The sequence below is a fragment of the Muscardinus avellanarius genome (assembly GCF_963383645.1).
Source record: "Muscardinus avellanarius genome assembly, chromosome: Y".
Classification (NCBI taxonomy): Eukaryota; Metazoa; Chordata; class Mammalia; order Rodentia; family Gliridae; genus Muscardinus; species Muscardinus avellanarius.
In genome coordinates this window covers 4738538-4882716 of record NC_137809.1, presented here as the reverse complement: position 1 = coordinate 4882716, position 144179 = coordinate 4738538, and positions in this window count along the sequence as shown.

Below are 144179 nucleotides of genomic sequence, written 5' to 3'. Positions count from 1 at the left end.
AGGCCTCAGCAAATATGTCTGGCTTTCATTGGTAATGCAAATACATAATTTTATCTTCCAAACTTGGATAAAAGAGAATATTATAATTACTCTCAGATAAACAGTTCTAAACTGGGTAAGTAGAAGAACAGTTTTAATTTTATCATTAAACATTAAACACAGACTTCTCAAAGAAGAATAAAATGGGCTTGAGGAGGAAGCCCTGTGGAAGCTCACCAAGGGCTGTGTGCATGTGAAATTCTGATCTGAAATACTATCACTCTGAAATAGATTATAATGTGAGATGATAATGCACCAAGAAAATTATGTACCTAAAATAATGAATGCAGTATAGATAGTAGAGTTTTTTTTCTGATTTCCAGATTTGTCTTATGCATGAACCTTCAATGACAATCCCTCATATATCCAGGAAAACAACAGGGACTTTGTGTCTCAAGCAACTGTACACTTCTACATTGTGACAGTGGAAACATCAGATGTGGGCAATTACACCTGCTTAATAACAAACAAAGAGGCCCAAAGAAGTGTCCAAAGACCCCCCCCTTTCTTAGTGCATTGCACCAATTGTAAGATAATGAGTTCTCGGGGGATCTATTTTGTGCATCATACAGAGTGGGAAAATTTGCTGAGCTGGCTTCTCTTTCTCTTTTGGACATTACCAAAAACATCATAAATTTTGGAATCCATCGAAATGGTACACTACACATGGTTCTGGCTATACTGTACCATCTCCTATCCAGCATTGGGACAAGCTGTCTTTTATTTGTTTAAAGACTAGTTCGTTAAAAGAAGGATGCTCTTTTGGGGCAGCTGGTATGTGTATATGTGTGCGTTTATGGGTGTTGCCAAATTTCCATACTTGAGATGACAGATTTCTAATGAACGTGGGATGAAGCCCCTCTCTAATGCCTCCTTTCTTTTGCACCTTTGACTTTTTGCTCACATTTGGTTGACCTGGCTGGTTCCATGAGAGAGAGAAAAAAGTTACATTTAGAAAGCAAAGCAAACCAACACCAATCATGAGCATTCCAAAGAAGGATGAAATGCAAGATTTATACTCATTTTATTTCTCCAAGGCTCATGCCTCAGAGGAGTTTTGTAACTCAGTGAATTCATAGCTGGCAGAAGAGGCAGAGACCAGCAAGTCGCTGAAGTGGAAAAACTCTCTCATTGATTCTTTAATTAAGTGTTTGCATCAGGATATGCAGAGATAGAGAATCTGTTTGTGCATTTTATGATCAGATTTTGGACGTAAAATGCAGCATCTCAAAATACTTTACTCCCCCTGAAGAGTTTAACACAAGTGAGACTCTAATGCTAATAAAGGCTCACAGAATGTTGACACCAGCTTTATAAAGAAAACTCATAGGGAAGAACTTTCATAATGACTAACCACCCACATATATTTTCAACATCCTAATTCAGGTTTCAGGACCCATGAGATTTCTTTTCACAAATCTCTTTTCTCCCCTTAAATTAGTTTAAAGGAGAAGAGGAGTTCAGAAACCAAAAATGGGCAGAGAGAGTCTGCTATGTTTCTTTTTCTTTTCAGTTTTTTCTACTCTCAATTTCTACATATCCCCTTCATTTGTTCCTTCTTCTCTTCTCCTGTAATTTGTTCATTTACTTTTATTGTAAAAAATAAAGCAGTATTATTATGCAAAATACAAACTAATTTAACCTCTCGTACAAGTAGGCATGTAAAATATAATGGGATTCAAAAAGCAGAAAGAAACATGGAACATTCAGATTCATGTGGATGGAGTAGAACTTTACCTGCTCAACCATAACTGCTTGAGATCTTTGTTAAGGCCCAAGTGTAAAAGGTTAGTTTTTTTTTTTTTTAATATACTGTTATATTGTAATTTTTACATTTTTTGCAGTTCTGCTGACCCTTCCCCCATCTATTTATTTTAGAAATGGGTCATTCTGATGTTTAGTCTATATATTTAAAAAATGATACTTTAAAAAAAAGTCTTAAGGTATTACTGGTTAAATCAATGAAATTAATGAGGATAGCCTAGAGATGTATCTCTGTTTGTTACAGATACTCTGGTAAAGAATTTCTTTACCATGTATCAGACTACTTTCTTCTGCTAACCTCAGCCCTAGCCATGATTCCTTATTGAAAATTTAAAGCAGTGAAAACAATATTCATATGTGTCTCACAATAAAAGCAACAAAACCAAACTGTACTGACATTTAAATATTTATGTTTCTATCTCAATGTGGTTGCTTTGTATATTGTGCTACAGCAATTCTGATATTTTTATTATGGTCTTTCATCAGACTTCTTATAGTTTTAACTGAAAAGTTACTTATCCCCAAACAGACGTGGCCCCATGAGTTTCCTGTAGGAGTGATGGATGGTCTGGATATCACCAGAGAAGGATCTAAATGAACAACCCAAAAGTATATGCAGTTCCTAATTGGAATCTCTAGTTTTTATTAATTCCAAATAATGGAGTTTTGCCTAATGAAACATTTAGGAAACTTCATTTCTCCAGAAATGCTACTAGCTGTTTTTGATATGTAACCAGTGTAATGGGGGAATAGGAACCAAAATTTGAAGTGCTTTTTTCTGAAACTATACAAGCTGTGAAGAATTCACCTGTAAAACTGGAATGCTTTGCCCTTGTAAAGTAAGGCAGTTTTGTTTTGTTTTGTTTTGTTTTCTAGTTGTTTTATTTTTTTTCAAGCAGTTTTATTATTCAAACATTTCTCTAAGGTAAATTATCAAGTGGGCTTCAAATGCTGGGCAGAAGTGGGACTTCGTGGTGGGGATTGAAACACACATGTCTCTTTCTGAACATGGTTGGGAGCTGTGGTTCTCTCTAAACACATGGATATTTCCACTAGATTGAGTATAAGCAAGGCCCAGTAGATAGTGCATGTCAGGAGAAAATGTAACCTTTTATAACCCAATGGACAAATTGCAAAAGTGTCTGCATATCCTTCATTTTCTCTTGTCCTCCATCCAGAATGCATTGCATGGAGTGGTTCTTTGCTTAATTAATCAGCAATTCTTATAAATGGAAAGCCTGCACTGTTCATTTCCAAAATTATACAAAGTAAAGTTCATTATTTATAGGAGATAAGTATCATCCTGTCAAACCTGCCCTGAGGACTTTGTTTACTCTGATAAGTGTTTATCAGATACATGTTTGGAATTATTTTTAAACCAGGAAAATATTTGGAGTTTTTGCAATGAATTATCCAGAGCACCTGTCTGCCTTATCATGTTAATTCAAATTTGGTTGTTAATGCCTGTAATCACCACAAGGAAAAACAGACTAAAACTTGGGAAATTAGTATGCACTTGAATTACCTAGGAAAGGTAATTAAATTGGAATTATGAAAGGGGTTAAATTGGAATTCTTAATATGCAGGTCTGGAGCCATGTGTGGTGGTGCACGCTTGTAATCCCCATGCTTGGGAGGCAGAGACAGGAGGATCATGCAGGTTCGAAGCCAGCCATATGCACTGGATAAGGAGACCCTGTTTCCCAATAAAAATTTAAAAATAGGTCTGGGAGTGTAGCCCAGAGGTAGAAGGGCTTCGAGGAACCCCAGTACCACCAAAAATAAATGAATAAATAGATAGATAGATAAGTAAATAAACAAATAAATAAATATGCAGGTGTGGGATAAAATTTGATATCTCCACTCCTTACCAGCTCCCACATTATACTTGAAATTCTTGTCAGTAGAATATACTTTGAGTAGAAGGCCGGTAGATTCTCCCTCTGAGCTCTAGGGCTTCTATTTATTTATTTATTTATTTATTTATTTATTTATTTTTTTATTTTTTTTGTTTATTTATTTATTTATTTAATTTTTCTGTATGTGGTACTGGGATTGAAACCCAGAAGCTTTCTAACTATGACTATACTCCCAGTCCTATTTTTACATTTTATTTGAAAACAGGTTCTCACTAAGTTGTTGGGAACCTCACTAAGTAGCTAAGGCTGGCTTCAAACCTGCATAATCCTCCTGTCTCAGCCTCCCAAGTGCGGAAAGTACAAGCATGCACCACCATGCCTGGTTCTAGGGCTTCCTTTTAAATTCAGCATCTATTTGTAACATGAGAGTCAGATAGACAGAGATTTAATTTCCAAACTTTGGATACTAGCCTTAAAACTTTCAGTCTTTTTTTTTAACTAAATGTACTCAGTAATCCAACAGATCCTGGCCACTCTACTAAATCTTAGTTTCTCTTTTATAAATAAATTGTGTATATTTTAAATAAAGTTTATCATGTTTTTCATTTCTCATGGACTGAATAAATATTTCATTTTCATGCAGTACTGTTCTCTCAGCATTTATCCATTAATAATTACAGACTGATACAGCAACTCTTAAGGAACTTACAGAAAGTTATTTCAAAAAAGTATTTGTCTACCTTTTAAGACATAATAAACTTTCCCCATTTTTAAGCTTTCTCAAGAATTAAAGTTTACTAAAAGATATGAAACACTCATCATCAAAATGCTTTGAGTTGTAGATGATTTTTAAAGAAAAATCAATGATAGATAATGGCTAAAAAGAAGGGACTTCAGGAAGATGGCGACCGAGAAAAGCAGCATTTACAAGTCCTGCTAAAGCTCGATCTCTTTTGCCACAAAATCAGCACTTCTTACACCATCATCAGAGAAATAAAAAATGTAAACACAAGGGACAGAGAAGAAAAAGACTAGAAGAACAACCAGAGACCAGTAATTAAGCCTGCAATATGGCAGCGGAGGCAGGCTGGCTTCGAACCTGCATGATCTTCCTGTCTCAGCCTCCCAAGCAACATCTTCCCTCACAGCACCAGGCTCCAGAAAGGAAAGGTAAACAAGGAGCTGAAGTGAGCAGCTTCAGATCATTCAGGTGTAATTCAGCAGTCCTTTCAGTGCAATGAATGTCTAAAATTCCCAGTTGCCAAGTTTATCATGCCTTCCAGGGACTCAGAATGGAGCTTAAAATCAGAAAATAAATATGCTAGCCTCATGGCCAAGGGCATGGCAGCAGTGCCATATTGCCAGCAGCAACAGGGAGTTCACCATGCCCCTTCAACTGCTCCAGGTCTGCATGCACAATAACTGTGAGTGCAATTGTAGCACCTAAAGGAGAAATTCCTGTACTGCACTCCCAGGGACTTGAGTAGCTTTGATAATCTTGGGTCGGATATTTTGCAGTCTAACCCAGTGAAGGAGTAGCAGGGGCAGAGATACCACACGCTAGTTGAAGCTCCCCATGGGAAAGTGCCCAGCCAGGCAACCCAACAGTCTTATGCAGCCTCGATTAACTTCCTGGGTATGAGACTATGAGATACAACCCAGTAAAAGAGTACTGGTCGCTGAGATTACAACACACTCAAGATACAGAGCACCCTAAGTGAGATCGTAGTGACCCAGGGAAGGCACAAAATTCTGATATCATGGGAAAGAGGAACAACAATAGAGGAATGAATGCCCACAACTCCATATTATCAGAACCTGACAACAGAAATTCAGAGATCTCCAGATGATCAAATCAGAAATAAAACTAGAAATATACAGGACTTTTGAAAAGGATTTAGAGAGAGTCTAAAAGAAACAAAGGAAGCAATCATTGAAGTAAAGGCCTCAATAGAAAGTATAAAGAATCAATTAGACTTCGTGGAAAATAGAGTCTCACTCCTAGAAGATGATCACTCCAAAAACGAACACATAATTTATAACTTAGAAAAAAAATCAGAAAACAAGAATCTGACATTGAAAAAATATGGGCCCATTTTAAGAGAGCTAACCTAAGAATAATCAGAAGAGAGGAGGGAAAAGAAGGTGAAACCAATGGGATCAATAATCTTTTCAAAGAAATAATAGCAGAAATTTTTCCAAACATAGAGGAAGAGGTCGATACACAGGTCCAGGAAACTTATAGAACTCCCTTTAGACAGGATCAGATAAGAGGATCTCCATGCCACATAATTCTCAAAATGACCAATGTGGAAGCCAAGCAGAGAATATTAAAGGCAACAAAAACAAAAGGCCAAGTGACATTCAGAGGCAAACCAATTAGAATCACTCCAGACTTCCTAAACCAAGTCATGAGAGCCAGAAGGGCTTGGAGTAACATATTCCAAACTCTGAAAGAAAACAACTTCCAGCCAAAAATTTACTACCCAGCAAAACTTTCTATCGAGTTAGATGGGGAAATAAGAAGCTTCTGTGACAAACAGAAACTGAAGGAATTCATGTCTTCAAAACCAGCACTAGAGAAAATACTCAAAGAGATTAACTACAAAGAAGAAGTAGGTAATACACACTAGAACAAGAGAAACAAGATTTTCCATACAGCAGCCAACTGAGAAAAGGTTAAAACCTATGGAGATTTATTATTTATTTTAGTCTTTTACCTATTTCTAAATTGTACTCTTTGCTTTTATTGTTGCTAAATTTTAGTGTTTCTATTTGAAATATTAATATACCTTCAGATATAGCATTTGGAAATAGTTAATCCCATTCTATCAGTAACTTTTAACTCTGTTTACATTGTACAATATTTTTTTTTTATTTTTTACAAAGTTTGTTTATTATTTCATTGCCTGTGCCTTTGAAATCATATCCAAGAAATCACTGCCAATTTTAATGTTGTGAAGTGTTATGACCCAGGTTTTCTTTTAAAAGTTTATAATCTTAAGATTTACATTTAGATATTTTATATAGTTTGAGTTAATAGTTTATATAGTTTGAGTTAATATTTTATATAGTTTGAGTTAATATTTATATAGTTTGAGTTAATATTTGTTAGGTAAGGGTCCAATCTTACTATTTTTCATGTAATTATTATTTTTCAACAATATTTAGTGAAAAGATTATTATTTCTTTCACCAAATGTTCTTGGAAACTTTCTCAAAAATAACTTGACCATATATGAAAGAAATTTTTTCTAGACTTTTTATTTTACTCCACTGGTTTATATATCTGCCTTCATAGCAGCACTACACTGTTTCAATTATTGTAGCTCTATAAGGTTTGAAATCAGAAAATGTACATATTCTAGCTTTATTCTTTTTTGAGATTGTTTTGGGTATTTAGAGTTCATACGTCATGTTAGGATAGACTTTTTCTGAAAAAACATAAATGTGCAATAGTTTTACCTTAAAATTTTCCTTTTAAGAAAAAAGGAAAAAGAAATACTGAAATATTATCTCTAAGTGATGAAAAGTTTGATATCATACAGATGAATCTGTTATGTGAGATTATCATTGTTAATTTTGGATAAATTGCTATAATATTAGATGTCAACCACTAAGCCAAGCATGGGAAGGATGGATGGGGAGGGAATGGGGTGGGGATTGGTTAGGAGCTAACTGGGCTAACTGTCCATGATGTCTACACAAGTTCAAGTTTTTATTCCATTATAATGTATACATACAGTGTACCAATAAAAATTTAAAAATAACATTAATAACCTTTTTGTCACATCTGGCATCAGAATAGAAATACATTAAATTAGTAAGGTTTATGTAATAAAAAAGCATTGAGGCTAGTGCTCTAGAATGTAAAGAAAATATTTTCATTTTTAATCATATAGAACTAAGCATTTATATGAAGTCATATATGTTTGTTAAAATCCTACAGGGCAAATTTGTGTTTTCATTATATGTAGAAATTTAAGGCTTGGGTTGGATAAGTATACTTTTCAGTTTGTATATCTTTTCTGAATTTAAGTACTTTTGAGTAGATGGAGCAGAGACAAATACCAGTTTTCTCTAAAGTTATGTGGCCATTATCAAACATCTCTATAACTTCTATGTATATCCGTAATCTCTCCATACTTTCATCCCAAAGAAATCATGAGAATACATTTTTTTAAAGAATGAAAGATATGATACATGTCAAAACATTTAACACTTGGCTGGGAATTTATTTTTTAAATGTTTATTGAATTATTCTGCTTCAAGAAAACAAATATCATTCTAATTTATAGAGCTAAAATTTGAGACATAAGGATGTTAAAATTAGAATGTCTCAGTCTATGAATTTTTCTTCACCAGCATATTCACCTTTCTGCCTAAATATTGATGACAGTATGAAAGAGAAAGGGACAATTAGGGTCATTTCTGGAGTGAAAAAGGAGAGAAGAAGAGAAATTTTATTAGTAGTCTAAATTTCTTACCTATTAGGTGTCCTTATTTTATGTATGTTTAGAGCATTAAAACCTATAGAAAAGTTGTAAGATTGATTCATGAGAAATCACATAACTTTTACCCAAACTGTCAAAAATACATGTGTAAACTGTTAGGACACTTCATTTTTCTCTTCTCTTCTCCTTCTTCTTCTCCTTCTTCTCCTTCTTCTCCTTCTTCTTCTTCTTCTTCTTCTTCTTCTTCTTCTTCTTCTTCTTCTTCTTCTTCTTCTTCTTCTTCTCTCTCTCTCTCTCTCTCTCTCTCTCTCTCTCTCTCTCTCTAGCTTCTAAATTCAATTTTCTAATAAATTATGAAGATTTTTGCATTTATATCATCCTTATATATGGGAGACTAATCTTTTTTTCCTTAATATGTCTGTATTTTTATTTTGAATTTGTTACTTGGGATTGAACCCAGAAGCATTATACCTCCAAGTTATACCCCTGGGATGATGATGATGATGATGATGATGATGATGATGATGATGATGATGATGATGATGATGATGATTAATATTATATTTTATTATTATATTTTATTATTAATTTTATATTATTTTGTTTGAAACAGGGTTTCTGTAGTTCCTGAGAATCTTGGTAAATTGCCAAGGTTTGTCTTAAAGTTTTGTTCCTCCTATCTCAGCCTCCCAAGTACTGGAATTGCAGTTGTGAATCACCTTGACTGTCTTTGTTTTGTTGTTGTGATAATGCTGGTCTTATAGAAATAAATTGTTTTCTCTGTGTCCCTTCTATACAAGATAGTATATAGAATTGTTATCTCTTCTTACTTACATGCTTGGAGAATTCTTCAGTGAAACCACCCAGGTCTGATTCTTTCTGTTTTAGAAGATAATTGATCATTGATTTAATTTCTTTAACACGTGCTTGTCTATTTTGATATCCATTTCTCTTTGTGAGGACTTTGGTAATTTATAGCTTTCAAGAAATAGACAAGTTTATATTTCAGCTGGGCATGGTGGGGCCTGTATTCCAGTTTTTGGGACGCTGAGACAGGAGGATCTCATGTTTCAAGAGACCAACCTCAGGCACCTGAGATACACTCAGCAACCTAGTGAGACCCTATTTAAATGGTGGGGGGGGGGTTAGAATGCCCTGGTAACTAAGCCCCAATCCCACTAAAATGGTAAAATAAAGTAAGGTGAAACTGGTTTATGTATACATTTTAATGTTCATGAATCCGTAATGTAAACATATTTTTCACTGTATAGTTTTGTCTTGTCAGACAATGAATGCTGGAATGTTCTACCTCTGGACTGCTCTCCCAGCCTTTGTTATTTATTTTATTTATTTATTTTTGTGGTACTGGGGATAAAACCCTTCTAACTCCAGGATACACTCTAAGACCTATTGTGTATTTTTATTTGGAAAAAGTTTCTCTTAAGCCAGCAAGACCGGCTTCAAACATGTATGATCCTCCTGTCTCCACCTTCTAAGCATGGGGATGACATGCATGTGCCACCACGCCTGGCTTTTTTTTAATTTTGAAACAGCATATTGCTATATTGCTGAGGTCTGTCTTGTACTAGAACTGAAGACATGAATCATTGCACCTGGCTGGCATTTTGTTCATCATTTTTTATATTTATCATATTTGTCTCCTCTATTTCTTCCTTCATTGACCCAAATAGAGATTTATTTGTTTTACTTATGCTTTCAAACAACCAAGTGTTTGGTTCCATGAATTTGCTTTGTTGGTGTGTGTGTGTGTGTGTGTGTGTGTGTGTGTGTGTGTGTGTGTGTGTGTGTTGGTGTGTGTTGGTGTGTGTGTGTGTGTGTGTGTGTGTGTGTGTGTGTGTGTGTGTGTGTGTGTGTGTGTTGCTGGGGATTGAACCCTGGGGCTTTCTACCTGTGAGCTATACTCCCAGCATTTTTTTTTTTTGTTTTGTTTTGTTTCGAAAAGGGATCTTGCTTAGTGGCTGAAGCTGTAACCCTCTTTCTCAGCCTTCTAAGTTCTGGGATCAGAGTTGTGTGCCACACAGCTTGGCTAATGATGATTTTTGTTCTTATTTATTATTAAAAATATATCATTCCAGATATCTTGGCACTCACTTGAAATCCCAGTTTTTAGGCGGAGACAGGAAGATCAGATTGCAAGTTTGAGACCAGCTGGAGCAACCTAGCAAGATCCTGTTTCATAGAAGAAAAATAAAAGATGTTGAGGGTGTAGCTCAGAGGTAGTATGTCCCTTTGTTCAATACAAAGAAAGAAAGAATGAGATAGAAATAGAGAGGGCAGGCGATAGGAGAGGAAGCAACAGCAAGAGAGAAACAGACAGAAAGGAAGGAGGGGAGAGGTAAAAGAAGGATACTCTGGCAGGAAGGAAGGGAGATATGAAGAAGTGACTTTCAGAGAGACCCAGGACCTGTTCAACAAGTGGCTTCATTGTGATTTTATAAATACACACACATACATGCATATCAGTCACCCAGGAGACACAGAGTTCTTGCATGTCAGTAATTGGTACTTGTAGAAGAGCAAGATTTCTGATCTAAGTTGGAATTGAGCTGAAAGAAATGAATGAGTTATTTTCTTTTTCTTTCCTATTTTTCTGCTCACCTTGGAGTCAATCTTTAAGCCATCACTAAAACTTGGAGTCAATATGTTTAAAATAAAACAAATTGCTGGGCGTGGTGGTGCACACTTGTAATCCTAGTGCTTGGGAGGTGAAGACAGGCGGATCGTGCTGGTTTGGAGCCAGCCTTGCTGGGTTAAGAGACCCTGTTTCCAAATAAAAAAAAATATAAAATAGGTCTGGGAGGGTATCCCGGAGGTACAAGGGCTTCCCAGGAACCACAGTGCCACCAAAAAAATAAAATAAAATAAAATAAAATAAAATAAAATAAAATAAAATAAAAATAAAAATAAATAAATTAAATTAAACAAATAAAAAACGCACCTTGATTTAACCCTCTGGTCCTTTGTAAAACCTCTCTAGTGGTTGCAAGTTTATTTGGTAAAGAACATAGACCTCGGCATATAATACATATTCTAATAAAAGCAGACTCATTTTGTAGTTGGCTATTTTAAGCAGGAGCAAAGGGCCAGGTGTGGTGGCACCCATCTGTAATCCCAATACTTGATCCTCTGAGACAATTGGATCACAGGTTCAACATCAGCCTCAGCAGCTTATAAAATGCCCTGTTTTCAAATAAAAAAAAAAAAAGAGGAAAGGAAATCTCAGCAAAGATTGAATGGAAAGATAGGAGAGGAGGAAGGCTGAACTTGATTAAGGAGGGTCTACATCTGAATATGTGTAAAAGTATGAATATGGCATGGTTACCCTGGACAATCATTGGTGTGATAGGGGGAAGGGAAAAAGATGGTGTGGGGGAGAGGACCCCAAGTACTGTTTAAATGCATACCATTTATTTTGAATATATTTTTGAATAATACTTTGAATATTATTTTATATATTTAATATATTTTGAATAATATTTTATATAAAATAAATAATATATAATACACATTTATATAAAATTATATATAATAAAATAATTCAAAATTGGGAAAAATCTTATTTTCTCATCCAGAAAAATAATAAAAAGGACAACCATGACTAATCAGACTTATAATCTAACCTAGACTTATAATCATCCATGCTAGAGAGCCTTTATATATGAGGATCTTGGAAAAACAGAACATGAAGATGCCAGTTTCTATCTAAAGTTGCAATCAGGGCTTTTTTCTTCTTCTTATGGTACTTGGGATTGAACCCAGAGAAATATTACCTCTGAGAAGCTATATCCCCATGCCTTTCTTTCTCTCTGCCTTCTATTTCCTTCCTTCCTTCTTTCTTTCTTTCTTCCTTTCTTTTTTTCTTTCTTTCTTTTTTCTTCTAGGATATTTCTAGTTTGAAGAAAGTCTTACGACTGGCTGAACTGTCTTCAAATATGCAGTCATTCTGCTCAGTCTCCCCAAGTACTAGGATTACAAGCATGGACCACCGCACCCAGATAAGTGTTTTTATCAAAAAGGAAAATAACTCATATTGTTCTTGTGTAAGGATTAAGTGATATCATGAATATAAAACACTTAGAAAATGCCCTTCAGGTAATGAGTACTATGTAAATTCCCATACATTGTGTTTGGATATTTCTTTCTTAGTAAAGAGAAAATTGTATCATATATATATATATATATATATATATATATATATATATATATATATATATATATATATATATATATATATATATATATATTTGTATTACAGGGTCTGCCATTTTATACAAATGAAAGTTTTACTATTCCCAGAAAATTATTTGTTTGTCTCCTCAAATAAGCACATATACATGTGCACATCACTAAGACATTCAAAATGCAGCTGACAATGTAACTGCAGGACTGAGGGTTTCTAGGCTGAGCAAATTCTATCAGATAACATGGTACATCTAGCCTGCTTTATTATGACTTGCTTTAGGCACCTTCTTTTTTGATGAAAAAAGCTCAGGTTATGTTGTTCCTAAAATTTCAGGAAATCTATAGGAAGAGTTAGGGGCTTCTGTGATCAATCACCGTAATTACAGAAATAAAAGTAAAATTTGCCATCTCATATAAAAAGAAAAACAACTTTATGGAGGTACAGGAATTCAAAAGTAAATATAGTTATTGAAAACCATATTTGTAATATTATTTATTGAGAGCCATATTTGTAATAAGCACTGTATTGGACTACTTACCCATCTTAAGTCGTTTACCCTAGTATTTCATCATCTTAATTGTAGCCCACATATAAAAACACTGGAGTTTAAAAGAGGAGAGATACTGATTTAACTTCAATAGCAAGTGATGACAATGTGATTGAAATCCTTGTCTAGAACTTTCTAGATTTTTCATATCCATAAAACACAGCTCTTGGCTATTTGGCATCTCTGATTAAGTTTTAATTTAACATCCTCTGTTAAATGCTCACTCTGGAGCAGTGGTAAAGTAAAAGCAAAGGTCACCCAGCTACAGTCTAAAGGATTGGGGATTTTCTCTTGATGATGTCAGGCTGCAACTCATCTGAAAAAAATATAAATCTATAGGAGAGACTTGTGAAATCAACTGTCACCAAGTCTAAAGATAGCAACCCAGTGCAAAACTGAAAAGAAATTGCTGCTCTGTGTTTTCAGCCTCTCAGAATGCCCAAAGGACATAACTTACTCTCTTTATCCTCCTTCTGTATGTGTCTGTTATGGAAAGGAAGCAAGCAAATATAGACCAAAAGAAGAGGTCAGATGTTTTGTTTTTCTTATTTTATGTTCAGAAGTCACTCGGCAGGCTCTGATCCTGGCTTTGGAGGCCCCAGCACTGCCCTTGCCTCATGGCAGGCTCCAATGCCAGCTTCGCTGGCCCCAGTACTGGTCTAACCCCTTGGCAGGCTCCGATCCCAGCCTTGGAGGCCTCAGTAGTGGCCTTGCTGAACAGAAGGGTCCAATGCTGGCTGCTGGACCCAGCACCGGCCTAACCCCTCAGCAGGCTCCAATCCCGGCCTTGGAGGCCTCTGTAGCGCCCTTGACTCATGGAAGGCTCTGATGCTGGCCACTGGCCTGGCACCAGCCTAATACCTTGGCAGGCTTCAATCCCAGCTATGAGGCCCCAGCACCAGTCTTGCCTCACGGTGAGCTTCGTTCCTGGCCACTCTGGCCCTGACACCAGCCTACCTCTCAGCAGGCTCCAATGCTGGCCTCGGAGGCCCCAGCACCAGCCTTGCCTCACGGCAGGCTCCAATGCCAGCCTCACTTGCCCCAGTTCCAGTCTAACCACTCGGCAGGCTCCGATCCCAGCCTCAGAGGCATCAGTAGCATCCTTGCCTCATGGAAAGCTCCGATGCTGGCCTCACTGGCCCTGGCATTGGCCTAACCCCTCGGTAGGCTCTGATCCTGGCCTCGAAGGCCCCAGCACTGGCCTTTCCTCATGGCAGGCTCCAATCCCAGCCTCACTAGCAGCAGCACCCTCCTAAGCCCTCAGCACAGACAATTGTTTCTTGGACAACTGTAAACTTTATTCTCTAGAACTAAGTTTTTATACCTTTCTTCCCCTGCACCAAAACCACAACTTAAAAAAAAAAAAACATCAAAGTACAATCTCAAACACAATACAGAATGATTGATATAGAATATACATCATATGCTTGCAGAATACAATCATGGAGGGAAAATTAAAAAACAAGAAGACACAAAGAGGCCTGGTTAAAGATTATTGAGAGCATGATTACAGGCAGTTCCCGCTCTCAGTGGTGGGTTGGGGGTAAGAAATTCCGGAAAGACCAGAAGTCACCCAGAGTCTCAGAAAGATTGACCTTTTGCCAAACTGCCTTAACTCTTTCAGAACCTTTCATTCCTCAGGCTTCTTCGATGTCCTCCATCATTTCCCCTTTTTTTTTTTTTATTCAGTTGAATGGCAGCTGCGGTAAAAGCAAGGTTAGAGGCCTTTGATCTGGACAAGGCTTTCCGGACCCATCCAAATCCTAAAATTATAAGCATGAAATCCTATAAGCATAATCCTATAAGCAACAACTGCAATATTCCAGCTGGTGTTTTTATCAAGTATGACAAAGGATTATTATTTATAATATTGTCCAAAGCATTAAAAATTTATCATCTTATTCAGAGGAGAGTATATGAGAAAATGCCTCCTTACTTTCTCTTTTTAAGGCATCAATATCCAAAGAGATGTTACTAGAGATGCTGGCTAAATGCTGACAAATAGAGTCCCACTTATATTTTGTATGGTTGTATTTTAAATTAGTGAAAAAAAATTGACTAATGTTCCAATGACATCTCAAGGATAATCGATACTGTGTTTTTACTAATTGATTTTCTATCCATTGAAGAGCTTCTCTGAACTCATTCACCTTGTCTAACAATTGTTGATCTACTTTAGTTGTTGTTCCCATAAGGTATGGGATGATTATGTCAATTAGTTATAAATTCCTCATTTTGGATAGAGTTATGCAATGCCATACCCGCAACAGTGCCCACGGAGGCAACAGTTATAAGTCCTATTATCCCGATAATGATCCATTCTATAAAATGCTTTCCCTTTCTAAGGATATATTGATGAAAAGAATGAACAAAAGATGATTCCACCCAGGGATAGTTTAAAGTAAAAGATTATAAGGCTCTCCTTAGACCTATTGAAATTGACAGACATTTAAACACAAGTGAATAATCTAAATTATAACATGATACACTATTCTGTTGAGTTATTAATGTGTCTATGGCTAAAAAATAAGGGGGTCTTATGCATGCCTGTATCCAGAATTCTGTAGTATAATTTAAAAATATTTTGGGGAGTTATTACAGAGGCATAGGCTCCAGCCAATTTTAATGGAGGCAAAGTGGCTACAAGTTTCCATACATGCCACTGCTCCAGCCCTACAAGGCCAGAAGCCACAATGTGAGGGCTACCTAGGTGGAGCCAGCCCTCCATTGTGCCAGGAAATTATATCATTTGCTTGTTGTCAAAAAAAGGCATTCTCTCGATGTTTAGATTCAGTAACATTCCAGTGTATTGTATGATTATTACAATAAACATTGTCATTATGCTCTTCATCACAATCAGAAAAGTACCCATATGGCCCCCAATCTACAAAACTGAATTTTTTGTTAGTAGAAACCCTGGGCCAATTTTGCTCTACATGTGTTCCAATGTAGTGGAGCACAGTTTCTTTTTCTCCAAGAAACTACTTCACATGGTGAATCTGAGGGAGCCATAAAAGCAGTGGTATAGTTACTCATATGATGAGGAGCCACCAAATCGTTACCATTGAGCAGGAAAGAAAAAGCAGCAAAAAGTCCAAGATGAAATCAAGTCCCATTGTTAGCCCCAGCACTGGCCTAAACTCTCAGCAGGCTCCAATCCTGGCCTTGGCCCTGGCATTTGGCCTAACCCCTTGGCAGGCTCTGAATCCGGCCTCAGGGGCCTCAGTAGAGTGGCCTTGCTGCACAGAAGGCTCTGATGCCAGACGCTGGATTCAGCACCGGCCTGACCCCTTGGCAGGCTAGGATCCCGGCCTCGGAGGCCCCAGCACCAACCTTGCCTCATGGCAGGCTCCTATGCTGGCCACTGGACCTGACACTGGCCTAACCCCTCGGCAGGCTCTGATCCAGGCCTCAGAGGCCCCAATACTGGCCTTGGCTCACGGCAGGCTCCAATGCTTGTCACTGGCCCTGGCACTGGCCTAATCCCTCGGCAGGCTCTGATCCCAGCCTTGAAGGCCCCAGTAGCAGCCTTGCCTGACGGCATTATCCAATCTTGGCCGCTAGCCCCAGCATTGGCTTAACCCCTTGGCAGGCTCCAATCCTGGCCTCAGAACCCCCAGCACGGGCCTTGTCTCACAGGTGGCTCCGATCCCAGCTACACTGGCCGTGGCCCCGGCCTAAACTCTCAGCAGGCTCTGATCCAGGCCTTGGAGGCCCCAATATCGTACTTGTCTCACGGCAGGCTCCAATGCTGGCCCCTGGCCCTGGCATCAGCCTAACCCCTTGGCAGACTTCGATTCTGGCCTTGGAGGCCCCAGCACTGTCTTTGCCTCACAGCAGGCTTTGAGGCTAGCCACTGACCCCGGCATTGGCTTAACCCCTCAGCAGGCTCCGATCCTGGCCTCAGAGGCCCCAGCACTGGCCTGTCTCACCCTCCGGTGATCCGTGCTATGCTGGCCCTGTCTTCATCCTAACCCCTTGGCAGGCTACAATCCAGGCCTAGGAGGCCTCAATATTGGCCTTGCCTCATGGGAGGCTCCGATGCTGATCGCTGGCCCCATAATTTTTCTAAACCCTTGGCAGGATCTGATTCCGGCCTCAAAAGCCTCAGTAGCAGCCTTGCCTCACAGAAGGCTCCAATGCCGGCCACTCACCCTGGCACCGGCCTAACCCTCGGCAGGCTCCAAACCTGGCCTCAGAGGCCCCAGCACCAGACTTGCCTCACAGCAGGCTCTGATCCCAGCTATGCTCACCCTGGCCCCAGCTTAACCCCTCGGCAGTCTCCAATCCTGGCCTCGGATCCCCAGCACTGGCCTTGCCTCATGGAAGGGTCCAATGCCGGCCGCTGGCCCCTGCGATGGCCTAACCCCTTGGCAGGCTCTGATCCTGGCCTCAGAGGCCTCTGAACCATCCTTGCCTCATGTTGAGATTTGATCCCAGCTTTGATGGCCCTGGCACCGGCCTAAACCCTCGGCAGGCTGTAATCCAGGCCTTGAAGAACCCCAGCACTGGCCTTGCCCCATGGCAGGCTCCAATCCTCGCCTCACTTGCCCCAGCATCTGACTAACCTCTCAGCAGGCTGTGATCTCGGCCTCGGAGGCCCCAGTAGCGACCTTGCCTCACAGCAGGCTCTGATGTCATCCATTGGCCCCAGCACCGGCCTAACCCCTAGGCAGGCTCTGATCCTGGGCTCGGAAGCTCCAGCTCCAGCCTAGCCTCACGTTAGGCTCCAATCCCAGTACCAGCCTAATCCTCATCAGGCTCTGATCCTGGCCTTGGAAGCCCCAGTAGCAGCCTTGTCTCCTGTCAGGCTCCGATGACGGCCGTTGTCCACTGCATTAGCCTAACTCCTGGTCAGGCACCTATCCCGGCCTCAGAGGCCCCAGCACCAGACTTGCCTCACAGCAGGCTCCAATCCCAGCCACACTGGCCCTGGCACCAGCCTAACCCTTCAGCAGGCTCTGATCCCAGCCTCGGAGGCCCCAACACCGGCCTTGCCTCACAGCAGGCCCTGATCCCAGCCTCACTGGCCCCAGCACTGTCCTAACCCCTATGCAGGCTCCGAATCCAGCCACAGAGGCCTCAATAGTGGCCTTTCCTAATGGAAGGCACCAATCCTGGCTAAGCTGGCCCTGGCCCCAGCCTAACCCCTTGGCAGTCTCCGATCCTGGCCTTGAAGGCCCCAGTAGTGGCATTGCCTCACGGAAGGCTCCGATGCCAGCCATTAGCACCGGCACTGGCCTAACCCCTCAGCAGTCTCTTATCACAGCCCTAGAGGCCCTAGTACTGGCCTTGCCTCACATCAGGCTCTGATGATGGCTGCTGGTCCTGGCATCGGCTTAACCACTTTGCAGGCTCCGGTCCCTGCCTCGAAGGCACCAGCACTGGCATTGCCTCATGGCAGGCTCCAATCCCAGCCTCACTGGCCCCAGCATTGGCCTAACCCCTCGGTAGGCTCCAATCCTGGCCTCGAAGGCCCCAGAACCTCATGGCAGGCTCCAATCCCAGCCTCACTAGCACCAGCACCCTCCTAACCCCTCGGCAGGTTCTGATCCCAGCCTTGGAGGCTCCAGCACCAGCCTTGCTTCATGGCAGGCTCCAATCCCAGCTTTGCTGTCTCCATTGCCAGCCTCAACCCTCGGCAGGCTCCAATCTGAGCACCGTCTTCACCCAACCAATTGTCTTATGTTCTTGAGGGTGCATGGTGGTAGCATTCTGCCTCTGGGGTTATTATTTCAAAGGTTCCAGTTGTAATGCATCAGATCTCTGCCTCCCCTGAGTACAGGCAACTGCCATTGCTACTGCCTCCACCATTTCAAATCTGTCCTAAGCTTTTTTTTAACTCTGAATGTTGTACAGTGTTCCTAAGCATGTGTGACATTAGCATTTGACATTTGGTGTAATTTCTCCAGGAAAGTAAGGTTGGTAGGATCCGATTTCTGCTTCTAGTGAATACAAGTCTCCACCACCATGGTGGAGACCTCTTTCAACACTGCCATTCTGCTTGGTCTCTGCTAAACTCTCTACTTACAGGTGATGTCCAAGATTCTTAACAATATAGAGAAATAGCAGTCCTCCTTCACAGGGAATTTTTCCATTAGTTCCAGTGCATTTGAATAAGTTTTTTCTGCATCTCCATTATCCAGGCATCCGCCACGGCCTTCTTAACCCCTCCCTGATTTTTTTCTTTTTCTTTTCCTTTTTTTTAATAAGAGAAGACAGTATGTGTGGTTTGAGGAGTAGTGCAATCAGGCACTCAGTAGCACTGTGACCTGGCCCGGTTTCCCCATGGGTCCAGCGTGCTCTGCACTACTCCGCCTGGGGCTCAGAAATGTGGACCTGGGCCCTGGCTGTTCCGGAGTCCGGTGTGCCTCGCCTGAAACCTGGCCGGGACCCAGAGTCTTATTGGGCCTGGTCTCTCCAGGGGTCTGGCATGCTATGCGCGGTTTGGCCTGGGCCCAGAGTCCCGTGATCTGGGCCCCAGCTGTTCTGGGGTCCAGTGTGCCCCCACACGGCCCCTCCCTGGGAACCAGGGTCTTACTGGGCATGGTTTCTCCAGGGGTCTGGTGTGCTACGCATGGTCCTGCCCAGGACCCAGAGTCCCGCGACTCAGGCCCTGTCTTTTTAGGGTTCCAGAATCCCTCGCAGGACCCCTTCCTTGGGACCCAGGGTCTTACTTGGGGTCTGGAGTGCTATGCACGGTCCAGCCTGGGGCCCAGGGTCCCTTGACCTGGGCCCCGACTGTTCTGGGGTCTGGAATGCCCCACCCGATCCCTGCTTGGCACTCAGGGTCTTACTGGGCCCACTTTTTCCAGGGGTCTGGCATGCTACGCGCAGTCCAGCCCATGGCCCAGAGTCTTGCGACCCGGCCTCCGTCTGTTCCAGCGTGCCCTGTGCCCCATTCTCATATTTAGCAAATAAAAGATTATGAAAAATATTTTTTCAAAGCACTGTGTAAAAAAGATCATAGAGCTAAGCATATATCATATATTCTAATAAAAGCAAGCTCATTTTGCAATTGGCTATTTTAAGCAGGAGCAAAAGGCCAGGTGTGGTGGCATCTACCTGTAATCCCAATAGTTGATCCTTTGAGACAAGAGGATCAAAGGTTCAAGATCAGCCTCAGCAGCTTATAAAAGTCCTTGTTTCCAAATAAAAAAAAAGAGTTGGGGAGTTGGGTGTGTATATTACAAATAAAGTGACCCTGGTTTTAGTCCTCAGTAACCCCCCCCACACACACACACACACAAAGAAACAGAAGGAAGAAGGTGTGGTGATTTAGTTTATCTTGTTCCTAAATGGAATGGCAGGAACAGGCTTGAAAGTTTTATTTCTATTCATTTATTTCCTTGTCACATAATGCTGATCATGTTAGCAACTAGCCTCATCCTTGTCTTCTGGTGGACAGATGTGACCCATGGTCATCATGCGTGTCCTAATCTTTCTGTATAGTTTTAATAAATTATGTAACTCAATGCCTGTACATAATATGTGTTCAAGATAAGATTTATATAATAGTGATAGAATAATTTAATATTAGTGTAGTTTTCAATATCTTTATTATTGCATTTATTTTTTAAAATTTAATTTTGCATCTGTTACTTGAAATTGAACCCAGGGACATTCTATCTCTGAGTTATACTACCACCCAAATTTAATTTTAAATAGGGGCTTACTAAGTTGCTGAATTTTCCACTAAGTTCTTGAGGCTGTTCTCCAACCTGTGATCCTCCTGTCTTAGACACTCAAGTACTGGGATAATAGGCATGCACCACCATATCCAGCTTTCTTCACTACTTTATTTAAAAAATTTGCTGGTGAATTGAGAAATAGTCAAGCCAAGTAAATATCAGGTAAGCCAAACCTCTGGAATCTTACCTGCCTTGTCCATTCTGCATTTTCTTTTATGATATAAGTGCTATCAACCAGACATGGCATCACATGCCTCCATTCCCAGTACTTGAGAGGATGAGACAAGAGGATAGCAGGGTGGAGGCATACCTCAGTAACTTAATGAGGCCCTCCTCCACTTAGTGAGAGCCTGTTTAAAAATAAAAACTAAAAAGTCTGGGGGGGTGTAGCCCAAAGATAGAAAGCCCCTGAGTTCAATTCCTAATAAAAATAAATGAATAAGTAAATGAGTGAATGAATGAATGGATACTAAAGATCAGGTGTCTCATAAATAAAAGACATGTATTTCTCACAGATCTGCAGGCTGGGACATCCAGGACCACACACAGTCAGATTCAGTTTGGTGAGAGAGCATTCTTGATTTAATAGATAGTATACACTAGGATAGTAAAAGAAACGCACTGGCCTGTACCTTTTTTTTTTTTTTTTTTTTTTTTTTGGTGAATAGGGAATTGGACACAGTAGTATTCAATCTCTGAGATATACTCACAGCCCTATTTGTTTTATTTTTTGAAACAGAATTTCACTAAATTGCTGAGCCTTAAACCTGCAAGCTTGGACCCTCCTGTTTCAGCTTCTCAAGTACTGGGATTACAGCCAATCATGCACTACCCACCATGCCTGTCTCATACATCTTTAATAAAGGCGAGAGTCTCATCTTTAAAGGTTGCACTCCCATGGCCTACTTACTTCTCAGACATCCAAACTCCTTACAGTTATATCAGGTGTCAGGAATTCAACATGAATTTGGCGAGGACATAAATATTTAGGCCAAAGTAGCCGTTGATGTCTAGAGTATAATCAGGCCTGCATTTAGACCGTGCAAAGGAAGTGAGATTGCTTTTCAACAGAACTCACAAATTTATCCATATTATATCTCCAAAAGTCAATCTTATGACCCAGGATTTTTATATGACTATATCAAGTTGGAACAATTAAAATGGCTAGCAGAAAGTTCTAGGAATTTAACAAAGGCACTCTTTGCTGACTTTAGTATTCTGATTTACTCTTTTTTTGAAAGGGGCATGGCAGAATCTTTAGAGATGGGGTTGAAGTTAATAATCCCAAATCCCAAAGACAGACCTGGTATTAATCCTAGTACTTGGAAAATTAGTGTGACTTGGAAAATTAGTGGGCTTCTTCCTCACTAAGTTACAACTTAGTGAGGGAGAAGTCAGACCAAATAAAAAATAAAATGGGGTGGGGGTGTAGTTTAAAGGAAGAATGCCCCTGGGTTTAATCATCAATGTGCACATGCAAGCATGCACACACACACACACACACACAAACACACACACACACAAACACACACACACAAACACACACACACATATATATATATATATATATATATATATATATATATATATATATATATATATATATATTATGTATTCTGAAAAAACATGATAAACTAATTATCTGCCCTGGTTTCTAGTTCAAAACTAAGGCTAGACTGAACTGAAGCTAAACATAATAAAATTTAAGCAGTGCAGAGGAGAAATATAAGCTTTCTCAAATGACAATGTAATGAAAATTCTCTTTGTGGGCTAACAGTATAGCACAACAGCGTAGTTTCCACTAGTGTGTGGAGAGCTTTACTTAACTTTCAGTGCATGTTGAACTAGGCTACATGATTAGCAAATGTATCCTCTCTGTTGAGATAAAAGTAATAGAATGATCACTCTGTTAAAAAAAAAATACTACATAAGACATTGGAGTTAAAGCCCTTATTTTTTGCCATGGTTATTTAAGACTCCCAAAAACAGAGCAGAGGGAAATGGAGAAAGAAAAGAAAAAACTGCTTTTATCACCTACTCATATTTCACAACTGTAGAACTTAGGTTTCTGGCAAACAACTAAGAAATATTAAGAAAAAAGGCTTTTGAAATGTCAGTTTGAAATATAGTGTTCATGAATTACCCATCTAAGATCAGAGGAAACTGTGGAAGGCAGAATTGCCTGAGATGGGTGATATTCCTTAAGATTTACATCCAAGTTTGAATTCTTAAGAAAATGAGGACAGTAGATTTGCAGCTGAAAGGGAAATGTTACAGGAGATAGTTGACCCCTGTAGTTAGGAAAATGATGGCTCCAGTCCAACCTAAATATAATCATCTTTGTAAAAATTCTACCCTGCTCATAGATAATCTGTAATTTTTCCTATGGTTAGGAGAGACTGGGGATTGTTTCCAGGTACATTTCACCTCAAAGGTACAGCCCCAGTCCTTTTATATTCTTTGATATGAAACAAGGTCTCTCTAGTTTGCTGAGAGTCTAGTTGCTGAGGCTGGCCTCGAATCCTGTGGTCCTCCTGTCTCTACCTCCCAAGTACTGGGATCACATGTGTACACAAGCATGTCTGGATTTTGGCAGTCTTAATGTAATTATTTGCTAGCTTTGCATTTTACTAGTCATGTTTTGTTTAACTGAACTGAACCACATTAGAGTGTCATCAATGTAGAAAAGTGAGATAAACTCTAAAAAGATTGGCTGAAGGCAGAGAAGCAGGAAGATTTAGCTAGCACTTGTAATCAAAAGGGTGGATGTGAAATATAAAAGAATCAGAAGGTAGGTGACAGTAAATCAGACACTTCTGAAAATATAATTAGCATTGTTAGAAGTTGCCTGCTGAGTAAGTACCTCAGATGACACAGAGATGGGACCCCATCTGTCAGCATGCCTGTTACATAGTAAACACTCAGTTAACCATTATAAATATAATTTTAAAGGGCCCAGCTTTCTTTCCCCCCCCTGTGGGTGTGGGAATGGAACCCAAAGGCATTGTATCTGAGATACACCCCCTGCCCTATTTTTTATTCTTTATTTTGAAACAGGCTTTCACTGAGTTGCAAGGGCCTCACTCAGTAGCTGAGGCTGTCTGAAAACTGCAATCCTCCAGTCTCAGCCTCCCAAATGCTGGGATTATAAGTGAGCGCCACCACACCCAGCCTTGAGCCCAACTTTCTTTTATACAGTATTTTTGTTTCTTTGGAGAGTGGTGTTTCTAATTGCTTTTATTTCTACCAAAATGGTATCTTGATGTGAGCCATGTAGGGAGGGAAGTCATGCTTGATAGTATGTGAGATCATGTACTGGAGAGGTCTCTGCATTTGTCACAGGAGGTGAGCGCGGGCTCTGTGGTCAGGGATCATCACCTGTCATTAAACCATGGGAGAGGGCAGGGAAACTTACTTTGAGAAACCTATATGTAATGAAGTGTAGAATTTTATGCTCTGTGTGTGAGAGAGTGGGTGTGTACATGATACTGAGGAGTGAACCCAGGAGCATTCTACCTCTGAGTTACACCACAGCCCTATTTTTATTCTTTATTTTGGAACAGGGTCTCACTGAGTTGCAAAGGACCTCACTAAGTAAGCTGCATGTGAACTGAGATCCTCCTGTCTCAGCCTCCCAAATGCATAAATTACAAGATTACAAGTGTGTACAACCATGCCTGGCTGTATTTTTTTTTTTGAAGCAGGGTCTTACTATGCTGCAGAAAGTCTATGTGGCTGAGGCTGGCCTCAAACCTCCCCAGTCTCAGCCTCCCCAGTACTGGGAGAAAAGGCTTGCACCACCAAACCTGGCTGGTCATTTTATTTTTAATGTGAAGGTCTGGCTTCACAATTTGTATTGAATGCCTAATCACATAGAGCCATTAAGAGACAAGAAACAGATACACATACTCATATATATCTATATCTATTTATCTCTATATATGTGCATTTACTTTTGACATAATAAATTACATTATTAACAATATCATTTGTCATTAATGCTTAGATATACTCTTTATTTTTGTATACCACGTGTTAAACAACATGACATGGATATTGTAAAAATATCTCCTTAATGCTTAGATATACTCTTTATTTTTGGTATACCACGTGTTAAACAACATGACATGGATATTGTAAAAATATCTTGATACAGAAAAATGGAAAGAGTAGTGTTGTTTTCACATTTTGCAGATCTACTTAACAGTTGTGTTTTTATAAGGTATCTATGGTCTTTTGTTTTTGTTTCATGTTTGATTTATATTATGAAATGCCCAGAAACATTTCTGCACACTGGGTGCATGCATGTTCATGCATGTGTGTGTGTGTTGTCTGAGGGATGGAGGCAGGGCTATTTTTTTGGGTTTTTTTGTGGTTTTTTTTGTTTTTTTTTTTTTTTGTTTTTTTTTTTTTTTTTTTGGTGGTACTAGGGATGGAAACCAGAGACATTCTATCTCTGAGCTACACCCCAACCCCTATTTTTCATTCTTTATTTTGAAATAGGGTTTTATTGAATTGCACAGTGTAGGGGGGGGGAAGCCTCCACTGGGACAAACCTGCAGCCAAGAGATTTATTCAGCCAGGCAGTGGGGAATGAGAGCGAGACAGCGAGGCAGCGAGAGAGCGAGAGAGCGAGAGCGAGAGAGAGAAGAAGAAGAGAAGAGAGAGAGAGAGAGAGAGAGAGAGAGAGAGAGAGAGAGAGAGAGAGAGAGAGAGAGGAAGGAAGGAAGGAAGGAAGGAAGGAAGGAAGGAAGGAAGGAAGGAAGGAAGGAAGGAAGGAAGGAAGGAGACCTGGAGGAAGGGACAGAGAGACAATGACTTATATACAGTTCTGGGTTGAACCGGTGAGCTGTGATTGGTTGACTGGGCTAGAAGCTGTATATTACTGGTGGATAGGAGGATTTTGAATTTTGCTGGCTGAGGGGTTTGGCATGCATGGGAAGGAGGATGGTGTGTGTTTAGTTTAGACAGTTTCCAGGAAACTGAAACCAAATGTCTGTAAGGTGGGGCTGTAGCTATGGGCTGGGGCCTTTTCAGGGGAATAAACTGGGCCTGTACATCACACAGGGCCTCACTAAGTAGGAGATGAGGTTGTCCTGAAACCACAATCCTCAAGTCTCAGCCTGCCAAGCCTGGATCTCATGTTTTTTACTTTTTTTTTTTTTTTTGGTGGTACTGGGGTTCCTGGAAGCCTTCTTCCTCTGGGCTACACTCCCAGACCTATTTTTACATTTTTATTTGGTAACAGGGTCTCCTAAGCCACCGTGCATGGATGACTTCGAACCTGAGCAATCCTCCTGTTTCTGCCTCCCAAGCTCGGGGATTACAAGCATGTACCACCATGAATGGCTGTTTTTTACTTTTAAAACAGGGTCTAGATAGGTTCCTCAGGACTTAACTACATTGTGGAGGCTCTTACCTGAGATCCTCTTGTCTAGATCTTAGAATTACAGAGATTACAGGCATGCACCACCAGGCCTGACTAGTGTACAGTCTTGACATAGGTAGAACTAAAAAGGCAAATATCATCTTCCTGTGAAGCAAAACTTGTTTTGACACTGCAAATTATAGAAGCAGATGTGCTGACCTTGGATGTACTGAGTACTGCCATAATAACGTTGATTTTCTTTTTTTGGTGGTACTGGGGTTAGTGAAAGCCCTTCTCTCTGGGCTACACTCCCAGACCTATTTTTATACATTTCTATTTGGAAACAGGGTCTCTTAAGCCAGTGTGGCTGGCTTCAAATCTGCCCAATCCTCCTGTCTACACCTCCCAAGCGTGGGGATTACAAGCGTGCACCACCACGCCTGGCTATGTTGCTGATTTTCAAAGTTGCTTGGTTGTACTGCAGTATATTTTATTACTTACAGATGTTTGTTTCTGTTTTGTCTCTAGTAGTTATGTTGCTACATGGACTGATTTTTGCACCTTACTTTTTGTTTTGTTTTTAGCTTGTACTATAGGATTCATAAGATGTTTTCACCAAACTGTACTGATTTAGGATAAATTGTACACAAGTATGGTATAGTCCGTGTTTTGGTCTACTTTGCCAATACATACCTTTAATTATGTTTTTAAACAAATTGAAACTGATACTTTATGTGGTCATTAACATGGTTGGGTTGAATTCTAGCATTTCATGCTTTCATTGTTTGTAGCCTTTGGTGGTTTTCCTATCCTTCTCTTTTGTGCTTTCTTTTAAATTATTTCAACATCTTAGCATTCTTTTGGAGATGTGCCTACATATTTCATGGCAGCCATACAGATATGATATGCACAGCTAACCTTTCAAACATACTTATAGTAATGCAGTACTCTGATGCAAAGTGTCCACATCCTTAAAAAAATCTATAGGGTTATACTTATTTTTTTTTTACTTTAAAGATATATATATATATATATTTGTTTTTTATGTTTATTGTGTGTGTTTGCATGTGTTTGTGTGTATGTTGCTAGAGATTGAACCCAAGGATAAGGATGTGGTGAGGGATAATGGGATGAGGATGGATTAATTTCTTCATGTATATGAATAGAAATGGGGTAAGAGACACAGTATGAGTATGGAGAAGTTGTGAGGAAAATGGGGAAAGGTTGGGGATGGGATAATTCATGCAGAAATGGGTGTGGAGATGTGGTAAGGGACATTGGGATGGGGATTTGGTAAGGGACACTGGAGTTGGGATAGACTAGGTGACTGAGGGATGGAAATGGGGTAAGGGACAAAGGAATAGGTATGGACCAAGAGAAATGGTGATGGAGATGTGGATGGGATTAGGGACACTGAGATGGGAATGTGGTAAGGGACACAGTGATGGCAATGGGGTGAGTGATACTGGGATAAGGATGGGATTAGGAATGGGTTACAGGGATGGTGATGGCCTAAACAATGCAGGGATGGAGAAGGAGATGTAGTAAGTACACAGAGATGGAGATAGAGATGTAATCTACAGACTTGGGAATGAATACTGGAATGGGGGTGAAGAAGTGGTAAAGGACATTGGGATGGGGATGGTGTAAGGGACACTGGGATGGGGGTGGGGTAAAATGTGGTAAGCCATTAAGGTTTTCCCCTAAAAGAATATTTCTGACTCAGCTGATAGTCCTTCACCCAGGTCAACAAGGTATGGGGTTATGGAAAGTTCAAAGAAAAAGATTGTAGTGTAAGGTAAATCATAACTTGTTTTTGCCCACAGTTATTCCATGTTAAAAATAAAAGATCATAAGCCTGTGGAGCATTTTTTTCTTTTAAGAAATATGTTTATTAGAAGTTGACTCACAAGCCTGGTGTGGTGCATGCTTGTAATCTCCATGGTTGAGAGGCTGAGATAGGAGGATCACAGTTCCCAGACAGCCTCAGCTACTTAGTGAGGTCCTTTGCAACTCAGTGAGATCCTGTTTCAAAATAAAGAGTAAAACTGGGCATGGTGGTGCACACTTGATTTCTCTAGGCATGGGAGGCTGAAACAGGAGGATCACACATGTTCAAAGCCAGGCTCAGCTATTTAATGAGACCTTGTTTCCAAATAAAGCATAAAAAAATTGATCTGAGAGTATAGCCCGGAGGTAAAAATGACTTTGGGTTCCACCCCTGGTACCACAAAAATAAAAGAAAGAAAGAATTAAAAAAAAAAAAGGTTTGGGAGGATTTGAAGGTAGAATGCCCCTGTGTTCCATCGCCATTACCACAAAAATAGTTGACCTACAAAAATAACATAAAATATGTTTAAAATGACTGCTGAGTAAAAATGGTATGCTTATAGTATTATGTACATCAACTTTTTATCCTAGAATATGCAACATATAAAATGGAGAAATAATATATGGATTTTTAGAGATTTCTTAATAGGATGATTTACATCCTACATGATTGGCACTAGTGATCAAACCCAGGGCGTTGCTCTTGCAAAGTGAGTGCTTAGCCACTGAGCTACATCTCATCCCAGGAACACTGACTTTTGAACAAAGAAGTAAAAGTAATGATGATGTAAAAATAAAATAATGCAATCTTGTTTTGTTAGAATGTGAGAGTCGCCCTTTCCCCAAATAAAAGAGAACTCACCAAAGGATGCAAAGCACAGGCAGGGTTTCTTGCAGTTCCACAGAAACTTGCATGCCAGGGTCTAATCTCCTTAACCAGCACACAGGACAGTCCTCAGAGAAGAGACCCCCGACCACATTTCAAGGTCTACATTTATAGTTGCAGAAGGGGTATTCATGTGGGGTTCATATCTATTCAAGAAAGCTTGGGACAGGATGTAGCCTCAATTCAAGAAAGCTTGGGACAGGATGTTAGGATGTTACCTCCCTTGTACTGGGTGTGAGCCCCGATAAGGGAGCGGCACAGGCAACATTTTCTAATGACAAAGCATGTATGGAATAAGCAAACAGTTCTACAGAAGCAGTTTACCATGCCGATAAGTTTCCTGGGAGATGTATATGCTGGGGAAGGACCTTCAGCAAGAGGGCCAGGGCTGCTTCCCGACCTTGAAGGTCATTTGGCAAGACTCATAGCTCACTGATTAAAGTATGCTTGCCTCCCAGCTTGGAATTGCAAGCTGCTTCTCAGGATTCAGATTTGCTTCATTAACCCTTTAAGCAGAAGCCTGCATCTCAGTACTTTTACAATGTATGATTACAATTCACGAATTAAAAGGGGGGGGTGTTTCTCACAGACAGTACTCTTACATTCCCCCCATTTTCTTGTTTACACTGAGGAATCATCCTCAGGAAGCTGTCACCCCGCGGCCCCCGGAGATTTTATTAATCTAAGTTTTAAGGGTCCAGTTACAGTTCTATTTACAGTCCAAACGCCCTCATTGCCCGCTCCAGTTGTTGCCTTGACTTGAGAGCAGTGAATCCAGTGGTGTTTTTCTTTCACCTTTATTGCAGCTGGGGAGCTCAGGATGACAGTGTGTGGTCCTTTTCATCTACCATTTGGAGAGCCTGTACGGACCTGGGCACAATGCTGGCATCTCTCAGTCAGGGTCTTTATAGTCCTGGAATGTAGCATTCCTTTATTAATGGTTCAGCCAATTTAGTACCTCCCAGGTGGGTACTGCAATGGGTCAGCAATCAGTTTTCCTAGGGCTCTGGGGAGAAAAAGTCTAGAATTTGGTAAGCAACCCTATCTTTGTTTATTGTATTTTCCCTTAAGCTTACTCAGTTCTGTGTACACTGGCTGTGGAGGCAAGAAATTGTTATATATCATGAAGCTACTCTTCTTAGGGTTAGAGGCTGATCATCAGGATCAGGCCAGCTAGCATACAAGAGTAGACTAAATTGTCTTTTAGAAGCTTAAGACATTATAAATTTCTTTGGCCTTGGAGTGTTGTCAACCCCAGATTCAAAATAAGTCTCTACTGAAGAGAACTCTAGGAGAGACAGAGCAAGCAGGGAACTAAGCCCAGCATCTAAAAAAATTCAATATTTTTCCTGTCACCTCAAGAGCTTACCCAGACTTTCTCCAGCTGGTCAGAGGGCTGATGAGAGGGTCCTTGCCGAGCCTTGGACATCCTTAGTCCTCAGTCTTTGAGGGCAGCCATGAGGGAGCAGTGACCTCACTTCCCTTCAGAGGTGAGGGTAGCATGCTTTTTAGAGGTGGCAAAGCCCAGAAGCAGATGGGATTCCTCTCAGGGCATCTCTTGATGCAACATGCAGGGACCTTTGAAATACCAGTGGGTACAAGGCCTTCAGCTCCTTTCCCTCTCTCTTTAAGAAGCCTTTGGTATCTCTGAGGGGGCAAAGACTCATTACCCAATGCAGGGCTATTAAATGGGTTTGTCTCTGTGTCTGCATCTGTCTCCTCTGATGCTTAACTTTGTTTACCCTATTTCTGTTGTTGAGACACCCCAAAGGTCAAACTTAAAAGCTGATTAATGGGAGCCTTCATCCTAGAGACACAATAGGATATGCATCTTATTTTCATTCATATATCTATCAGGGTTTTCTGCATATTGACCCAGTTTTACACTGGCCTCACTCTGGTAGTCCATTTAGAGAACAATATCAACAATGAAAATAAATGTGTTGCCTGAGCATCGACTGCATTTTTATTATACAATAAGACATTTAGTCAGGACAAACAGATGTAAACCAGGTCTTAAGGCTGAATCTCTGAATCAAAAACACAAAAATCTTATTGGTCAGTTCACATACAAATATAAAACTTATACACTTTTAACCTTTAACTTTTGATTTCTGAACTCTTCTAGCTCATTAAGATGACTCTGTATACATAACATTTTTAGATTTCAGGTATAGATACATTTAGTCACAGGTATAGACACAATCTGTTTACTTATTTTTACCCCTAACTTATCCCTTTTAATAATCAGCCAGTGGATTAAATCACCATTTTAATCAAAACAAATCCTCAGAATGCCATTACAAATTAAACATCTATTACCAGGAAGACAATATGATGGTAATTGCCTTAGCCTGAAGAAACCAAAGTATGTTAAATTTTCAGTGAAAATTTTGAAATTTCCAATAAACTTAAACCTTTAACAATTTAAGCCACATGAACTAAGGTGTTTTCTTACTCATTTAACAAACATTTAGCAAACATAAAACAAGGTTTTATTTTAAGGACAAAAAGCTGCTGGGGATTGAGCCAACAGCAAGAATAAGCCTTTATATGTAGGCCAAACAATAAAATCATTTTCTTTGTATCTGAGCCATCAGGCTAGAGTTACAATATTACTTTAAACATTGACTTTGGTCAAAAAAGCTAACCCTTAGTTTAGTTAACACCACGTGTTAAAACACAAACACCTGTACTTAGAAAAACAATCAAGAGCCACAGAGGAGATACGCCAGCCTCACGGCCGAGGACGCATCAGCAGTGCCTTACTGCCGGTGGCAGCGGCGAGCTCACCAGATGGCTCCAGACCAATGTACTCAACAGCCCACCAGGCTCCAGAGAGGAGCGGCAGACAGCGAGCCGAGGTGAGCTGCTGTGGAAGAGCCCGGACAGTGAGCTGAGGTGAGCCACTGCAGATTCGGCAGATTTTTCAGTGCAGGGAGCATCTAAAGCTTCCAGTGGCTGGGCTCAGCACATGCTGCAGGGACTCAGAGCGGAGCTCAAAAACATAGTAGAAACACGCCAGCCTCATGGCCAAGGGTGTGGAAGCATTGCCATATTGCCACCAGCGGCAGTAGCAGTGAATTCACCGAGTCTACTACAGCTCCATCTGCTTATTCAACAACAGTGAGACAAATTGTGGTCCCCAGATGAGAAATCCCAGTACTGACTCCCAGGGACTTGACCCAGTGGGGGAGTGGTGGTGGCAGAGATATCACACCAGAGGAAAATACGCAACCTGGCACACCCCATAGTCTAAAGCAGCCTCTAATGACTCCCTGGGTCTGAGACTTTGTGATACAACCCAGTAAAGGAGTAGTGGTGACTGAGATACTACAGACTCAAGATCCAGAGCACCTTAAGTGAGGTCATAGTGACCCAAGGGAAGAACCCAGAGAAGGCACAAACTTCTGAAATCATGGGAAAGAGGAATAACAATGGAGCAATGAATGCCCACAACCCCACAACATCAAAACCTGATAAAACAGAAATTCAAAGATTTCTAGAAGATCAAATCAGGAAAATAACTTTAGAAATAATAGAGGTGTTTTGAAAAGAATTCAGAGAGAGCCAAAAAGGATGCAATTAATGAAGTAAAGTCCTCAATTCAAAGTACAAACAACCAATTAAACCACATGGAGAATAGAATCTCGCTCCTAGAAGATGAGCAATCCAAAAATGAACACATAGTTTCTAATATAGAAAAAAATATCCAACAGCAGGAATCTGACATTGAAGAAATATGGGCCCATTTTAAGAGAACTAACCTAAGAATAATTGGAATAGAGGAGGGAAAAGAAGGTGAAACCAAAAGGATCAACAATATCTTCAAGGAAGTAATAGCAGAAAATTTTCCAAACATAGAGCAAGAGGTTGATACACAGGTCCAGGAAATGTATAGAACTTCCTTTAGACAGAATCAGAGAAGAGGATCCCCACACCACATAATTGTCAAAATGACCAATCTGGAAGCCAAGCAGAGAATCTTAAAGGCAACAAAAACAAAGGGCCAAGTGACATTCAGAGGCAAACCAATTAGAATCACTCCAGACTTCCCAAACCAAGTCATGAGAGCCAGAAGGGCTTGGAGTAACATATTCCAAACTCTGAAAGAAAACAACTTCCAGCCAAAAATTTACTACCCAGCAAAACTTTCTATCGAGTTAGATGGGGAAATAAGAAGCTTCTGTGACAAACAGAAACTGAAGGAATTCATGTCTTCAAAACCTTACTAGAGAAAATACTCAAAGAGATTAACTACAAAGAAGAAATAGGTAACACACACCAGGACCAAAGAAACAAGATTTTCCATCCAACAGACAACTAAGATTAGTTATCTGTGGAGATTCATTATTTATGTTAGTCTTATACCTATCTCTAAATTGTATTGTTTGCTTTTATTGTTAATTTTTAGGATTTCTAGTTGGAATATTAATATACCTTCAGATATAGCATTTGGAAATATTTTATCCCGTTCTATCAGTAATTTTTAACTCTGTTTACATTGTCTTTGGATATACAATATTTTATTTTTTAGGGAGTTTGTATACCCTTTTGTTGCCTGTGCCATTGAAATCATATCCAAGAAATCACTTCCAATTTCAATGTTGTGAGGTCTTATGACCCAGATTTGCTTCTAAAAGTTTATAGTATTGAGATTTATAGTTAGGTCTTTTATCTATTTTGAGTTAATATTTGTATGGGATTAGGTAAGGGTCCAATTTTATTATTTTTCATGTAATTATTATTTTTCAACAATATTTAGTTAAGCGATTATTATTTCCTCCACCAAATGTTCGTGAAAACCTTGTCAAAAATAATTTGACAATATATGGAAGAATGTATCTCTAGGCTTGTATTTAACTCCAATATTTTATATATCTGCCTTTCGAACAGTACTACACTGTTTCAATTATTGTAGCTTTATATGGTTTGAAATTAGAAAAAAACATATATTCTAGCTTTGTTCTTTTTTGAGATCGTTTTGGGTATCTAGAGTCCATATTACATATTAGGATAGATTTTTTCTGAAAAATAAATATATAAATATATGATAGTTTCACCTAAAAAAATATTCTCTGGCAAGAAAGAAAGCAAAAAGAAATATCGAAAGGTTATCTTTAAGTTATCAAAAGCTTGGTATCAGACAAATGAAACTGTTATGTGAGATTATCACTTTTAATTTTGGATAAATTGCTATAATACTAGATGTCAACCACTAAGCCAAGCATGGAAAGGAGGGATGGGGAGGGAATGGGGTGGGGATCGGGTGGGGGCTGACTGGAAGATGTGTGCATGTATGTCTACAAAAGTTTTTTTGTATCCCACTATGATGTATGAATACAGTGCACCAATAAAAATTAAAAAAAAGAAAAACAATCATGTAAATTGTTCTAACAGTTTAGGCTAAAAACAAAAACAAGATGTATTAGTCCAATATTAATTACCAATTATATAAAGGAGTTTTAGCCCCAAACCTCTATACCTTGTAGGACTATATCTCTGTATTTGAAATTTTCATTTAAGTTAAACATAAACAATTTTTAGCCCAAACTTAATACTTTTATAACACTACAGAAATAGTAACCATCTACTTTCAGCAAAAGGGACTTCTTTAAACAAGGAAAAGGCTCACAATCATTAGCCTATGTTCCCACAGGATAAACCCACGTCGGCAATGAGCTATCCAACATGGGGCAGAAGGGCCAGCACTCTCGGCCCAGGGTGGGAGACCCAGATCTAAGGCCAGACCCTCTGAGAAGGCCTGTGTGTCCACAGAGAAGAGCTTGTCAAGAAGAGGAAACAGAAAATCTCGTCAAATAATCCTTGAAGGACAACCTAAAAAGGACTGAGGAAGGTTAAAATTATCTGTACTGAACATATGCAAAGAAGTCCTACCAAGCTCAGGCTAAGCACCTATGTGCCTCACTCTTCCTCATGGTGGTCAAAAGGACACACCGATGGCATCCAACACAGACGACCCTATGCGGCTGCTCTGCTGGACCCTCATTCACTGACTGAGCAGGACTTCACAGAGACATAACCCATTCCCTGCCCTGCAGAACATGAACACACACATCACAGTCAGTCCTCCAGTGCTACTGAAAGGGGAGGTGGCACTGAGAGAGCCTGTGCTGTGGCTTCTTTGGGCATGCATGCCCGTCATTCCTGGCCACCAAGAACTGTGTTCAAGGGTTACAGCATTGTACCCAACAGCACTAGAAGAAACGGCTAAAACCAGGGAAACTGGGCTCTCCATTTTGGAAAATTAACCACCCTGTTTCTCCAAATCTAGATCAGCATTATTTTGGGTGAAGCAAACTAAAACCAGAAAAGGTTCTCATGGGACCACAGGGGCACCTAAAAGTTGGAAATAAAACCATCACAAGAGATCAGGTCTTTACCTGTCACCCTGTCTGTGACCTGGGGCCATTTCAGGCCCCCTGAAAACCTCCTAACAGTGCTCTTGATGTCAATACTGCAGTGACCATCAACACCCAGCTGGGTGCACCCAGCACACAATCCTCCCAGAGCCACCTGCTCTCCTGACATGCACTCATCCATCAGGCCAGTAACCACACCCACCACGTGTGTTTGGTGAAAATTCATGAGTGCACCCGTGTCCCCGCGGGCTCAGAGGACAGCCTCCTTGCTGCCGGCCACATGGTGCCAGGTGCTGGGGGTGTTGGAAGGCAGGCAGAGTGCTGCCAAAGGGCTGGCTGCTCCATGGCAGATGGGAGCTGCAAGACTCCTCACATGGTTTCCACAGGCAGCGATCCCAAATACCCATGTTTCCTGACGAGTCCGGAGCATAGAATTTCAGACTGCCATCCCAAAGCAAGACACCTAAAGGCCTAAGCCAAGTGACAGAGAGCAGAGAAAGGGGCACTCCCAGGACCCACATACACCACCTGTGTTTCTGAGATGGACTTGGTGTTTTTCCTTTGTTTTAAACCCAACTTTCCACTATGGTCCCAGACATTCAATATAGATCTGCCTTCTGCCTTGGTAGGATAACTGAGTGAGCTCCTGGAGTAGTCATGGGTGAGCAGATGTGAGTCTTCTCCCCAGATGCTCCCCCTGCAGGGGCTGCACTCCCCGGCTCTGGGGCACAGGCCTGGGCCTGTCCAACGGTACAGGGTCAGCAGAGCCCTGGGGAACCGACTTTCTGCACCAGGCAGCCCTCTTTGCGTCCCCAGCCTGGGAAGTCCCACCTGCAGTTTCTGGGGGCATCCTCACATTGGCAGATATCCCTGCTGGTTTGTGCCCTGGGGTGTCTGTCCTTTCTAAAACACCAGAGAATTTGGGGGTCCCCAGCAGTGATCCCTCCCCTGAAAGATGCAACTTCGCCTAGGCGCACTTACCCAATTGGAGATAGATCATGCCCAGGCTGAGAAAGAGGTGACCAAGCACCACAGAGCTTTCAGGTTAATAGCCCCCGCTGGCCCCAGGCACAGGCAGGCAGTGCAGATTCCTGAACAGCCCTGCCAGGGCAATCCTCAAAGCCTGTCACTGAGGCCAGCAGCTGTAGCAGAGTCAGCAGGATGGGATTGGCTAGCAGATAGGAAAGAAATGGCAGAGTCAGCGAGGTGGGTGGGGTGAGTAAATAGGAGGAGCTGGGGGCGGAGTCAGCGGGCCAAGTCCAGGAAGCAGATAGGAGGAGCTGGGGCAGAATCAAGGCAGGTAGGGTGACAGAAAGGAGGAGTTGGAGGGTGAAGTCAGCGGGGGGTCAGGGGGGCTGGTGCATAAGAGAAGCTGGAGGGCCCAGTCAGCTGGGCAGTTGAGGGGAGCTGATAGGAGGAGCAGGAGGGCTGGTGGGGCAAGCAGATAGGAGCTAGAAGGCAGAGGCAGGAGCAACCACTGAGAATGGCAAAGCCAAGTGAGGGAGGGATACAATTGGCAAAGCCAGGTGAGGCAGAACTAGGGAACTGAGTTAGTGGGAGAATGCAGAGTGGGGGTGGGTGTCCCTGAGGGAATGGGGAGAGCTGGAAAGGCGAGCTGAACCTGCAAGTGGAACCAATCAGCTGAAAGCGGTTGTGGGCAGGGCCGAGTAGGCGGGGCTGAGCAGGCCAGTGGTTCCAGCAAGTATGCCAAGGGGCTGAGGTTGGGGCCTGATGGAGGCTGCCCAGGCGGAGAGGCCCTGGCAGCTGTGGCAGCTGAGGAGATCCTGTCAGACATCTTCATTGACCATGTCCTTTCACGTCCCAGGCCAGCAGGCCCCTGGGCCCCTCCTTCCTCCTCCTCAGGGATGGCACCAATGTCGCTCTTGGGTGGGGCAGGCGCTGGGCCCCTGTGGTCCCTGGTGTACACTTACCCAGGATGTGCAGGGAATGTCCCATTGGGGACTTGGCCTTTCAGGAGTGATAGTTTTCCATGGCGTGTTCCCCAGCCCTATGGAGCCTGTTTTGTAGACAGTGTCTACTCAGGGTACAGAAAGGTACAAGTGTGAGCAGCTGACTCTGCTAGACCCTGGTCAGTTCCCACTGTCCTTGTTTTGATGCCTGTTGGCAGCTGAAGAGGCAGGAGTAGGTAAAGGAACCTCGGGAGCCTCCTGCCTCTATAAAGGGGAAACTGAGGCCAGGAACTCTGGGCTCTCGGGCTATCTTGAAGCTAAGTCCAGCCTCCTAATTCTCCAAAAGACAAGTTCGGGGTTGGATGGACATCTGTGTTAAGGTAATATAACGTGTGTGTGTGTGTGTGTGTGTGTGTGTGTGTGTGTGTTTACTGGGGATAGAACCCAGGGTCAGTCCATCTCTGAGCTATACTCAGCACTTTTTATTTTGAATTTGAGCCAGAGCCTTATTATATTACTGAGGCTGGCCTCAAACCTGCAATCCCCCCATCTCTGCCTCCCAAGGACTGGGATTACAGGCATGCTCCACCATGTCCAATTCTACTTAGACTTTGTGTATGTGTTTACAGTACTGGGGATGGAACCCAGTGTTGTTCTACCTGCAGGCCATAACTTCAGACCTTTTATTATTATTTTAAAACACTGTCACTCTAAATTGCTAAGGCTGGCCTTGAACCTACAATTGTCTTTTCTCAGCTTCCCAAATACTGAGATTACAGGATTTGAACATTATGCCCCTCTTCCATTTTATATTTTGTATGGAAAAACATTTCCTTGTATCGTGTGTGTGTGTGTGTGTGTGTGTGTGTGTGTGTGTGTTTGTGTGTGTGTGTGTGTGTGTGTGTGTGTGTGTGTGTTACTGAAGATTGAACCAAGGGACATTCTGCATCTGTTATGCACACCTAGCCCCTTTCAGTTTTTTTTGTTTCTTTTTTTGTTTTTTTGCCATAGTGGAGAGAGAACCCAAGGGCATTCTACCTCAAAGTGACACTCCCAACCCTACTTAATTTTTTTGAAACAGGGTCTCACTGAGTTGCAAAGACCCTCACTAAATAGCTGAGGCTGTAATTGAACCATGATCGTCCTGTCTCAGCCTCCCAAATACTGGAATTACAAGCATATGCAACCATGCCTGGCTGCCCTTTCAGTTTTTTATTTTAAAACTGTCTTGCATCAGGGCATGGTGGTGCACCTTGTAATCCCAGCATTCAGGAGGCTGAGACTGGAGAATCACTATTCACAGACAATCTCAGCTACACAGTGAGGCCCTCCGCAACTTAGTAAGACCCTGTTTCAAATTAAGGAATAAAATATAGGGCAGGGGTATAGCTAGGATAACAAATGACCCTGGGTTCCATCCTCATAGCTAGAAAAAAATAAAAAAAAACTCTCTTGCTAGTGATAGGTTGCCCAGGCAGGTCGCAAACATTTACTCTTCCTGCCTCAGCCTCGCAAGCACTAGGATTACAGGCCAGTGCCACAGTGTTAGACTACTCCCTTATCAAATAAAAAATCAACCAGGAATGAGGCAAAGTTATGGTCCGTAGATATAAGAGAGGAAAACAAATCTGCCAGTTATCCAAGTATTCCTCTATCAGGAGGCTGCTCTTCTAGTCATCTGCATTATACATTCTGGCTGTAAGCATAGGCTTGCAGCATTGACTTCTGGGCATCTGATCCCATGGAACCATTCATGGCTTTTTGCACTGTTGAGTTCTTCTAACACACATGTCTGGTAGTGTGATCATGCCAGTTACCTGCCCAAATCCTTCAATGTCTTTGAGATAAAGGTTTGTTTCAGGAGTTGGCTCTGCCTGTGGCTTCAATTGAATATCCCCATCCATCCTTCAAATTTTCAACACACACACACACACACACACACACACACACACACACACACACACACATGACATGCTGCCCTTCCTTGTATTCTTCCACAGAGCTGAGTGGTGCCTCACCCAGAATGTGTCCCTGACAGCCCTGTGGAGCTCCCACATTCCCAGCTCAGTGCTGAAGCCATCCTAGCACCCAGGTAAATTGGTGAGTGTGAGTGGAGAGGGGTATCTAGCCAGGTAGCCTGGATACTCAGTGGTCCACCCACATTCTGCAAGGGGGACTGGAGCAGCAGAGGGGCCACAGCATGGGAGGAACAACTGTCCTCCATTTTCAGTCTGCTCTGGCCTGCTCTGTGACATTTTGAAGGTCACTTGTGTCTGAGGTTCCATATTTTTCAACTGAGTGTTGTCTAAGTAGAATCACATGTCAGGGTGTGAATTTCAATTTGTAAAGCACAGTGTATGCTCAGAAGTCATTTTGCTGCTATGTGTGTGTGTGTGTGTGTGTGTGTGTGTGTGTGTGTGTGTGTGTTTTGCTGGGTGTTGAACCCAAGTGTGTTCTTAGCCACTTTTATATATTTACTTAATTTTTGTGGTGCTGAGTGTTGGACCTAGGGCCTTTCTGCCTCTGAGCTACACCTCCAAGCCTATTTTGTTTTAAATTTTGAAACAGGGTTTCACAACATTTAAGAGAACCTCACTAAGTTCCTGAGGCTGGTCTCAAACCTGTGATCCTTCTTTCTCAGTGTTGTGAGAAACTGGAGTATCACAGTGTCACCAGAATTCCTCTCTTCTGGGGTGTTTGTTTGGGACTTGGGCTTCCATCTGAGATTTTTCAGTCCTGTAATTGTGCCCTCCCTCACCCTGTCACTGGGCCTTTGTCATCCCTGGGGTACAGGTGTCGACATTACATGCATCCTGCAGAAGAGATACCTGAGCCCTGGCTAGGAGAGAAGCATGGACTCATGTTAGCAGGTATCTGATGGCTCTTGTGCTCCCAGGTTATTGCCCTGTCTCTGGGGAACTGGCCTATCCCCACCAAACCCACCCCTACCAATGGAGCCTACCTTGGTGAAATTCATCTGTGCCCCTACTGAAACAGAACAAGCTAGTGGTGTGTATGGGCCACTCTTGGGGACAGAGGTATGTCATTCCCTTGACAGCCAGCCCTGAGAGGCACACCTTTCACTCTTGGCTTATCAGGCCTGGAGAGGTGGGGTGGCTAGCCAGAGTACAGCTAGTGTAGGTCCTCGATATAGGATGGTTCTACTTAACAGTCAACTTTCCAGTGGTGTAAACACACTGTGTATTTATGGAAAGCCACATGTGGAGTCTGGAATTTTGATCTTTGCCTGGCTAGTGATACATAGTAGGATTCCCCCAGATTCTGGACCCTGGTTGCACACCACAGCTCCACTCATCCCCATATCATGAGGGGGACAACTAATGGCTTACATGTATTCAACCTTTTAGTATCAAATGGGTGGATCAGGCAGTTTCTTAGCTATAGGCTGATCTCAGTATGTGAGCCCATTTAAGGCAAGTAAGGCTGAGCTGTAGTGTTGAGTTGCTTGAGTGTAAGGTATCAACTTTGACCCAGGCACAATGGAGTCCATCTTTATTCCCAGCCACTTGGGAGGCTGAGCCAGGAGTATTACAGCTATGGGCTAGCCTGGGTAACTTAGCAAGACATTGTCTCAAAGTAAAGATTAAAAGGGTTGGGGATATAGCTTAGTGGGAGAGTGCCACTTTGTTAGATCCCCAGTATCACACACACAAAACCCCACCACAAGATCCCACTGTTTCTGCACCATGGATACAGAGGCATTTACCCAGAAAAATGAGACTGGAGGACTTAGAGCACCTGAGATGAACCTGACGATTCATGGGAAGCATGAATCTTGAACTAATCTCTCAGCAGGCCTATGATTTTAGTGTCTGGGAAATGATAACAAGGCACCTGGGGAGCTCATATCCAGGGAGTCCTCATTGAACATGTTAACACCTTTTAATTTTACCTGATTCTCTCTGAAGATCACAGACAGTATTATCATTTAGGGGCATGCATGGTAAGTCATTAAATAAATAAAAGTAAGCTGAGCACAGTGGCACATGCTGGGACTTCTAGTACATGGGAGGCTGAGACAGGAGGATCTCAGGTTCAAGGCCAGCTTCAACAACTTAGTAAGATTTTGTTTCAAAATAAAAAATATAAAAAGGACTCTAAGTGTGGTTTGGAGGATGTAGTCCCTGGATTGAATCCTCAGTTCTACTGAGTAAACTTTAAAATTATATTTATTTAAAAGTGACCTACAGTGTGCTAGGCAGCAGGGATGAAGATGTGAACAAATTAACTAGGAATCCTGCTTCTCTTCCTGTACAAAGCTACTGTTCTAGTGGTCTGGCACACAAATTCAGGCAGTAAGTATAGTACATGGAACTATGTCCACTTTAGACAGTGACCTAATGTTGTTATCCATGGGTATGTTTTCACTGCTGAATTTCCTTTTTATTGTCATTGGTTCTGTCAATGGAAATGGTTAATCTACCTCTGAGCTATACCCCCAGTCATTTTATTTTATTTTTTTCTGAAATATGGTCTTGTTAGGTTGCTGAGAGTCTTGCTAAGTTGCTGTGATCTTCCTATCTAAACCTACCAAATAATGGGATTAGAGACTTGGGCCACCACACCAGGATCCTGTAGAATTATTTTAACACACACACAACTGTCAAAGAAGAGCTCCTTCAAGAGTCAGCCCTCACCTACTTAGTTCTCTAGTTATATCTCATCCTTCCCCCAGAATTTCTACAACAACTGACTGCTCCCTCTGCCCAGTGCACATCTCTGCTCCTTGTTTTCCTTATTTTATATTCTGAACTCCACACTTGGCACTATATGGCACCAGATTCATTACTAAGACTTCTCCAATGTTCCTCTGCCTCAGAGTTCAACCTACCTTATCACAATCTTGGTTTCTGCAACTTTTAAGAAGCCTCTTAACACTTGTTGTATATGAAGCTTATGTTTCAGTACATCTCTCAAGTGAATGTTGTTAAGTTTTCAGATATGTAAAGGAAGAGAAAGATTATGACCCTCCCTTCTTAGCTTGTGTTAGCAAGATCATATATTTGGAGAATAAACCACAGTTTTTCTCACAATCCAGATAAGGTCTGAAATCATTCATGACCCTTTCCTACTAATTTTTGTCCTAGGGATTAAATCCAGTGCACAATACCTATGAGCTACATCCCCAGCTCTATTTTATTTTTTTAGTTGAAAGCAGTATCTCCTTAAGTGTCTAAGCTGACTAAAACATGCAATACTCCTGTCTCAGCCTCCCAAGTACTGGGATTGCAGTTGTGCATCACTGCAGCTGGCTCCTACAAATGATTTTCTGCCTAGGCAGAAAGGAAATCCTCCTTTGGGGGAACTGAGCCAAAGTCTGAGGTATTTTCTTCTCTTAGCTAGAGAAGTCTAGTATCAAACGAAGTGGTTCCCTCCTCGCAATATCCCATATATCTTCTACCCAAGCAAGTATTAATCCAAAACTATATAGTGTACCCTGGATTATAGGTGAAGTTTGTTGTATGTCAAATGTATGAAATTTGAGGCCATTCTCTAACCGGATGGGATCACAATATGGAATTGCATTGAAAATTAAAATAGTAAAAACAAACAACAACAAAAAAAACCAATAGGAACAAAGATAAAAAAAATTAGCTATAACTATGTCCTTGTCTTTCTGGAATGGCATGAGGTGACATGCCATTCTATATTGTTGTTGTTGTTCTGGATTTGAATTCCAATCCCTAGTCATACACACACACACACACACACACACACACACACACACACAAACACACACACACACACAAACACACACATCACACAGAGTCACCTTTCCCTTTGTAGTGATGTGGGTATAAGTGTGGGCTCACCTGGGTTTTCCCTTCCACTTTGGTACTCTTGGTGAACTCCTACTCACCCATGAAACTTGCCTTGACCAAGTCTTCTTAACTTGAGTACTTTCCATGAATTAAAATGGAACCATTTTTGCTGAGCATGGTGATGCATGCCCTGTAATCCTAGTATTTAAGAGTGTTAGAAATAATTATTCATGATATCATAAGAAAATACATATATTTGAAGGTGGCTCAGCAAGGCTAATTTTACTTAAATACAAAAAAGGGATCCTGCCACCAGTAAAGGTAGGTGGGCAGAAATGTGGGGGGAAACTGCTGTGTGTTTTATTTTCAGTGAGGGGTTTCTGTACTATTCTATTATTGGTGGGAATGTAGCCTTTCAAACTTTATGACATTGTCTAAAGGGGATTCCATCAAAGGAGTTGGAACTTATAAGATCAGGAAATTTTATCTTTATAAAAAAAAAGCATATACAATGTTACATAATGGTGGTCCTGTTTCTTTGATAAAAAAATTAATTATATTCTTATCATTTGCCCCCATTTTGGATACAGTACTTTTTTCTTAAAATTTTGTTAACACCTTTGAGAGTCAAAGTTATCACATGCTATCAGTTTAGTATCCTCAGATAATTCATTTTAGAGTTAATGATATCCCCAGATCATCCTATTGGTGGTGTCTAGTTGTCTAGCCATTCTCATGATTGCATCTTCTGTATAGTTGACAGATCTCTGTTGCTTGTATTGTAATTTACTCTACAACAAAAAAAAAAAACAAAGACAAAAGCAAACACAACATAGAATTTAGCATGCTGACTACTATCACTCTGTCCATTTGTACTCATAATTTGCTTATTAAAAGGGTTCTTCACAATGATCTGCCTCATGTTATTACATACTTGGCACAGTCATTTGTAAGTGAAGCATCTTGGGTTTTTTTTTTTTTCCTTTAGTTTTCTTCTGGTCCAAGACTTGCAAAACCTGAAGTGGAATAGGTTTAGTTTCATAGCATCTTATAAGGACTCCAATGTATAGAGGATTTGGGCATCAATGGAATAGCTCTATTTGGGCCTAAAAGCACAAGTACTGTTATAAACTGTAAGTAATTTGGTGGCAGTCTTTTAAATAACTCCATGAATATGGATCACTGCTTATAACTCAGAAGAGCACACTGTTTTTGGTAATCCTTTACTGCTGAGTATTCAGGACTAAGTAGGTAGTCCTATGTTGGGTTTTTTAGAGTTATTTTGCTGTTAAGGGTAATTAAGAGCCCTAAGGCCCTAAAGTTCTCAGGGACTTTGTAAGGTTTTCCTCTACCAGTTGTATATGGCTTCCCTGGCAGCGTTGAGAATATTTTACTCTGTTTACTCATAGCTCTTAGTCTCTGGGGTATTTTCATCCCCCTAAGTGGGGGTGGGGTGAGGTGAATTCCAAAATTCTAGAGACCTTAGGACCCACTAATTGCCTGGGTCCTATTTGACCTTGGAGGGCAAGGGCCAAAATAGTGACTGTTCTGTCCTCAGCTTTATTACCTTCTGATTGTTCTCCAAGTTCCAGTTTTTGAACACCCAAAAGGTCAATGGCAGGAGACTGCTGGGTATTTTATTTTCAGTTTTGACCTCCTGTGCTGTCTTCTGTCATGGGTGGGTAGCCTCACAAGCTTCATGAGTTGACACTCACAGTTTCCAGGAAATTCTATCATCACAAAAATTACAAGTTCACTCAAGTTTCCACAATAGCAATTTTGTAAAATGAGCCCAAATCAAGCTATTTTATAAAAAAATAACAAATTATATTTTCATAGGAGTATGACATAGGAGGATTGCAGGTTCAAATTCAGCCTCATCAAGTTAGCATAATCCTCAGGAGCTTAGTGATACCAAGTTTCAAAATAAAATAGGACTGAGAGTATAGCTCAGGCATAGAATGGCCCTGAGTTTAATCCCTAGTACCAAAGAATGAAAAAACAATCAAACATTCTGACTTCAGATTCCATATTTATCTATAGTTTGTAATTTGGCAATATATAATCCAGAATAAAGAGGCCACTGAAAGTATACAATTGGTTTTTCTGTGGAAGGTCTGTTTGAGTCTCTTTTAGATTTATCTGCAATCTTTTGTACTTCAGTTCACTTAAAAACATGAATGAGCCCTTGCTTCATAGCCAGTGATATATCAGATTTCTGCAGATGCTAAAACAAGAAAATAATTTCCCCATCTATGAAAAACTAACATGTGAAATAAAGGGTGCAGGACTTAGCATCAAATGGGAAAAAATATGCATTAGGATGAATCCATAAATTTTAATAGTAGCAATAGTGTTGGTTGAAATTGATAAAGTTATTAATATCAGTAATGAATAGAATTTTTATTCATTTCCTCCTCAGAAATTTACTATACATTTTTATAGCAAATGAGTAAAAGTATAAATGTTTATACTTTTTTTGCCATTAGAAATATATTTTTCTCCAAAATTGGCATTGGGATATTAGCCAACACCATCTTGCTTCTTTTCCACATTCTCATTCCTCCAACACAGGCCCAAGCCCACTGATCTGATAGGCAGTTGCTTGACAGTAATTATTGTATGATGCTAATAACCAGGGTGTTTATGGACATAGACAAGTTTGGATCTCGGAACTTTTGGAATAACATCCCATGTAAACTAGTTATCTACTTGTACCGGTTAATGAAGGATCTCTCTCTTTGAATCACATGGCTGTTGAGTTTCCTGCAGGGCATCCATCCTCAGCTCCAGAAGCTCCTGCTTGGCAAATTTCAAACATAAATCTTCACATCACATCCTGTGTTGATCTCATTTTCTGGGTTATCAGTATATTCCTAAATGCTTGCTTTTTATTCTTCATTACTGGCCCCAACAATGACACATGATAATTTATATTTGTCTTAGAATCTGGATCCATTTCACCCATGGATCACTTCTTCAAACACTACTTTAAAGCAATGGGGATATTTCAAGGCATCATGGCTATCTTTTGTGGGTACATGTTGTTTCTCTTGTGCAGGCATACAAGGTAGCCCCAACATATCCAGCATCCTCAGAGCAAAGGACCACCTGGACCATTATGCTGTTTGTGAGTTTATTTGTGGTCATGTACTTTTTGGATTTCATTCTACCTCCACTGAAATTTTGGGGAAGGATGATACCGCATGCCTGTGGGTCTAGATGTTGGGAGGCAATGTCTGTGCCACCATTTGTCCTTTTACACTGATTAATACCAAAATAAGAATGATCAGAGTTACAAAATATGTGTTGAGGAAAAAGAGTAAATGTTAAATTCTGCAGTTATGGAGAACATCTGTAATTATTTGATCTTAATTTTTTTTTCTAAATTCTGAAAATGATTTTTGTGAGTAAAAACAAATTAGGATGAAGGGCCTGTGACTTAAATATTTTATTCTTTGTGTTGTGTTTCTTCAATCATTTTCTTTTATGTCAGTTTTGTAGTTATAGATTCTCTTAATTGTCTTCAATTGCTTTTCATTTCTTCATCAATTTTTATTGATACCTTTACTAGATATAGCAGTCTTGATTAGAAATTTTGTTGTTGTTGTTGTTGTTGTTGTTGTTGTTGTTGTTTGTTTTTTCCAGGCTTGGAGTACATTATACTAATTTCTTCTAGCTTTCATAACAGGTTGAGAATTCTGGAGCAATTCTTACTGTTTTGTCCCTGAATGTCAAAGGACATTTATTTGTTTGTTTGTTTGCTTGCGGTGGTACCAGGGATAGAACACAGATGCATTCTACCTCTGAGTTATAGCACAAGCCCCTTTTAGTGCTTTATTTTGAAATAGAGTCTTTCCCCCCCCCAAGGGTCTGGGAATGGAACCCAGGGGTATCTGACTTCCAAGCTACACCCTCTGCCCTACTTTTTAGTCTTTATTTTGAAACCGGATATCACTGAATTTCAGAGGGCCTCACTAAGTAGCTGAGACTGTCTGCAAACTGTGATATTTCGGTCTCAGCCTCCTGAATGCTGGGATTAAAAGTGTGAGCCCCCATACCTGGCTTGAAATAGAATCTTAATAATTTGCAGAGGACCTCATTAAGTAGATGAGGCTGGCCATAAACCTGCAATTCCCCTGTCTCAGCCTCCAAAATACTCAGATCACAAGCATGCATCAAGACAGCTGGCGCTTACTTTTTTTTTGTCTTGATTATTTGGAATTTTTTTGCCTCTACATTAGCCATTACAGGCACACACCACTAGCCCATTCTGTGTGTGCATGTTTGTGTGTGTGTGTGTGTGTGTGTGTGTGTGTGTGTGTGTGTGTGTGTGTGTGTGTGTGGTGTGCTTGGGGTGGATCCCAGCATCATTTCTACCTCCAGGGCCTACTCCTAGACCTTGTAATGTTTGTTATTTTGAAACAGAGTTTCTCTAAATTGCTGAGGCTGGCCTTGAAACTGCAATCCTCCTATCTCAGCCTACCAAGTACTGAGATTACAGGACTATGATGCCCCTGTTCCATTTAATCATTTATATGAAAAAATATTCCTTTGTGTTTTTTATGTGTGTGGTACTGAGGACTGAATCCAGGTACATTCTAATTCTGATCTGCACACCCAGTTCCATTCAGTTTTTATTTTGCAACTGTCTTGCTAGGTTTCCCAGGCTGTTCTCAAACATGCACTCTTCCTGCCTCAGCCTCCCAGGCACTGGGATTACAGGCCTGTGCCACAGTGTTAGAAGGCTCTTGTATTTAAAAAAAAAAATCCAGGAATGTGGCACAGTTGTAGTCAGTAGATATAACAGAATAGGACAAATCCTCCAGGAATTCCAGTTTCCCTCCATCAGGAGGCTGCTGTTCCATGGTCTGGCTCAGGAATTCAGTCTGTAATCATAGGCTTGGAGCACTGACCACTTGAGCATCTGGTCCTATGTGACCATTCTTGGCTTTTTGCAATTTTGAGTTATTCTAATATACTATTCTGACAGTCTAATCATGCCATTTACCTGCCTCAATCTTATCAATATCTTTGAGGTAAAGGGTGGTTTTAGAAGCTGGCTCTGCCTGTGGTTTCAGTTGAATTTTTCCATCTATTACTCCAATTATTTTCAACAACTGGCTCCAGGCCCTCCAAGTCTAAGTGGATTTTTAGATTTCTTTGAAGTGCTGAGCTCCACATTAGACACTAGATGAAGCCAGAACTCTATTTCAGAATTTTGCAAGGGGAGCATGGTGACTCAACCTTGTAATCACAGTAATTGGGAGGCTGAGACAGGAGAATCACAGCTTCCCACACAGCCTCAGCTACTTAGTGAGGTGCTCCAAAACTTAGTGAGACTCTATTTTACAATAAAAAATAAAATAGGACTGGAGATGTAACTCAGTTGTAGAATGTCCATGGATTCAACCCCTAGAACTTCAAAAAAATAACTTTTGATAGTTCCCCACAGAACCCAACACCACCACAGAGTTCTGGCCTCCTGTCCACTGGTTTTGTAATTGGAACTTTTGAAAGGTTTTTTATTTCGTGTTCTATAAGCAGCCTATATTTGCAGATATCTCCTATATATTAGAGGGGTAATATTTAGAATATAAAAAAAAACTTAAAAATATCCAGTGAGACAGGAATTTCACTGAATGCACACTGCCTGGAAGAACAAACACAAATGTTCAATAGGTATGAGTGAATGCTCAACATCATTAGCAATCGGGGAAACACAAATCCAATCCCTCCTGAGATTGATTCGTCTGACTCCAGGTAGAAAGCCAGTCCTAAAGATTATAGGTAATAATAAAGTTTCTCACTTCTCCCAGGCCCAAAGGGGCAGCAGGACCTTCAACTGGTCTTCATCCACCCATCAAGTTACTACAGTCACCATCAAAGGTGTGATAATCCCTGGCAGCAACACAGGGCTCAGTGTGATCCAGGCACAGGACATCCAGAACCAGCTACAATTTGGTGAGATAAAGGTGAGACCAGGGGTTTGTGGCCTTTTGGGGGAAGCTGAGATTGCAAAACAGACCTAATCAGAGTCACCTTTCTGTCTTCAGGCTTGTTCCCAGTGTTGGAGGCACATGAGAGGGGAGGATTCCAGCCCATGCTGGCCTTGAGGAGCCCAAGACCCCACTGGGGATGTGGACACAAGACAAGACAGGCAATGCCCACAGAGCAGGGGATTCAGAGGAGCCCAGAGCACAGAAAGAGGAGTCCAGAGCACAGAAAGGATGCAAGGGAATCCAAGAACCATTCAGAAATCTCAATCTCAGCCCCAGCAGTACAATCTTCAAGCTGCAGGATCTCTGAGTGTGGATTGTACATTTATAGTAAAAGGGGACCCAGGGCATCCAGAGGCCAGCTTGCCCTGTTCAGGCTTTCCCACACTGACCAACCCCTAGCTTTTGCCAACAAGTGATATGGGACTTTCTCTCTTAGCAATGACACAGCTGGGGTATCACCTGCAGCTGATCATCATCCCTGCCCACCTGAGGCCCCTCACCCCAAGCCAGGCCTGCCCACTTCTCAGTCCCCTCCTTATTACCTCATCTTGGGTAGAGAATGGAGTTGCATGTATCACCCATGCATAGCCTTCTTGTGTGTTGTTGGGACACTTGCCCACAGGATATTCTGGTCTTTTTTCCCCTTATGATACTGGGAGTTAAACTAGAGGGGCAGGTGAGTGAGCTGAGTTCTCAGAACACAGCCTGCTATGCAGTGTGGTTGGATTCATATAAGATTCACATAAGAATTAGGTGCTCTTGGCCAGGCACATACCTCTCATCCCAGTACTTAGTAGTCTGAGAAAGGAGGATGCTTTGAGGTCAGTCTCAGGAATGTAGTTAGAAGCTGTTTTAAACTTAAAGAAAAGCTGGACATGGTGACACATACCTCTCATCCCAGTACTTGTAAGGCTGAGGCAGAATGATCACAGATTTGTGGACAGCCACAGCCAATAGTGAGACTCTCATCAGTGTAGTGAAGACGCTGTTTCAAAATTTATAAAATAAAATAAAATAGGGCTGTGGTATATTTTAGTGGTACAGTGTCCCAGGTGTCTCAATCCTTGATTCGCCCACCCCCCACATAATTTTGTTTTTAAATTTTAGTTAAAAGGATTGGGACTATATCTGGAGGTTGAATGTGCCCAATTTCAATCCCCAGTACCAACCAATAAGCAATCAATAAAAAAGAATGAAATTCTCTTGCCTTTCCCCCTCCCTAGCCTCTATACCCATATACCTCCCTGTTGCACATTCAGAAACTATCTCAGCTCAGGTCTGAGCAACTTTCAGCCCTGGAGAAGCTGCTGCCTCCTCTCAAGAATATGATGCTCCCACCATCACCACTGGGCTCCTGGCTGCTGCTTTTTATAGGGTTCAAAATGATGAAACAATCTGAGTATCCCCAGGTCTCTCACTGTAAAGCCAATGCCCTTCCCTTGACACAAGCCCTGCAGCCCCAGACCACAACCTGTCACACACCACACACACACATGCCACTCTTTTGTTCCTTGGACTTTTCCACAGAGCTGAGTGGGCCCTCACCCAGAATGTGGTCCTGACAGTTCTGTGGAGCTCACCCATTCCCAGCTCAGTGTCATTGCCATCCTCAGGGTCCAGTCCATAGCAGCTCCAGCAGCAAGCCTGTCATCCATAGAGCTGAATGCCTGGGCCTTGACTACCTCCAGGTGTATGTGATCAAGCCCAGCAGCATGGAGTTCTTGTTGTGCTGGGTGAAGGCGTGAGTGGCCAGACCCTGGATATGCCCCTGTGGATCAACAGTGTCATGCCTGGTGGTGACAGTGAGGTGGTCACCCTCAGCAACTGCTCCCACTTGGCTGTGAAGGTGGAGAACCAGGGCATGTTTCAGCCACTCCCAAATAAACCAGCCCCTGAAAACACATGGAGAGTGGGATCTGGCCAGGTGGCCTGACTTCTCATGGGCCACCCACATTCCCCATAAGGACTTGGAGCAGCAGAGGGGCCAGAACATAAAAGGAACAGCTGTCCCCATTTCTGGTTTGCTCTGCCCTGACCTGCCCTGTGACCTTTGGCAGATCACCTGTGCCTAAGGTTCCATATTTTTCCAATGAGTGTTTTTTAAGTAGAATTGTGTGTCAGGGTGTGAATTTCAGTTTGTAGAGCAGTTTCATAGTGTGTGTGTGTGTGTGTGTGTGTGTGTGTGTGTGTGTGTGTGTGTGTGTGTTTTGCTGGATGTTAAACTCAAGGGCATTCTACCTCTAAGCTCTATCCTCAGCCCTTTTTATTTATTTACTTATTTTTTGTGGTTTTGGGAGTTGAACCTAGGGGCTTCTTTCCCAGCCCTATTTTATTTTTTATTTTTTTTGAAATAGGGTCTCACTAAGTTGCAGAGGACCTCACTAAGTTCCTGAGGCTGGTCTCAAACCTGTTATCCTCCTGTCTCAGGGTCATGTAAAACCAGAATTCCTCTCTCTTTGGGCATTAACATGGGACTTATGTTCCCATCTGAGGTTCTTTGGTGCTGAGAACATGCCCTCCCTCACTTTGTCCCTGGGCCTTTGTCATCCCTGGGGTGCAAGTGTCATCATCACATGCATCCTGCAGAAAAGAAATCTGAGTCTCAGCTAGGAGAGGACTCAAGACTCATTCTAGCAGGGGTCTGAAGGATCTAGTGTCCACAGGTCATCATGTTGTCTGTGGGGAATCAGCCAAGCCACACCAGTCCTCTCAATGGATCCCAACTTGGTGAAATTTATCTGTGCCCCAACCACAAGTGCATCCTTATGCCCATCTGTGACAGCCCCCTAATGCAGCAGAACAAGCCAGTGGTGAGTGTGGCCAACTCTCGAGGACAGAGTGGGCCCTTGACAGCCCACCAAGGGAGGTGCAGCTTTCACTATTTTCTTACCAGGCCTGGAGAGGTGGGTGGTTAGCCAGAGTACAGCTAGTGCAGAAGGTCCCTGACTTATGATGGTTCTACCTAACAGTTTACTTTCCTGTGGTGTAAAATCAGTGTGTACTTATGGGAAGCCACACTTGGAATTTGAAATTTTGATCTTTGCCTGGCTAGTGATACATAGTAGGATCCCCCTGTCCCGTCCCTAAGGCTCCGACCTGCAGAGCCCCAGGAAAGAAGACACAAACGCTGAGTCTGCTGATGATACTTCTTCTTCTTTAATGCGTACAGCAAGCAAATATATATCAGCATCATAACCCCTCCCTCTTTAGCCTACCAACCCCAAACTTCTCACAGCTAGGGCATGCACATTTCTAACGCTCTCATAGGCAGGCTGGTGGTAGCACAAGGCGCTGCATCACTGATCATCCTGCAGGCACGTAATATGACACACTGCACATGCTCAAGGAGACATCAATCTTGTGAGACTTATGACTTGGCAGCAAGCCTAGGCGCCATCTTGAGTCAATGCTGGCAACAAGCCTAGGCTGGTTGGATGCTCAGTTCAGCCAAGTGGGCCCCGACATCTCTCCCTTTTTGTTTTATTAAAAATAAGGCTAGGGATCATGCCTGTCTTAGGTTGTCGACCCTCAAGGATCATTCTTACCCATCTTTGGGAAAACAATAGTATGATTGTTTCCCTGTCTTAGGTTGATATGATCCCAGGGACGATCATACCCATCATTGACTACCGATCCAACATATTGAGCCAAACCTGAGGGGATGAGCCAACATCAAGGGCTGCCATAGCTTGCACCAATATGCACTGTTATTGCATTGTTTGTTGCCATATCCGCCTGATATATCCAACCAAGAAACAGCATGCTACTATCAGCAAGAATGCCCAGAATGCCATGCCACCCTAATCTTTTAAGAAACCAAATGTTCCACGTATTAAGTCCATCCATTGTTGTACTGTGGCGACTTCTATGCAGGTAGAATTAATTGTAACAATGGACGCTCGAAGCTCAAACATGGTGTGCTAAAATTCATGGCTCCAATTCCCTAGAAGCATCCTGCTTAATTGACAAGTCAAATTGCCTGCACGGGAGAAATTTTGATATTGCACATATGTTATACATAATCCAGATAATTTATGAATACATGGTACCATGGCCATCTGCCCCAGAATGTCAAACTGTTCTTGTAACAGGTCTACTCTTTGATTTACCATTAATATGCCAGCTTTAGTTGTCCATTTATTTGAGCTTGCTGAGCCATGGCAGTAGCCACATGTGAAGATAGGGCATTCATAGTGGCTGCGGTATTTATGGATGTTGCCAAAGCAGAAGCAGCCATAACTGCCGCAGCCACAGAGGCCACAATCACAGCAATAAGGGCAGGAATTCAAAAATCTCTCTTCTCTCATTTTAGCAAGACTGGAAGAGAATTCACATCCACTCTTACTGGCCAAGGAACTGCTATAGACAGTCACATCACCACTGCCCAAGGGTGCATAGAAGCATTCCAGCAGAAAGTTAGAAAACAGGTATCAATAAAACAACCTAGACTATCATTAACTAAGGAACTATTAGAAACAAGACAAAAAAATGGAACAGTCACACAAAGAGGGGTGGGCCCAAATGGGAATCGTGGTTCCATAGAACAGTTTACCTTGATGCTATCCTCAAAAGTATCAGAAAATTTTTTAGAATAGCTGCAATTTTTTACAGTTCCCCCTAATATCATAGACATAGCTGTTATATCAGTACAGCTTCCTGCTATCCCACAGAGAAGCCAAACATTAAAGGGGTTGGGCGGCTTATACTGTGTAGGATTTTGATATGCATAATTATATCCTGCCCAACTATGCGTATAGTAGATATGCCTGGAGAAAAACTTAAATCATAGCCCGAAGAGGCCCAGATTACCTTGGAGTCTTGACAATCAGTCCTTTCAAATGGCCAGCTACCTGGACTATAACATTTTGGGACCTACCGCGGCTGCGAAGGGGCTGTCTTATTTTTGGGATGTCCATATCTAGAAAATGCTAAAGGAGCATATCCTTCTAAAACAGTAAATTTCCTATAGGACTAGAATCATTAAATGGCTAAAATTTTCCCATAGTCTGATTATATAGCTGCACACATGGATTGGGACTATTATAGGTATCATTCAAAATTGTATTAGCATAAAATCATAAACTGCCATTTAAAATTATATTAAAAAATGCATAAGGACTAATTTCTTCATCAAAGGGGATCCAGGGCAAATGTAAGGAACTATTGGTTGTAAAGAACCGGGGGGAAATGGTGGCAGTGGTGGACACAGGTAAAGGGAGAGGGAAGGCAAAAATAATTCCCCAAAGATCCTTTTCACCCATTCCAATGTGAAACATTACCAACCGAGTTAGCAATATCCACTTGCCGCTTGGCATCTTCCCCTGGCTCCTGTACATGGTGCACCAATCTTTCAGGAACCCAAATTGGTGAGTCTTTGTCCTGTGGGAAAACACACACGGACCCTCGAGCCCACGTTAGCACTGGATCCGGACCATTCCATGCTCCTGTAAGGATATTTTCCACATTGTTTGCCCTGCATAGCGCTCATGAGGCCTGTAATTTCTTTCCGCTGCTGTTCGTCCATTGGCATCCAGCATGAAAAAATTTAGAATAAATAATATAAGATTTAGTTTATCTTTTGCTGTTCTTCATTGGGCCCCTATTCCCACTTTTTGTTTTATTGCAGACTTAATAGTGGCATGGGCTCGTTCTACTATGCCCTGGCCCTGTGGATTATATGGTAATCCATGATTAAATTGCACAGCCAGTTGGGTACAAAAATGAGAAAATTTTTGAGAAACATAAGCAGGCCCATTATCAGTTTTAATTTGGTGATGGATGCCACAGGCTGCAAAAGCCTGCAGACAATGTGAAATTACATGGTGGGCCTTTTCCCCAGCATGGGCAGAGGCAAAGATAACTCCGGAACATGTATCCACGGAAACACGTACATATTTTGGGGGGGGGGGTGGTACTGGGGTTTCTGGAAGCCCTTCTACCTCCGGGCTCCACTCCCAGGCCTATTTTATATTTTTGAAACAGGGTCTCTTAACACCAGCACAACTGGCTTCGAACCTGTGTGATCCTCCTGTCTCTGCCTCACAAGCATGGGGATTACAAGCGCGCACCACCACGCCTGGTATAAACATGAACATATTTAAGAGAGCCAAATTCAAGAACATGCGAGTCATCCATTTGCCATAGGTGAAGAGGTCGCAAACCTCAAGGATTTACCCCTTTAGTGGGCTGTGGCAACAATGTCAAACAATTTTTGTATTGTAATACAATGTGTCGAGCTTGTCCTTTAGTGATCTTAAATTTTAGTCTCAATGTTTGGGAATTTACATGAAATTTATTGTGAAATTCTTGAGCCTGTAACGCTTTGTCTTCATTTGAAAAAAACAAGCACAGTTTAGGTATGGAAATCTGCAATAGCATTGCCTGCAGCAAGCGGTCCGGGAAGTCCTGAATGAGCTCTTATGTGGGTTGCATAGAATGGACATTTTCGGTTCCAAATATATTGTTGCAACTTAGCCAATAATAGAAGAATAGTAGATTGTCCCTTAATATGTCCTACACATTCAAGGCTATTAAGTGCCTGTACAACATATAGGCTATCCAAAATTAAATTAAATGGAGTGGAATCATAGAGCATAAATACTTTAATCACTATTAAAATCTCTATTGTCTGTGCTGATGAATGGGGAAAAAGAAAATTTTGTGGATCCAAGCCTTCTTTTAATATCACCCCTATATCTCCTTTGGATCCATAATTTGTCCATACACTTGCTGTGGGTACCCATTTTGATTATTTGCAAATGGTCCCTGTCCCATTAGCATATCTAAATTCCAAGCTGATAACCCTGCTTGAGCATTAACACAGGCTTTATTAGAGCAATATTCTATATAGGCTGACTTCCAATTAAGATAGGCTCCACCAGACAGTACAACCCTGCAAAAACTCATCCAATCATTTGTGGTCATGGAGTATCTTTCAAAGGATTCTATCAGTGACAAGGTCAATGAGGACTGCACTCCATATGTGGACACAGCTTCTTTTAATCTTTGTACAGTCTTCCAATCTAATGGCTCATGATACCTTTGCTGATTCTGGTCAAGGAACACAGGAAATGCCCCTGGGGTGGGTAAAATTTCCACCCACGGGCTAACCTCGGGTTTCTTCCGCCTATCAGACTTTACCTTCTCAGTAAGATATGGCAGCAGACTAGGGGAGAGAGGGGGAGGAGTGGAAGGTCCAGGGGGTTCCTTTTTTTTTCTGTTATAAGACACTTGGAACCTGAAACATGATTCTATCAGGGCTTCCTCCTCCTTGTCTCTCTTTGGTGGTGTAAGGCTCCATTTTAAAAAAAGATTATAAGCCTCTAGCAGCCAGCTAATAGTTAAAAGAAAACTATTTTTTACTGCAGTTTAAGACATATAGGCTGAAGAATGAGTAATATGCAATAAGTACATCCCTGTTCCAGGAACCCATCTAGCATCTTATCTATACTGACCATGTTAGCGCGTCCTGTGCTGGGAGCTTGCTGACTACACCTAGTATCTTATCTAACATGTGACTACAGAATGTACTTTTTAAATGATTTGTAATATTTTGTAAACGTATGTAATCGGGCCCAAACCCCCCTTAACTAGTGGTCTTTTCCCTATAAATACCCTCAGTTTCAGTCATTTGGGGCTGAACTCCTATACGAGTCAGCCCCAGTGCACTGGCTCCTTAATAAATCTTTTGCTTTTGCATCAAGGACATAAGTTTCTGGTGTGTACTTGGACTCACGTATCCCAAGGCTTGATTGAGGGTCTGCCCTCTGCGGGGGTCTTTCATTTGGTGCATGGGCTGGGAATAAGCGACCACCCAAGTTCTGCGAGACACCCCTTGGAAGTAAGACTTTTACCTGTTAGTTTCTGTTTGTCTTGTTCATTGTTCATCTCTTGTTCATTGTTTGTCTCCTGTTGCCGGCTTTGGTTTTGGTTTCTGGTATTTGCAGTCATCTTCGCCTCCTTGTTCGATCGATTGTGGGCCGGAGCACCATATGCAAGGAGGGTTATGACAGATGTGTCCGTGATAACCGAATGCTACCCTGAGAGATGTTCTGGGAAGTCTGGGGGACCTCCAAGGATGCTCGGAAACATCCCATCTAAGTGCTGCACAATCGTGGGTTCGAGTCCCACATGGTAGGTTTTGGAAGAGCTGCTTGCCAGAGGTGGTCAATTGTGTCTGGTCTCAGGAGTCTCTCGGGGAGAGGAGGGGCTCCACTTTGTGTGCTAATTGCGTTTCTTTGACTGGTTTTTGAGAGTCTCTTGGTAAGAGATGAGGCTTCATTCAGAGTTTGTTTAAGGGCCAGTTGTGTCTCTTTGTCTAGTTTGTTAGAGTGTTGTTATTTGTGTTTCTTATTAAAATGCGTGTACCAGCTGGGTTGTAAATAATTATTTTCAGCCTAGTAATAGTATTATCAATAGGAGTGATTAATAATTTGTTAGATATTTGTTGTGTAAACAGCTTAAATTTAGTAGATTAGATTACAGTTTAAGAGAAGAGAGAAAGGGAAAGAAAGGAAATAGAACAAAGGGAAAATAAGCGAGATCAGAGACAGGAAAGAAACTTAACTAGAATTCTAGCCGCTGTAATAGGAGAAAATCAGAGAAGAGGTGAAGGACTTAGACAGAAAAGGAACCTGGGAAACAATGGGCCAGGAAGATCCAAAAAAGTTGGGGAAACTGGCCGTTCTCCCTTGGGAAAAGATCAATGTGCTTATTGTAAAAAAAAAAAAAAAAAAAGGCCACTGGGCCTGAGAGTGTCCACAAAGGAGAGCAAAGACTGGCCCAAAGGTTCTTGCTTTGAAAGAAGATGAATAGGGAGTATGGGGCTTGGATCCCCTCCCCGAGCCTAGGGTAACCCTAATGGTGGAGGGGACCCCTATGGACTTTCTTGTAGACACTGGAGCTGAATTCTCAGTATTCAAGCAACCTTTAGGTAGAAAATTAAAAAAAAATGTGATCGGTGCCACTGGACAAAATCTTCATTCATGGACTACCAACAGGAAAGTGGACTTAGGGTGGGGACAAGTCATTCATTCTTTTCTAGTACTTCCTGAATGTCCCATGCTCCTCCTGGGAAGGGATTGTTAACAAAACTTAAAGCTCAAATCAGTTTCACTCCAGAAGGGGCAACAGTTAATTGGCAACCTCCTACTTCCATGATCTTGGCTCTGAATTTAGAAGAATACAGACTTCATGAGGCCCCCTCTCAGGTTACTATTAGTTTAGAAAACAGATGGATAAAAAATTTTCCTGAAGCTTGGGCAGAAACTGGGGGTATGGGAAAAGCTTCACAGTGCCCCCTCTCATCATAGAACTAAAGGCAAACACTATGCCCATCAGGGTCAGGCAATACCCCATGAGCAAAGAGGCAAGGGAAGGCATCAGGCCCCATTTACAAAGACTACTCCAACTGGGCATCTTGGTACCCTGCCAGTCCCCATGGAATACTCCTTTGCTACCTGTTAGGAAGCCAGGAACCAATGACTATTGGCCAGTACAGGATCGTAGAGAAGTCAATAAGAGGGTGCAGGATATACACCCAACGGTTCCTAATCCTTATATCCTGCTTAGTTCACTACCTCCTGACAGAATTTGGATGACTGTCCTCAATCTCAAGGATGCATTTTTCTGTCTGGAACTCCACCCCTCCAGCCAGTCAATATTCACCTTTGAGTGGAGAGATCCTGATACTGGACAAACTGGACAATTAACTTGGACAAGGCTGCTTCAAGGATTCAAAAACTCACCGATGATATTTGATGAGGCCTTGCATTGAGACTTGGCACCTTTCAGGTCAGAAAACCCTCAACTTACTTTGCTTCAATATGTAGATGATTTACTTCTGGCTGCAGGAGATGAACACACTTGCCTGAAGGGAACAGAGGCCCTATTGACGAAATCGGGTAAGTTGGGGTACCGTGCATCAGCCAAAAAAGCCCAAATATTTAAGACTGAGGTCACCTATCTTGGCTACACTCTCAAGGCAGGAAAACGATGACTTACAGAAGCCAAAAAAAGAACTATGCTTCAGATTCCTACCCCAACTACTCCCAAGCAAGTTAGAGAGTTCCTGGGCACAGCAAAATTTTGCAGACTATGGATACCGGGCTTTGCAACACTAGCAGCTCCCTTATATCCACTCACTAAAGAGGGGGTACCATTCTTTTGGACCCCAGAACATCAACAGGCTTTTGACAAAATAAAAAAAAAAGCCTTGCTGATGTCACTGGCATTAGCCCTACCAGACTAAAATAAGCCTTTCACTCTCTATGTAGACAAAAAGAAAGGAATAGCAAGAGGGGTGTTAACCCAAGTCTTGGGTCCATGGAAAAGACCAGTTGCCTACCTGTCAAAACAACTAGACCCAGTAGCCAGAGGATGGCCTTCCTGCCTAAAAGCCATTGTGGCCATAGCACTCCTTGTTAAAGATGCAAACAAACCAACTCTGGGACAACATACTTTTGTAGTAGCCCCCCATGCACTAGAAAGCATTATAAGACAACCCCCCGACCGCTGGATGACAAATGCATGAATGACTCACTATCAGAGCTTGTTATTAACTGACTGAGTGACTTTTGCCCCACCCCCAGCTATTCTCAATCCTTCCACTTTGCTACCAGAGGCAGATGATTCCCTGCCAGTTCATAGCTATGTTGATATTCTGGCCGAAGAAATGGGGACCCACAAGGATCTAACTGATCAACCTTGGCCAGGATGTTCTAACTGGTACTCGGATGGTAGCAATTTTGTGGTAGAGGGAAAACAAAAGGCCAGGTCAGCAGTAGTGGATGGAAAACAAGTCATCTGGACTAGCAGCCTGCCAGAAGGAATGTCTGCCCAGAAGGCAGAATTAATTGCGTTGATCCAGGCCTTGCGACAAGCCAAAGAAAAATCTATCAACCTCTACACAGACAGCAGGTACGATTTTGCCACTGTACATATCCATGGGGCTATCTATAAACAAAGGGGCTACTCACTTCAGCAGGAAGGGACATTAAAAACAAAGAAGAAATCTTAAGCCTCCTTGAGGCCATACGTCTGCCAAAAAAACTGGCCATAATACACTGTCCAGTTTCCCAGAACATGTTATGAAGTATTGGTATTAGTTGTTCAATGAAGGTTTTGTAGAATTCAGCTGGGGACCCATCTGGGACTGGGGTTTTCTTTGGTGGAAGAATTTTTATTGTCGTTTCTATTCCTTTGGTTGTTATTGGTGGGTTTAGGCTTGCTATGTCCTCTTGGTTGAGTGTAGGAAGGTTAACTGTGCTTAGAAATCAGTCAATTTCATCCAGGTTTTCAAATCTATTGGAGTATAAATTTTTAAAGTCATTTCTGATAATATTTTGAATTTCTTTACTATCTGTGGTGATATCTCCTTTTTCATTTCTAATTTTGATAATTTGAGTTGATTCTCTTTTTCTTTTGGTTAGGTTGGCCAGCGGTTTATCAATTCTATTAATCTTTTCAAAGAACCAACTTTTTGTTTTATTGATTCTTTGAATTTTTTTTTTGTTGTTGTTCTCTATTTCATTTATTTCTGCTCTAATTTTGATGATTACTTGTCTTCTTCTGGCTTTGGGAATAGACTGTTGCAGAATTTCTAGATCCTTGCGTTGTGTCATTAGGTTCTTTACTTGGTGGTTCTCCATCCTTTTTTTGTGGGCACTCAATGCAATAAACTTTCCTCTTAGTACTGCCTTCATGGTGTCCCATATGTTTTGGTAGGTTGTGTCTCTGTTTTCGTTTGTTTCCATAAATTTCTTTATTTCTTCCCTAATTTCTGCTCTTACCCATTCGTCATTCAATATTGTATCATTCATTCTCCATGATTTTGAATACTTTCTTTTGAGTTTCCTGTTGTTGATTTCTACTTTTATTCCATTGTGGTCTGAAAAGATGCATGGGATTATATTACATTTTTTGAATTTACTGGTATTTTCTTTGTGTCCCAGGATGTGATCTATTTTGGAGAAGCTTCCATAGGCTGCTGAGAAGAAAGTGTATTCTGTAGTTCCTGGTTGAAATACTCTGAAAATGTCTATTAGGTCCATTTGGTTTATGGTTTCCTTTAGTTCTAAAGCGTCTTTACTCATCTTTTGCCTTGAAGATCAATCCAGTGGTGTGAGAGGCATATTAAAGTCTCCCAGAATTATTGTATTTGGGTCTACTTGGGATCTTGTGTCCAGAAGGGTTTGTTTTACAAATGTGGTTGCACCCATATTTGGGGCATAAATATTTATTATATTATATCTTCTTGGTGTATTGTTCCTTTTAATAAAAGGAAGTGCCCTGTTTTGTCTCTTTTGATGTGTTTTAGTTTAAAGTCTGTTTTGTTGGATATCAGGGTTGCTACCCCTGCTCTTTTTTGGTCACTGGTGGCATGGTATATATTTTCCATCCTTTCACATTCAGCCTGTGAATGTCTTTGGCTGTGAGGTGAGTTTCTTGCAGACAGCATATACTTGGATTATGTTTCCTAATCCACATTGCCAGTCTATGTCTTTTGATTGGTGAGTTAAGTCCTTTGACATTAAGAGATATTATTGAAATATGATTTTTGTTTTCTGCCATTTTGTGTTCTGTCTACTCTTGGGTGGTTTGGTCTTTCTTCTTTACTTAAATGGCCCACTTATTAACTTCCTCTCTTCTCTGATTCTGAAGTCTGCTTCTTTTTTCCTCCTTATGGTTTATTTCTTTAAGAATTTTCTCTAATGTTGGCTTTGAATTCATGAATTGTTTGAGATTCTGTTTATACTGAAAGACTTTGAATTCCCCATTGATCTTGAATAGTAGTTTTGCTGGATAGATGAGCCTTGGTTGGACGTTATTTTCTTCCAGGGTCTGAATCACATCGTACCAGTCTCTCCTAGCATTCATGACCTGGGTTGTCTAGTCTGGGGTGATTCTTATTGTTTTGCCTCTATATGTCACGTGTCCTTTTGTTCTCACTGCTTTTAAGATTCCTTCCTTAGCCTCTATCTTGGTCAATTTGGTTATTATGTGGCATGGAGTGGTTTTTCTTTGGTCCTGTCTCAGTGGAGTTCTGTATGCCTCCTGGACTTGAAGGCTCAAGTCTCTTTCCATATTTGGAAAATTCTCTGAGATTATTTCCTTGAAGATATTACAGATGCCCTTGGTCTGTACCTCTATCCCTTCCTCAATGCCTATTATTCGTAAATAGGGTGCTTCATATTATCCCGTAATTTCTGGATGTTTAGGTTTTGTTGCTGTAAAAATTTCTGTATATCGCTGACTGTGTTTTTGGTTTGGGATGTACTGTCTTCTAATATTGATATTCTGTTTTCCATTTCATCTAATCTTCCAGAATTTCTTTCTATTGCTGTCTTCATTTCACTTATTGCCTCTTTCATTTCATTCCAGACTTCTTTCTGATTCTTTTTTTTAGTGTTTCTAATTCACCTTTTACCTCCTCTATACTTGTTTTAAATCCTTTCATCATATTGAACATCAAGATTCTGAACTCCCCTTCTTGCATTTCTAGTAGGTCAGTATTCATGATTTCTGTTGCCTCTTCATAATTCCTGGTTCTCATATTTATAGCGTTCTCTGTCCTGTTTTTCTGATTTCTACCCATCGTTCGTGAGTAATGTGCTCAGTCAAATCTTAATGTTAGGAGTTTTGGGGTATTGGCAAGTCAGCAGAGCCTTTCCAGTGTTGAGGGTGAATGATGTGGGAGGAGTTGGGGTGATTGGTAAAGGAGTCGGATTAGGTAGAGGATATGTTTGGTTGTGAAAGGCTTTAAGTATGGTAAGGTAATAACTTGCTAGGAATGAGAGAGAGTTAACTACTAGGACTCTTGTTGTTAGTAGAGTAATTATGAATATAAGAAATATTTTGAGTATTAAACCAGGAGGTATATTATGGGGAAAAGTTTTGGGGGAGAAAAGTATGTAGGTTAGTGTGGGAAGGTTTATAAATAGGGATGATGGAAGGAGCAGACAGACATAAAAAAAAAGAATCCACACAAGATATCAAGACTATTATGTAATCTAAGAAAAAGGAAGGAAAACCAATCAAAAAAGGACAATGAAAAAAAAGGAAGGAAAGAGGAAGAAAGAGGAAAAAAGAACAAGAATAAAATAAAAGGAACTAGCAGCTGTGTGAAATAAAAAATTAAGGCAAACTATCCCATATACATACATATATATATATATATATATATATATATATATATATATATATATATATATATATATATCAACAAGTTAAAGTAAAAGAAGTGTGGGTTAAAAGAAAAAAAAATAAAAGAGCAATAACCATACCAAAACAAAAGCACTGTAAAAGCAAAATAAAACAAAACATCCACATTAAGAGTAAAACAAACAGTCCTACTTATTTACGCATATGGGGTCAGGTCCATATAATATGTGCGTATCTGATTGCTTTGGTAGCTTTCAGAATACCATCCAATGTCTCTTAGTCTTCTTTGTACTCTATTTTTATCTTCTAAGGTCACTCTGGGTGTTTGGACACCTTTCTCTCCTTTAGTTGCTTTAGGTTTATGTGTCTGGATGTCTGGTTTCACTGTTATTTGATTCTGTACAATTCACAGGTTCTGCAAAATTCTAACCTGTGGTCAGCACCACTGCACTCACCACCCTAGCCTCCAGCCTGTGCTTCCCTACAGCAGGGGTGGAGAATGACCAAAGTATAATTGAAACCTCCCCCTGAGGTCCTGTGCAGATATTGTGGCCCGATGGATTTTCTTGTGTCTCTGGAAATACCAGTTGGGCTAGCCGGTGTGGTCCCAAGATGTACCCTGGGCAAATGGATTCTGGTTCCTCGATGCCCACACTTACTGCCAGAGCTCTGCCTATTCCTAGAGTGCAGGTTGGATGCACTGCTAATACTGGACCCAAGTGAGAGTAGATGCAGCTGTCTATTGCTGCTGGTATGCTCTTCCAAGGTGTATTGAGCTGTTTTCTCACTGAGAGCTAAGCATTTGGCTACCAGGAGGGTGGGAACACCCAGCTCTGGGCCAGGGGTGCAGGGTAGGTGCTCAAGGGTCCAGTGAGCGGTGTACAGCAATGGTCTCTGCCTCCCACGGGACTTAGAAGCTGGGGGTGCCCCAAGGAGATTTCTGGGTCACACAGGGCTTTTGCAGCCTGGAAGGCAGGCTCTGGCAAGGTGGCAGGGGCTAGACACACAAGCAGGCTCCAATTTAGGGGTGGCAGTGGTACAGGCACTGACTACTAGCAGGGGACCATGGCGCAGGCAAGGTGCGCGAGGAGAGTGCTTGGTTCTGAGGCTTTGGCCCATGCTGGGAGGTTGAGGCTGTGCACATGCTAGGACCCCAACTTACCAGCATGCCCTCAGGTACCTGACTTGGTGCAGGAATTCGTGGGAGTCTCTATGCAGTTGTGATCCGGATGCTGGTGAGCACACAGAATTCTGATGTGGTGCTGCTCACTGCTTAAGGTGAGGCCCTAAGTCCGTTTTTAGTCCCCGATTATCTTGCCGTGGTAATATCTGGCAGGCAGTTCCTCGGGCAGCTGCAAAAGCCAAAATTATTTCAAAATGTAAATTCAAAAAGGTAATTATAACAGAAAGAAACCAGTTGTAGGGACATAAGAGAGATGTAAAGAAGATATATAGTTAAAAACATTTTGGTAAGAAAAAACAAAAAAAAGGAAAGAAAAAATGAATGTGTAGAATAAAGTTTATAAAAAATATTGCATGTGATGAAGTTGCCTTAAGACCAGTAGGACTGTGGGAAGTACTGGCTTTTACACCTAATAATTCCTTGCCTCCACAGCCATTGTACACTGGGGAAGAAAAAGCAGAACTGAATAAGCTTAAGGGATAAACGAGGATAGGGTTACTTAACAGATGCCAGGCTTTATCTCCTCACATCCCTAGGAAGACAGATTGCTGAACAAATCCATCACAGTACCCACCTGGGTGGCACTAAATTGACTGAACCATTAAGAAAGGAATACTACATTCCAGAGCCTGACTGAGAGATGACAGCCTTGTGCCCAGGTCCTTATAGGCTCTCCAAAATGTCTGAGAGCATACCCACCCCCTGGTGCAAGCCACACAACAGGAGGCAAATGCAGATCAACCCAGCACCCCAGATGCACAGCCAGGTGACCTGGTCTGGGTAAAAAGACATAACCCAGCCTCACTGGAATCAAGATGGGAAGGACTGCACACTGTCATCTTGATCACCCTGGCCTCAGTGAAGGAGGAAGGAAAATGCCACTGGATTCACCATGCTCAAGTCAAGCCAGTGACTGAAGCAGACAACGAGGGTGTTTGGACTATGGACATAACTATAATTGGACACTTAAAACTTAGATTAGTAAAATCTCTGAGGGTTGCGGGGTGATGTTTTTGCTTTGGAATATAATTTTGTCTGTTCATCCCAAATAATAGAAGCACAGTGAAAAGGAAAAAAAAAAACCATCAGTTAGTGACCTATAGATAGGAAGTTATGCACATCTTAGATGGTGTTATAGTTGCAGATGCTATAAAGGCAGAACTGCCCACTTTAGACATTGATTTCTGTCTCTTTCTGGGAAGTAATTGAAATAGCCCTGCCAGAAGAGCTGCTGTACTCCTCCGAATATCGCAGGTCAAAATTATGGATGTTGATTATTAGCATTAGAGAAAAATTACAACAGATTCAATTTTATATTTGCCCATGGGATTCTCCCTTGGAATGTGGTGGAAAACAGGAGTATTGTGCAAAATGGGGATGTAAAACTATCCTACTGGAAAGATAATGGTTAATTAATTGTTCCCCATGGTTAACAACATTGATCAGTGCCTTAGCAGGACCCATATTGTTACTCCTCCCAGCTTTAATCATAGAACCTTGTGTGCTTAATTGTGTATTACACTTTATGCAACAAAGATCACAGATAGTTAAATTATTCATGGTTCTGCACTCGTTATCAAAATTTTGATGTAGAAAAAGTTTTCAATTATTAATTAATGCTTTAATTATCCAATAAGAGCAGTAGGGAATGTTGTGTTTAAAATTTTAGGTTAAACCTTTATAAAAAAAAAGTGCTATGAGAGTGCCATGCAGTGTAGTTGCTAATAAATAAGTTTAAGTCTATTTATCAGCTAGGGCAGATGCCCAACCCAAGGTCACATACCTTAGATAAGAGATCCTCTCTCAAGTGACCTTCTCTCACTTGACCCTGTTCTTCTTCAGGAACATCTGTGTGCTTTGTGTAGCTGCTTTAATGTATAGAGTTGTAAATGCTAAAAGTCAAGGCTGATGTACAAGAATGACTTTGCACACAATAGTAGATAAGATACTTCTTACCCCTACCCTATTATCTTAAAAACCATCTGTACAAATTACCTTATTGGATGGAAGCTGTAAATTCAAAAAGCATCATCAATGATGAAACAGAATGACTTGAAAAATGTATAACTGTATAAAATTCTCCCCAAGATCCCCAAGGGTAATCTTGGCCCTTGCTGCCTATGTGGAGACACATGCATTTGGGTTCAGGTTTGAACCTGTAAAAAATTGTAGCTTGATCGACTTATAATTGGTTATGGACAGTTATTCTCACCTGAATATGCTATAACAGCTACCACCTTCCTTGCTGCTTTTGCCCTTTGTGAGCCCTTCCTGGAAGATCTCACCCTCCCAGTCCCCAACCAATACAGGGCTCGACACTCTGGGCCCCACCTAATAGGCCCCACCACAACCAGGTACCTGAAATCCCAGGCCCATCCTCCAGGGCCCCACCCTTCCCATGTGCCTGCCCGCCAAGGCCCCTCTCACCCTTCTAGGCCTTTGCCCAATACAGGCCATGCCTCTCAGAGCCTCACCCCTCAGGCCCACCCTCTCAGGAACCTACCCGGCCCAGAGCCCTGCCCTCCCAGGCCCCGCCCTCTCAGGGCCCCATGTCTCACAGGGCACTGCCCTCCCAGTCTCTGCCCTCTCAAGGCCCAACCCCGCCCAGGGCCCTGCCCTCCCAAGCCCCACACACCCTCTTAGGCCTTTGCCCAATACAGGCCCTGACTCTCCAAGTCCCACCTCCCAGGCCCTGCCCTCTCAGGGTCCCAACCCTCCCAAGGCCCTGGCCACTGAGGCCCTGCCCACACTCCTAGCCCTGCCCCTCCGGGCCCCACCTCCAAGGCTCTGCACTCTCAGAGCCCCACCCCACGCAGGGCCCTGCCTTCTCAGAGCCCTGCCCTCCTAGATCCTGCATACCCTCCTAGGCCTTTGTGGCCCTGCCCCTCTGAGCCCCACCTCTCAGACCACGCCCTCTCAGGGCCTCACCCTACTCAGGGCCCTGCCCTTTCAGGGCCCACCCTCTCAGTTCCCCATCCCTCCCAGAGACCTGCCCTCCCAGGCCCCATTCTCTCAGGGCCCCACCCTGCCAAGGTTTCTGCCCTCCAAGTCCCCTCCCACCCTCCTAGGACTTCACCCAATAAAGGCTCTGCCCCTCACGGGCACAACTCCCAGGCCCCACTCTCTCAGGCCCACCCTACCCAGAGCCCTGCCTTGCCAGGCACTGCCCATTATCCTAGGCCTTGCTCAATACAGGCCATGTCCTCCGACCTCGCCCCATGTCTCAGGCCCTGCCCTCTCAGGGACCCACCCTGCCCAGGGCCCTGACCTCCCAGGCCCCGCTCTCTCATGGCCCAAACCCATCCAGGACCCTGATCTCCCAGGCCCCATCCAACTTCCTAGGCCTTTGCCCAATACAGGCACTGACCCTGCAAATCCCACCTCTCAGGCCCAGCTCTCTCAGGGCCTCACCCTGCCCAAGTCGCTGCCTTCCCAGTTCACACCCATCCTCCTAGTCTTTTGCCAAATACAGGTCCTGCCCCTCCCAGGCCCTGCCTCCTGAGTTCCATTTACCCAGGTCCTGCCCCTCTGGGCCCCACCTCCCAGGCCCTAGCCCACCATCTCTGGCCCTACCAGGCTCTCTCAGGACCAGCAATTTTAGGCTCCGCCTCATCCCTCAGGGCCCCACCCCTCCCAGGCCTTGCCTGAAGTCCCTGCCCTAATTCCTGGGCCCTGTCTGTCCTCTGCACCTTTACCTACTTAATTTGTGGTATGGGGGTTAAACCCAGGATCATTTCCCTACTGTGCCCAGGGTTTTATACATGGAGTCAAGTGGTGATGAACAAGCTGCCCTGACCCTGTCCACAGGCTCGTTGGCCATGGCGCCTTCTTGGGGCTGCCAGCTCCCTGGGCCTGACTCTGTTCTCCACCTCTCTGCAGGATTGCTGATGGTCTGCATAGTGATTGGAGCTCAAAAGCTGGGGAGTCAATCCTGACAACATTGCCATGCCCATTGATGCCAGCCTGGGAGACCTCATCATCCTGACCATCCTGGCCATGGTTAGCAGCTTCTTCTATAGACATAGAGGAAGGAGGGAGCCAAGTGGGTTCCCTGAGGCTTATCAGGTGTATTAGAGGGGACAGGAGCAGCTCAAGTCTACAGGCTCTTGTGTTCTGAAGCTACTGTGTTCCCCAGAGGTGAAGCCAGGAGGCAGCTTGAGCATGCACAAGAGTGTTGGAATAGAGGCCCTGGACAAAGAAAACAGCCTCAGTAAAGCTCCTGTGACCAAGGGTCTGAGCCAATGGCATCTTTAAGATTGCATTACCAGGGATTGTACCCAGGGGTTGCTCTGGCATTGAGCTGCAACCCCAATCCTCTTTATTAGTTTACTATCTTTTTTTTTTTTTTTTTTTGGTACCAGGGGCTATTGTACCTCTGAGCTATAGCCTGGCCTTATTTTATTTTTATTAGACTTTTGTGGGTGAATTATAATCACACATCAAAATGAAGTTTATGGCGACAGGGAGATAGAGGCACACAGCACTTTGTGAGCATCACTGGATCCCTCCCAGCTCCCCCCCCTTCCTGGTACTTGATATGAGATTTGCATTGATAATCTTGTATATGGACAAAGTGTCTTTTGAAATGTTTCCTTCACCAAGTCCCCCCAGCCTCCTGTCTCACACTTCAATGGCATCATTGGGGTTTCTCCTCTTTTATTATAGGGGCTCCCTCTTTTTTCTTCATTTCACCCTAGCTTTCATATATGAGAGAAGAACATATGAGCTTTCTTATTCTATGACTGGATTACCTAACTTAGCATAATATTCTCTGGTACATAGTAGCCTATTTTATTTTATTTTATTTTATTTTATTTTATTTTATTTTATTTTATTTTATTTTATTTTATTTTTGGTGGTACAGGGGATGGATCCCAGGGACCTTCTACCTATGGGCTACACACCCAGACCTATTTTATATTTTTCATTTGGAAACAGGGTCTCTTAAGCCAGTGGAGGCTGGCTTCAAACCTCCAAAATCCTCCTGTCTCAGCCTCCCAGGCACAGGGATTACAGGAATGTGCCACCACACCTCGCTCCATTTTATTTTTTGTTGTTGTAGTTATGAAACACATTCTTACTAACTTGCTTAAGGTCTCATCAAGTTTCTGAGGCTGGCCCCAGATCTACAGTCCAGTTGACTCAGCCTTCCAAATACTGAGATGGCAGGCGTGAGCCACTTGGACTGGCCTAATATGGCAAATTTATTTTTTTTTTATTTAAACATTTTTTTTATTGAACGTAAATAGTATACATTTACACTATATTTGATGCCACCCCCCCCGCTCCCGTTTTCCTTTCCCCCCTCCCACCAATGGCTGTCCAGGTTAACCATGACTTATTCATAATTTTACACATGTTCAGGTGTAGACCTTCATTAATCAAGACCGACCTTCCTCCTCTCCTATCTTACCATCCAAACTTAGCTAGTATTTCCCCTTCAATAACTGGAGTCCCACTGGTATTCTTTGTGTTTCCTAGTTTGGGCATATTAGAGGAAACATATGTATCTTCTTCTTTTGTGCTTGGCTGATCTCACTTAACATAATGTTCTCCAGGGTTTTCCATCTCCTTGCAAATGACATAATTTTGTTCTTCTTTATGGCTGAATAGAATTCCATTGTGTGTATTTCCCACAGTTTTGCTATCCATTCATCTTTTGATGGTGATCTGGGTTGGTTTCATATTTTGGCTATTACATATTGTGCTGCTATGAATATAGGTATGCATATGTTGCTGTATTTCTCTGAAGTAAAGAACCTAATGACACAACTCAAGGATCTAGAAATTCTGCAACAGTCTATTCCCAAAGCCAGCAGAAGGCAAGAAATCATCAAAATTAGAGCAGAAATAAATGAAATAGAGAACAAATATGGCAAATTTAAAACATAAATATTGGGTCTGAATTTCTTGAAATTCTATAAGGGTTCTATTGCAAGGATAACATGTCTGTTTTCTTTGGACTGCTGCAACTTACTGATACTCTCATCAAGTACTTGAGACCCTTTTTCAAAGAAAAAATGAGAACTGGGGTGTAGCTCAGAGGTAGAATGCTCCTGAGTTCAATGCAAACACACACACACACACACACACACACACACACACACACACACACACACACGTGCTCACATGCATGTGCTTGGGTGAGAGGAGTCCAAAGAAGATATTTTCTATCTGGAAAATCATAAGCCCATTTGGAGCAGAGGAGGATGTAGTTGAAATGGGTTGGAGAGGTACGGCAGGTTGGCCTGACTAAGTGGAGAGGACAGAGGTGTCTCCTCAGACTCAGGGGCTCTCATCCTTACCCCCCTTATAGGCCATGATTCAAGACAGCCCCTGAGCTTGTCCCTGTTCTCCAGACATCTGGTATCTATGGCTGCTGGTGTGCATTGGCTTGCTGGCTCTTACTGTGGTGTAGGTCCTCATTGCCAAGCAGAGCCAGGCCATCCTGCAGGTACTCAAGTTTGGATGGTTCCTGATCATCCTGGCCATGATGGCCAACAGGTGCATGTCCCAGGGTCCCTGAGGCTGCATCAGCTCCTGCTACTGCATGGCCTCCCATGCCCACACTCTCCTCTCTTCATTTTTTATTATGCCCAGACTTGTTGACTGGTTTGACAGTTGTCTGACTCCAGGTAGAAGGAGGAGCCCAGGATTCCAGCCCTCCACCCCACTCCTGCTGGGAGACTTTGACAGGACCACCCCAGGCCTTGCTGGTGGGTTCTGAGCTTAGGATCAGAGAAATAGGTATAATAGCCTGGTGGGGCAGCACTATTCTAATATCAGTTCTTGGGAGCCTGAGACTGGAGTGTGAGAGTACTGAAATGCAGGCTCCTGCTTGAAGGGTTAATGAAGCAACTCTAGCTCCTGAGAAGCAGTTTGGAATGCCAGGCTGAGAGGCAAGCATACTTCCTCTAATCTGTGAGCTATGAGTCTTGCCAAGTTGCCTTCAAGGTTGGGAAGCAGCTTCAGCCCTCTCGCTGAAGGTACTTCCCAGCATAGACCTCTCTCAGAAAACTTATTGGTATGATATTGGTATGGTATGGCTTGAGATGTTCTGGGCAGTCACAGGTGTTCTTTGCTACTAATTGTAAAACAAAAGTTGCTTTGAGACTCATCTTTTGGCTTTACTCACACACATCCATTGTTGCTTTAAGATAACCTTGTAATGTCTAAAATAGTTACTTTGTCTATGGATTCCATGGAAGCTTTCTCTATAAAAGTCTAATTGTTCTTTCAATAAAACACACAGTGTACATGAAACCTGCATCCCCTGTGTCCCATGAATCAGCTTTACCCTTAGGTCTCCAGTGCACTAGACACTGACACTGGGGGATTTCAGGTTCACAGCCAACATCAGCTACTTAGTGAGGTCCTCAGTGACTTAGGGAGACTCTGTTTTTAAATAAAAAATGCAAGGGGCTGAGGGTGTAACTCAGAGGGAGAATGCTCCTTGGTTCAGTGCCTAGTACCAACAATAAGGGAAAAATCTTGGTCATTACATTTCAGCTCCCAGCCATCTGCCCCAGAATGGCACACATTTCTGTGTTTTTTGGTAATGTGTTTTAAACCCAGAGTAATTCTCCATCCACACTATACTCCCAATCCTTTTTAATTTATTTTCTCTATTTTTTCTTTATTAAGGATTGAACCCAGCAGCATTCTATCTCTGATCTACACCACCAGCCCTAATTTTAATACTTTATTGGGTCTCAATAAGTTATGCAGGGCCTCATTAAGTAGCTGAGGCTGGCCATAAACCCATGATCCTCCTGTCTCAGCCTCCCAAGTATTGGGATGACAAGTGTGTGCTATTACACATGGCTTCATTTTTTATCAGAAACAGAAGTAACTCAGTTGCCGAGGCTGGCCTTGATCCTATTATACTCCTGTGTCAGCCTCCTAAGTACTGTGATGACAGGCATATGCCAATGAACATCCAGCAGTGTTTCCTTATTTTGTAACAGGTTGTCAGGAACCAGTAAGCCTTCTGGAGTAGCTGAGACCCACTCCACACCACCCACTCTCTTCCCAGCTTTGGGGGCATTATTTGAGCAACACCATTTCACAGCAGCCCTACAAAGGCATGGCCATCCTCAGACCCATCATGTGTGGTAGGTGTTTGACATACTCCCCTGCGACCCTGGGCTGGGGTGTGCCTGAACAGCAGTTCTCAGAAGCCAGCCCCAAAAGCCTGCCATCCAGGTCTTGGTAGGCTGAGACTAGAGGATTGCAGGGCCAAGGGCAGCCTCAGCAACTTAGTCAGCCCTTGTTTCAAAATAAAAAATAAGGACTGGGAGTGTGGCTAAGAGCTAAAATGACCCTGGGTTTAAACCTCAGTTAAACAAACAAAAATATATAAAATAAAACAATAAAATAATACTCCAGAGTTTCATAGGCAGTAGGGCGGTGGATATGGAGATAGGCTGCTGTCCTGAAAGACAGGGTTTTCTCTGATCAAAGAAGCCCTGGGGTTGGAAGGTCCTTATAGCTACCACCAAGATATAAGCTTTCCAGAAAGGACTGAACTCCACACCTGGAAAGCACAGAGTTTAACCAGGATTTACTGGCACCCACAGACCAAATGTGGCCAGTGTGTTGGGCTCTTGTGTGCTTTTTATAAAAAAAAAAAAAAAAAAAGACTCACTAGTGATTTGTACATGGGGGTGCTCAACTCTAATTCTGGTATTTGGAAGGCTAAGCAGGAGAATTGTAGGTTTGAGATTAGTCTAGCAACCTTGTGAAGCTCTCAGAAACTTAGCAAGAACCAGTTTAAAAAAATAAGTCAGTCATGGTGGCACCCACTTATAATTCTAATACCTGGAAGACTGAGGCAGGAGTGTTGCAGTTTTGAAGACAGCATTAGCAAGTAGTGAGATGCTCAACAAACTAGCAAGACCCTGTTTCAAAATTTAAAAAAATCAAAAATAGTGTTAGGGATTTAGGTCAGAGGTATAATCCTCTGCGTTAAATCTCAGTACAAAAGAAGAGAAGGAGAGAAGAGGAGAAAGGGGGGAAAGATACCAGATTCTCTTCTCTCTCTCTCTCTCTCTCTCTCTCTCTCTCTCTCTCTCTCGTGTGTGTGTGTGTGTGTGTGTGTGTGTGTGTGTGTGTGTGTGTGTGTTGTGATGGCACCCGGGGACATTCTATCTCCAAGCTCCACCCCTCAGCGCTGTTGTATTTATTTTAATTTTAGCTTTAATTTCCTGGGACACTGGTGTCTTTGTCTTTGCAGGTGTTGGTGGCAACATGGTGGCTATTCAGACTATCTGCATCTCTATCTACCTGCAAATCTGGAGCACACCTGGGGTTCTGCCTCTTTGGAAGAAAAGATTCTGCCCAACCCATGTTCCACATTCCGCACATTTGGTGGGTCTGCTCTGTAGAAGCATGTCTTTACTCATTTTATTTTCAGTCCTGAGGATTGAACCCAGGGGCATTCTACTTCTGACCTACACCCCAGTTCCATTTTATTCTTAATTTTGAAACAAGGTCTAGGTAAGTTGCTGCCACTGCCCTTAAACCTGCAATCCACCTGCATCAACTTTCCAGGTACCAGGAATAGAGACTTGTGCCACTAGACCTGGTTTGAAGTGACCTTTCTTGTCAGTTTCTGTCTACTTGAGTCCTGTTTCCCTTACCAGGTATAGTGTCACACATTTGTCATCCCAGTATTTGGGAGGCTGAGACAGGAGAATCATGATTTGTGGCCAGCCTCAGCTACTTAGTGAGACCCTCCAAAACTTAGTGAGACCCTGTTTCAAAATAAAAAATGAAATAATAGTCTGGGTGTGTAGCTTGGAAGTAGAATGCTCCTGGGCTCCACCCCCAGTACCAGAAATAAAGAAAATTTATCTCCCTTTCCTGAACTGTGAGCCCCATGGGAAGAGCTGGGCCTGAGTGTCCAAATGCTAGGACAGGCCACATGGTAGGTGCCCAGTGAACACTTGTGGAGTGGATACAGAAAGGGATTGCAAAACTAGTCTCAGCAATTCAGCAAGACTATTGCAACCTAGCAAGACACTCTGTTTTAAAACATCATGAACAACAACAAGGACTGGGGGTGTAGATCAATCCTCAATCCTGTAAAGAAATTGAAATATCTACTACATCTTTTTGTTTGGTTGTTTGTTTCATAATGTTTTTTTTTTTTTTTTTCTTTTTTTTTTTTTTTACGGTACCAGGGATAATACCCAAGGGCATAGTACTTCCGAGCTACACCTCCAGCCCTATTTTTTTTAACAATTTTTTATTGAATATAAATAGTATACATTTAAACTATATTTGGTGCCTTCTCCCCCCCACCCCCATTTTCCCTTCCCTCCTCCCACCATGGAGGGGAAATACCAACAAAATTTGAATGGAAAGATAGGAGAGGAGAAAGGCTGATCTTGATTAATGAGGGTCTACTACATCTTTTGAGGCACAGAAAGTGGGACTGATACCTGGTCTAGGTGAATTTATGTTTAAGATTGCTGTTAAACTCAAGGTCCAGTTAGATTTCATGATTGATCAGGGCTTTGCTCACTCTGGATGAGAGTGTAAAGTGAAAGGTTGCATCGGGGTGAATGGTAAGGTTATCAAGGTCAAGTTCAGCTCATAGAGCAAGACCTGGTCTCTTCAAGAGGAGGAAAATAATGATCATTTGAATCAAAGTAAAAGGAAAAATCAATTCAACACCAGGGATCTAGGCATGTATTTAAGTTTACACTCACAGTTGGACTTGTCCTAGAAGGTAGAATTCAAAACATGAACCATGATGAAGTTTAAGATGTCAAGATCAAGTACAAAGTCCAAAGGTACAGATATTATTTGGGTAATAGGGGCTGGGGAAGGTCTAAATGCAGATTGAAGCTGGGCATGGTGGTGCAGCCTAGCCAGACTCTGCAGCTCAGTGATACCCTGTTTCTTTTCCTTTTTGCGGTACTGGAGATGGAATCCCTGGCATTCTACTTCTTAACTACACCCCCACTCCTCTTTTTTAATCTTTATTTGAAACAGGGTGTCACTAATTTTCAGATCACCTCACTAAGTATATTTCTCTATGTCATGAGGTCTCTTGAGATTTCTCTCTACAGGGTTTTTTTTTTAAGTTAAAATTTTTGTGTTTGCTTAAAAACTTTCCCCAAGTATGTCATGTTCTCTTAATGCCATTCTTACATCTGCATTGAGGTATATTGACAGTTAAAGTTATGTATATTTCAGCCCAATGTGGTGGCACAGGTTTAAAATATTAGTACCTAGGAGGCTGAGACATGAGGAGATTCACAGATTTGAGGCTAGACTCAGCAGCTTATGAGAACCTCTTTCAGTAAAAATGTAAAATAGGGCTAGGACTGTACCTCAGACCTACAAAACAACCATGTTTCAATTCTCAGTACCAAAAAATATTGTACGTATTTCAGGTGTTGAAGTGATTTTCTCTTTCTTTCTTTCTTTCTTTCTTTCTTTCTTTCTTTCTTTCTTTCTTTCTTTCTCTCTTTCCTTTTTGGTGGTACTAGGGATTGAACCAAGGGGCATTCTGCACTTGATATATACATCCAGATCAATTTTATTTCTTATTTTGAAACAGGATTTTGCTAGATTAATGAGTCTTACTACTTTCTGAGACTGTTTTTGAATCAGCAATCCTACTTTTTTGCCTCCCATGTATTGGGATTGCAGTCGTGTACCACCATGCCCAGCTTAAAATGATGTATTTACAATATATTGATATGAAATGATTTCCACAGCCAAGATAACACAGGAATCTTCTCTCATGGTTACTGTGAAAGTGATAAGAATATTTTCATCAGTTTTAAGCATATTTTAAATATGTAATGCAGAATTATTAGTTATCATCATTCCACACAGTTCTCCAGGACTTATTCATCTCACAGGACTTAAATTTGGTCTCCAATGGCCCATTTCTCCCCTGTGATTTCATTGAGAAACATTGTTTTTGGTCAGGGTGGTCAGTAGAGATCCAGGGACAGATGTCAATGCATCTGGTTGAAAAGTCCCCAGACATAATCCTGAGTTGATTTTTCTGTGTTTAATACAGCTTTTTTGTCCAGTTCCTCTGCCTTTGTTAGTGGAGGGTGATCAATGTTTTGGTGATCTGAGGATCTTACAGTGGTTGCATAACTGTGATTCTAATGAGTATTATGCTTAGTCTAATCTTAATATTAGGAGATTAGGGGTATTGGCAAGTCAGCCGAGCCTTTCCAGTGTTGAGGGTGAGTGATGTGGGAGGAGCTGGGGTGATTGGTAAAGGAGTCGGATTAGGTAGAGGATATGTTTAGGTTTAGAAAGACTTTCAGTATAAGGTAGTATCTTGCTAGGAATGAGAGAGAATTAACTAGTATGACTCTTGTCATTAGTAGAGTAATTATGGATATAAGAAATATTTTGAGTATTAAACCAGGAGGTATATTATGGGGAAAAGTTTTGGGGGAGAAAAGTATGTAGGTTAGTGTGGGAAGGTTTGTAAATAGGGGTGATGGAAGGAGCAGACAAACAAAAAAAATCCACACAAGAAACCAAGACTATTGTGTAATCCAAGAAAAAGAAAGGAAAAACCAATCAAAGGAGAACAAAAAAAGGAGGGAAAGTGGAAGAAAGAGGAAAAAAGAACAAGAATAAAATAAAAGGAACTAGCCTCTGTGTGAAATCAGAAAATAAGGTTAAGTATCCAATATATATATATATATATATATATATATATATATATATATATATATATATATATATATATATATATATATATATATATATATATATACAACAAGTTAAAGTAAAAGAAGTGTGGGTTAAGAAAAAATAAATAAAACAGCAATAACCATATCAAAACAAAAGCACTATAAAAGCAAAATAAAATAAAACATCCAAATTAAAAGTAAAACAAACTGTCCTACTTATTTACACATATGGGGTCAGGTCCATATAATATGTGCGTATCTGATTGCTTTGGTAGCTTTCAGAATATAATCCAATGTCTCTTAGTTTTCTTTGTACTATATTTTTATCTTCTTAGGTCACTCTGGGTGTTTGGACACCTTTCTCTCCTTTAACTGCTTTAGGTTTATGTTTCCAGATGTCTGGTTTCACTGTTATTTGATTCTGTACAATTCACAGGTTCTGCGAAATTCCAACCTGTAGTCAGCACCTCTGGTGATGGGAAGGGGCTGGAAGGAGTAGGGAAAGCAGCCCCCAAGTCCAGACATAAAAAGTAAATATCATCAGGGCAAAAGTTGATGAATGTTCCCTGAAGATGCAGATCCCACAAAGACATGAGGCAGGAGGGCTTCTTTCATAAGTCTCCATCGCGAAGGGATCTGTCTCTGTATTCTGTCATCCCTGGGAATCGGTGTCTTCTGAGTTTTGAAACTGGTAGTTTCTAAGGAGAACCTGGTTAAAAGTCTGATTGGATATTTATTTTATTTACCTGGTTTTGTATGAGCTTAGTTACACAGGGTAAGAACATGTAAGCAACAAATATAATAAAAAGTGGACCCAGAATGGGCCATATCTGTGTAAATATCGGGGACTGAAACCATGTGGAAAGGGATGTTTTTGAGATCCTATTTAAGCCTGAGTATTTTTTGTTCTACTATGCCTGATTCATTAACATAATAGCAATACTCTTCCTGTAAGAAAACACAGTTTCCACCCTTTTCAGCTGTCAAGAGATCAAGGGCCCTGTGGTTTTGACATGTTACTTGGGCCAGGAATGTAACCTGTCTCTGTAATGCTGAGAGTGATTTGGCAGTTGAAGTGAGGGTACTTTCAAGTTTTCTGCCTGAATCACCAGTGGCCCATAAGGCATAGCCTAGAGAACCTCCTGAAAGTTTGTTTCTGACGAGGGAGGAGATTAAGGATACCCCAACCAGAATATGGAGAAAAGCAGTCTCTTTTGTAAGCTTGGGTGGGGTAATCTAGTTGGGCATAGCTGTAGAGAGTCTGTTGTGGGACCATCGTGACAAAGAAATAGGGAGTGGTGGTGTTGGGATATATGACGTTGCTGAAAGTATCATTGCACCAGAAGAAATGTCCCCATTGGGTGTAACTGGGACTGGCAAGAATGATAGTGTTTGGACAAGTGGGATCTCAGGAGGAAAGTAATATCACAAAAATGTAAACTCTGTTTGGCTGGATGATATTGTTGTCATTGGGTTCCTATAAGGGAACATTTTTGAGAATATGAAATGAATGAGTTTGAGAGGCAATGGCACACTGAGAGGCATTTATAGGAACTACAGCTCACAAGGGCTGGGAAAGCGATGTGTAGAGGAAATAGTTTGAGGGGCTCAAGGTGGGAGAGATGAGAATTAGAACTGACAGAGTTTTGGCAATCAGTTGAAACCACATATATGCAGAAAAAGATGGAGCTGAGTTAGAAACTTTTCAGAGATAGTTAAGTACCACTTGAGCTGAGTGTTGGATATCTGTGGAAACTTGTGAGATTTGGGTGCCAGTGGATATATATTCACAGAAGAAATAAAGTGAACTGCAAATGGTAGAGGCATATACATTACAGTAAACCTTGGCTGTAACTCCAGGGCCCATCTTGGATCCCATGGGTCAGGAATAGTATAGAGGTAGGTTTTAGTTTTGGAATTGAATTTAAAATTTCCTGATCCTAGTTGTCTTAGATAGGCATCATGGATTTTGTATGACCAGTATGGGCATCTGCTATATACATTATCCCAATTTGGGTTGCAGCAAAAACTTTGTTTGATCAAAAAGAAAACAAAGGTAAGGGCAGATAGCTTGATGGAATAGCTTAATGGTAGGAGAGAAGGCTAATTGTAAACTATGAGAGCATCCCATCAGGGGGCAATCAGCCATTGCAGCTAGTTCGGTGACCATTGTGTTATCTTTGGTGTAGGTTTCCTGAATCTAGAATCTCCAGAAAAAAGGGGAGGAAAAGATTACAGGAAAGCATATGAAACTAGTATTTGGAGTTTTAGAAGATTATGGGGAGAGATAGTGGACATATAAGTTGGTCTATTATCTTAAGGCATCCGGTTTTTTTGTGAAGCTGCTGAAGCAGGTGGTTGGATATGTTTAGGAGCTGGTTTGAGCCTAGAAATATAAATCCAGGAAGTATATTGGTTATCATTCAAATTAATTTTTGCAGCAGTAGCAGTACATAGGAGGAGATGGTGGGTGACTGCTTGGGTCAGGGAGTAACCAGTCTTAATATTTCCAGAGTTCTGATCCGAGATAGGATAAGAGCAGAAAGGGTATTTGTGGATGAAAGGCATTGGAATGAGGAGAAATATCTGGGAGGAATAAGGGGTGGCTGAACATAATCTCAAAGGGAGATAAAAGGGAGGTGTTTTTGGTAAGGCTTGAACACATAAAAGAGCCAGGGGAAGTAGTTTTATCCAATCTAAATGTATTTCTAAAGACAGCTTTGTGAGAATATCTTTAAGAGTGCAATGAAAACATTCTACTTTTGCTGATGCTTGAGGACAGTATGGACAATGAAAATGTCAAGGGAGAGATAAAGCTCGGGCTACAGATTGAGTTATTTGGGAAGTAAACTCAGGGCCATTATCAAATTGTAAAGAGGAACCAGTCTCCATTACCACAAAACCAGCGCCTTTCATAGCCAGAAAACACCATCACCAGAAAAACAAAAAAACCACCAGGCTCCAGAGAGAAAGCGGACTGAGAACAGAGCTCAGGGCCACAGAGGAGACACACGTGCCCAAGGACACGGCAGCAGCGCCATACTGCCGGTGGCAGTGGCCAACTCAACGGACGGCTACAGCAAGCTGAGTTGAGCCGCTGCGGAACAGCCAGGTGGGATCTTTTGGCGCAAAGAGCATTTAAAGCTCCCAGTGACCGAGTTCAGCACATGCTGCAGGGATTCAGAGTGGAAATCAAAACCAGAGAAGAAAAAATATGCCAGCCTCACGGCCGAGGGCGTGGCAGCGGCGCCATATTGTTACCGGCGGCGGCAGCAGCAGTGAATTCAATGAGTCCAGTACAGCTACATCTGCGTATTCAAGAACAGTGAGTCAAATTGCGGGCCACAGAGGAGAAATCCCAGTACTGTACCTCCTGGGACTTGACCCAGTGAGGGAGTGATGGTGGCAGAGATATCACACCATAGGAGAACATGCAACCTGGCACCCCCCCCCCATAGTTTAAAGCAGCCTCTATTGACTCCCTGGGTCGGAGACTCTGTGATACAACCCAGTAAAGGAGTAGTGGGGTCTGAGATAATACAGACTCGAGATCCAGAGCACCTTAAGTGAAGCCATAGTGACCCAAGGGAAGAACCCAGAGAAGGCACAGACCTCCGAAATCATGGGAAAGAGGAATAACACTGGAGTAATGAATATGCACAACCCCACAACATCAGAACCTGATAAAACAGAAAATCAGAGATTTCTAGAAGATCAAATCAGGAAAATAACTGTAGAAATAATAGAGGTGCTTCAAAAAGAACTCAGAGAGAGCCAACAAGAGATAAAGGATGCAATTAATGAAGTAAAGGCCTCAATTCAAAGCACAAACAACCGATTAGACCACATGGAGAACAGAATCTCGCTCTTAGAAGATGAGCATTCCAAAAATGAATGCATAGTTTCTAATCTAGAAAAAAATATCTGACAGCAGGAATCTGACAATGAAGAAATATGGGCCCTTCTTAAGAGAGCTAACCTAAGAATAATTGGAATAGAGGAGGGAAAAGAAAGTGAAACCAAAGGGATCAACAATCTCTTCAAGGAAGTAATAGCAGAAATTTTTCCAAATATAGAGCAAGAGGTTGATACACAGACCCAGGAAATGTATAGAACTTCTTTAGACAGGATCAGAGAAGAGGATCCCCACGCCACATAATTGTCAAAATGACCAATGTGGAAGCCAAGCAGAGAATCTTAAAGGCAACAAAAACAAAGGGCCAAGTGACATTCAGAGGCAAACCAATTAGAATTACTCCAGACTTCCCAAACCAAGTCATGAGAGCCAGAAGGGCTTGGAGTAACATATTCCAAACTCTGAAAGAAAACAACTTCCAGCCAAAAATTTACTACCCAGCAAAACTTTCTATCAAATTAGATGGAGAAATAAGAAGCTTCCATGACAAACAGAAACTGAAGGAATTTATGTCTTCAAAACCAGCACTAGAGAAAATACTCAAAGAGATTAACTACAAAGAAGAAATAGGTAACACTCACCAGAACCAGAGAAACAAGATTTTCCATCCAACAGACAACTAAGATTGGTTATCTGTGGATATTCATTATTTATGTTAGTCTTTTACCTATCTCTAAATTGTATTGTTTGCCTTTATTGTCGTTAATTTTTAGGATTTCTAGTTGGAATATTAATATACCTTCAGATATAGCATTTGGAAATATTCTATCCAATTCTGTTAGTAACGTTTAACTCTGTTTACATTGTCTTTGGATATACATTTTTTTTTTTATTTTTTAGGGAGTTTGTATACTCTTCTGTTGCCTGTGCCATTGAAATCATATCCAAGAAATCACTGCCAATTTCAATGTTGTGAGGTTTTATGACCCAGATTTTCTCCTAAAAGTTTATAGTCTTAAGATTTATATTTAGGTCTTTTATCTATTTTGAGTTAATACTTGTATGTGGGATTAGGTAAGGGTCCAATTTTATTCTTTTCCATGTAATTATTATTTTTCAACAATATTTAGTTAAAAGATTATTATTTCCACCACCAAATGTTTGGGGAAACCTTGTCAAAAATAACTTGACAATATAGGGAATAATTTAGCTCTAGGCTTGTATTTAACTCCAATGGTTTATATATCTGCCTTTAGAACAGTACTACACTGTTTCAATTATTGTAGCTTTATATGGTTTGAAATCAGAAAATATATATCTTCTAGCTTTGTTCTTTTTCAAGATCGTTTTGGGTATCTAGAATCCATACTCCATATTAGGATAGATTTTTTTTCTGAAAAATAAATATATAAATATATGATAGTTTTACCTAAAAAAACAGAAAAAAAATATGCTCTGGTAAGAAAGAAAGCAAAAATAAATATTGAAATGTTATCTTTAAGTCATCAAAAGCTTGGTATCAGACAAATGAAACTGTTATGTGAGATTATCATTTTTAATTTTGGATAAATTGCTATAATACTAGATGTCAACCACTAAGCCAAGCATGGGAAGGAGGGATGGGGAGAAAATGGGGTGGGGATCGGGTGGGGGCTGACTGGGCGATGTGTGCATGTATGTCTACAAAAGTTTGTATCCCACTATGATGTATGAATACAGTGCACCAATAAAATAAAATTTAAAAAAAATTGTAAAGAGGAAGGCATGCCAAAGTGGGGGATAATTTGAGAAATTAGGAGATCAGAGACTGTAGAGGCCCTTTTATTGGAGGTTGGGAAGGCCTCAATCCATCTCAAGAAAGTGTTGATGAAGACAAAAAGGTATTTGAATCTCTTAACCCTGGGTATATTCATAAAATCTACTTGTCAATCAGCAGCTGGAGTACATCCCCTTTCCTGGTGGGCCAGAACAGCTTGAGATCTAAGGGGAGTGGTTGGGTTTGTTCTTTGGCAAATGATATAATTAGATGTAATCTGATGAAGAAATTTTTGTCTTTGGGTGTGAGAACAAAGAACGATTGTAGGAATAATTCAAGGCTTTGTGTGTTTGAATGAAATAAGGAATGTAGATATTGTAAAAGATCAGAATGGGAATGGTTGGAATCAGAGGGGGAATCCAAATTATTAGAGGCTGGCGAAGGAATGTCATCATTGTGTAATAACAGTATGAAGGTAAGGGGTTGATAAGTTTTTGGGGCCACCTCCCATGCTTCCTGGTCAGCCCTAGAATTTCCCTGGTTTTTCGGCGATGAATCAGTCTGATGAGACTTGCAGTGAACAATACCTAACTGCTGTGGGAGGATAGAAGCTTGGAGTTTAGCTATCAGTTTAGAATTTATAATGGCTGATCCCTTAGAATTGAGAAGACCACATTCCTTCCAAATTGCAGCATGTGAAACTAAGATATGGTAAGCATATTTGGAGTCTGTGTACAGGGTGAGAGTTTTCTGTGTCGCTAATGTACAGGCTCTGATAGCCGCCATTAGCTTGGCCTGTTGGTGGTATTAACAGGAAGAGGATGGACCTCAATTGTCTCAATGGATGGGACTATGGTGTAGCCCACCCACTGTATCCCATCCAAAAGGAATAAGCTCCCATCAATGAACCAAGTAAAATCAGGGTCTGTTAATGATGAGGTTGAGGAACAAGGGAGAAAGGCTTTCAGAATATCATAACAATTATGTATAGGAGAAGGATGGTTAGCTGTGGCTTCTGATAGTAAGGAGGCAGGATTTAGAGGTGTGCAGGCCTCAAAAGAAAGGGACAGATATTGGAGGAATGAGATTAAGAGAGATAAGATTCTGGAGGGAGGTAAAGTCTGTTGGCCTTTATAGGCAAGCAAGTCTCAAAGATGATGTGGAGATAAAATGGTTAAGGGTGCTCCTAAAGTCAGTTTGTGAGCTTTTTTTGTAGAAGGTGGCCTGCTGCCAGGGCATGAAGACAAGGTGCCCAACCCTGAACTGTGATATCTAGTTTTTTAGACAGGTATGCGACTGGGGTGAAAGGTTGGCCCAATACTGTTGACCAAGAACTCCAAGGCCCTGTCTTCCCCTTTAATGTATGTATAGAATAAATGGTTTCTTTAGGTCTGGCAGGTGTAAAGCTGGGGATAAGAGTAATGCCTTTTGTAGGAGACAAAATGCATGTGAAGGGGAGGAGGCCAAGGGCTCATGAAGGAGGCCCATGGTCAGTTCATATAATGGTTTGGCAAGAAGGGAGTAGGTGGGAATCTAGGGCCAAAGGTAACCAGTAAGACCCCGAAAGGAAAGAATTTTATTTTTGTGTTGGGGACCGGGAGAGTCTGGATAAGCTTCTTGTGGTCTTGTTTTAATACTGATTTAACCATAGAAAACAGAAACATAGAAAACTAACTTAATTTCGCTGTCCTTACATAAACTTAATTCTACACAATCATTTTTAACATGCTCAGACATTCTCTGACCTACTTTTTTGCCTTCTGATCCTGCCCTTTCCTTTCCCATGTGGGACAATCTTAAGATAAACCTTTCCTTTTGTCCTTCCTTACCAAAATTTTTCTTTTTTACATATTTCTCTCATCCCTACACACTGGTTCCTTCCTGCCATAATTCCCTTCTTGAATTTACATTTTGAAATGATTTTGCATAATTTAACAGAATAGGTCTCCATAGAAGAGACAAAGCAAGCAGAGAACTAAGCCCTGCATAAAAAAAAATCAATATTCTGCCTGACACCTCAAGAGCTACCCAGGCTTTCTCCTGCTGGTTAGAGGGCTGATTATAGCGACCTTGCCAAGCCTAGGACATCTTCAGTCTTCAGTCTTTGAGGGCAGCCACAATGGGAACAGATGACCTCACTTTCCTTCAGAGGTGAGGGCAACATGCTTTCCAGTCTTTTTCTCTTTACAGAGATGGCACAGCCCAGATGCAGATGGACTCCATTCAGGAGTGGAGGAAATCAGGCACCATTGTACTGGCAGGTACCAAGCCATTACCCCTTTCTCTTTCTGTATGAGAAGGCTTTGGTATCTCTGAGGGGCAAAGACTTATTACCCAGTGCAGGGCTATTAAATGGGCTTGTACCTGTGTTTGCGTTTGTCTCCTCTGATGCTTAATAATTAGCCAATAGATTAAACCATCATTTAAACAAAACAAATTTTCAGAATGATATTACAATCTGAATATCTATTACCAGGAAGCCAATGGTAGTTGTCTTATCCTGAAAAAATCAAAGTGTATTATTTTTAGTGGCAATTTTCAATGTTTTAAAAATAAACAAATCTTTAAAAATTTAAGCCACATGAACTAATATGTAATAAGACTAAACTTCTGATAGCCCAGAGCTTTTGCCAGTGTTGACCTTGGTCAGATAATAGTTGGCTGTTATCCCAGCTGAATTCTGACAAACAGTGACACTTTTAAAGTTTATGTCAAGTGAGTCTGTAGGCTTGAGTGATATAACAGAATGTTCTGATATAGATATCAGGGTTGGAGGTATAGGAGCCTAGCTTGGTGTTGGTCTGGGAAAAATCTGCCATGGAGAAGGGGATGTGAACTCTGATTATGCCCTTGGTCCCAGCCACCTCATGGAGAGGAGCCACGACCGAAGATACAGGGGTGGGCTGGGGGTTGAGAGTGAGATTGAGCATGAGATCTTGTTAAGAGAGGAATAAAGGCTGGTTGGGGAGAAATCTGAGAAATAGGTGGGTAGAGATGAGAAGATGAAGGTTTCCCAGGAGGGGTTGAGATTTGTAAAGGAGGGCGTAGAGTTTGTGGGAGGGCAGAACACGAAGAAAGAGATAAGTGCGCTGGAAGGATTTGTGGCGAGGGGAGTGGAAAGGCAGGCTGCTAAGAAAGTGATAAGCAACTGGGCGTGGTGGTGCACGCTTGTAATCCCAGCATTCGGGAGGCTGAGACCTGGAGGATCGCACTCCGCAGCCAGCCTCGGCTACATAGTGAGGCCCTCCGCAACTTAGTGAGACCCGGTTTCAAATAAAGAATAAAAAATAGGGCAGGGGGTGTAGCTCGGAGGTCAAATGCCCCTGGGTTTCATCCCCAGACCTGCAAAAAAAAAAAAAAAGAAAGTGATAAGCATGCTGGAGAAGACTTTGTGTTGAAGGCGCATGCCTATGAGTAGGGGTTCATTTGCTGGGTCAAAGACAGTAGTGTCTGACTCAGGGAGAGTTTCAGAGCAAGGTTTTTTTTTTTTTTTTTTTTTTTTTTTTTTTTTTTTTTTTTTTTTTTTTTAGAGGGAATTGCAGCAGGTTTGCAGGATAAAAGAACTTGCTGGGAGGTGCAGGAAAGAACACATATTGAAGGGGTAAGAGCGTAGATCTATTTCCACCCCTTTGCATGCTCACAGTAATGAAACAAATCATGGAGAAGTAGAAGGTCAAAGGATCCCTTGGGGTCAATGGTTGTTATTGTCCAGAGAGTAATGAGGCCAGTTTAGGTTTAATGTCTGGAATAAGGGAGAGATGGCTTAAATGATTAAGTAGATACCTTAAAGGGGCAGTATTTGGGGTGGAAGAGAAAGAACTGAGAGTTCCAGTGTTTGAGGAGGTACGAGTGAGAGAGAACAAAAAGTCCCAGACTGGTAAAGGAACAAAGGACCAAAATGGGTGTCCCCAGATGGCCGATTGCTCCTGGAACCCCCAGTGGGGTCAGATAGCCTGAAGAAGATGTTGTCAGGTCATCACCCAAGAACAGTCTACCTGGAGGTCATGGGACACCTAGCACTGGGGTTTTTGGATGGTCAGAAGTTGGACTTTATCAGTCGGATGGAGTCAGATGGACTTTTTCAGTCAGACAGACGGTATGGAACAGTAGTTGGATTTTATCAGTCTGGTAGTCAGTCGGACTTTATCAGTTGGACTGATGATATTATCAGAACATAGAGTGTTAGGAGGAGGAAGGAATGAGAGTGGAAAGAATAGCAGGACCTGTTCTTCCTTCCCGTTATCCCATCATTAAATGAAGCAGTAGACTATCATGAGAGTTCACCATAGCCTTGAAGGCCATGGTGGGGTGCAGTCTCCCACCAAGCCTGGCATCCGGGCAGAGCCAGACAATCACAGACAGATACCCTGCTATAGCCAGACTCAGGCAGATAGCCTAAGGGGGACTTACACAGCTGGCAGAGTGACAGAGATTGTCGCGATGGCCAGTGGTGGTAGGTGCAGAGAGCGAGTGCCCAAATAGAAGGATGAGTATGGCTGGCCAGGGGAGAGCCAGGAGGAGAAAGTCCTCTAGATAGAGGGGTCTCCCTCCTGGGTTTTGGCACCAATAAAGGGAGTCAGGAGTTTTCAGAACCAATGAAGGGGGGTTGACACAGAAAAGACCAAAGGCCAGCCATCAAAGGGAGATAAGCAAGTAAGCAAGCAAGCAAAAGCTTTATTAAGACAGCCCTGCTCCCTTTTATATCAGGCAGCTGGGAGGAGTGGGCTTCTGGTCACAGAGGAAGATCACACAAAATACGGGACGTTTACTGATTGGATGGTTCATACCCCAGTGGGTGTGTTATCAGGGGACTGATTGATGGGCATTCCATGGCCCCTTTGGCAAGCTATGAGGTAATCAGCACAATCAGGAAGAGAAGCCAGACAGGCGCCATCTTTGGCATGACTGGGCTGCTTATCCTAACAAGTACAATGCTGATTTTATTACAATGGCTTTGTAGTATAGTTTAAATCAGGTATTGTGATTTCTTCTGCATGATTTTTGTTGCTGAGAACTAATTTGGCTATTCTGGGATTTTTGTATTCCAAATAAATTTAAAAACTGATTATTCTATGTCAGTGAAGAATGATCTTGGTAGTTTAATGGGCTTTGCATTGAACCTGTAGATCACTTTTGGAAGGATGGCCATTTTAATATTTATTCTGCCAATCCATGTACATGGAAGATCCATTTTCTATGATCTTCCAGTTCTTTTTTTCAGTGTTTTATAATTTTCTTTTTAGAGATATTTTACCTCTATGATTAAGTTTATTCCTATGTATTTATTTTTTGTGGGAGATCCTGAGTGGAAGTGTTTTCTGAATTTCTTTTTCAGTGGATTTATGGTTGGTGTACAGAAAAGCTTCTGATTTTTTTAAGATTGACTTTGTATCCAGAAAATTTGCTCAGTGTTTTATATGGAATTATATGGATTGATTTTCATATTTTGAACCGGCCTTGCCTCCCTGGGATGAATCCTACTTTGCCATGGTGTATGATTTTCTTTATGTGGTTTTGAATGCATGTTGCTAGTATTTTGTTTAATAGTTTTACATCCAAGTGCATCAGAGACGTAGGCCAGTAGTTTTCCTTCCTTGAACTGTCTTTATTCAGTTTGGGTATTAGTGTGATGTTAGCTTCATAGAATATATTTGGGAGACTCCCACTTTATTCCATTTCCTTAAATAGTTTGAGGAGTATTTAGGTTAGCTCTGATATAAAGGTATTATAGGATTAAATTAAAAAATGATCTGGTACTGGACTTTTCTGTGATGTTAACCTTTTTTATTGTTATTGGATAATTTAATTGTTCTATGTCTTCTTGACTCAGTCTAGGAAGTTTGTACTTATTTAGAAATTTGTCAATTTCCTCCAGATTTTTCATTTTGTTGGAGTATAGTTTTTGAAAGTAGTTTCTGATAATCCTCTGGATTTCTTCATTGTCAGTAGTAATCTTTTTCATCTCTTATCTTCATAATTTGGGTTGATTCTATTTTTTTAGTTAGATTGGCTACTGGTTTCTATATCTTGATAATTTTTTAAAGAAACCAGCTTTTGGTTTTGTTGGTTTCCTGTATAGTTTTTTAATTCTCTTCTTCGTTAATTTCTGCTCTTATTTAAATAATTTCTTGTTCTCTACTGGCTTTGGGGTTTGATTGTTCCTGCTTTTCATGGGCTTTGAGGTGTGTCATTAACTTATTTATTTGAAGATTTTCTGTTTTTTTTTTTTTATGTGAGCACTCAGTGTTATACATCTTCCTCTTAATACTTGCCTTCAAAGTATCCCAGAGGTTTTGATATGTTGTATTTTTATTTTAATTTGTTTCTAGATATTTTTTTTATTTCACCTCTTACATCTATGACCCATTCCTCATTCAGACATGTGGTTTTCAGTCTTCACATGTTTATGTTGTTTCTCTGGGTCTTCTTAGAGTTGGTTTCCACATTTATTACAGTATGGTCTGAAATGACAGGGAAGTATGTAACATTTTTTGAATTTGCTAGTGCTTATTTTGTGTCCCCGGATGTGATCTGTTTTGGAGAATGTTTCATGAGCAGCTGAGAAAAATGTAAACTCTGCTGTAGTTGGGTAAATTATTCTATATGTGTCCAACAGGTCTATTTGATTAATGGTGTTTAGTTCTGAGTCATCTTAACTGACCTTTTGTCTGGAAGATTGGTCTAATGTTTTAAGAGGTGTGTTGAAGTCTCAGAATTATTGTATTGGGATTTATGTGTGACTTCATGTCACAAACAGTTTGATTTATGAAAGTAGCTGCACCTATGTTTGGGGCATAGATGTAGATTATTATTTTCACTTGCTAGATTATTCCTTTTACCAGTAAAATATGACATTCTTTGTCTCTTCCAATAAGTTTAGGATTGAAGTCTAACTTGTCTGATATCATAGTTGCTATTGCTGCTTGCCTTTGTCCCTGTCTTTATTTGTAAGGTTTGTTTCTTGTAAGCAGCAGATGGAAGGATTCTGGTTTTTAATCTATTTTGCACTTTGTGTATTTTTATTGGGTATTTGAGGCCATTTGCATTCAGTGTTATTATTCAGATATAATTTTTTAATTCTTTACATGTAAGAATTTATTTATATTTGAAATACTCATTTTTTTCTTTGTTAGTTGTCTGCTGAATAGAAAATCTTGTTTCTCTAGTTCTGGTGTATTACCTATTTCTTTTTTGTAGTTATTCTTCTTGAGTATTTTCTTTAGCAGTCATTTTGAAGACATAAATTATTTCCGTTTCTGTTTGCCATGGAAGCTTCTTATTTCCCCATCTAATTTGATAGATAGTTTTTGTTGGCTAGAAAATTTTTGGTTGGAAATTGTTTTCTTTCAGAGTTTGGAATATGTTACTCTAAGTCCTTCTGGCTTTCATGACTTGGTTTGGGAAGTCTGAAGTGATGCTAACCGGTTTGCCTCTCAATGCCACCATGTCTTTTGTTTTTGTTCCCTTTAAGATTCTCTCTTTGGTGTCCACATTGGCCATTTTGACAATTATGTGGCTTGGGGAACCTCTTCTCTAATACTGTCTAAAGGGAGTTCTATAAGTTTCCTGGACCTGTGTATCAACCTCTTGATATATGATCGATACATTTTTATTACGTCCTTGAAGAGATTATTGATATCTTTGGCTTCTTTTCCCTCTGTTATGCCAATTATTCTTAGGGTGGCTCTCTTAAAATGGGCCCATATTTCTTCAGTGTCAAATTACTGCTGTAAATTTTTTTTTTCTAAGTTATAAAATAAGCATTCATTTTTGGGGTGATCATCTTCTAGGAGCGAGATTCTTTTCTCCATGAGGTCTTGTCATTGTTTATAGTTTGAATTGATGCTTTTACTTCAATGATTGCATCCTGTATTTCTTTTAAAATCTCTCTAAATTATTTTTGAAGGTCCTGTAATATTTCTACAGTTATATTTTGGATTTGATATTCTGGAGATGTCTGAATTTCTGTCTTATGAGGTTCTGATGTTCTGGGATTGGCATTCATTGCTCCATTTTTATTCCTCTTTCCTATGATTTCCAAAGTCTGTGCCTTCTCTCGGTTCTTCCATGGGTCACGTCAACTTCACTTAGAGTGCTCTGCATCTCGAGTCTGTGGTAATTGCATTCACCACTACTCCTTTACTGGGCTGTATCTTAAAGTCTCAGACACAGGGATTTAACGTAGGCTGCATGAGACCATGGGGTTGTTAGGGTTGGACTTCAAAATCTCAGACCAAAGGGAGATTATCTAACCTGTGCAATTCCCTTTGGGTGCTTTGCTGGGGTTTCTTCTGTAGGGGGTGCAATTTCACTCACGGTTGTTGACTGAGCTGATTTGGAGCTGTCTCCGGTGTGGTGCCCTCCCCACTGCCTCTGGCAATATGGCACCACTGCCACACATTTGGCCGTGAGGCTGGCATATTTCTACTTTTGTTTTGAGCTTCATTCTGAGTCCCTGGAAGGCATGCCGAGCTTGCCCACTGGAAGTTTTAGACATTATTTGCACTGAAAAAAAGTGCTTAATAACACCTGAATGATCTGTAGCTCCTCACCTCAGCTCCTTGTTTACCTTTCTTCTCTGGAGCCTGGTGCTGTGAGGGAAGATGGTGCCAGTGTGACTCTGCCTCCACAATGCAGCTGGTTTCTTTTCTGATCTCGGGTTGTTCTTCTAGTCTTTTTCTCTGTCCATTGTATGTACAGTTTTTATTTCTCTGCTAATAGTGCTTTCTGGCTATGAAAAGCACTGATTTTGTCGCAATAGAAATTGAGTGTTAGCGGGATTCATATACACTGCTTTTCTCAGTCACCATCTTCCCAGAAGTCAGTTTTTATATTTTTGCTTGCTATATTGTTTGCTTATGCTTGCTTTGTCATTTTGGTTCAAATTAGGTAGGTTACATATGCTTAAAGATGTGTCAATATCTTCCATGTTTTCCAGTATAAAGGAGTATGTATATATTTTCCAAATGGTTTCTGATATTCCTTTGAATTTCCCCATTTTTATTGATGATGTCTCCTTTTCATTTCTGGTTTTTCAGGTTCTGATGTCCATCAGGATTTATTTTACAAATGTAGTTGACCCCTTATTTGTGGCATAAAAATACTATCATTATATCTTCTTCATGGATTGTTCTTTTTAATAAAAGGAATTGCTCTTCTTTGTCTCTTCTGATGTGTTTTAGCTTAAAGTCTATTTTGTTGAATATGAGTGTTGCTACCCTTCCCATTTTTGGTCTACCTTAGCATGATACATCTTTTTCCATCCTCTCACGTTCACCTATGTCTGTCTTTTTATGTAAGGCAAGTTTCTTGCAAGCAGCATCCATTTGGATTATGCTTTTTAATACACATTGCCAGTCTATGTTTTTAATTGGTGAGTTAAGTCCTTTTTAAGTTCAGGGTTATTACTAAAATACGATTTTTGTTTTCTGTCATTCTCAGTTCTATCTTCTGTTTAGTATTATGTTATTTCTTCTTTACTACACTGATCAACTTCATCTCTACTCTAGTTCTGAAATTTGCTTCCTTTTTCTTCTTTATGGTTTATTTATTTAAGCACTTTCTCTAGTGTTGGCTTTGTATTCATGATTTTTTTGAGATTCTGATTATTTTAAAACACTTTTGGTTCTCCAACAATTTTAAATAATAACCTTGCTGGATATAGCAGTTTGGACTGGAAGTTATTTTCTTTCAAGGTTTGGATTACATCCTACCAGTTTCTCCTGCCACTCATGACTTGGGTTGTAAAATCTGGAGTAATTTGTATTGTTTTTCCCCTAAATATCACCTGTTCTTTTGTTCTTACTGCTTTTAAGATTCTTTCTTTGGCCTCTGTTTTGGTTATTTTGATTAATACATGGTGTAGGAAGTTCATTCTTTGATCTTGTCTTAAAGGTGTTCAATATGTCTCCTGAATGTATATGTCAATATCTCTTTCCATGTTTGGAAAGTTCTCTAAAATAATTTCTCTGAAGATATTATGAATACCCTTGGTCTGTACCTCTATCCTTTCTTCAAAGGTTTTTATCCATAAGTTAGGATGTTTCATCTTGTCCCATATTTTTTGCAGGTTTCGATTTTGTTGTTGTAATGGCTTCTGTATACTGTTGACTGTGCTTTTGGTTTTGAATAAATTGTGATATTCTATTGTTCTAACAGTGATATTCTATTTTTCTTTTGATCTAATCTTCCAGAATTTCTTTCTATTGTAGTCTTCACTTTACTTATAGACTCTTTCATTTCATTCAAGATCTCTTTCTGATTCTTTCTTAATGTTTCCATTTTCTCTTTTATTTCCTGTATACTAGCTGTGAGTCCTTTAATCATATTGAATATCAGTGTTAGAAAATCTCCTTCTTGCATTTCTTGTAGGTCAGTATTTGTGATTTCCCTTATTTTCTCATTGTTCCTAATTCTAATATTTTGGGGTTCTCAGGCTTATTTTTCTGGGTAATGTGCTTGATCCAATTTTAATACTAGGAATTTAAATGTGTCAGCAAGTAAGCAGTGCTTTTCTCAATGGTATGGGTTGGGTGATGGGGGAGGAGCTAGGGTTATGGTTACAAGAGTCTGGTAAAGTAGAGGATATGATTAGGTTGAGTGAGAATTTAAGTATAATAAGGTAGTATCTGGTTGGGAAGGAGAGAAATTTAGATTAGTAGGTCTGTTTTAGTTAGTAGAGTATTTAAGTCTGGATATATAAAATAGCTTGAATATTAAACAAGGAGATACTGTAAGGGAAAAAGAAAAGGTTTGGGAAAAGAGAAGAGAAGAGAAAGGCTAGAGTAAGAAAATGTGTAAAAGGAATGGGGGAAGAAGCAAATAAACACGAAGTAAGAAAACAAGTTACAAAATCTAATAATTAAAAATTAAACAAAAACAAAAGAAAAAAAAGGAAATAAGAGAGAAAAAAACAGACTTCTGGGAAGATAGTGACCAAGAAAAGCAGCTATTATGAGTCCCGCTAACACTCGATCTCTATTGGCACAAAATCAGTGATTTTAATAACCAGAAAACACCATCAGTAGAGAATTAAAAATTATAAATACAAGCAACAGAGAAAAAGAGGGCTAGAAGAACAACTAGAGACCAGTAAAGAAACTAGCTCACGCTGAGGCAGCAGAGTAATTCCAGTGTCATCTTCCCTTGCAGCACCAGGCTCCAGAGAAGAAAGAACTCTGAATGGAGATCAAAACCAAAAAAGAAATATCCCAGCCAGACAGCTGTGGGCACTGCAGCAGCACCATATAGCCACCAGTGGTAGCAAGTTCACTGCACCCTCTACAGCTACAGATCAAGTCATGGAACAACCCACCAGGCTTCATAGAGGACAGGCAAACAAGGAGCTGACATGAGCAGCTGAGGATCATCCAGGGTGTAATTCAGCAGTTTTTTCAGCACAAGGAATGACTAAAACTGCCAGTGGCCAAGTTCAGCACACATTCCAGAGACTCAGAAGGGATCTCCAAACAAGAAAAGTATTATATCAGGCTCATGGCCAAGGGAAAGGCAGTGACAACATATTGCCAGCAGTAGCGATGAGTCTGCTGGTTGTGCAACAGTGGCACTCAACAACTGTGATTGAAATTGCAGCCCCTAAGGGATAAATCTAAGTACTGCATCCCCAGGGATTTGTGCAGCTTTGATAATCTCCCTGGGTCTGAGATTTTGCAGTCCAATCCAGTGAAGGAGTAGTGGTGGCAGAGATACCAAACCCTAGTTGCAGCTCCCTGTGGGAAAACACTCAGTCTTGCACCCCATGGTCTTGCGCAGCCTCAATTAAAACCCTGGGTCTGAGACTTTGCAATACAACCCAGTAAAGGAGTGGTTAAAGGACCACACAGGAATAAACGGGGGCAGAAACACATCCTGCCTGCCATTCCCCTGTGCAGTCTATAGGAGGGTAGAGAGAGCCCACCTGCCACCCCCAGCCCAGGCTGGAAAAGATTAGAGAGAACTTACCTGCTGTTCTCCAGAGGAAACTTTGGGAGCAATTGCCATCCAGTTCCTCTTCTTTCTCTAGTCCTACTCAGAGAATATTGGCCTGTCATTTCTCCGAGTAAACATAGCCTGGCTGCTGTTCCTCTAGGAGGCCCCAATGAGAACACTTCCACTCAGCATGGCCCACTAACATGACCTTGAGTCCCCCCCAGGCCAGCTTGTTCTGTGAGGAGAAATTGGCAGAAAAAGACTCAACCTCCAACAGGCAACTCTATTGGTCAACACCTGGAAGCAGGTAACCCAGAGATATGTGATATAGATCATAAAAACCTGTTGCTGATGCCTGCTGGCCCAAAATAGTTGACCTGGATATATGCAAGTAGATCCAGTAAAAAGAAACAGAAGTTCTTATTATATATACTTACCTAGTGACTTAAGCAAAAGTAGGCCACTGAAAGAGACAACAGGTAATGCACTCCAAAGTTTTCTTTCATGTATGAGTATATTTTGTTGCTTTCAATTGAAAAATCACAATTGGATGCATCTTTTGGTTGTAGTGTAATGGTTAAATAACTCTGTAAACTGTGGAATGACTAACTTCTCCCAATTATATCTCATGGCTCCCTGGTCCTGACTTTGGCCACAATGGATTCTGACAGACAGCAGCTAGAGTGAGATTCTCCAACTCATGACTTGGTTGAGCTGCAAGATCACCACTGGGCAGCAGCTGAAGGCCTCCTGTGGCAATCTTTACTCTTCTCCCACATTTCATCCAGAACCAACCATAATGCTCTGAGATCTACATCTGGGGCCTGGGAGCCTTCCCCTACTATTTTTTCAAAAACCCCCTCTCCTCAAGACAGCAACTTTGAGGAGCTGAGGAGCTGGTTTTCAGGTAGCTACAAGATGTTTACTCACGTTTCCACTAATGCACAAAGCTTTGATCCATTGTTCACTGTATACCAGACCCAGACATTGTCGGCCAAACCCGTCTGGGGCACCATAGGTGAGCCTAGGTGAGTATTCAGCAATTCTTCTTGAGCCACTCTCCAAACACCTGAACTTCAAGATGTTGATGGTTATGCATTTCCTTGGATGCAAACCATACCATACTGGCTACCTATGCCCAACACCATGTATACCTATAATAGGGGGGAAATGGTTGAGTTGGGCTGCACTCCAGTTTAGGCAGGAGCATAAGAACATTGGGGCCCCTCCAACTCCACAGATACTTCTGCCTTTACTCTCCCCTCAAAGTGGAGAGCCAGTGAGTATACCCTTTTTGACTCCCCCTTCTTATTCTCTGAGCACTTCCTGGCCAGGAGGACACAGAATCAGAGAAGAAGGGGGTAGGAAACACAGCCTGCCTGCCGCTCCCTGTGCACTCTGCAGGAGAGTAGAGACAGCCCACCTGCCACTCCCCTGCCCAGCCTATAATAGAGTACAAAGTATCTACATGGTGTTCCCAGTGGAGACTGGGAAGAAAGACACAGCCAGGCCCCCTCCTTTCTTCAGCCCCTCTCAAAGGAGACTTCAGAGAGACTTCCTGTCATTCTCCTGTGCAGATCTGAGGAGAGTAGACAGAGACATCATGCCGTTTTTCTGTTAAGCCCCATTGAGAGAACCCCCACATGACCCTGCAGCATGGCTTCAGGCCCCAAATTCAGCTTGTCCTCCCAGGAACTATTGTAATAACAAAAAGACTTCCCCTCTACAGGCAACACTATTGTGCCCCTGAGGTCCCCAACATGGACAACCATCAGGGCTAGAAGTGGGTAACTCAGAGAATTGTGACCCAAATCATAAAAACCTGTCACTGTTGCCTGTTGACCCCAGGAATTCACCCTGGATCTATCCAAGTAGCTTTAGTAAAAAGGGATCAGAAGTGCCCTGTTTTATAGACTTATATGTTGTCTCCAACCAAGGTAGGCTGCTAAGATACACAGCAGCAAGCAGATAACACACTCCTGCTTATATAAATTATGATTTAATTTTCTAATAAAAATCACAATTGGATTCATCTTGCAGTGTGAGGGTTAGATAACTGTACACTGTGGGATGACTAAATTCTTCAAATTAACATGTTTTTCAGCTTCCTGGACTCTGTCTTTGACCACAGTGGGTAGGTAGAGTGAGAAGCTCCAAGTCATGACTGTGCTGAGATACAAGATCACTGCTGGGCAGCAGCTGCAGTCCTCCTGGGGCACTCTTTCCTCTGCACCCTGAGTTCTACCAGGACCAAGTATAAGGCCCCAAGATGTAAATAGGGGGCCTGGTATACTCCCCCACTGTTCATAAACTCCCTCTCTTCAAGACAATACCTTTGAGGAGTTAAAGGAGCAGGCCCTGTAGGGATCAAGCAGGTGCTCACTCATCTTTCCTCCAATGCAAAAAATCATTAATTAGATGGTCATTGTAGACAAGATATTGTCAGCCAATCCAATCTGATTAAGTATTTTTATAATCTACAAGGTGTCTCCAGGAAAGCAGGCTGCTAAGATAGACACCAACATGTGATTATTTCCAGTGTTTTCTTTCTTGAATGCTTGTATTATGTCACTTTTAATTGTAAACTCACAATTGGATGCCTCTGTGGGTTTTAGATAACTCTTGGTTGTCTGTGCTTACCAGAGTATTAGGCCACACAATGGCCCCCTACCAGATAGTGAAATTGTAATGACCCCATAGGCACTCCAGTTTAGGGATCACCTCCATCCACACAGTTCCTTCTGCCTTCACTCTCCCCATAATGTGGAGAGCCAGTGAGGATTCCACCTTCCCTTTATTGCTCTTTGAGCATTTTCTTTCCAAGGAGAATAGAGAGTCAGAGCAAAAGAGGGTCAGAAGATCCTCCCCACCTGCCACTCCCTGGATACTCCTGTCCAGTCTGGAGGAGAGAGAACCTGTCTGCTGTTCCCTATGGGGACTTTGGGAGCAAAGACACAGCTAGGCCCCTCTTTCCTCCAGTGCCACCCAGAGGAAACTGCAAAGAGATTGACTGCCATTATCCTGCACATATCTGAGGAGAGTAGACAGAGTCTGCCTGCTGTTTCTCTGTGAGGCCACAATTACAGTATGTCCACTCCCTACATGGACCTTTACTAGGGCATTTATTCCCAGTAAGTCAGTTATCCTCCGAGGAGAAATTTTAACAAAAGGACTCTCCCTCTATCAGGAAACCATATTGTACACCTATGACCACCAACATGGACAGCAATCAGCACTGGAAGCAGGTAATGCAGATAATTGTGACCCAGATCATAAGGTCCTGTTTCTGTTTCCTTCTGGCCCCAAATATTTAGCATATATCCATCCAAGTACATCTAGTATAGTGGAAACAGAAGTGCCTTATTTTATATACCTATAAGGTGTCTCCAGTGAAAGCAGTCTGTTGAGATGGACACCAATAGGTAATGCACTCCAGCAGTTTTCTATAGATACTTGTGTTATGTCATTCTCAAATGATAAAATACAATTGGGTTGTAAGGTGATGTTTGGTTAACTCTGTATTATATAGGATGACTTAACTTCTTCTAATTATTTTATATCTCAGATCCCTGGGATCTGACTTTGACCACAGTGGACTCTGACAGACAGAAGATACAGCAAGATGCTTCAACTCATAACTGGGCTGAGCTACAAGATTACTGATTGGCAGCAGCTGCAGTCCTCCTGTGGCACTCTCCATCCTGCACCCTGAGTTCTACCAGGGCCAATCATGAAGATCAGAGGTGGACATCTAGGTCCTGGGTATCCTCTCCACTATTAACTCACAAAATCTCTCTCCTCAAGAAACTACCTCTGAGGAGCTGACGGAGCAGGCCCCACAAGGAGCTAAAAAGTGCATGTTCACCTTTCCACTGATGTAGAAAACTTCATTGATCAGATTTCCACTGTAGACCTAATCCAGAGGCCATTGTCCAAATCCATCTAGGGCATCCTTGGCTTATACTGGGGGAATGTTCTCCAATTTTTCATGAGCTACTCCCAAACACCGCATCCTCATGATATTGAGAGTCATGCATTGCCTCTGGTGCAAGCCATAACAGACTGACTACCTACGCCTCAAATAAGCATTGAACACCCATTGTACACATACCAGAGTGTGGAAACAAGATGACAAGGGTGAAGTACAGGTTAGGCAGGAGCATCATGGCATTGGGCCATCTCCATCCCCACAGATATTTCTGTCTTCACTCTCCTCCCAATGTGGAGAGACAATGAGCACTTTCTTCTTTAATTCCCTACTTGTGCTCTGAGCATTCCCCTACCAAGGAGGGCACAGAATTAGGAAAGAAGGGGGGCAAGGGACACAGCCTGCCTTCCATTTTTCTGGACAATCTGTAGGAGGGTAGAGACATCCTGTCTGACACTAACTTGTCGAGCCCAGAGTACAGAATGCCTGCCTGCTGTTCCCTAGGAGAGACTTTGGGAGCAAAGATACATCAGGTAGACCACTCTTTTCTTCAGCCATACCAAAAGGATACTTCAGACAGCCTGCCTGTCATTCTCCTGCAGAGATCTGAGGAGAGTAGACATAGCCTGTCTCTGTTCCTCTGTGAGGCCCCATTCAGTTATAAGCATGCCCTTGAGTCCCAAACCCAGCTTGTCCTTCCAGATGCTATTGGTACAAAGACTTCCCACCCACCAGGAAACCCTGTTGTGCACCTGTGGCCACCCCCAAGAACAACAATTAGGGCTGGAAGCAGGAAACTCAGAGAATTGTGACCCAGATCACAAGGACCTAATGTTACCTGCCAGCCCCAAAGATTTTCCCTGGATCCACCCAAGTATATCCATTATAAATAAAACAGAAGTTCCCTGTATTTTATACAATCAAGTTGTCTTCAGCAGAAGGAGGTCACTGAGATGAACACCAACAGGTAATGTACTCCAGCATTTTTTTCATTTATGTCTGTGTTATGTCACTTTCAATTTATAAATCACAATTGGATGCATCTGTGGGTTTGTGATAGATAACTCTGTACACTCTGGTATGACTAACTTCTCCTAATTATATTTCTCAGCTCCGTTGGCTCTAACTTTGACCACAGAGGACTTGGACTCAGATGTCACCTAGAGGGAGATGCTTTCACTCATGATTATGGCCAGAGATACAAGATCACCGCTAGGCAGCAGCTGCAGTCCTGGTGTGGCACTCTTCACTCTGTATCTTGAGTTCTACTAGGACCAGGCATAATTCTCCAAGATGGACATCTGGTACCTGGGTGTTCTTCCCTACTATTTTCTCACAAACTCCATCTCCTCAAGATGCCAACTTTGAGAAGCTGAAGAAGCAGGCCCTGCAGGGAGCTATGAAGTGCCCAATCACCATTCTACTGATCCAGAAAACATCATTGATCAGCTGCTCATTGTAGAACAGATCCAGAGGCAATTATCCAAACTTCTCTGGGAAATCCCTGGCTTATTCTGTGTGAGTATTCACCAATTATTCATGAGCTGCTCCCCAAACACCTGAACCTCAGGGTCTTGAGGGTCATGTGTTGTCTGCTGTATAGCCCACACCAGAATTCCTACCTATGTCCAAAAGAATGATTACCCAGTGGTCAATTATCAGATAGTGCAAATTAGGTGAACCAGGATCCACTACAGGTTAGGCATCAAGCCATCTCCATCCTCACAGATACTTATTCCTTCTCTCTCCCCCTATTGCAGAGGTCTTGTGAGTGTTCCCATCTTGCCTCCCTTTTCTTGCTGAATATTCACTGCCCAAATAAGACAAATAATCAGGGATATAGAGGAGCAGGATACAAAGCCTGTCTGCTCCTTCTCTGTATAGTTGTATATATACATAGCTCGCCTGTCACTCCCCTGCCCAGGCTGGAGGAGACTCACTGTCTATCAGTGATCTGTGACTCAAAAAGGAGAAATAAGAGAGGTTAACTTGCCTGTTGTTTCCAACTGGAGAATTTTGACAGCAAAGCACTGCCAGTTCGCCTCCTTTCTCCAGCTCCATTCATAGGAGACAACAGAGAGCCTGCCTGACATTCTCCTGGAGAGCTTGGACCAGAATAGAAAGATTCAGCCAGCTATTCCTCTGTGAGGTCCCAATTAGAGCACCCAAACTCTTAGCTTGGCCCTTCAGCATGGCCTTTAGACCCCTCCCCCAAACGCAATTGTCTTCTCAGGTGATATTGGTACAAAAAGATTTCCCAACCACCAGGCAACCCTGTTGTGCACTTGTGGCCACCACCATGGACGTCAATCAGTGCTTGGAAGCATGTAACCTGGAGAATTGTGACACAGATCATAAGGATCTGTTGCTGTTACTTGCTGGCCCCAAAGATTTGACCTAGATCCACCCAATTAGATCCAGTATAAAGTAACCAGAAGTGTATAAGAAGTTTCCAGTGAAAGCAGGTGCTGAGATGGACACCAACAGGTAGTGCAGTCCAGCATATATATATATATATATATATATATATATATATATATATATATATATATATATATATATATATATATATATATATATATGTGTGTGTGTGTGTGTGTGTGTGGTGTGTGTGTGTGTGTGTAGTATAATTGCCTGTATCTCTGGGGGGTTTAATGTGATGGTTTGATAACTCTGTACACTGTGGGATGACTAACTTCTTTTTTTTTTTTTTTGGTGGTGTACTGGAGTTCTTGGAAACCATTCTACTCTTGACCTATACTCCCAGACTTATTTTATACTTTTTATTTAGAAACAGGATCTCTGAAGCCAGTGAGTCTGGCTTTGAACAGGCATGATCCTCCTGTCTCATCCTCCCAAGCACAGGGATTACAAGCATGCATCACAATGCCTGGCAAGAAATGACTAAATTCTTATTATCATATGTTTCAGCTCCCTGGGACCTGGCTTTGACCACTGTGGACATAAAAGATAACAGCTAGATTGAGATGCTCCAACACATCACTTTGGCCTGATCTGCAAGATCACCACTGGGCAGCAGCTGCAGTCTTCCTTGGTGCTCTCCATTCTACTCCCTGAATTCTACCATAACCAAGCCTAATCCTCCAAGATGGACTTCTGGGGCCTGGGCTTCTTCCTCCAATATTTTCTCTCAAACTCCCTTTATGCTGAAGGAGCAGGCTCAGAAGGGAGCTATGGGATTGCTCGCTCGCCTTTCAACCAATGCACAAAACATCACTGACCAAAAGTTCACTGTAGACCAGACCCAGAAGCCATCATCCAAATTCATCTGAGGTGAATATTAAGTATTCTCTACTTACAAGGTGTCTCCAGTGAAAGCAGGCCACTGAGTTAAATACCAGGCAGGCAAGGCACTCCAGTGTTTTCTTTTATATATGCTTGTATTATGTCATTTTCAATGATAAGTCACAATTGGATGTTTCTCTGAGTTGTAGTGTGATGCTTAGTTAAATCTCTCACTGTGGGATATCAACCTTTTTCTAATTATCCTATTTCTTAACTCTCTTGACCTAATTTGACCACACTGGACTCTGACAGATATCAGCTAGAGTGAGATTTTTCAACTAATTGACTTTGGGCTGAGTCACAAGATCACCGCTGGGCAGCAGCTGCAGTCCTCCTGTGGTGCTCTCCACTTTGTATCCTGAGTTCTACCAGGAACAAGCAAATGCTCTGTGATGGAAATATGGGTTCTGGGTGTCCTGAACCCCATTTTTATTTTAATTTTTATAAGTGGAACATTTTGAGAGTGATGTACATTTACACTGTGCTTCATGCCCTTCCCCTCCCCCCCCAAATAGAGAGTGTCCAGGTTCACCATGTTATATTTATACTATTACACACATTCGTATGTAGCTCCTCCATTGAACAACCTCAGCTTTCTTCCTCTCCTCTCCTTCCATTCAAGCTTTGCTGAGATTTCCCCTCCATCATCTGGAATCCCTCTGGTATTACCACTGCTCCCTAGCTTGAACATATTAGAGAAAACATATGTCCCTTCTCTTTCTATGCTTGACTAATCTCACATAACAATGTTTTCTAGTTCCTTCCATCTTCTTGCAAATTCTATTATTTTATTTTTCTTATAGCTGAATAGAATTGCATTGTGTGTATTTCTCATAATTATTCAATCCATTCATCTGTCAATGGAGATCTAGGTTGGTTCCATAGTTTGGCTATTACAAACTGTGCTGATATGAACAAGGGTATGCATATATTAACGTAGTTCTTAGATTTTGATGCCTTTGGAAAGATACCCAGGGATGGTATAACCCGATCAAATGGTGGATCTATTCCCAGTTTTCTAAGGAATCTCCATACTGATCTCCATAGTGGCTGAACTACATTGCACTTCCACCAATTGTGTAAAAGTGATCCTCTTTCCCCAAAACCTCGACAGCAATTGTTGTTCTTTGATTTCTTTATGATTGCCACTCTGATTGGGGTTAGATGGAATCTCAGCGTAGTTTTGATTTGCATCCCCTGATGCAAACATATTTTGATGCATATTTTGAACATATTTTTATGCATCTATTGACCATTTGTATCTCTTCTTTTGTAAAATATCTATTCATTTCAGTTGCCCATTTCTTGATTGGGTTGTTTGTTTTGCTAGTGTAGAGTCTTTTGAGCTCTTTGTATATTCTGGATAGTAGCCCCCTATCAGATTCATGGCTGGTAAAGATCTTCTCCCATTCTGTAGGCTTCCTTTTTAATTTCTTGATGGTTTCTTTTGATGAGAAGAAACATTTTAGTTTGAAGAGATCCTGATTATTAATTCTTGCTTTAATTCCCTGTGCTTTGAAAGTCTTATTGAAAAAGTTAAACCTATGCCTTTCTCTAATAAATTCACAGTCCCTGGTCTAATTTCTAAATCTGATGCATTTCGAGTTGATTTCTGTGCTTGGTGAGAAGTAAGGATTCACATCCAACTTTCTACAAATGGATAGCCAGTTCTCCCAGCACCATTTGCTGACAAGGCTGTCACTTTTGGAAGAATGGCCATTTTGATTATATAAATTCTGCCTATTCATGAGCAAGGGAGATTTTTCCAACTTCCAAGGTCTTCTTCAATTTCTCTCTTTAATATTTTGTACTTTTCTCTGTAGAGGTATTTTACATCTTTGGTAAGGTTTATTCCTAGGTATTTTATTGGTTTAGAGGTTATAGTAAATGGAATAGTTTTCTTTATTTTTTTTTTGTTGTGGATTCATTGTTGGCATAAAAAAGCAACTGATTTCATTAGGTTGATTTTGTATCCTGCAACTCTGATGAATTTTTTAATTAGCTCCAAAGTTCTTTTGGTTGAGTTCATTGGATCTTCTAGATAAAGAATCATATCATCTGCAAATGAGGATAGTTTTAGCTCCTCTTTTCCTATTTTATTTCCTTTGATTTTCTTCTTGTGTCTCATTGTTGTGGCAAGAGTCTCAAGGACTATATTGAAAAGGAGAGGTGATAATGGGCATTGTTGTCTTGTGACTAATTTTAAGGGGAATTCTTGCAGTTTTTCTCATTTCAATATGAAATCTCATATTGAAATGAAAAAAAACTTTGGGTTAATTGTATACAGACTTAATTATGTTGAAATATGTTTATTCTATTCTAATTTTCTGCAGTATTTTTTAACATAAATGGGAGTTGGATTTTGTTGACTGATTTTCAGCATCTATTGAAATGATCATGTGGTTTTTGTTCTTAGTTCAATTTATGTGGTGAATAACATGTATTGATTTTTGTATATTAAACCAGCCTTACTTCTCTGGGATGAAACACAGTTGGTCATGGTGTACAATTTTCTTGATATGGTTTTGAATGAATATAGCTAGTATTTTGTTTAGAATTTTTGCATCTATGTTCATTAAGAATATTGTTATGTAATTTTCCTATCTTGAAGTATTTTTATTTGCTTTGGGGATTAATGTGATACTGGCCTCATAGAAGGAATTAGGGAGAATTCCATCTCTTTCAATTTCCCAGTTTTGTAGAATTCACCGGGGAACCCATTGGGGCCGTTTTTTTTTTTTTTTTTTTTTTTTTTGGCAGAATTTTGATTACTGTTTCTATTTCTTTGTTTTATAATGGGATAAAAGAAATGTACTTCAACATCATTAAGGCAATATACTGTAAACCCAAAGCCAACATTATATTAAATGAGGGAAAACTGCAAGAATTTCCTCTAAAGTCAGGAACAAGACAAGAATGCCCACTATCACCACTCCTTTTCAATATAGTCCTTGAGAATCTTGCTGCAGCAATAAGACAAGAAAAGGAAATAAAAACAATTACATAGGAAGAAATAAATTAAAATTATCCTTATTCACAGATGACATGAACCTTTATCTGGAAGACACAAAGAACTCAACCAAAAGACTTCTGGAGCTGATTGACAAATTCAGCAAAGTGGCAGGATACAAAATCAACCTAAAGAAATCAGTGGCTTTTCTTTATGCCAACAATGAATCCACAATGAAAGAAAGAAACAAACAAACAAAAAATACAATTCCATTCACTATAACCTCAAAACCAATAAAATACCTAGGAATTAACCTAACACAAGATGTAAATGACCTCTACAACAAAAACTATAAAACATTAAATAATAAAATTGAAGAAGACCTTGGAAGATGGAAATATTTCCTGTGCTCATAAATAGGCAGAATAAATATCATCAAAATGGACATTCTGCTAAAACTGATCTATAGATTCAATGCAATTCCCATTAAAATATCAGCGACGTTCTTCAGAGACCTAAAAAAAATAAATCATGAACTTTATATGGAGAAAGAAAAGACCCAGAAAAGCCAAAGCAATTCTCAGCAATAAGAAACATGCAGGAGGCATCACAATCCCAGACTTCAAACTATACTATAGAGCAACAGTAGAAAAAACAGCATGGTACTGGCACAACAGATATACTGACCAGTGGATTAGAATAGAAGATACAGAAACAAACCCACACATCTTTAGTCAATTAATCTTTGACAAAGGGTCCAAACTCATATGCTGGAGAAAAGACAGCCTTCTTAATAAATGGTGCTGGGAGAACTGGAGTACTATTTTTAAAAAGATGAATCTAAACCCCTATATCTCACCATGCAGAGGAATCAATTCAAGATGGATCAAACACTTAGAAATTAGACCTGAGACTGTGAAGTTAGTAGAGGAGAGCATAGGTTCAGCACTACTACATATTGGCACAGGTAGTAACTTTCTTACCAAAACTTCCAAAGCTCAGAAAATTAAAGCTAGAATAAACCAGTGGGATAGCACCAGACTAAAAAGTTTCTTCTCATCAAAGCAAACTATCAATAACCTAAAGAGGAAGCCTACATAATGGGAAAGGTTCTTTACCAGCCACCATTCTGATAGGGGGCTAATATCCAGAATATACAAAGAGCTCTAAAGACTCTACACTAGCAAAACAAACAACACAATCAAGAAATGGGCAAATGAACTAAATAGACACTTCACAAAAGAGGAGATACAAAGGGCCAATAGATACATGGAAAGTTGTTCTACATAATTGGGAATCAGGGAGATGCAAATCAAAACTACACTGAGATTCCATCTAACCCCAGTCATAGTGGCAAGCATAAAGAAATCAAACAACAATAAATGCTGGTGAGGATGTGGGGAAAGAGGATCTCTTTTACATGGTTGGTGGGAATGCAAACTATTTCAGCCACTATGGAGATCTATGTGGAGATTCGTAAGAAAGGTGGCAATAGATCCACCATATGATCCAGCTATACCACTCCTGGATATCTTTCCAAAGGGGTTGAATTCAGAGAACTACAGCAACATATGCATACCTATGTTCATAGCAGCACAATTCATAATAGCCAAAATATAGAACCATCCCAGACCACCCTCAACAGATGAATGGATAGCAAAACTTTGAAAAATACACAGAATGGAATTATATTCATTCATAAAGAAGAACAAAATTATATCATTTGCAAGAAGATGGAAAGCCCTGGAGAACATTATGTTAAGTGAGATCAGCAAAGCACAGAAGGAGAAGGTTGATATGTTTCTTCTAACATGCCCAAACTAGGAAACACAGAGGATACCAGTGGGATTCCAGATAATGGAGGGGAAATATTAGCAAAGTTTGAATGGAAAGATAGGAGAAGAGGAAGGCTGATCTTGATTAATGAGGTTCTAATCTGAATATGTGTAAAATTATGAATATGACATGGTTAACCTGGACAACCATTGGTGGGAGTGAGAAGAAAAAAAGGTGGTGGGGAGAGAGGGGATCAAATATAGTTGAAATGTATACCATTTATGTTCAATAAAATTTTTGTTTATAAAAATAAAAAAATAAAAAAATAATATTGGTCTAAAATTTTCCTTTTTTGAAATATCTTTATTTGTTTTGGGGATTAATGTGATACTGGCCTCATAGAAAAATTAGGGAGAATTCCATCTTTTTCAATTTACCAAAAGAAGTTGTGAAGTATTGGTATTAGTTCTTCACTGAAAGTTTTGTAGAATTCAGCTGGGAACCTGTTGGGGCCTGGGCTTTTCTTTGTTGGCAGATTTTTGATTACTGTTTCTATTTTTTGTTTGATATTGGTTGGTTTAGGCTTGCTATGCCCACTTGGTTCAGTTTAGGTAAGTTATATGTGCTTAGAAATCTATTGATTTCTTCCATCTTTTCCAGTCTGTTGGAATTATCAAAATAGTTTCTAATAATACTTTGAATTTTCATCTGTCTGTAGTGATGTCTCCTTTATCATTTCTGATTTTAATAATTTGAATTGATTCTCTTCTTCTTTTGATTAGTTTGTCCCAGTGTTTTTCAATCCTATTAATTTTCTCAAGGAACTAGTCTTTTTGTGATTCTTTGAATTGTTTTTCTTCTCTATTTCATTTATTTCTGCTCTGATTTTAATAATTTCTTGCCTTCTACTGGCTTTGGAATTAGACTGTTACAGTCTTTCTAGGTCCTTGAGTTGTGTCATTAGGTTGTTTGCTTGGTGACTTTCTGTTCTTCTTATGCGGGCACTCAATGCTATGAACCTTCCAATCAACACTGCCCTCAAAGTGTCCCATAGATTTTGGTAAGTTGTTTCTCTGTTTTCATTTAATTCCATAAATTTCTTTGTTTCTCCCCTAATTTCCACTCTTACCGACTCATCATTCAAGAGTGTATTATTGAATCTCCATGTATTTAAATAGTTTATTTTGGGTTTTCTGTTGTTGATTTCTACTTACATTCCATTATGTTCTGAAAAGATGCAGGGAATTATATCTTTTGAATTTTCTGGTGCTTTCTTTGTGCCACGGAATGTGATCTATTTTGGAGAAGGTGCCATGGGCTGCTGAGCAGAATGTGTATGCTGATTTTTCTGGTTGAAATATTCTGTATTTGTCTATTAAGTCAATTTTTTGGTGGTACTGGGGTTCCTGGAAGCCCTTCTACCTCTGGGCTACACTCCCAGACTTATTTTATATTTTTGAAATAGGGTCTCTTACGCCAGCGCGGCTGGCATCGAACCTGCGTGATCCTCCTGTCTCTGCCTCCCAAGCGCAGGGATTACAAGTGTGTGCCACTACGCCCGGCATATTAAGTCCATTTAGTTTTGTCTTTTCTGATGTGTTTTAGCTTACAGTCTGTTTTGTTGGGTATCAGTGTTAAAAGACATTTTTGGTCCCCATTAGCATGATATATCTTTTTCCATCATTTAACTTTCAGTCTGTGAATTTTTTTTTTTTTTTTTTTTTTTGCTGTAAGGTATGTTTCTTGCAAACAGCCTATATTTGGATTCTATTTTTAAATCCATATTGCCAGTCTGTGCCCTTTGGTTGGAGACTTAAGACTTTTGACATTTAGTGATATTATTAAAATGTGTTGTTTATTTCCTATCATTTTTTGTTCTATCTTCTGTTGGATATAGTCTTATTTCTTCATATTTAGATGCCATGCTGATCAATTTCATCTCTTCTCTAATTCTGGAGTCTGCTTCTTTTTTCTTCTTTATGGTTTATTTCTTTAAGTATTTTCTCTAATGTTGGCTTAGAATTCATTTTTTTTTTTGAGGTTCTGCTTATCCTGAAATACTTTTGTTTCTCCATCAATGTTGAATAATAGTTTTGGCAGATGCCAGTCTGTCCTGGAATTCATGACCTGGGATGTGTAATCTGGAGTGATTCTCATTGTTTTGCCTGTATATGTTACTTATCCTTTTGTTCTCACTGCTTTTAAGATTATTTTCATAATGTCTATGTTGGTCACTTTGATTATTATATGACATGGGGATATTCTTTTTTGATCTTGCCTTAGTGGTGTTCTGTATTTCTCCTAAAATGAAGATCCAAATCTCTTTCCATGTTTGGAAAATTCTCTGAAATTATTCACTTGAAGAGATTATGTATGCCCTTGGTCTGTAATTATATCCCTTCTTCAATGCCTTTTATCCATAGGTTAGGACGCTTCATATTGTCCCATACTTGCTGGATGCTTAGATTTTGTTGCTCTACTGACTTCTGTATTCTGTTGACTGTGTTTTTGGTTTTGAATGAACTGTCTTTTAACAGTCATATTCTACTTTCCATTTCATCTAATCTTACATAATTTTTTTCTATTGCTGTCTTCATTTCATTTATTGACTCTCATTTCATTCCAGACCTCTTTCTGATTCTTTCTTAGTGTTTTAATTTCCTCTTTCATTTTCTATACACTTGTTTTAAAACCTTTCATTATATTGTAGATCATGATTCTGAACTCCCCCTTCTTGCATTTCTTGTAGGTCAGTATTCGTGATTTCTGTTGTCTCTTCATTATTCCTGGTTCTCATATTTTCAGCATTCTCAGTCCTGTTTTTCTGATTTTTACCCATCGCTTGTGAGTATTATGTTTAGTCCAATCTAAACATAATACTTAGTTAATTAGTAGGACTCTTGTAGAGTAAGTATAGAGATATGAAATACTCTGAGTTTTAAACAAAGAGGTATATTATGGGAAAAAGTTTTGGGAGAAAAAAGTAGATGGGTTAGTGTGGGAAAGTATGTAAGAGGGGTGATATATATATATATATATATATATATATATATATATATATATATATATATATATATATATATATATATATATATATATTTTTTTTTTTTTTTTCAAGTAAAAGAAGGATGGGGAAAAAACAAAACAGCAACAACAATAACTAAACAAAAGTAATATAAAACACAAAACAAAACATCAACAGCAAAAGAAAAAAAAAAACAATCCTACTTATTTACAAATATGGGTTCGGGTCCATATAATATTTGAATGTCTAATTGCTGTGGTAGCTTTCAGAATATAATCCAATGTCTCTTAATTTTCTCTGTACTCTCCTTACTTATGTGACTTACTTAAGTGACTCTCCTTACATCACTCTCTGGGTGTTTGGAAACCTTTCTTTCTTTTGATAGCTTTGGGTTTAGGTGTCAGAATTTCTGGTGTCACTGTTAATAAATTATGTACAATTCCCAGGTTCTGTGTATTTCCGACCTGTAGTCAGCACCTCTCTACTCACCACCCTAGACTTAGGTCTGTGCTTCCCTACATCAGGGGTGGAGAATTTCCAAAGTAGACTTGGAACCTCCCCCTGAGGCCCTGTGCAGGTATTGTGTATCAATGAATTTTCCTGTGTCTGTGGAAATTCTAACTGAGCTAGCCTTTGTGGGTTCCAAAATGCACCCTGGGCAAAATGTTGCTTGTTCCTGGGCACACACACTTACTGACAGTGTACTTCCAGTTCCCAGGGTGAAGGCAGGGTGCACTGCTATTACTGGATCCTGGTATGGGTGGGTGCAGACACCTAGTATCTGTTTCTGGACTCAGCCAGGGTGCACAGGGCAGTGCTCTAGACTAGAACTGAGTCTCCAGCTGCACCCCTGGCAGAGCAGTCGCATATGGGTCGGGGGGTGCAGGCGCAGTACAGGGCCCACCACTGGTCTCTGGCTCCAGCAGGGTGAACAGGGAGCACAACAGTAGCAGTAGGGTCCAGGGCATGTGGCAGGCATACATGCTGGTGGTGGACCTGGTGCCTGAGCTGGGGGCCTGAGGATATTTCATGGGTACACAGAGCTTTGACCACCTGGGAAGCAGGCAGGGCCCATGAGGTAAGTCCCTGGGCTCCAATGGGGCATGGGGTCTAGGTGAACAAGGTGAGCACCAAGTTTAGGGGTGGGAGTGGCACAGGCACAGGCAACTAGCAGTGGTCCTGGGGCACATACAGGGCACACAAGGACAGTGATGGGTTCTGAGGCAGGGGACAGATGCCCAGGGCTAGTGCTGAAACTGGGGCACACACTAAGACTCACAGCTTCTCTGGATGCACTCAGATACCTGTATTTCTTGACCCAGATGGGATGCCATTGTGGTCCAGTCTTTATTGAGCACAAAGGATTTTGGTGTGGGCACCACTTACTGCTTAAGATGAGGGTCTATGACTGTTTTCAGTCTCTTGGGTTATTTTGCCATGGTGGTATCAGTCAGGATCGTATGCCTAGTATTTTAAAAGATGGACTTAACTACCAAAGCAACCCTTCCCATTGCTTAAAGATGGAATAGAACCAGAGACAAAACAGAACTCACAAGTGGCTAGATACATGAGGAAAACAGAGAGGTATTTTTCAAAAATGATTATTTTATAATTTTCTATTGGTGCATCGTATTGATACATTTTATGAGATGCAAGATGGTGGAGACATACATGTACACATCATATATATTAGGTCTGGGAGTGTAGCCAGGAGGTAGAAGGGCTTTCAGATACCCCAGCACCACCAAAAAATAAAATAAAAAATAAAAAAATAATATTCTGGGGGGTTCTCTCAAATGCCCACAGGGCTCTACTGCAAGTCCACCTCTCCACTTAGTTTTAGGTTAATAGTATATATGAGAATTTTTATCTAGCCTTAAAATCTCATTAAATGTAGAAGTAAATGTAATATTTAAAAATATGCAATTTGAATCTATCACAAGTACACTCACACAAACACACACACATGTAAAACTACACATAACAGAGTTCAGCATCTAGTAAAGAGATAAAATGTCCTGTTTCACTATGAATGTATTTGTTCAACAAAATATATGTAAGTACATATAAATACTTTCTGCATTATATATATTTATGTAGGATATGAACAGGAAGAAACTGGATCTCCCCCAGTGCCACCTGATCTTTGAAATGTGGTAGAGGTGGAGCCAGTGGAGCTGCAGGGGCTTGTAAATAAGCTTATGACTTCATTACTTAGTGGAGAAACTTAGTTTCTCCCCTTGATTCTCAGTAGCTACCGTGGGAATGGCAACACCAAGCAGGTGCTGGATCTCCTATTCAAAGAGTGAGTGTTACCTCACAGACCAAAGTGTTTTGCTCATTCCTGGCTGTTTTGGGGAAGTGTTTGGTCCTTTTCTAAAAAGAGTAATTCCTGTGGAAACTGAGGCACTCACCAAACCCACCCTCATAAGTTAAGGTCGGAAGAGGAGGAATGAGTCCTGGAAACACAGCCCAGTAAATATTAGTTAGCCAGGCCTAGGGCATCTGCCTGTGACTTCCTTTGATCCACGAAGATGTTTTAGGCCAGGAGATATAGTTCTATGAGGTCTCGAGCAGAGCACTCTTCCCATTCATAAAATAAGGTTTCACTTTCCAATCGGGGGATATACAACCTGGGTTTAGGCAAACAGAATCAGCGGGCTGGCAGTTGGGCCACTGTACCACTGAAACATATTGCAATCAACTTGGACATTCACTTGATGAACATATAGGAGGCATCTGCTGTGTGCAGCACATTTTTAGACACTTAGCTTCACTCAATAAGAAGTCAGGAATATGCCTGTCAGCAGGGCCTTCCTATAGCAGGCCAGCTATGTCAGAGTAAGTCCAGTACACGTGATGCCCTCTTGTGCTACCCTAGATATATTGCCATGTTGCCCTTGTACTAGATGTTCAGGAAGTTTAGACTACCAAAGAAACAATGGAAAAAGTAAGTGGTTTGTGATAATATGGGCAGGCCCTGTCTTCAGAGTAGGCCTAGGTAGAAATGAAGGAGGAAAGAACTTGTTTCAGCAGGTCTGCAAACACTGGATCATCATGCACTTTAGTCTTCTGTTGGCAGGCTGAGGTCTGGGGCTCCTCATGCTGCAGGAGAAAGACACAGCACTGTGGTTGGGATCCTTGGCATCCCAAGAGCAGAGAAGAGACAAGAGCTCAGACATGGTCACAGTGGAATCCTTCCATAGCACAGCCCATAACTCGTAGGTTTGCTTACCTGTCCTCCAACTGTTTACAGACAGATAGGGACTCTGCTCACAGGGGTCAGGCTGTGCACTTGACCAGGAGGGTATCAGAAGGTGAATAGGATCAATCATGACCCATAGGATAGGAGGCTTCAGTGTGGCAGCAACAGCTACAGCTTCAGGTATCCCAGGGCCCTGTGAATACCAGTCAGAGGGTGAAGGAATCTGTGGTTGACAATGCAGTGAAGAATGCCCAGGAGAAAGACAGACAGACATGCAGACAGACAGACAGACAGACAGGAGACAGTAGATGTCAACTTCCCTAGGCAGAAGGGCTTCTCATGCTGCTGATCTGGGGCTCCTCTGAAAGGGACCTTTCAGCTCTGCCTGATTTCTCAGCAGCCCTGGAGAGTGAGGAAGGGGAATGGCAAAGGATCTCACACACAGGATGTTCAGGCTGTCTTCAGGAGTGGATAGGCCTCTGACTTCTGTGCACCTGCCCACAGATCCATTTACTACATTGGAGGAATGGCTGAAAAAAACATGTGGAAGACTTATGAGCCTCCTGACTTCAACTGCCTCAGGCTGCTGGAGGCTTATGTACAACTCTTTATGCCTGGCTCATATTTCATGTACCACCGCAAATGCTCCTGTACTAATTCTTGGTGAGGTTGTGGGAACTGGAGTTCAGTAAGGCCAAGCCTGAGGGTAGGTATCAGTGTCACCTAAGGAAGGTGCGGTGATGGGGCTATGATGAAAACCTCCACATGGGACACAGATTTGGATGAAAGGACAAGCCTGAGACCCAGCAGTTAGTGCCCTTCAGGCTCATAATAAACCCTGCTATGGGCTCAGGGCCTGCTCTCTGAGTAGGCAAGGGACTTCTCAGTCATGGGAAGGGCTCAGTGAATCATAGTCCTGTGGGATCTTTTTCAGCTCCAACCTAGGTCCTGGATAAAGGGCTAGTTCTGCATCCTGCTGATGGCCCAAGGATGGACCCAAATCTAGCAATGTCATCTGCTCTAAAGCCAGAAAGTGTGACATCATAGCTTCCAAAAAAACCCCAAAATACCAAATTAATGCATGTTCATAGATGCATACAATTCACCATTGCTAAACTGTGGAAAGAGCCAAGATGTCCTTCAATAGATGAATGGATTACAAAACTCTGGGATGTGTACACAATGAAATTTGCCCAGGCATAAAGGAGAACAAAATTATGGCATTTGCAGTGGAATGTCATTAAAATTAAGAAATCATATGCTTTCCATAATGTGCAAAAACTAGGGAGAAATGGGTAACAGGAGGAACTCTAGATATAAAAAGGGATACTAAGGAGGAGTAATTAAAGTGACCTTTATGAGAGATAGGAAGGGGGAAGAGGAAGATTCTTTAAAGCAAATGATGTACTTAAATATATCATAGTTAATCAGAAAACCAAGCATGGGAAGGAGGGCAGGGAGGGGAGGGGTTAGGGATTGGGTAAGGGTTGATTTGGTGATGTGTGCATGTATATCTCAAGGGTTTGTTTTTATTGTATTAAGAAGTATGACTACAATGCACCAATAAAATTTATTTTAAAAAAGAATTAAATAAAGACTTCTGGGACCTGTGACAAATAAAATCTTGTGACCTATGTCCATAGAAATACATTATTATGTCAGGCACACCTATGGTTGTTCCAAGTATTGGAATAAAAAGTATTTTACAAAAATTATCAACATGTTCAAAGTCAATCTAGATATAATGGTTGAATAAATTTAAAAACCTAAAATCTATAGTCTAAGGACATGAACACCCCTGGGCAGACTTGGAAACAGCAGAAGAAAGCTACAATAGACATCAAAACAAGTTAGTATATGTACAAATTCATGATCAAAGGAAAGAGAAAAGATTAAAATTAGCAGAAGTTGCATGCTAACGTATTTATAATATTTTTTCAGGTAGCTTATGTAGTGACAAGAAAGCCCACAGCTTTCTGTGGTAGGTAAAGTACCTTCCTATGGCTGGCCCCATTTCCTCTGCTACAGCTCTGCCTCCATGTGGCTAGTCTGAAACACTGCTATATTTAAAGAGATAACAGAAATCTGCAAAGGAGACATAACAAGGACTGAATCCTCAATGCCAAAAAGAAGCTGATTGTTGCCAAGCATGGTAGCATATGCTTGTAATCCTTGCAGTTGGGAGGTGGAGATAGGAGGATTTCACCGTTTCAAAGCCATCCTCATTGGGATAAGGGACCCTGTTTCCAAATAAAAACAAAAAAATACATCTGGGAGTGTAACCCGGAGGTAGAAACATTTCCCGGAACTCCAGTACTACCACCAAAAAAAAAAAAAAAAAAGCTGGTTGTCTGGATATGGCTGCATAATAAAAAATACATCTTTTTAAACCCAGTAGTACATCGAGTACATCTAGTAGAACTGGATTCTAATGGGAATTTGTGTCATAAGGGCTTAGATTCACTTGGAGTACTAGGACCCTGCTTCATGGATAAGCCTGAGATCCTGTATTAAATGCCATTTATTATTTCCTTTTTCCCTATCAAGAGAGGGGCATTACATTGGATGACACATTCTACCATTAAGGCTAAGCTTAACTGATTATTTACAATGGGTTATAGTCCTAACTTACCTCATATCTTAGAAAAAATTTCTTCTTCTGGGGGAATTAGGATGGATCTTTTAGCTTAATAAAGACAGCTTTGCTATCTGTCCACAATGCTGTATTGATGTCTATATCTGTCAAAGGAAAGCACCCATGTGGTTCTAAAAGGCAAATTAATCCTAGCTTGGTTTTTGACATTATATTTCTCCACAACAGTATAACTAGAGTCTGTGGTATATCTAAAAAGGAATTAGAAAAATGGATATTACCCCTGGAGCAGACTAGTTCTGGCATAAAGAAATATTTAAGACTCTGGCTCCATATCCCCAAACTGTGACTTTTTAAATTTATTTTAAAAATATTTTTGTGGTACATTGTAGTACTACATCTTAATGGAGTACAAGATGGTAGAGGCATACATGCACATATCACTCAATTAGCCCTTCCCCAATTTTCATCCTGGCTTGGGCTCAGCCTCAGTTTCATTTGGGCCACCGCCTCTGGCTGGGCCTCTACTTGGTTATTGTTTGTTTGATTTCATTTTAAATTGCACTCATATCTTGAACCCTAAAGCTGCCAAGTTAGACATCACAGAATGCAGAATTGCATTTGCCCTGAGATCTGGTATTCCAAGACTGTTAAAACTGACTAGGGAAGATGATGCTTATCATACACTACAGGGAGAGGATTCTCAGAGTCACTAGGGAACCCCAGGAGGAACCTGGAATCTTTCAACCCAGAGTTGATACCGAACAAAGTATGAATTGACATGGGACTAACTGATCTTTTGTCAGAAAGAGAAGTTGGAGTTGTCTCTGTGAAGGGGCCACTTCTGATCCCTCACACAGATGTGTCAAGGGAACCTGCAGGAAAGTTCTGAGCCAGCACTTCTCAGGGGGCTGTTATGTTATCCAACAGAGAATAAGTACTATTAAGAGAAAGGTGAAATGTTCCCCAGGGCATTCCATGGATCTTTGCTCTCCAGTGAGATATTGTCAGCTTCTCACAGATGCTAAACTTAAATATTTGAAGAAACATGAGTTAGAGATATCCTTTCCTAAATCTGTGCAGCTTCTTCTCAGGTGAAATGAGTCTTCCTTATCACAACACTCTAGGTAAGTGTTTCTATATCCTCATATGCAGAATTTGTGGGCAGGGAGAGGGTTGGGATGGACATGGAAGGAGAATTATTTTTTAATGAGATTTTCAGTAACTGCACAAGAGATATAACCTCTAACATTCCACTCACCCTAGATGATTGTGTCCAGTAGAGAGCAGTAAGGATATAGTCTTTTTGGCATATTATTTTTTTTTTCATTTAGAGACTGCTGAATTTAGTCAATATTTTATAGACTATAATCAATTTTTTCACAGTCTTGGAAATTGAATTCAGGGGCATTTTACTTTAGAGCTACACCCACTGCCCTATTTTTATTCTTTATTTTGAAACAGGGTCTCATTGAACTGCACAGGGCATCTAAGTTGCTGAGGCTGGTAACTAAGTAGCTGAGGCTGGCTGAAAACCACAATTCTCCTGTCTCAGCCTCACAAATTCTGGGATTATGAGCATTTACCACCACACCAGTTGAAAGGACTCAAGCCTTTTTTATTTTGACCTAGAAACAAATATAAGTTTAATATTTTACTATGTTATTCTTGAATTTATTTTGATCATCGAGTAAACCAGGTGTATTTGAATGAATGCATGAACATAGAAGCTTCTTCCTTTGTATAATTATTAATTTAAGGAAAGGTAAAGTTTTATATCATACAACCTTTGTTTTTTATTTAAATATTTTTATTAAGAAAATGAAAATGGAGATAAGGCTAGTATTTATATAAAGAACATTACAAATCAGTGAGAATATTTTACTAAAATTTGTTTTATCAGGACCCTATGCCTATGTAGAATATAGAGTCCACTCATAGGTTTAACTTTTTCAAACAGTGTTTTGAATTTTATTTTAGCAATTCCACACTTTACATATGTTAACAACTCTACTCCCAGCTCAGAATTTGTAAATGGTATCCCATGAGACTGAAGATATACCATTTTTTACATCTTCTCAGTTTATACATTATAAAATTATGAGATGTAAATAGCCATAAAATAATTTAGCCTTACACCTAAGGTTTTTGAATGATGTTTATTTTTACTATGTGGCTGTAAATATTTTACAATACTACATGCCTCATATGGGTGATATTCAAATAAATACAAGTGCTTTATAAAAAGTATTAATCAGCTGATTATTCACTGAATTTTTCCATATAAGTTTTGAGCTTGGGCTCTTTACTTCGGAGAAATGCCATTTCTTACTTGAAGGACAGGAAAAAAAAAAAAAAAAAAAAACTAAATGCTGAAGCACGCATGATGGCATATGCTTGTAATCCCAATACTTGGGAATCTTAGGATCCCAGTTTGCAGACAGCCTCATCTACTTAGTGAGGCCTATGTTTAGTGAGGCCTTAGTGAGGCCTCATCTACTTAATGAGGCCTCAGTGAGACCACGTTTCAAAATAAAGAATAAAATATTGGGCTGGGAGTGTACCTTGGAAGTAGAATGCCCCTGGGCTCTATCCTTAGTATTGCAAACAAAACAAAACAACCCAACTTGGATGCTAAAGGATCCCATCCTTGATTTTGAGTTGGTACTTGTCCTTTAAATAAAATATTTAGAAGAGATGACCCTGACTCTATTTTAAGTGTCATCGTATTTCCCTTTTCCATTTCATATGCCTGAAGAGAATTAAGTTAAATATATTTCTGCTAATATTTGATCAGACTATTTACCATAAGCTCATTATTCTGCAATAGCAATAATATAAAACTTGTGAAATAAGCCAGGGTTAGTGGTGCACACTTGTAATCCCAGCATAAAGGAGGTTGAGACAGGAGGATCACGTTGTGCAGACAGCCTAAGCTACTACGTAGTGAGACTTTTTACAAATCAATGAGACCCCACTTCAAAATAAAAATAAAAAATATGGCTTGGAGTGCAGCTCAGAGATAGAATGCCCCTGGGTTCCATCCCCAGTACTGCCCCCCCCCCAAAAAAAAGAAAAAAGAAAAAAAGAAAAAGAATAAAACTTGTAAGCTGTATAGCTACACTGGATGATTGAAAGGAAAGACCTAAAATGCATCAGAGTTCTCTGAACAGTTATTGCTCAAATGCACTATTAATTAGATATTTTTATCCCCCTTTTCAGGCAAAAAACTGAGCTGATAAAAGGCAAAAAACTGTTAATTCTTTCAAGTCATATCCATGAGAAACTGCATAAAAATAAAAATAATCACCAACATTTTTATACAGATCACTTTGTACCATAACTTTCATGCTTGGTATGTATACTTCATCTTCTTTCATACATATATCTGTACAATTTAGATAATATGCCTGTTCATATTTTATAAATGAGAGACAAACTTATTGTATACCCAGAGTATGCAATGTGACACTCATAGGTAATGGCAGGGACTCCATAAAACCAGCAAATTAACGTTTCAAAATTCACACTTACCATCATTTGTTCTGTTAATATATTAAGAAAATTTTGTTCAAATAGATAGATTATTTATATAGATAGATTATTTATATATAAAATATATATATTCAGAATAAACATAGCAGAGACATAAAATAATTCTGTGTGTATCAAATGGGCAGGCACTCTTAAGTTAGGAGGAATCTCATTTACACTTCTCTGAAACCAACCTTGAATTCACTCCAAATCTTAGAGCTATTAATATGCTCCTGACAATCAAGATGATGCACATAAAAAACAAATAAGAGGCTGCACTTTGCCTAGAAAATCTCAGATATGAAGTAATAGTAGAAAATGTTTCCTAGGCAGAAAAAAGGAGTTTTGTGCAGGTTCGAAGCCAGCCTTGCTTGCCTAAGAGACCCGCTTTCCAAAAAAAATGTATAAAATAGGTCTGGGAGTGTAACCCAGAGGTAGAAGAGCTTCCAGAAACCCCAATACTGCAATTAATTAATTAATTAATTAATTAATTAATTAAATTAGAAAAATAAAACACATATCAAAAACCATTCACAGGTATGTTTTCACATATATGAGGATATGCCATTTGATATTTTCAAAAAGCAATTCAGGGACAAGCTACAAAACTTTGAATACAACTTCTTTTATCACCTAGAAATGTCTCTATTTATAATCTGATCTCATAATTTTATTTAAGTTTGTCACAGCAGAAATAAGTATAGGATAATGGCATCAATTTGGAGAAAGATGAAGCCAATGTGTACTTTCTAAATTTCTTGATTGATAAAAGTATTTTATAATGGGTTTTAAATTAACAAAAGAGAATGTGATTTCACTAGTTGGCATGTGGGGATTTTATGAAGATACTGAAATTACAATGAATTATGGGTGGAAAAAATCACAGCCCAAATGAAAAAAATGTACAAGAGATATACCTCGATTTTACCGCTATTGTATTGGGCTGTATTGGCTGCCCGTGTACTATAGGTGCTTTAAAGTAACAGAGTTTACATTTTTCATACTGAAGCTGGGTCACAAAGAATAGGAAGGAAATAGGTATATTGATTACAGCCCATGCAGTGGTGTGTAATCTCTAATAGCAAAGCATAAGTTCTTTGATGTCTTTATAGCCAGGCTGTGAATGTGACCTGAGAGCTTTTGTTTTTATATATTTGTAGGGCTGAAGCATAATAGAAGAAATGAAATTTTATGTAGAAAGGAGACAAATTGCAAGAAAAAGAAAAATAGTTAAAAAACTAAAATAATTCATAATTTTTAGTTTTATTCTAACAGCTCTTAGGCAAAACCCAGTTATCTGCCTCAATAGCAGAGCTATGCTTCAAAGAATGCCAGAAGATTGATTCCTCCATAGCCCAGGGAAAAGAACTATCAGATTAAAATGCTAAGCAAGCAACATTGCAAAGTATTTTTGGAGATGGCTCTTAGGCCTCTCACCTCAAGCTTAGATACAAACTCATCTTATATATAAGTTGAAGAAAAATGGTCAAATCAGTGAGGATACTCATTGGCAGAAAGTGATTGGTGGACTAAAGATAGAGATCATAAAAATTCTATCTCCCCAGACTTCATGAGGCCCAATTCCTCAAGCTGTTTTATGAGGTCCCAGCAATAGGAGGACAGCGACTATGCTCACATTGACCCTGTTTTTATTTTATGTCCTAATTGTATTATTAATCAAACCAAACAATCTGGGTGGTTTCATTGAGACATACTGTTCTTTGCATATGAAGATTTTACAGGTAAAATATATATTAATAAACCTAGGAATGGCTCAGAAATTCATAAAGTCCCAAATAGTAAGAATCTGACTAGTAGAAATTCAAATAATTAAAGTTGTTTATAGATGATGAATCTTTTGAGGAAAACCTTTTTGTGAAGCCTGCAGAATTAATTGGGCCATCTTACATGATCAAAAAGCATCCATGGTTGCCACTTTAGGAAGCCAGAGCTATCAATACATAGCCCCACCACAACCCTTCAGAGGAATAATAAGTATGGAGAATGGATAATAAGGGTAAAGTGAAAATGGGTTTTGCCATGAATATAGGCATTTGTGCAGCAGTTGGGTAGGCAGGGATCTCCTTGGAGTCTGCTCACAAAAGCATAAAAGAATTCTCTTAGTAAACAATTTAAAAGGTGTTATAGAAAATTAGGTGAAGACATTGTATGTGAGAGAAATAGGGTAAGTTCAGTGTGGATTTTGTGACTGGGTCAGAATAATTTAAAAGAATATCTAGTGGTCAAAATAGCAGATGAAATTAGTTAATTTTAGAAGTAGAGACAGAAAGTCTAACATATAGTAGTTAAGATAGAGGATAGGATTAAGTTCAGCTCAATTTTATCATGTGTGACATGGAGTAATGGTTAGTTTTGTAGGTCATCTTGTAACAAATTAATAAAAAAGACAAATTGAACAGCTTAAAGGTGTGCCTGCTATGTGGAATTCAGATTAATGAAAAACTAAATGAAAAACAATGTATGTAAAATGTGGTTTTGAAAACTAAATGAAAAAAATATGTATGATGTGGCTTGCGGAAATTTGTCAGATTCATGTATAAGAAGTATATATTTCTAGATTTAAACTACTAAGGTCACTTAAAAGTGACAATGGACCTTTATCTCTCTCAAAGATAACACAGAAGGGCTAATAATCTCTGGATATAATTTACTATCTTTATGCCTCTTGGCACCCTCATTCATCAGGAAAAGTTAAAAATTGGAGGAACAGTAATTTTCAGTGAGAGGTTTACCAAGTGAGAGGACACAACACAGTCATTTTACATTATTAGCACTTGGAAAAGCAGAACATTTATAAGCATCTTTATCATCAGTTATCTTCTAATGCACTGTGACAGATCCATAGTTTGGTGCCCATAAATGTGCAATCAGACAGGTCTTGGTGGGGTTGCTCCTTTTTGCTTCATGAGAATTATCTTTTGGAATAAAACCATCAGGTTCTGTTGGATAATTTTGGCAGAAGCCCAAGTCTCCAAGGGGTTGGGAGGTGGTCTCAGTTTCATGCAGGTGTGTGTGTGTGTGTGTGTGTGTGTGTGTGTGTGTGTGTGTGTGTGTGTGTGTGTGTGTGTGTTGCTAGAGGTGAAGTGGGCCTCAGTATGTTGCAGAAGACCTCACTAAGTAGCTGAGGCTGGCCGTGAACCTGCTATCATCTGTCTCAGCCTCACAATTACTAGTGTTTCAAGCATGTGCCATTATTAGAAATAACTTTTTGTGACTTTAAGAAAAGACACATTATAGAAGATTGCTTGGCAAGATGATTTCACTTTTTCTTTTGGAAAAAAAAAAGATGCCCCAGTTCAGGTGTGGTGGTGTATGCTTGTAATCACAATACTTGGGAGGCTGAGACAAGAGGATCTGAGTTCATGGCCAGTATCACCTACTTAGTGAGACCCTCTGCAAAATTAGTGAGACCCTGTCTCAAAATTAAAATATCAAAAACGGGCTGGAGGTGTAGCTAAGAGGTAGAATGCCTTTGGGTTCAATCCTCAGTACCACATACAAAAAGGGGGGGAGTGCCCCAGGTATGCCAGAGCGCAAAGCTGGCAACGAATCAGGTGGAGCTTATATCCCTGATGCAATGCTCCTTCTTTACTGAACTTGTATTGGTGGGTATTACAGTTTCATCTCCTTTCCAGGATCAGCTATAGCTAAAGATGGGGAAGGGTCCAGGAAGATGGCAGGGAGGGTCAGAACCTGCAGCTTCTTAAGAGATGCTGATTTTAGAAAGAATTGTCTCTGCCAGATTACACAATGGTGGTTTAAGTTGAAATAACTCCTTTGACAGAAAGGCACAACTATATTCTCACAATAGATCTCTCATATGATCTCACATGATCTCACACTGATCTCTGTAATGGAGCCCCACTGTTGGGTGCCAAAACTGTAATGGTACCCCACTGTTATGCAACAAAACTGTAATGGTGTGAGATATAGCCATGGGTTCTTGTTCTTAGCTAGTTTAGAAAAAATAGCCAGAACTATACTGCTGTAAGATTAAGCAATTTTTATTGTTACAAAGGTAGAAAGAAGGGACAGAACAACAAAGCACTAAACCAGAGGAAGAGAGTGGGGTGCCTTAAAAATAATACACTGTAGTTTTTGAACATAGAATAGTCTTTTTAACGATTATCTCCTATCCTGCTTAACCAATAGAATTTCTATTTGCCTGACTTGATACAGGTGTGAGCCTACCAATTATCTCCCATGCAAGCCTTTAGGTATTATTATCAGGATTCATTATCTCCCATCCTGAGTGACCAAAAGCCTCTTTTTCTCTATATGCTAGAAGTTATTTATTATATAAACTTGTCTTTAAAATATGAAGGTTCTGAGGTTCTCGTTGTGTATTGGTAATCACTTTTGTTAACTGCTACAGCTCCTCTCCCTGCCTGTGTGTCTGCACAACACCCAGGCCCGGACTACTTTTTACATTCTAAAATTAATACCAAAGCAATTTCCCAATACTTTCACATGTCCCATCAATATCTATAGCAGCTGAACTAGTTTGCACTAGTAGCAACAGTGTAGAAGAGTTCCTATTTCCCCACATTCTCACCAGCATGTGTTGTTATTTGACTTGTTATTTTGGCCACTCTGATTGAGGTTAGATGGAATATCAGTGTAGTTTTGATTTGCATCTCCCTGGAGACTAAATATGTTGAACAATTTTTCATTTATCTATTGGCCATTTGTATCTTTTCTTTTGTGAAGTGTCTATTCAATTCAGTTGCCTATGTCTTGATTGAGTTATTTGTTTTGCTTGTGTAGAGTCTTTTGAGATTTTTGTATAATTTAAATATCAGCCCTCTGCCAGAGTGGTAGCTAGTAAAGATCCCCCATTCTTTAGGCTTTCTCTTTAGGTTCTTCATGGTTTCCATTGATAAGCAGAAACTTTTTAGTTTGATGCCATCCCACTTATTAATTTTGTTTTAATTTCCTGAACTTTTGGGGTCTTGTTGAGGAAGTTACTACCTGCGCCTATATTTTGGAGTGTTGGGTCTATGCCTACCTCTAATAGGTCCAGAGTCTCTGATATAACTTCCAGGTATTTGATCCATCTCAAATTTATTCCTGTGCAGAGTGAGAGGTAAGGATTTAGTTCCATTTTTGAAAAATAAATAGCTGGTTCTCCCATCAATATTTGTTGAAATTTCTCCAGCATATGAATTTGCCCCTTTGTCAAATATCCATTGACTATAAGTTTGTTTCTGTATCTGCCATTCTGTTCCACTGGTCTCTGTGCCTGTTTTGGGGCCAATATCGTGTTGTTTTATTTACTATCACTCTGTAGTATAATTTAGTCAGAAAATGTGATGCCTCCTGCATGGTCCTTATTGCTGACAATTGCCTTGGCAATTGTGGTTCTTTTGTTTCTCCATATACAATTTACGACTGATTTTTCTAGGTCCTTGAAGAATGTTGTTGGTATTTTAACAGGATTGTATTTATTCTGTAGCTCACTTTTGGCAGAATGGCCATTTTGATTATATTTATTGTGCTCATCTATTAGCAAGGGAGGTCTTTCCATCTTCCAATGTCTTCTCACTTTTTAAAAAAGTTTTATAATTTTCATTATAGAGTTCTTTTACATCTTTGATTAAATTTATACTTGAATATATTATTGGTTTTGATGTTATTTTAAATGGAATTGTTTCACTTCACCTCAAGTCCTTGGTTTCCTTGCCGAGGACTTCTTGGGGACACAGAATTGGAAGATGTGGCTCAGGCAGGCTTCCTGAGAAGGCATTAACCAAATCAGTCATGCACTCAGGCTCTTGCTATCTTGTGTTCTGACTACTGTATTTTATTTCACCACAGTTCCCTTATTATTTTGTTGTTGTTCATTTGTATCTTTGATGTTTTGCTTTGCTTGTCAAGGAGATGCCTTCTTGGTCATTTGCCAAGACATCCTGCTGCCTCGGCATCTATGTGTTGAGACCCCACTCCACATAGTTAATTGGCAAAAAAGCCCCGAGAAGGAGGTATCGTCTCTGACCAAAGTACCCCCCACTTTTAGATGCCCTTCTCTATTATTCCTTTTAACTTTCTACACAAATTGCTCCAGTGATGTGAAATCAGGACTATAAGAAGAAACTGAGTCCATGGAAATAAACTCTCTAATAATTTGTCTAAACGTCCTTGGCTCTGCTCAACAATAATGAAAAGACTGGCCAGAATTTAGGTACTGTGATAAGCACCCCAGCTGCAGCAATCACAAATGGCCTCTGAACTTCATCACTATCCATTAACTCCGACAAAGTAGCTCAGTTCAAAGTAACTGTTTACCCTTGAAATCCTGCCTAGAGACAAAGAAAAACCTTATGTGTGACCTTAAAGCAATTTAGTTGATAAAGAAATTAGCTGCCCAAATACAATAGACCCAAAGAAAAAGACTGTTGACTGACCACATAGTTAGAAATGAATATGACAAAATAAAGGACAGACGTTCTAAATATATATGTATGAAGGAAAGGAAATACCGTAAGAGTAAGAAAAGCATTTTTGCATGAAGAAGAGCTTATCATAAGAAAGTCCCAACTGGGAAAGGAAGGAATTACAAAGTTAGAAGCAGGCTGCAGAGAGTTTGTGACAGGGAAGTGGATTATTAAAGATTAATAGGCTTTTAATAGGCTTGTTGTCTAAAGAAGAGTGCTCAGCAGTTAAGGAAATACATCTGACAATTAAAACTAAGAACCTTGTGGTGTTGTTTGTGATATTTTGTCTGCAAAACTGTGTTGTAAATATGTTTAAGCTTTCAGACTTAGAAGATAAGGTACCAACACCTGAAGAAACTCCATCACATCCACCTGAATCACCACATTTCCCCACACTTGCTATATGAACTGAGCCCAAAAAGATGGAAAAGTTCCAGGAAAAGTTAAAGAAGATTCCCCGAGAAGCTCCCAAGCCTTGACTATTCTGGGAGGCTGCCACTTGGAACTGCTTATATGCAAGACCTTGGAAAGGAACAGGAGTTGGTCTTTTCAAAGGCCAACAGCCAGATGAAAGACACCCACCCTCTGTTTTCTTTTAATTTTACTGGGGAAGGATATAAATTTCTTGGGGTTTTCATAATAAAGTGTCATTGGCTCAAGAAGCCTTTGTCCACCTCAGGTTCTTTCCAAAGCGTCGTCATTTAGGGACCTAAAGAAAATTTAGTCCCTAAAGGGAAAGAATTGCTGCAGATAAGATTCTGCAGAACTCCACCTGCCTTTTGCCCCATCATTCTGAGGATTTGACCGGGAGTGGACAATAACGACCCGACTGAGATTAGTCTGCAACAGTCATTGATATTTTTGTTTTAGTGGTACTGGGTTTCCTGGAACCCCTCCTACCTCTGAGATACACTTCCAGACCTATTTTACACTTTTTAAATTTGGAAACAGTATTTCTTAAGCCAGGGAGGCTGGTTCTGCCTCCCAAGCATGGGGATTACAGGCATGCAGCACCACACCTGGCTATAATTTTATTTAGAAACAGGGTCTCTTAAGCCAGTGAGGTTGGCTTTGAACCTGTACAATCATCCTCTCTTCACCTCCCAAGCATGGGGATTACAAGAGGGCACCACCATGTCTGGCTTGATATTTCTGATTTTTACAGATACTGAGATTTGCTGCCTCCCAGAGTTCACATTTTCTTCCTCCTCTCCAGAGATGGGACTAGAATGTAGATCTGTCTCTTGGAATATTATTGTACCTGGGGGTCATTCCAACTTCCAAGAGAAACCCATTCTGGTGGAGTGAGGGAGAGGCTCAGAGAGGGTGCCATTGGACTGCAAAATAACACTCCACTGCATGACAACTTCCTGTCTACAGGTTTCTCTACTAAAAAAAAAAAATGCATTTTTGAAAATACATTTTGAAGCCAGGCATGGTGGCGCACACTTGTAATCCTGGTGCTGGGAGGCTGAGAGAGGAAGACCAGTCAGGTTCAAAGCCAGCCTCAGCTACTTAGTGAAGCTCTCAGCAACTTAGTGAGATCGCTTCCAAATAAAATATAAAATAGGTCTCAGAGTATAGCCGAGAGGTAGGAAGCCTCTGTATTCCACCCCCAGTACCACAAAAAAAAAGAAAAAAAGAAAATACATTTTGAAATATTTCTAGATAGGGGTCTGAGTAACTCCTTCAGAAAAGAGAAGGGAGCCTCAACTCATTCCTGGCAGGCTCTTACATCTCAGATAGCGTCTTCAGGATTCCTTAGAAGAGGAACAAGCATAGCATGGTGGGTAACACCAGAAATCTGAGGAGTTGGGAAGCTGAGAAAGAAAGATTTCAGGTTCAAGGCTAGCCTCAGCAACTTATCAAGCCCCTAGCAACTCACTGAGTTGCTGAGATAGACCAATATGTATAAGTATATATCAGAAATGGGTGGATTTATATCTTTATCTATGTATATATCTATCTATATCTATATCTATCTCTCTCTCTCTCTCTCTCTCTCTCTCTCTATATATATATATATATATATATATATATATATATATATATATATATGATATATATTACACTATATATACTATCTCTCTATATAAATATCTATAAATATATACAATTTATCTGGGGTAGTATTTTTTTAATAGAAAGTTCTTGACATAGTTAATAATTCTTTGAGCATTGCTTCTCAATATTGGGACATTGATAATGTCTGGAGAGTTTTGATTGTCACAATTGTGGCAGCCCCAGTGTGGTAGAGATTAGGGATGTTTCTTGGCCTCCTGCAATGCATACACCATCCCCCTACAGCACAAAATTATCTGGTCCAAGAAGCCAGTAGTGCTGAGGTCGTGAACCTGCATGGAAGTGACTGTCTACAGCTCAAATTGCTGTGTGGCTCCATCCTTCAGAACAACCCTGATTGGTGCCCAAGGTGAAAAAGAAAAAAAAATGTGAAGAGCCAGGCACATAATAATAATTATAATCCAAGTACTTGGGAGGCTGAGGCATGAGTATCTCAGGTTTGAGGCTAGCCTCAGGTACTTAGCTCCTTAGTGAGACCCTGTTTCAAATTAAGAAATAAAATATAGGGCTGGGGGTGTAGCTCAAAGGTAGGGTACCCCTGGGTTTAATCCCTCAGTACCTCAAAAGAAAGAAAGAAAGAAAGAAAGAAAGAAAGAAAGAAAGAAAGAAAGAAAGAAAGAAAGAAGCATGCAAGCAGGCAGATGCAGTAATCACCTTCAAAAGTCAGTGGTTTTGTCTTTGCTCATCCACATGTGGTAGTGCACACCTGTCACCCCAGTAATTGGGAGGCTGACACAGGAGAAGTCAGATTCAAGCCAAGCCTCACCAACTTAATGAGACCCTGTTTAAAAGTAAAAAAAAATAAAAAATAAAAAATAAAAAGTCTGGGCTGTTGTTATATACACATAAGCTCAGTACTTGAGAGGATGAGATAGGAGAAACAGATTTGAGGACAGCTTCATCAAGTAGTAAGACTCTCATCAACCTAGCAAAACCTTGTTTCAAAATAAAAATAAAACTGGACTGGGACTGTAGCTTGGAGATAGAATGGCCTCTGCTTCCATCCTCTGCCTCCCCCCCAAAAAAATGGCTGGAAGAGTAGCACGACATAAAATATCCTTGGGTTCAATACCTGGTATCTACAGAAGCCACTTTATCTAATAAGTGCCTTAGTGGCCATGAGCCAGGAGTGATGTCTAGGTCAGTTTTTTTGGACTAGACATAGAGATTCGCTACTAAGGATCAGAAAACTCACTTTCCACAGGCTCCCAAAGTAATTTTCTGCCAAAAGTAGATCCAGGTATGGGTAGATGCCGAAAGCCAGCTAGTCCAATGGGGCGCAAGTTTTCTCGCGGTCGAGGGTCTCAGTAAAGGTGGGGAAGGACAGAGTGATTTTCTACAGATTCTTATCTGTAGCGGTTCTTTCCTAGGAAAATAATCCTATGATCGGCGCTTTTAAAAAGAACCTGACATGGATCGATGCTTCTTGTGCAATCGAACACTTTATTTTGGACACAAGATTTTTTATATTTTCCCCTCTCCCAGTGAATTTCTAGTAAAAAGAAGTGCAAAACACCCAAGGTACAAAAGAGAGATACACATGCAAATTACCAACCCTGAACAAGACAAAAGTAAAGACCTGGGATATCCTAGGTCTTTGTGTTTGAAATCAGTCCCATTATCTCAGGTGGGCCTTGTGCTCCAGAGCCCAGCCCCTTCTGACCTTGCAGCTGCAGAGGCTTCTATTTGGTTAAAATTCACACCCAAAAATCACTTGAGGAATCCAGTTTGTTTTTTAAGAGTTTTCTTTAACCCTTTCGGAGCTCATTCCTAGGGCTTAGTCCAATGTCCTTCTTTATAATGGGGGACGAAGCCTGAGATTCCAGCTTTCATATAGTTATCGTAAGGAAAATCCGTGTTCCTTCATGATGATCTAGGGAATTTCGATGAACGTTTGCTGGATTTTGTCTGCAATATTATCCGCTGTCTGAAAACTTAAACTCATGACACAGTTTAGCAGGTAAACACCAAGAAATAACATGAAGTCTTTAGATTTAGTTGTCAGATATATTTCTCTAGCAGCTGAGCATTTTCCTTTTAATAATCCATATTCCTATCACTAACCTTCTGCAACTTTCTTTTCTTTTCTGATTACCCTAATTTTCTCTTTCCCATTCGGGCCAATCTCAGGATAAGCTCTTATTCATACAAAATACTTTCTTATTCTCACCATATTTTCTTTCTTTCATCTTTACACATCTATTTTATCTGTCCTTTGTTTTGACATAGCTATTTTTAACCAGGTGGTGTCGCTGTATTGAAGGTCGAAGGTGGACTAGAATGCTGCTTCTAATTACCATTTGAACAAGGCTCATCCAATTACCATTTGAGCAAGGCTGAAAGTTTACTGGAAGGACATGGATTCAGTTTTCACTCACAGTCCTGATCTTTTTTCCACCGGAGCATTTCATGTGGAAAGTTAAAAGAATCATTACTAAAAGAATAATAGTTATGAAAGAATATCTAAGAGTGGAGGAGTTTTTTGGCCAGAGACGATGCCCTCTCTCAGGGCTAATTGCCGATGACTATATGGATTCTCACACATGTAGATGCCGAGATGGAGTGGGCAGCAAAGTCTTGGCAGGTAGATCCCACAGGTAGGAGAGTTAGTGTGTTCATTAGATTTTTTGAGGAAGTTGAGTGCCTCTGGGGTCAACCACACAGTGCCACAAAAATAAAGCCTACAGTTGAGAATCACCAAGTCACTGTGGGCAAAGAAGCCAGACATCAAGCTTCAACCCACATTATAATTTTCAGGACTTATTGTAAATTTGTTTTACTTAATAGATAAAAACAATAAAGTGGAATGGATCATGGGATGCAGACCGTACCCCACCTAAGTCCAGAACACCTAATTATTCCTTCTGGTATTAAGACCCAAGACGGCAGGCCCTGTACTTGGGTTAAGGGGTCCTAAGACCTGGCAGCTACATGCATGTAATATTGACATCTGTTGCATTGCATGCCTCTGATAAAGAGAAATTAAGGGTTTTAACAAACACAGTGTGCATTCCCCATGCAGAACACTACTCCAAACACTTAATAAGTACACATTCTTGCAATTCTATTCATTGATATAAAAGAAACAAGGATAGATACAAAAAATATCAAGATAAAAGGGAAAAACAATACTGTCACTTTAAACCTAAAAAGTTCCATGAATAACATCGCTTTTTACCCCCAAGCCTGATTTCCTCCATCCTTAAATTGTGTGTGTGTGTGTGTGTGTGTGTGTGTGTGTGTGTGTGTAAAGAGAGAGAGAGAGAGAGAGAGAGAGAGAGAGAGAGAGAGAGAGAGAGACAGACAGACAGACAGACAGACAGACAGACAGACAGACAGACAGACACACTGGGGATTGAATCAGGTGCATCCTGCCTCTGAGCTACACCACTAGCCCTTCTTTTTTTAAATTTTTAAATGGGGTCTCACTAAGTTGCTGAGCTTGGACTCATGAAATTGTGATCCTCCTGTCTCAGCCTCCAAAGTAGAGAGACAGATATGCACCACTATGCCTAGTTTGAGACCTAAATTTATTTCTTTGTCTATTTATTTATTTTGATACTAGGGTGGAATCCAGGGGGCATTTTACTTTCAAGCTATACCCACAGTCTTTTTTGTTTTGTTTTATTTTAAAACTGGAGTCCTACTGTATACATATATATGAGTCCTACTGCATACTGGGTATTGAACTCAGGGGCATTCCACCTGCGTTCATTCCAACTTATATCCTCAGCCTTTTTTTTTAATTTTAATTTTAATTTTAATTTTTAGTTTTAGTTTTATTTTTGGTGGTACTGGGGTTCCTGGAAGCCCTTCTACCTCTGGGCTACACTCCCAGACCTATTTTTACATTTTTTAAAAATTTGGAAACAGGATCTCCTAAGCCAGTATGCGCAACTGGCTTCGAACCTGCTCGATCCTCCAGTCTCAGCCTCTCAAATACTGGTATTATAGGTGTGCCCCATCACCTCCAGCAGGGAAGGGATGCTCTTTCCTTAGAGCATCCTCTTTTTATGAAAGAAGAGAAGCTCTTTCCTCAGTGTGGTGACTCAGACTTTGTAGAGATTGAGGCTGAAGCCCACCTCAATCAGGGTTCCCCTCATCAGAGTGGTTCTCCGTTACAACCATGAAACACCTTAGAGAGAACAGACTAGAGATGGAGACAGGAGGCAGCCTCAGGGTTGCAGGGTGCAGAGGCAGAAGATCTCTGGCCCCCTCTGTGGCACTCTACAGAGATGAGGAGTGTTTCCCACTCTGCTGGCAATAGCCTTTGGTAGGAAATAGAAGTCAGAAAGACCATGGGTCCTGCTGCGGCTCTCCTGCATATCCTACCAACAATGCAGTCACACGTCATAGACAAAGGGGATCTTTTTCCTCCTGTGCAGAAGGATACTTTGTGGCTAGCAGAAAGGCAAAATATTGCTCACTTAGCACGTTTTTGGGATATGCACACCTCTGAATCATTTTTGCCACCGATATAACCTTAATATTTACTGAATGGTTGAATTCATGAATGTCTGCGGGCATAAATGATTTTCCCCCTTTGGTAGCAGGTTTGGAAAATTTAATTTGCCCTGGTTTTATTATTATATACAGACTAGCAAATGGTACTTTTACTGAACCCCCAATCTCACCTTCCCACTATATTTAAATTTAATTGAATTATCCTGTTGAGTTTTTCTATTTCTCATGTAATTGATCAATTTGATAATGACCCATTAAAGATTAGAGCATTTGGGGGGAATAAAATTTAATTAAACTAGTTTGAATTGATCAGTATCCTTTTGAATATAATAATAAAGGGAGAAATTTGGGGAGCCATTATGATTTTCCCCTAAAAGAATACTTTTGACTGTCCTTTGCCAAGTCCATAAGATTTGGGTTCATTTAAAGTCAAAGTAAATGGTCTGAGTGAAGCTCAGGTGATGAAGGCATGAGGGATTTATTGGCCTGTACTTTATGCACACAGGTAGTGATGGCATGAGAGATTGATTGACCTAGAACTGTATAAAAAGGATGAGAGAGATAAATCCGGGATTGGCCAGTAGAGATATCAGGCCAGGAGTGGAATGCTGACCCTACCATGATAGAATTAAATATTCTCTGAATTTAATTCTTAGAATTTAATTCTTTCATCCTCATGCCTCTCTTTTGAACCTGTACTTTTGCTGGCTGGCTCCAGCAGCAAAGTGTCTGGATACAAAATCAATCTTAAAAAGTCAGAAGTTTTTCTGTACACCAACCATAAATCCACTGAAAAAGAAATTCAGAAAACACTTCCCCTCAGGATCTCAAAAATAATCTAAACTACTTAGGAATAAACTTAATCAAGGATGTAAAATATCTCTACAAAGAAAATTATGAAACATTGGGAAAAGAAATTGATCTTCCATGTTTATGGATTGGCAGAATAAATATTAAATGGCCATCCTTCCAAAAGTGATATACAGATTCAATGCAATGCCCATTAAACTACCAAGATCAATCATCACAGCCACTGTGGGATATGTACACAATAGAATTTTACTCAGCCATTAAAAAAAAACTCAATTACATCATTTTCAGGGAAATGGATGGAACTGGAGGACATTATGCTAAGTGAGATTATTCAGTCACAAAAAGTAAGAAATCAGAAGCTCCCTAATATGTGAAAGCTAAGGAGAAATGGGTCATAGGAGCTACTCTAGATGTAAAAGAAAAACCTATGGAGGAGCAAACAAGACAATTAAATGAGGGGATGGGAGTGGGGAAGAAGGAAGTTCTCTAAAACACACAGCCTACATATCAATGTGAACCACTAAGTCAAGCAAGGGAAGGAATGATGGGGAGGGAATGGGTTGGGAATTGGGAAATGGTTTTAAATACGTGATATGCACATGTATGTACACACAAGTTTTTACTCAAATATGATGTATGAATATAATGCACCAATAAAATAAAAAAACAATAAATAAAACAGGTGTCAACCAACAGTTGCCCTCAAGCCAAATCTAGCTTGCTTTTTTTTGTAAATAAATTTTATTAAAACACACAGATGCGCGCGCGCACACACACACACACACACACACACACACACACACTCAAGAAAATAGAAACAAAATAAAATAGCATACAAATTTAAAAACTTAAAATCAATGGTCTAAGGACATGAACACCCCTGGGTACAATTGGAAACAGCAGAAGAAATCTACAACAGACATAAAAACATATTAGTATATATCCAAAGTCATGCTCAAAGGAAAAAATAAAAGATTAAAATTAGTAGAAGTTATATGCTAACATATTAATAATAATTTTTTTAGGTAGCTCATGTAGTGAGGAGAAAACCCACCACTTACTTTACTGGGTAAAGGTACCTTCCTGTGCCTAGCCCCATTCACTCTGCTACACCTCTGCCTTCACTTCGTTAGTCTGAAACACAACTATTTTAAAATAATACACAGAAGAGAAATCTGCAAATGAGACATAGTAAGACCTGAATCTTCCATGTCAAAAAGGAGCTGATTGTCGGGAGAGAGATGCATAAATATAAAACTTTTAAATCTACAAGAGAGTAGTAGTGGATTATAATTGGAATCTTTGACATAAGGGTTTAGATCCATTGGGAGAAGTGGGACCCTTATTCATTGATAAGCTTGAGATTCTGTATCAAATGCAATTTATTTTCTTTTCTCTATCCAGGAGAGGGGCATTACATTGGCTGACACATTCTACCATTAAGCCTAAGCTTAACTGGTGACTTACAATAGGCTATAGTCCTATCTTACCTCATATCTGAGAGAATATTACTTCTGGGGAAATGAGGATGGGTCTTTTAGCTTAATGAGAACAGACGCGGCTGATACAACAGACAGCTTTGCCATCAGCCCAAAATGTTCTATTGATGTTTATTTCAAAGGAAGCAACCATGTCTTTCTTTTTTTTTAATTTTCTAATTTCAAACCTTATAAAGCTACAATAATTGAAACAGTATAGTACTGCTATAAGGGCAGATATATAAAGCAGTGGAGTAAAAGAAAAAGCCTAGAAATAAATTCTTCCATATATGGTCAAGTTAATTTTGACAAGGTTTCCAAGAACATTTGGTGAAGGAAATAATATTTTCACTAAATATTGTTGAATAATAATAATTAAATGAAAAAGAATAAAATTGGACCCTTACCTAACACTATATACAAAAATTAAATCAAAATAAATAAAAGACCTAAAGGTAAATATTAAGAGTATAAAATTAAAAAAAAAAAAACCTGGGTCATAAAACTTTCCAACACTGAATTTGGCAGTGATTTCTTGGATATGATTCCAAAGGTACTGGTGACAAAAGACTAAACAAACTTCATAAAAAATAAAAAAAAATGTACATCTAAAGACAATGTAAACAGAATTAGAAGTTACTGATAGAATGGGATAAAATATTTCCAAATGCTATATCTGAAGGTATATTAATATTCCAAATATAAATCCTAAAAATTAGCAAAAATAAAAGCAAACAATACAATTTAGAAATAGGTAAAAGACTAAAATGGATAATGATTCTCAAAATATTTTTATATGAACAATAAACACATTAATATCTCTCATGATTACCATAATATAAAAAATCATTAAGGAAATACACATAAAAACTATAGTGAAATACTACTTCACATTTGTGAGGATGGCTGCTCAAAATGAATTACCTTGCTACAGCACTTTACTTGAATTTGTTCCTATCTTTACTTGTAAGGTGTGCTTCTTGTAAGCTGCAGTTGGAGGAATTCTGGTTTATAATCTATTTTGCCAGTTTATGTCTTTGTATTGGGGAGTGGAGGACCTTTACTTACAGTGTGATTATTAAGAAATAACTTTTAATTTCTAACAAGTTAAGATTTCTGTTTGAAATACTGTTTATTCTTTTTTGCCTGAATGAAAAATCTTGTTTCTCTGGTTCTGGTGTGTATTACCTATTTCTTCTTTGTAGTTAATCTCTTTAGAATATTTTCTCTAGTGCCGTTTTTGAAGACATAAATTCCTTCAGTTTCTCTTTGTCATGGAAGCTTCTTTCCCCATCTAATTTGATAGATATTTTTTCTAGGTAGAAAATTTTTGGCTTGGAAGTTGTTTTCTTTCAGAGTTTGGAATATGTTACACCAAGCCCTTCTGGCTTTCATGACTTGGTTTGGGAAGTCTTGAGTGATTCTAATTGGTTTACATCTGAATGCCTTTGATTTTGTTGCCTTTAAAATTCTGTTTGGCTTCCACATTGGTCATTTTGACAATTATGTGGCATGGGGAACATTTCCCTGATCCTGTCTAAAGTTTCCTGGACCTGTTTATCAACCTCTTGCTCTATGTTTGGAAATGTTTCTGCTATTATTTCTTTGAAGATATTATTGATCCCTATGGGTTCACTTTATTTTCCCTTCTTTATTCCAATTATTCTTAGGTTAGACCTCTTAAAATGGGCCCATATATTTTCAATGTCTGATTCCTGCTGTCAGATGTTTTTCCTAAGTTATAAAATATGCAATCATTTTTGGAATGATCATCTTCTATTCTCCATGTGGTCTATTTGATTGTTTTTAGTTTGAATTGAGGCCTTTACTTCAATGATTGCATCCTTTATTTCTTTTAGACTCCCTCTAAATTCATTTCAAAAGTCCTGTATTATTTCTACAGTTCTATTTCTGATTTGATCTTCTGGAGATCTCTGAATTTCTGTTTTATCAGGTTCTCATATTATGGGGTTGTGGGCATTCATTGTTCTATTTTTTGACTCTCATGATTTTAGAAGTTTGTGCCATCCCTGGGTTCTTCCCTGGGTCACCACAACATCACTTAGGGTGCTCTGAATCTGGAGTTTGTGGTAATTTCAGCCTCCATTACTCTTTATTGGATAGCATTGTAAAGTCTCAGACCCAGGGAGTTAATTGAGGTTGCATGAGACCGTAGGTGTACCAGGCTGGGTGTATTCCCATAGTGAGCTACAACTGGGGAGTGGAAACTCTGCCACTGCTACTCCTTCACTGGGTTGGTCTATAAAACTTCAGACCCAGGGAGATTATCAAAGCTGTGCAAGTCCCTGAGCATGCAGTGCTGGGATTTCTCCTGTAGGGGCCACAATTTTACTTAGGGTTATTGTGCACACCAATCTGGAGCTGTTGTGGGACTGGTGAACTCTCTTCCACTGCCTGCAATATGAAGACACTGCCACACCCTTGCCCGTGAGGCTGGTATATTTCTTTTCTGGTTTTGAGCTTCATTCTAAATTCCTGGAAGGTGTGATGATCTTTTCCACTGGTAGTTTTAGACGTTCTTTACAATTACATCTGAATGATCCGCAGCTGTTCACTTCAGCTTCTTATTTACTTTTCATCTCTGGAACCTGGTGCTGTGTGGGAAGATGGCACCACTTGGCTCTGCCACCGCATTGCAGGCTGATTTATTTTCTGGTCTCTGGTTGTTCTTCTAGACTTCTTTTTCTCTGTCCCTTGTGTTTACATTTTTTATTTCTCTGCTGATAGTGTTTTCTGGCTATGAAAAGCACTGATTATGTGATAATAGAGATCAAATGTTAGCGGGACTCATAAACACTGGTTTACTCAGTGGGCATCTTCCTGGAAGTCTACTTAATTCTTTTTTTTTTTTTGGTGGTACTGGGGTTCCTGGAAGCCCTTCTACCTCTGGGCTACACTCCTAGACCTATTTTATATTTTTTGAAACAGGGTCTCTTACGCCAGCGTGGCTGGCTTCAAACCTGCGTGACCCTCCTGTCTCCGCCTCCCAAGCGCGGGGATTACAAGCGTGCGCCACCATGCCCGGCTTACTTAATTCTTTATAAACTACTTTGAGAGTGAAGAAGAATCATTTGTAATTTTTTACAGTTTAAGTGCAGGCGTCATTCTGCCTCCATTATTAATGATGAAGTCCGATGATTCAGGTTTCTCTTTGAGTGGAGTCTTGCTTTGGCTCTACCTTAGGTCCAATTTCACTAAATAAGCCTTTGAACATCTTACCCTCTTAATACTTGGGTTTATTTGATTTATATTTAAGTTAAATTAAATTTGCACTCACATGTTGAACCCTGAAATTACCATCTTAGCTATCAATGGAATGCAGAACAAACACTATCGAGAAATCTGGTGCTTCTTGTAAGACTAGATTAAGGGAGATGGTGCCCATCATGCATTGGAAGTAGAGGATCTCAGAGCCACAGGAACTCACAGGAGGAGCCTGAGAAATTGTAACCAAGAGAGGAGGTACTGCAAGCTATGAACTCATTTTGTACTCATTGGTCTTAGGTCAGCATGAGCAAGGTTGTTGTCTACATGATGAGCACACTTCCAGTCTCTATTGTAGATATGCCAAGGAAACTTTAGAGAAAAATTTTGAGCCAGCTCTCCCCACATGGCTATTATTCATCCAAGAAGAATTAAAATTAAGGAAAAAGTGAAATGTTTCACTAGGGACTGCATAATTCTCTTGTCTCTAGCAGGATCTTGTCACCACCTTACAGATACTACACTTAAAGTCCTGCAACGACATGAGTTAGAGACATCTTTTCTTAAATTGTGTGTGTTCTTCCCATATGTACTTAGTCCTTCTTCATCACAGGTATGTGTCTCTCCAAATTCAGATTCAAAATTAGTGGGCAGTTGAGGTGTTAAGATGGCCATTAAAACAGAAAGTTTGGGCTTATTTCTGACATTTCTGTAACTTCAAAAGAGACTTCAGTTAAGACTCCCTTTCATTCAGCCTAGAGAATTTTGTTTGGTAAAATCCAATTATCATTTTTTTTCTTAGAAGATTCATTTTGAGGGCAATATCAATTTAGTTTTCTGAAATAAATGATTTTATAACTAGTTCTATCAGTAGAAAAATCACATATAAAATCCTTCCTAAAATTTGGAATTTTTACCTGAAAGGCAGAAGGAAGCATAGATCCTAAAGGAGCCCATCTTTCAGGATTGTGTGGGATACTTGTTTATTAGATATTTCAAAAAGACCCTAAATCTATCTTAAGTACGATTCTGTTTTCCTTCCTCATTCCACATGCTTGCAGAGGAAAAAAAAAAGATCAGAAAGTGTTCCTGCTAAATTTGATGACCATATATTTCTACCATAGTCTGTGGCATAACAATCAAAACATGTAAAATGTATAGCTAAACTGAGTGGTTCAAAAGAAAGACCAACATTCTGTATGTGTTTTCTAAAGAGAAATTGCTCAAATTTTGTATTTTTGTCTTCTGTGTTTCAGACTGAGACAGATCTCACCAGTTATTGAAAGATGGCATTAATTGACCCAAGTCACATACATGAGGAACTTTATGATAAGACAAAATATTTCCCTAGTGATCATTTTGTACCACTAACACTTTCAAGTTGTGTTTTGTGTGTTTGTGTTTGTGTGTGTGTGTGTGTGTGTGTGTGTGTGTGTGTGTGTGCATGCGTGCGTGTGTGTGTGTTCATGTGGTACTGAAGTATTGAACCCAGGGATATTCTACCTCTGATCTACACCCTCAGCCCTGTTTTCCATTTTTTATTTTGAAACAAGGTCTCAGTAAGTTGCATAGGGTCTCACTAAGTAGCTGAGACCAGCCACAAACCATGACCCTCCTGGATTACCTTCTCAAATACTGAGATTACAAACATGTGACACCACACCTGGCTAATGCTTTCATTTTTATGACATATACCTCATCTTTGATACACAAAATATCTAGAATATATAATAATCCTCTCTAAATTATTGATAGGGTTATTGGAGCTTGGAATTAAGAGCATGCAAAGCTGAGAGTCACAGAAAATGGAATCTCTTACATGTAAATTCAAGCAATGTGACTTCAGAATTCACTGTTCTCCAAATTTGATGTGTTAAAAATATTTATACTAGTAGCTGGGCATGGTAATACATGCTTGTAATCCCAGCATTTGAGAGGCTGAGACGAGGATGAATGTTTGCAGACAGCCTCAGCTACTTAGTGAGGCCCTTTGAAACTCAGTGAGACTCTGTTTCAAAATAAATAATAATGCCATGAGGCAAGGCCAGTGCTGGAGACTCCGAGGCCAGGATTGGAGCCTGCCGAGGGGTTAGGCCAGTGCTAGAGCCAGTGAGGCCGGGGTCAGAGCCTGCCCTGAGGCAAGGCCGGTGCTGGGGCCTTCAAGGCCATAATCGGAGCCTGCCAAGGGGTTAGGCTGGTGCCAGGGCCAGCAAGTCGGCATCAGAGCCTGACGTGAGGCAAGGCCAGTTCTGGGGCTTTCGAGGCAGTGACCAGAGCCTGCCGAGGGTTTAGGCTGGTTCCAAGGCCAATGGCCAACATCGGAGCCTACCATGAGACAAGGCCACTATTGTGGCCTCTGAGGCCGAGATTGGAGCCTGCTGAGGGGTTAGGCCAGTGTGGGAGCCAGCAAGGCCGGGATTGGAGCCTGATGTGAGGCTAGGCCAGTGCTGGGCCCTTTGAGGCAGTGACAGGAGACTGCCGAGGGGTTAGGCTGGTGCCAGGGCCAATGGCCAACATCAGAGTCTACCATGAGACAAGGCCACTATTGTGGCCTCTGAGGCCGATATTGGAGCCTGCCGAGGGGTTAGGCCAATGCTGGGCCAGTGAGGCTGAGATTGGAGCCTGCCGAGGGGTTAGGCCAGTGCCGGGGCCAGTGGCCAGCATCGGAGCCTTCCATGAGATAAGGCTGCTACTGAGGCCTCCGAGGCCAGGATCGGAGGCTGACAAGGGGTTAGGCTGATGCTGGGGCCAGCGAGGCTGACATCAGAGTCTGCCATGAGGCACGGTCACTACAGGGGCCTCCGAGGCTGTGATTGGAGCCTGCCAAGGGTTTAGGCCTATGCCGGGGCCAGCGGCCAGCATTGGAGCCTGCCATGAGGCAAGGCCGGTGCTGGGGCCTGCAAGGCCAGTATAAGAGCCTGCCAAGGAGTTAGGCTGGTGCCTGGGACAAGGGCTAGTATTGGACACATATGAAAAAAAAAAAAAGACTCAGAGAGTGGATGGCTGAAAAATTTGCTCAGTTTTTTTTGCAACATATGAACATGTATAGCAGCACTTATCTTCATAAGGAGTGAGGTCACTCTGTGAAAAAAAAAAAAAAAAAGTGGCCAGACTCTGGATCTGTGAAAACCTGAAGGCAGGGTATATACACCTCGGAAGCCTGTGTGCAGTACTGGTAGGTGCTGCTAAGTTTCAGCTGACTATATAAATGTGTCTCATAGTTTTCTTCCAGGCTCAGCCAAGGCCATTATGGAGAATAAAGTAATTATTGATGTATAGACAGGGTGTTCCAACAATAAGAGAGGAACATAAGTGTTGTAATTTTAGCCTCAAAGTTGGCATATATGTGAAACACATTCCTTAACCTTGTATATAATCAGATTAAGCTGAAATGCACTGTCTGACCAACTAATCCTCTTTTTCCTCTCTCTCTCTTTTTTTTTGAAGAATGAACACCAGGGGCTCTCCATCTCCAAGTTATACCCCAGCCTTATTTTATTTTAAAACATGTTCTCATTGTTTAGTGACGTTGGCCTCGAAGTTAGAATTATTAGCAGGTTCAACCTTGCTTTGCTTCATTAGTCCTTCTGATACACAGGAAGTAGTGTGATCTTATAAGATTCAAATGTGCCTGAGATCAATCCCTGGTGTCCCCAAAAGGAATAATATGCCATAACCAAGAATTTTAGCATATAAAAATAAATTAATGTGGTACCCATAACTAAAAAATGAAAATATTATAAAATGACATGAAAGATTAAGTATGCATCTCATAAAATTAAAAATTCTTTCATAATAAACTCCTAACTATTGTCCCCTAAGACTCTGACCCACAGGGACTTAGAGAATGACACAGACACCTCTTCAGCTGAAATATTAAATTTTCCTTAATGGATCCTTAATATTTCTCAATATGTCTCTGAATATCTCTAAATATGTCTGACAATGCGTACAGCAAGCACAATATATATCAGCATCATAATCCCTCCCTCTATTGCCTACCAACCCCAAGCTTTCCACAGCTAAGGCATGCATATTTCTGACTCTTTCATAGGCAGGCTGGTGGTAGCACGAGTTGCTGCATCACTGATCATTCTGCAGGCATGTAGCATGGCATACTGCACATGCTCAAGGAGACGTCCATCTTGTGAGTCTCATGACTTGGCTGCAAGCCTAGGCGCCATCTTAAGTCCACGCTGGCAACAAGCCTGGGTGCCATCTCGGTCCAGCCGAGTGGGCCCCGACACCTAACATCTTCAGTTTCTTTTTAGATGTTTTATAATTTTCCTTGTATAGATCTTTTCCTTCCTTGGTTAAGTTTATTCCCATTTTATTTTTGGAGGAAATACCATGAGTAGACATGTTTTTTGGATTTCTTTTTCAGTGGATTTATGGTTGGCATACAGGAAACTTTCTAATTTTTTAAGATTGATTTTTGTATTAAGTACTTTGCTGTATCTGTTAATTAGTTCTATGAAGCTTTTGGTTGAGTTTTTTTTTTGGTTCTCAAAAACAATATAATGTCATCTGCAAATAGAGATAGTCTTAGTTCTTATTTTTCTATTTGTACTCGTTGAGTTACTTCTCTTGCCTTATCGCTCTGGCTAGAGTATCAAGTAGTATATTGAAAAGGAGTCTTAATTGTGGATATCCTTGTCTTCTTCCTGAACTTAGTAGACTTTTCACAAAAAAAAGAAATACAAATGATCAATAAATGTATAAAAATATTCATCATTAGCAATCAGAGAGATGCATATCAAAACTACCCTGAGATTTCACCTAACCCCAAATATAATGGCAATTATTAAAAATACAAAAAAAATCCTGGCAAGGTTATGAAGAAGTGGGAACTATAACACAGTGCTGGTAAGATTAGTGCATGTACTTAAAAAAAAAGTATGGAGGATCCTTAGAAGAATAGGAATGAACTTACCATATAACCCAGAAATACCACTTCTGGGTATTTGCCAGAAATAATGGAAACAAAACTATCAGACTAATGCATGCATATCTGTGCTTATCTATTTCTGGGATCAGAAAGACTTTAAGAGTCATACATGTCAGCCTGGCATACACCTGTGATCTCAGTACTATTGAGGCTGAGACAAGACACCCAGCCTTGGCTACTCAAAGAGTAAACAGAAAGCCAGAGAGGGAGGCAATCTATGTAAAATTAAAGAGCCATTCCTAGAGGCTTGTTTTGCATTGGATTCTAAACACTAGGATAACCCTTCTGCTTTCCTTGTCACAGCAATTTGGTCAAAGAGCAACTGTTTAAGACTTTTTGAAAAAAAGGTAACTTGATATGGCAGGAAGAGGGAAAATGTCTAGTATTTAATAAGCACCCACTAAGCCATGGATGGTGGTGGTGCATGCTTGTATTCTCAGCATTTGGAAAGCTAAGACAAGAGCATTGTGGTTCATGGACAGCCTCAGCTACTTAATGAGGCCCTCTGCAACTCAGTGAGACTATGTTACAAAATAAAAGAATAAAAAGTGATCTGAAACTGTAGCTGGAAGGTATAATGCCCCCTGGATTCCATTTCCATTACTGCACACAAAAAAGTACCTGCTATGTTTTGGTCTTAAGATCTATTTTCATGTAGGCAAGATTACCTTCATATAGCAGAGGCAGGAAGAAGACCAAACCAAAAGCACAAAAATGGGCCAAATCCTCACAAATAGTTCAACAGACACAGACATGATTTTAGGTTGTCTGGCACTACTGTAAATTTTGCCTTTGAGTATTACAATTATATATACTTTTTTGTAGTCTGGTCATAAAAATCCAGGGGCGTTCTACCTGAGAGCTATACCTCCACCATTATTTTTTTTTTATTTTATGTTGATACAGAATCTCACTGAGGGCCATTCTAAGTAGCTGAGCTGGAAGCAAACCTGCAATTCTACACAGAATTAATAGTTATCACAAAACCCCGACAAGGCTTTCTCTACTTCTGATATCAGCCACACGTGGTGTCTCCAGACTACTCTTACTTTGGCCACCAAAATTCAGTTTCAGGGATTCCCATAATCTGTTTGAGGACCGACCCCTAACAATGAGTATTGATAACACTGCTCTAGCTGAAGCCAGGGAGCAACAAAAGGTTTGAGACTGTCCCTCCTGCCACTGAACCATGAACTGCACACAGGCAACTTCACCTGTGCTAAAGAACCAATTAGAATCATTAGCAGCTGCTTGCATGACCACATCATTTTTGAGTCTCCACATATCAAACCAGCACTAAAAGAATTAAATGAGTCACCTTTGGAAATCTGTAAGCCCTGTGAGCCTGCACACTCTGTGTATGTTCTTTGCAGTTTCAATTTTATCTTGATTCAGCGACCCCCATCATAAAGCAGACATTTTTAAGTTCAATGGCCTCTTGAGGGGAGCCAGCTTCCACTATTAGGCAGACATTAGATTTGGGACATGCATCAATATAAAAGTGACTGGCTCTGTTGATTTTCATGTGGTTCTGGAACCAGTTCCAGTCCTGAGAAAGTATATCTAGTTAGAATTATTCTTATCCATTCCCCTTTTCCACAAGTTCCTGCAGGTCAGAGAAGGTTCTTAGCAGCCATATAATCTCTTCTTTCTCCTGTGTGCGTGTGCGTGTGCATGTTCGTGTGCGTGTGCGTGTGTGTGTGTGTGTGTGTATGTGTGTGTCTCCACATGCATTAATCTCTGAAGTATTTCATATCCCAGCTAAATTCCCATCCCTATTTATTTATTTATTTATTTATTTATTTATTTATTTATTTATCATTTTTTTATTTTAAAAACAGTGTCTCGCTAAGTTGCAAAGAGCCTTGCTAAATTGCTGAGATAAGCCTCAAACCTGTGATCCTCTTATCTCAGCCTCCCAATTACTGGGATTACAGGTGTGTACTACAATGCCCACCTTCAATTATCATCTTTTAGGAGAAAAAAATTTTGGGTGGTAATGGGAGTGGAGCCCAGGAGTTTTCTACCTCTGGTCTATACTTCCAGACCTATTTTATATTTTATTCGGAAACAGGGTCTCACTAAGTTGCTGAAAGCCTCACTAAGTATCTGAGGC